Source organism: Trichomycterus rosablanca, chromosome 4, assembly GCF_030014385.1.
Source record: "Trichomycterus rosablanca isolate fTriRos1 chromosome 4, fTriRos1.hap1, whole genome shotgun sequence".
In the NCBI taxonomy this organism is placed as follows: domain Eukaryota; kingdom Metazoa; phylum Chordata; class Actinopteri; order Siluriformes; family Trichomycteridae; genus Trichomycterus; species Trichomycterus rosablanca.
In genome coordinates, this window is record NC_085991.1 from 49,758,182 (window position 1) to 49,902,360 (window position 144,179).

Sequence of the window (144,179 nt, forward strand, 5' to 3'; positions counted from 1 at the left end):
AATAATTAACATTACAAACTAATACATGTAGAAGGCTAAATATAATGCTCTATGATATAGAACAGCATACAAAAAATGATGAATAAATAGGAAAATGTTATTTAGCTTCTATTTGATTTTATTGGCATAATCAAAGGCCCATTGTTAACATTAAGTACCCAAAGTGGGTTTCTGATTTGAAATCAAAGGTAGGTCTTAAGTTGAGCTACATGACAGTCTGGTGAGGTAAATTGATACTAGTAATGGTGTATTATTAGTGTAATGCTTCAACTCTGTTAGAAAACAGTAAAATGATGTATATTGTGTTCTGTGTTCTCCCCTTTATGGAGATTCAGTAAGTCACTCTGATTATTATGCACAACATTCATTGATCTCATTTACAAATTTTGCAGCATAATGCCAAGAAAAGAAAGGTTACAAAAGCAGAAAGAAAAGGAACTACAGCAAGCAGCTCAGGGTAGCAGCTCTCTTTTATCCTGGATTAGGCAAATCTACCAGTAAAGCAAATGATGAAGATGTATCAGTATCAGTTGTTTGGTTATTAAGTAACGTGCACAATATGGCCTTGTTTTTGCCTGTTTTTTATTTATTTATGCAATTTAATAATTTGATTAGATGTGTATTGATTGTGTTAAAGTAAATATAGAAGTTAAATATCATACTGTTTTTTTTTATATTAATAATTTTGGCAATGGGTGCCCTTTTTTTTGGCTTGAGCACCTGCCCCCAAAAATGTCTGTGCACGTGCCTGGTAGAGATGAAACATCACACAGTAAATGAGTTTCACTTCTTTCTCAAACAGTACTGGAGGGGAGGTAAGAGGAGATACGTGGTTTTGATGGACAGGTCTAGCAGCCAATGGCGATACTCGTTAAAGCGTGATTTCATTAATCTTTTAATTGGTCATTTTGATATTCGCTGCTATGGACAGACAGAGATTTATACCCACAATCAACACATGTAAAAAAACTGAAAACCGCTAAAAGTGTTTTTAATCAAACAGTGACAATAATATTTTTTTCTGTTTTACTGTGCTGGAGAGCCACAAGGGATATTCTGCCTGAATTTTGATTCATTGTCAGGGATTTTAGTGGTGAGTGCTTATCGACGGTTGATTCAGTGCTGCTGAGACCATAAACAGTTGACAGAAAATGTTCTGGCAGTGTCAGAAAGAAAGTTCTGATTAAAATCTGACCGCTTTAAGGGCTGCTACGTGACTCGGCAGGATATGACGCAACACTAATGTGTGCAGCACTTTGACGTCATTATATAAAATAGTATTATTAGAACAGTGATGCATTATAATGGAGTCTAATAGAGTCACAGTAGAGTACAGTGATTTATAAACATATAACAGACTTTAGAACACAGTACTGAAGACAAATTACGGCGTGTGTAAAATCATAGACACAGTGGATGACATTAAAAATCTGGGTGTGGTTTTAACATCTAAATGTTAAATCTATTAAAACATCTAAGGGGAGATATAAATTGTAAACTATAACCGTGAAATGTGAATAAATAAATATACAAATACTAAAACACATTCATAAGAAATACACTGTAGTTGAGTGTTTTATATATTTTATTAGAAGTCTGATTAAATGCTACACAATATTACACATTAAGCCATTTTTTTTTATTTTTAATAACTGCTGAATTTGTGGTCATGGTCCTGATGGGACTGCATGCAGGGCAGGGCATTACACTCTCATTAACAACCAGAAGTTAGAGTGGCAAACCCACCTTCTGCATGTGTTTTGTGGGAGAAATATGAAAACACCCAGATAAAAAAAACCTACTGAAAATGAACATGCACAACTCGTCCCAAAAAACTACAAACTAGCACGAGGAGAGGATAGAACCCTGGTCCCCCAGGATTAACCCTAACCCACCCTAACTTTAACCCTAACTTTAGTTTATCACAAATATTACACAACAGCAAACAGTATTGCATATTTTCTTAACAATGAATAAAATGTAAAAACAGAAAAAAATAAAAGTAAAAACTGAAGCTAAAAGCAGTTTGGTAGAAATATTAAATTGCATTACTGGTTACTGTATAAAAATAAAACCAAAACAAAACACAGATCAAAAGTCAATAAAAAAGAAACAGTAACATTACTAATAAAATAACTAGACAATAAAACTGAAGCATTAGAAACCCAGGTAACACCAGTTCATTACATCAGTTTATTATTAATATTTTACTGCATCAAACACTTTCAAGTATGTACAATTCTGGTTACTGTATAAAAGCACAAAATTCTAGTAAAAAAAGACACTAAAACTGAAATACTAGAACTGAGGAAATCCAGGTTTATGTTCGTCAATTTGTCTCCCGCTGCTGGTGGGTCCCTGATTACAGTCGGTATATTGGTATATATCAGGTATATTACTGCTCCCGCCTCCTCCAACCCGCGCACAGCCCTTAGCGGAACCCTTGCATTCTGCACAGGCGCCTCTCGATCTGCTAATCAGGGTCCTTACACAGCGTCTGAAGACCCCACCCACATAGTCCGGTCATCCCACCCTAGCAGAAACAGTAGCCAATCAGTGTCTGCTGCAGGCACTGCCAATTATGCCACTAGATGAGTTAGATGAGTTTCGAAGCTGAATATCCTGCTGCGCCACATGTGCACCATGAAGGATATTTTTGTTAAATTAATTACATTTGATTAAAAAATAGTTCAAACAAAAACAACAATCACTTCTAAACCACCAAGGAAAGCAATTCATACACTATTAATAATTCTAAATATTAAATTACAGCAAACAGTACAGAGTATTGTAAGCAGAAAGGAATGTATCAGCAATAGATTACATTTCTTTATAATGAAAACGTATTTGATAATCTAAGAATAATCTAATTAAAAGAGTTTAATACTGCAGATGTACTTGGGATTTTATTAGATTTACTAAGTGAATTTTATTTAATGAGTCGTTATTTAAAAGCTGGATTATAATTCTAAAGTAAAAACAGAACATTTAACACAGATTAGAAAAAATGAGGAAATACAAGGTAATGTAAAAAAAAATCACTGTACTAAATCATTAACATTTTAATTGTATCATTAAATTAAATAAGTTTAATTAAAAAGTAATTCAAACAAAAACAACAATCACTTCTAAACCACCAAAGAAACGCAATTCATACACTGTTAAAAATTCACTATTAATTCACTATTAAAAATATTACAGCAAACATTACAGCAAACCAGTATTGTTGTTTTTGTTATAAAAATTATAAAAATACGGTGAAGGTAAAGAGCTGAATCTTTCTAAAAGCAGAAAGAAACAATAATAAAAAAGAAGAGTGAAAGAAGTGAGCAGGAAATAAATACAGTTAGTAAAATAAATGTATCAGAACATGTACATTTTTGAAAATAATAGAATTGAAAGTCTGAGTTTAATACTGCAGATGTAAGATGCTATTAGATTTACTAAGTGAATTTTATTAATGAGCGGTTGTTATTTAAAAGCTAGATTATAATTCTAATGTAAAAACAGAACATTTAACACTCAGATGGAAGTTTCAGACTCAACCACTGCGTCCAGTTTAATCTCACCAATTACAGCTGTAAAATACACATTAATAAACATTTGTTATGTGTTTCATGGTTGATAAATACATGAATAAATGTGAATGAAACAGAGACTTTTTACCTCGAGCTCTGTAACATTTCACCAGGATGATGGTGGACAGCAGATATGGAAAAGCTGCCACAGCACTACTGATCATCTTCAGCACTGATAACGGAGCTTCAGACACTAAATAAAATAAAATGCATCCATGTCTATACATTCAGATTACATTAAATTCTACTTCTCTAAGTCCAGAGGTTTTTTTCACCAAGCACCACAGCTTCAACTCAGTCCAGTCTTCATTGTTTTTATTATTATTATTATTATTATTATTATTATTATTATTATTATTATTATTATTATTATTATTATGAATAATCCTTACCTCTGATGATCACCCAGCTCTTTGGTGATTCTCCTCCCTCTGGGTATTTACAGTGGTAGAAACCTTCATCTGACTTTGAGACTTGATGGATCATCATCTCTCCTGAGGTCTGGTTCTGCACGACTGATCCATCTTTATAGAAATCAGATCGGAGGTTTGTGGGTTTAGTTTTGCGATATAAACAGTGTAGAGTCAGGATCTCCATCAGTTACAGGATGAACAGGACTCTCCAAGATCACGTCACCACCTTCAGAAGAGAAACAGACACAAATAAGAGGAATCTATTACAGAAACGTCTATCAGTGATAAATATCTATTGATGGATACAGACTGTGTTTCTTAGATCATTAAATTATCAGACATCAATACAGCTTTAACTGCAATGTTGTTTCCATCATTCTAGTTATTCTACATGACTTTTCTACATTCTACATTTATTACTGATCATTTATCAGCTTTCACAACATGTCGAATCTTGTAAATAAAAGATTAATAATAAGAGCCCTGTAGACTCACCATGCACTATGATGTTGACAGGATTACTGCCTCCAGATTCAGATTCACACCAGTACACTCCAGTGTGGGATGTGCTGAGGGAGCAGATGTTGCATGTAGATCTTCTAACTGTTCCTGATACTGATGAACAGTCCAACACTCCCTGATGGTCAGTGTATCTTCTCAGTCTCCATTCAGTAGATTTACTCTGATCCACACAGCTCAGTGAGAGAGATTCATCAGTAAAGTGTTGAGTTCTGCTGGGACTGATGATCAGAGACACTGGAGACGATTCACCTTTAACACACACACACACACACACACACACACACACACAACCACAACCGTTTATGTGATTTTATAGTTTAAAATTATGATTTTGTCACATTTCAGTTCGAGTTTTATGTCTTGTAAACAGCTTATAAGTGAGAAGTGAAAAGGACAAGACGGGACTTTATTACTTATTTAGCAGGAACAGTTTTACTCACCGGTAACGTTTACCCAGAGTGCATTGCTGTAATCTGTGTAATAGACTGGGTTTCCTCTTCCAGCTCTGCACCAGTACTGGCCTCCATCAGAGACACTAACTGAGTAGATGGTGTAGGAGGGGTGTGTTGTAGTCTCAGTCTCAGTGTTCTGTGTGTGTTTGTACCAGTAGAAGTTCCATCCAGCAGTTGGGCTCAGTTCACAGTACAGAAGCACTAAGTTTCCTGCTAGTGCAGCTACTTTATGGTTAGATGTGAGTTCAGGTTTTGGTTTTTCTGTTAGAGATGAAACACAGTTCAGTTCACATGTTGATCTGGTTATCACAGTAATCACTTGTACAGAAACACACACTGTTACTGATCATGTGATCCACTGTATCAGATAAACTAAGACTTCACCAAATATTAAAATGATAAACATTTATAAACAATATAAGACATAAAACATCAGTGTGATCAAAGTCTGGATTAGAAAGGAACTGCAGTGAGATAATGTAGGTCTCTAATCTCTGTCTCCTCTACACCAGTACTGAATACATGCTAATGTGATACAGATGTTAATCAGTACAGAAGAGATGATCAGACTCACCTGATACAGTCAGTAGAACAGCATCACTGGGGTGTGAGGAACGTGAGCCTCCTGTCTCTGTTCCTGTACAGGTGTATTTACCTGCATGATTCTCTGTAACATTACTGATTCTGTACTGCTGATCATTACTGACAGTTTGGTCTGAACCTTCTTTATTCCAGCTGTACCTCCAGTTCTGGACACCTCCTCTATTCTCTATGTTACATGTGAGAGTAACAATCTCTCCTACAAACACGTGATTATCAGGATTTATGGTAACAGCAGCTTTTGGTCTCTCTGTAGAAAAAAACAATAAATTATTATATAACTGAATATTTTTAATTATTTTTTTACCTAATAAGTGCACATGACATTAAAGTAGTAAAACGCTGGAGTGTTAACAATTATTAACAACCAAATACTAACAAATATTAACAATCAAATTCTTGGTATCAGTTTGGTATCATTAAATTCTCTCCTAAATACAAACTCAATTGTTATTAAATTATTATAAAATTATTTGTCTTAAATATGTCTTTGTCTTTATTTAATGACATATCTCGACTAAATTAAATCTGTAATAAAAAGTATAAAACACAACAAACCTTCCACTGTAACAGTAACTGGATCACTGTACAGTGAGTAGTAGTAGCTGTAGTAGTAGTTTCCTCTTAGTGCTATACATTTGTACTTTGTTGTTCCTGTATCAGAAAGTTTCTCACTGAGTTTGTTGGTGGTGATTTTATCTGCAGAGATCTGAGGATTTACATGCTGACCAGTTCTGTACCAGATGAAAGTCCATCCTGTAGACTGATTCAGATCACAGGTCAGAGTAACGGTGTCTCCAGTGTAGATAAAGCTCTGAGGTTCAAATCTCACAGATGGTTTGGGTTTTGCTGTTATTAGAAAATAATGAAGCTTTTAAAGCTGTTTGTTCTTTTACAAACAAATCAGCAGTTTATTCACTTTTGGGCGGCACAGTGGCTATGTGGGTAGCACTGTCGCCTCACAGCAAGAAGGTCCTGGGTTCGATCCCCAGGTGGGGCGGTCCGGGTCCTGTCTGTGTGGAGTTTGCATGTTCTCCCCGTGTCTGTGTGGGTGTCCTCCGGGTACTCCGGTTTCCTCCCACAGTCCAAAGACATGCAAATGAGGTGAATTGGAGATACTAAATTGTCCATGAATGTGTTCGATATAACCTTGAGAAGTGATGAACCTTGTGTAACGAGTAACTACCGTGTGTCTGTCATGAATGTAACCAGAGTGTAAAACATGACGTTAAAATCCTAATAAACAAACAAATTATTCACTTTTATTCTCTTATTTTCTCTAAATTTGTGTTATGGTGGGGTCGTAACCCACCAAGGACCGGTGAAGGGGGGGAACCCAAGAGGCGAGTGCACAAACAACCAAAACCCAGAAGTAATAACACAACGTTTTATTTAAACAAATAATAAATAAAAGACCAAAACAACAACAAAAATGATAACCGAAACGAGAGGGAAGCGGCAGGAGCGGTACTGGTAGCGTCGGGGAACTGCAGGGCGGACAGATGACCAGGAGCGATGAACCGGGATGCAGGAGGACGGCAGGAATGCAGGAAGACCAGGAACGGTGGGACCAGAGAACAGGAAGCCGCAGGAACGCAGGAGAACCAGGAGCGGCAGGAACGCAGGAGAACCAGGAACGGCTGGAACGCAGGAGGACCAGGAACGGCAGGAGAACCAGGAACGGCAGGAACGCAGGAGGACCAGGAACGGCAGGAACGCAGGAGGACCAGGAACGGCGGGAACGCAGGAGGACCAGGAACGGTGGGAACGCAGGAGGACCAGGAACGGCAGGAACGCAGGAGGACCAGGAACGGTGGGATCAGGAGCGGGGGGGATGTCTAGGAAGCGATGAAAAACAAAATGTGTTAAGAGGAGAAGGTAAAAGAAGCAGACTCACGGTTTTAAGGGCACAACGAACGGCCGTCTGTGTACCGTATGGCAAGCAGACAATCTGGCGAGGAGTGAAGGAAAAGCCGGCGTTTAAATGCAGGAGTTGATGAGATGAGGAATGAGGCGCAGGTGTGTGTGGGGTCCGCCCTCCAGCGATCTATTGGCTGGTACCGCAGCAACCTCCGAAAACAGTACCGCTCCAGGCCGCTAGGGGGAGAAGGGAGCAAAACGGGAAAACAACGCAAACCACCACCAAGAACAAAAGCGATCGGGGAAACTAAAGAAAACGGAGAAAAACAAAATACAAACCGGAATAAAAACAAAACGCTGGGAAACCCTGAAAATAAAGGGTAAGTGCTGGCGGATCCTAACAGTACCCCCCCCTCAACGGCCACCTCTAGGTGGCCTACCGGGTCTATCGGAATGTAGACGGTGGAACTCACGGACCAGGTTGGAGTCAAGGATGGCAACCCGGGGAACCCACGACCGCTCCTCAGGCCCATAACCCTCCCAGTCCACCAGGTATTGGAGGCCCCGACCACGCCTACGGACATCCAGCAACCGGCGAACCGTGTACGCCGGATGCCCATCGACGAGCCGGGGGGGTGGTGGGGGTTCGGCCGGAGGGTTCAAGGGAGAGGAAACCACGGGTTTGAGCTGGGAGACGTGGAATGTGGGATGGATCCGCATGTGGCGGGGAAGTTTCAGTCGCACTGACGTGGGGTTGATGATTTTCTCGACAGTGTAGGGGCCGATGTAGCGGGGGGAGAGTTTCCGAGACTCAACACGCAAGGGAATGTGAAGGGTGGACAACCAGACAGCTTGACCAGGAGCATAGGGGGGGGCCGGTCTTCGACGATGATCGGCCGACTGCCGGTTGGCGTCCCGAGTGCGCAGGAGGGTGGTCCTGGTGGAGCGCCAGAGTCTTCGGCACCTGCGAAGGTGGTGCCCAACAGAGGGGACTGCCACATCGGCTTCTTGTTCGGGGAACAGTGGTGGCTGGTAGCCTAAGGAGGCCTCGAAGGGGGACAAACCTGTGGCAGATGACACTAGAGAGTTGTGGGCATACTCGACCCAGGCCAGGTGGGAGCTCCAGGCCTTGGGGTTGCGAGCAGCCATGCACCGTAAGGCCGACTCCAGGCCCTGGTTGGTCCTCTCCGCCTGACCGTTGGACTGTGGGTGGAAGCCGGAGGAAAGGCTGACTGTGGCGCCCAGCGCCCCGCAGAAGGCCTTCCAAACCTGGGAGGTGAATTGGGGTCCTCGGTCTGACACAATGTCCAATGGTATTCCATGCACGCGGAAAACTAGATTAACTAAAAGTTCTGCTGTTTGGAAGGCTGTGGGGAGCTTCGGCAGAGCAGCAAAATGTACGGCCTTGGAAAACCGGTCAACGATGGTGAGGATGACTGTGTTCCCGTTGGAATCCGGAAGGCCCGTGACGAAGTCCAAGGCAATATGGGACCATGGGCGACTCGGGATAGGGAGAGGCTGAAGTAGCCCCGCAGGAGATTGATGGGATGCTTTGCTGCGTGCACAGGTGGTACAGGCCGCCACAAATTCCCTAACATCCTTCTCCAAGGATGGCCACCAGAAATGCCTCTTTAGGAAGGATAAGGTACGACTCGTCCCGGGATGGCAGGCGACGCGGGACTCATGGGCCCATTGAAGGACCGGCGAGCGAGCTGTGGCCGGGACGAAGAGACGGGTTTGGGTTCCTGTCCTGGGGTCTGGTTCCTGGGCCTGGGCTTCGGTGACTAGACGACGAACGTCCCAAGTGAGGAGCCCAACAAGTCGACTCGGCGGGAGGATGGTCTCGGAAGAGGTGAGGGCTTCCTTCGGGGCAAACTGGCGAGAGAGGGCGTCCGGTTTGATGTTCCGGGATCCAGGCCGGTAGGTCAAAGTAAAATCAAAACGGGCGAAGAACAGTGCCCATCTGGCTTGCCTGGCGTTCAGCCTCTTTGCCGTCTGGACGTAAGACAAATTCTTGTGGTCCGTCCAGACGACAAAGGGCTGAGCGGCCCCCTCCAGCCAGTGCCTCCACTCCTCCAAGGCCAGTTTCACCGCCAGTAGCTCACGGTCCCCGACATCGTAATTGGCCTCAGCAGAAGAAAGGCGACGTGAAAAAAAAGCACAAGGGTGCAGAGGGTTCTCGGGACTCGCCCGCTGGGAGAGCACAGCCCCTACCCCCGTATCGGATGCATCCACCTCCACCACGAACTGCTTGTCGGGGTCGGGCTGGATGAGGATGGGGGCGGAAGTGAACAAGGTCTTGAGCCGGAGAAAAGCTTCCTCTGCCTCCCGGGGCCAGGTGAAGGAAATCTTAGTAGAGGTGAGGCGAGTGAGGGGTGCTGCAACATGGCTGTAGTTTCGGATGAATCGTCGGTAGAAGTTAGCGAAACCCAGGAAGCGTTGGAGCTCCTTCCGAGTGGTAGGGGTAGGCCACTCTGTGACCGCTCGGATCTTGTGGGGGTCGGCTCTAACCTGTCCGCTCTCCAGAACGACCCCGAGGAATTCCACAGAGTCGACGTGGAACTCGCACTTCTCGACCTTGACGAACAATCTGTTCTCTAATAACCGAGAGAGGACCCTCCGGACATGCGCTCCGTGTTCTTCCCGGGACTTTGAAAAAATCAAGATGTCGTCAAGGTAGACGAAAACGAATCGGTTGAGGAAGTCTCTGAGCACATCGTTGACCAAGGCTTGGAAGACTGCTGGGGCGTTACAAAGCCCGAAGGGCATCACGAGGTACTCGAAGTGGCCGAGCGGGGTGTTGAACGCCGTCTTCCACTCGTCGCCTTCTCGGATCCGCACCAGGTGATACGCGTTACGCAGGTCCAACTTTGTGAAGATGGTAGCACTGTGCAGGGGTTCAAAGGCCGACGACATCAACGGCAGGGGATACCGGTTCTTGACCGTGATCTGGTTGAGGCCCCGGTAGTCGATGCATGGCCGCAGGGTCTTATCCTTCTTTTCGACAAAAAAGAAACCAGCTCCTAAGGGAGATGATGAGGGGCGGATGATTCCGGCGGCCAGAGACTCCGAGATGTAGCTCTCCATCGTGCTCCTCTCAGCACGAGAGAGGTTATAGAGCCGACTGGTAGGCAGTGGGGCACCAGGCAGCAAGTCGATGGCACAATCGTAGGGTCGGTGAGGGGGTAGAGACTGGGCCCGGTACTTGCTGAACACCTCGCGGAGGAAGTGGTACTCCCGGGGCACCTTGGACAGGTCAGGGGATGCTGCAGAGGGGGTGGTGCTTGTCCCGTTCCCCGGCTGAGGGATGGCGGAGACCAGACAGTTGGCGTGGCAAAAGTCGCTCCAAGCCACAACTCGTCCACGAGCCCAGTCGATGTGGGGGTTGTGACGTGCCAACCAGGGGTAGCCTAGGACCAGGGGGGTCTGAGGAGCTTTGATAACTACGAAGGAGAGGGTCTCCCGGTGGTTCCCTGAGAGGTGCAGGGACAAAGGCGCGGTACGGTGGGTCACCCGGGCAATGATCCGTCCATCCAGGGCTCGCGCAGTGATAGGAGGGTCCAGGGGCTCCAGGGTCCCCCCCAGCTGACTTGCCAGCCCTTCGTCTAACAGGTTGTCCTCCGCACCCGAGTCCACTAAGACCTGGAGAGGGACCGAGCAGCCATGGCAACAGAGGGTTGCCTGCATGCGGAGGTGGCATTGCTGGGAGGATTGGGATAGTTGTGGGAGGGGGGATAGCTGAGAGTCGCCCGCCAGTACCCCCACGGCTACTGACGGGCGCCCTCTTTTGGCCGGACAGGGCATGCCCGGAGAATATGGCCTGCCTGACCACAATAAAGGCATTGCCCGGCCCTGAAGCGGTTAGCCCGCTCCTGGGGGGTTAACCGGGCACGCCCCAACTGCATGGGTTCAGGTATTGGTACTAAGGGTATAGGGGCAACACTGGAGGCACCTGAGGGCTCTGAGGGGCTCGAACAGGTCAAAGGGGAAGGTAGCCTGGAACCGGTTCTGGCCGCCCTTTCATGGCGGCGGCTGCGGAGGTGGTTATCCAAGCGGATGGCCAGAGCTACCAGGGAGTGGAGGTCGGGGCTCTCGTCCCTTGCCGCCAACTCATCCCTCAGGGAGTCGATGAGACCTTGCCGGAAAGCCTCCCGGAGGGCCTCATCGTTCCACCCCGAGTCGGCGGCCAAGGTCCAGAACTCAATAGAATAATCAGCCACGGACCGGGAACCTTGGCGCAGGGAAAATAGTCGGGAAGAGGCACTCCCCGAATAATCCGGGTGGTCAAACACTGTCCTGAACCGGGCGAGGAAGTCAACAAACGAGCCCTCTCGAGGGTCCGTCTGTGACTGTACAGCTTCGGCCCAGGTCAGGGCCCTGCCTCTCAGGTGACCAATAATAAAGGCCACCTTACTGGCCTCGGTGGCAAAGGTAGTGGGACGCTGACGGAAAATGGATTCGCATTGGAACAAAAACCCTCTGCACCTCTCCAGGTCTCCACAGAAGGGCTCGGGGTTGGGGACAGGTGTTTCCACGGAGGACCCTGGAACCACGGGACCCGTCGGAGGTACGACCGGAACCTGGGAAGGAGCAAGAGGTACAGGGTTAGGAGGTATTAGACGTGCTACTTGCTGGGTCAAGTCAGCGAGCTGCTGGCTGAGTGTCCCCAGCATCTGGTTATGGCGGATCAGGACCTCCTCAGCGGTCAGGTCCTCACCCGTTTGTGCACCCGTGGGTTCCATGGTGGCCAGATTGTACTGTTATGGTGGGGTCGTAACCCACCAAGGACCGGTGAAGGGGGGGAACCCAAGAGGCGAGTGCACAAACAACCAAAACCCAGAAGTAATAACACAACGTTTTATTTAAACAAATAATAAATAAAAGACCAAAACAACAACAAAAATGATAACCGAAACGAGAGGGAAGCGGCAGGAGCGGTACTGGTAGCGTCGGGGAACTGCAGGGCGGACAGATGACCAGGAGCGATGAACCGGGATGCAGGAGGACGGCAGGAATGCAGGAAGACCAGGAACGGTGGGACCAGAGAACAGGAAGCCGCAGGAACGCAGGAGAACCAGGAGCGGCAGGAACGCAGGAGAACCAGGAACGGCTGGAACGCAGGAGGACCAGGAACGGCAGGAGAACCAGGAACGGCAGGAACGCAGGAGGACCAGGAACGGCAGGAACGCAGGAGGACCAGGAACGGCGGGAACGCAGGAGGACCAGGAACGGTGGGAACGCAGGAGGACCAGGAACGGCAGGAACGCAGGAGGACCAGGAACGGTGGGATCAGGAGCGGGGGGGATGTCTAGGAAGCGATGAAAAACAAAATGTGTTAAGAGGAGAAGGTAAAAGAAGCAGACTCACGGTTTTAAGGGCACAACGAACGGCCGTCTGTGTACCGTATGGCAAGCAGACAATCTGGCGAGGAGTGAAGGAAAAGCCAGCGTTTAAATGCAGGAGTTGATGAGATGAGGAATGAGGCGCAGGTGTGTGTGGGGTCCGCCCTCCAGCGATCTATTGGCTGGTACCGCAGCAACCTCCGAAAACAGTACCGCTCCAGGCCGCTAGGGGGAGAAGGGAGCAAAACGGGAAAACAACGCAAACCACCACCAAGAACAAAAGCGATCGGGGAAACTAAAGAAAACGGAGAAAAACAAAATACAAACCGGAATAAAAACAAAACGCTGGGAAACCCTGAAAATAAAGGGTAAGTGCTGGCGGATCCTAACAATTTGTATTTCTTTTCATTTGAGGTTTATTTCTGTAAATGTTTCTAAACATCAGTGTTGCACCGGAATACATGCTGATGTGATACAGATGGTAATAAGATAAGATAATCCTTTATTAGTCCCACAATGGGGAAATTCACATCGTTAGACAAGAAATGGTAACACATTGGGAGAGTAGGAGATAAAAAAAACCAGCAACCAGATTGTGCTCCCTGAGGAGCACACTATGGTAACACGAAAAAAAGCCCCCAACAGCACACAAGCACATGTAAACATAAGAACATAACATAGTCACACAACGAGCCACGGGTTAGGGATGTGGGGATAGGAAAAGTAACCAACTACGACAAGCAGCCATCCAGCGATTTGCAGCCATATGCCGGCGCACGCTGCAGCCCGTGCTGCCGTATTGGTGGGTTTAAGCTAATTGTGGAGACATTGGTTGGTGTTGGGAAAGAGTCTGTCAGTCCTCCATTCCTGCAGCAAGAAAAAGTCTGTACAAAGTTCACGATAACATGGCCGTTTACAGCTCTTTCTCAGAATGAAAAAGTGTCAGTGAAGGGAGGGTATTTACGTTGCAGCTGATCCTCTGGAGGAATTTACTTATCAGCGAGGCCGTTGCAGAAATGACTTCTTGTTTTGTCTGAGCACTAATAAAAATTTAACACAAACTCTCAGAATGAATGCATCTCTTGTTCATCTCATTTCGCAAAGGCGTTAGTTTCTCCAAGATGGAATCCATATTTATATTCACAGTCTGAGTTCCAACGGCTCTGCCCACCATATCAATCAAATTGGGCAGTTTCTGGGGACCTTTGACAACTGGCCCAACTCTTTTAATTTCCCGATACAGCAGGGCGAAGCCTAGTCCAATCAGCAAAAACCCCACAATCAAAGTTCCGAATAGGTAAACATCTTCTACGTCCTCCAACGAAAGAGGTGCCAGGCACACGACCCTCCACTTCCCCGATGAGTCCATCGCGTATCCTGCCATCTGCGTTCCGTCGAGGCATGTGGGTTCCCCAGAACCCGAACTTCTCAATGAGAAGATGGTGTCAATAGCATTCAGAGACCATTTAACCAATTCTATAATTTGTTCTTTGAGGAGCTGTGCTAAGAAAATCTCTGTAGAGTAGAGTAGACGAGACAATACGATACAGGAGAAGCCAAGCAGGAAAGATAAGGGAGGAGAGAAAAGTGCGACCGCCTTCCACGAGAGCAAGAGAGAAAAAATGTATAATCAATACAGAAGAGATGATCAGACTCACCTGATACAGTCAGTAGAACAGCATCACTGGGGTGTGAGGAACGTGAGCCTCCTGTCTCTGTTCCTGTACAGGTGTATTTACCTGCATCATTCTCTGTAACATACCAGATACTGTACTGCTGATCATTACTGACAGTTTGTTCTGAACCTTCTGTATTCCAGCTGTAGCTCCAGTTCTGGACACCTCCTCCATTCTCTATGTTACATGTGAGAGTAACAATCTCTCCTACAAACACGTGATTATCAGGATTTATGGTCACAGCAGCTTTTGGTCTCTCTGTAGAAAAATAATAAATTATTATATTAACAACTTTTTTCCAAAAAGTGAACATGACATAGTGCAACACTGAAATGTTGTCAATAATTATCAAATAAATACTAACAAATTCAAACGTCCTCAAATTCTCTCCTAAATACAAACTCAACTATTGTTATTAAATTATTATAGAATTATTCAACATGTCTTTATTTAAAGTTAAAATAGTTTTACTACATTAGAATGATTAATTAAAATATTAATTAAAGTATTTTTTACGAGCTAGATCATTCATCAGTGCTCAAAGTTTTATGGAACAACATGGAATTGGTGAAATTATTACATTCATTTCGCTACTACATTAGTAGTATATATCATACACTAGCTATCAAAATATGATTTATGACCCCTGATTTATGACCCCTCTGTGTATGACAGACTAGTTTGATTGACAGGCCATTTTGACCGACAGGCCATGGTTCCATGGTTCATGGTTCCATGGGCCATGGTTCCCCCCCTCCCCACACACCCCATTCTATTCACACTCACACACACACACACCACACCCCACACACCCCCACACACCCCAAACACAGACCCCCAGCCCCACACACCTCTCCCTACCCCACCTCACAATCCTTGATTGGCAGGTAATGTTGACTGACAGAAATGGTGCCCCCCACAGCCCCCCACACCCTGCCCAACACACCCGTCCTACCCACAGCCCCACCCACACGGTCCACCATGCATCCCTAGCACCCACACACCCATCCTACCTACAGCCCCCACCCACACGGCCCACACACACACCCCACTCCACACACCCACCTAGGTTTTTAACATCAAAAGGTTTATGGCACCCCATTCTGTGACAATGTCTATATATATTAATTAAACTTTTCACACAAGCTGTTGACGTTCTAAGACAAAAGTTTTAAAATGTCTACACCAACTGTTAGTTCTAATGCTCCTGAAACCGATTTGGTTTTTGCACCACGGAGAAAAAGATGTGTCAACGCATATGACAGTAGGCATCGTGAAAACTTTAAGGAAGTTAAAATAAATCTTTTTGATTCCCGGGCTTATGACGTTTGTGGGTTGGACAAAGAGCATCATCGCCTGCCCACATTGTCTGTTAAAAGAAACAGCAACCACATTCACAGAGTAGAACATCAAGACGGAGTCAACACGCAGGACGAAATGTTTGAGGATTTTCTTCCAGTGGACCATCCCAACACCCATGGGGTTGAGTGGTGTGGAAAATATCAAATGTCGGGCCTTGAATACGCGCCGATCGACATGAGCCGTGGAGCCGTGAACTACAGCTATGATGAATCAGCGGTGTTCAACAACTTGTCGGCCAACAGATCACTGGATCAATTTGGAGCCCATCTTGGAAAAATGAATATGACCTACCTATCGTCGTCAGCTTTTTCACCAGATCCATTGGAGGGGCCTGCATCTAGACATCGGAAGTTACCAGATGGTAATGAAGATAGTGAAACAATAGTTGATGCTCTAGAAGTGAAAGCTGTATCTGAGCCAATCGATGATGTGGATGGGCAAGTATGCAGTACCGCATTAAAACTAATAAAGTCAGCCGTTGTTGTAATCCTACAACACATTATAGACAACAAGCTAAAGGAAACGTGTCTCGGTTGTGAAGTGAATCACCCCAGTCAACGTCGACATTTGTGGATATTTGCGGATATTTTCTTTTTTGAAAAATACTATAAAGATATAACAGAGACTCTGTTCACACCGGGGTTAAAACATGTCATAGCAGAACTTCTAAAGCATGTTGGAATACGTTTACCACTTCTGAAAATTCAAGGATGTGCCGAAACAGTTGTCTGTGAATTACAATGCGAGCCATACATTGTGGAAAAGCTTCGCCACAGGTAGCGAGCTAAAAGCCAGCGTCATAGAACGTTTTAACAGGACATTAAAAAGTCGTATGTGGCGATATCTAACGGCTATAAATTACAAAAGGTACATTGATGTTTTACAAGATATAATGCGTGGTTACAACGATAGTTACCACCGTAGTATCAAAATGAAGCCTGTCAAAGTGACAAAAGAAAATGAATCTATTGTGTTTGAAACGTTGTATGGTGAACAAAACAAACAAGACAAGAAAAACGCATTGAAGTACAAGGTTGGTGATGTCGTGCGTATTTCTAAAGTCAGAGGGCCATTTGCAAAGGGTTATGAAGAGAACTATACACAGGAGTATTTCACCATATCAGAATGTATACAACGACACCCGCCCGTATATAGATTGGAAGATTATGATGGTGATATTATACAAGGTAGTTTCTATGAAGAAGAGTTGCAAAAAATCCACGTCTAGGGATAAAGCGTTTAAAGTTGAAAAAATTTTAGATAAAAAGAAACAGGGTAAAAAAACAATGGTATTAGTGAAATGGTTAGGATGGCCATCAAAATTTAACAGTTGGGTTTCTGAAAATGATGTAGTGGACATAGAAAGGCCTTAAAAGATGTGTAACTACGCAAACTAGTTCATTTACATGCTTGGACAATATGGATGACAACGGTTTTTGCATCACTTTGCCGTGCAATTCGTCTAGGTCTGTGTACCCTGACAACCAAATTTCTAATTATAGAACAAAACTAAGTAAACCCATCGATTTAAAAGGTGACTGGGAAGTAGGTGTGTTAAGAGTTTTAGTACCCACAAACATGGAATACATTTTGCGAGACAGATGCCACATTTAGAGTAAATGACAAAAAATTGGGTAAAATAACAAAAATAATGTTACCCACTGGATATTATAACAATATACAAGCATTGGTTGACGAGATTAACATTCATATAGCAGAACATTCGATAGTTCTTGGTTATGACCAAATAAGACACAAGGTTTTTATTAAGACGCGCTCTGATATAGGGCTGAAATTTTATGGTAAACTAGCCATCATTTTAGGTTTTACACCTGGGGTCTTACTAGAGTGTAGTGTTAAAACGAAAGATTCAGATGTCGAACAGAAACAGTATGCGCCACACCCGGCCGACATCTATGGTGGTTTCTATGCGTTGTGTGTTTACACAGACATCATTGATTACCAGATGGTTGGTGGCAGTTTTGTACCCTTGTTAAGATGTGTACATATAACTGGGGACAACCATGATACTGTCACTATTACATACAACAATCCACACTACGTATCGATAGCAAGGACACAGATAAACGATATCGCCATAGAAGTGAAAACTGACCAGAACCAACACGTAAATTTTTGCTACGGGAAAGTGGTTGTAAAGCTACATTTTAGACCTGTAAAACAAGCAATTAGGTTTTGAAAATGGATACTTTCAACAGACATGCCATGGACCCCAAACGTTAAATTTCATACTATCAAAATCAGGTCGGAGGCCTCATGCCGGGCTATACAGGTAGTCCGGCAATGTATGGTGCCGGCTTTGGAGGGATTTTTAGAAATTTATTTAGAATGGCTATACCGCTGTTCAAGAGAGGGTTTAGTATAGCCAAACCACATCTAAAAACAGCCGCTAAAAACATTGTAAGCGATGTTGTCAGCAATGGTCTCTCGCGTGTGATGGAACACAAACACAATCAAGATGGTTCGGGCATGTTGGTGATGGCACGAAAATCTGTAAAACAACCACGTGGTAAGAGGCGTGGCTGTCCTACTAAGAAAACCAAGCATGCAACGAAAAAACACAGTGTCAAAAAGGAAGAGAAAGGGTAAACAGACGCGGGCCCCATTCAGTAGAAAGACTTTGAATACCATATTCTAATCATGGCTCTACTTCATCGTATGTCTGAAGAGTGTATTAAATCAGAACTGGACTTGTTTACAGTACCTTCAACAAACAGCTATAGAGAAAAGTACCTATGTCGAAATCCCTCCATTGTCAGCAATATACGACACAGCTCCATTGGAGTTTTTCATAGCCGGACATGGCGAAGATTATACGGATCTAAATAACACACTCTTGTACCTTCGTCTTAAAATCACAAGACCTGATGGAACCGACATCGATGATGGTGCAGCTGTGGGGTTGATAAACTATCCAGGGGCTACGATATTTTCACAGGTCGATGTGTCACTAGGCGACAGGCTGATATCGCAGAGTTCAAGTACATACCCATACCGTAGCATAATAGAATGTCTCGCAAACTACGGGAAGGATACCCTGGAAACTGTTTTTTCTGCGGGGCTATTTTATCAGGACACAGCAGGGCATATGGACGAAACAAACCCTGCAGGGAACAATCAAGGCTTGACAAAGAGGGCCGCATTTACAGATGGTAGCAATGTGGTGGAACTGTTGACCCCAATTCATAGTGACATATTTTTTCAGGAGAAATTGATGCTTAATGGTGTTGATATAAAAATTTGAATGACACGCTGTAAGGATGAATTTTGCCTAATGCGGAATGATGCGTTAGCATACAAAGTCAATATTCTCTCAGCATCATTATTTGTTAAAAAAGTGTCAGTGTCACCGGGTGTAAGGCTGGGTCATGCACAGGCCTTGTTATTGACAACCGCTAAATACCCTATTGATAGAGTGTGTCTAAAACATTTTTCAATACCTGCTGGGACACGCGTTTCTAATCATGAAAATTTATTTTTAGGAACGTTACCAAAGTCGATAATTTTGTGTATGGTGGAAAACCAGGCTTTTACGGGAGCTTATAATAGAAACCCATTTGACTTGGAGTTTCTAGCCGTCTATTTAGACGGACAACAATTTCCAGCTAAACCCCATCAACCCGATTTCCAATCCGGCTCAGCAGTGCGAGAGTTCTTCCAGTTAGCCCTTGCGTCAGAAAGACATTTGAAAAATCAAGCCTTGTCTATTAATTAAGACAGTTCTTACAAGGCTACACACTGTACACGTTTAATCTCACACCTGATGAAGAATGTGGTCAACATGTGTCCTTGGTCAAATCGGGTAATATTAGATTTGAGGCCTGTTTCAGACAACCACTACCACATACCGTAAATTTGATTGTGTACGCCGTTTTTGATAGTATCATCGAAGTGTCTAACCGAAGACAAGTTTTGGTGGATTTTTACTGATGAATACTTTAGAACTGACAGCTGTTATGGATGAAGTAGCCGTCAATACACATTTTCTCGGTGTGTTAGCATGTGACCAATTACCTACAAATGTCATAAGGAAATTACCAACAATGATGATTATTAATACACACACATCTGATCTTCCTGGCAAACACTGGCTAGCCGTCTACATAAACGAAGATCGTGTTGGGTATTTTTTTGACAGTTTTGGAAACGCTCCCGACTATGAAATGTTTTCTAAAATGATTAGTGATTTTCTTAAAACCTCGTGCATAACACAATATTATTCTAACAGACAAGTACAAGCCATCACATCAAGCACATGTGGTCAACACTGTGTGTTTTTTCTATACCACATGGCTAAAGGGTACAGTTATGAAAAAGTGATGTCCAAATATGGTTATGATTTAGTAAAAAATGACAAAATGGTGTCAACTTTTGTAAAACATATGTATCCATGTATTTGTAAAAACAGATTGTTTAAATGTATACAACATGTTCAAAAAGGAGAGATGTTTATTGTATAACATCTCGCTCTGTGTGTAATGTAAATTGTTAAATAAAAACAAACAAAGCAAATATTTTTAACTTTGACTCATTTATTTACAAATATACCATATGACAACTGTGACATCAAATTAAATACATAATAATACATAATCAAGTAAACAATATACACAGCAAATAAATATACAACATTTAAAAAGAAAATTAAAAGTTTAACCATTTGCTATCATCTAGAATGGGTGAGACAAATAATCCGGGGGTTTCAACAGTCTTAACAGGTGTTATGTCATTCAACGGTGTTGCATAATCAGCAGGCATTTTATTTTTTAACAAATAAATTTTTTGTCTGACATGCTTGATGGTATTGTAGAAAGAGGTATGTTTAAAACAGCAAAAGCCTCTAGAAACTCACCCCACCCCAGAGGTCTACGATCATCGCTAACCCGGTGCGGGGTAGTGATGCTTTTCACCAAATCCAAAATATGTGACCCAGGGATCGTGCGGCCATTTAAGACAAACTCTCCTGATTCATTCCAGGAAGACACATCTTTTGACTTAGACATTTTATCTAAAACATACTGAACATTCCGTCTACTTCGAGCTGGTACATTTCTAAGAACATCGTTGATTACAGAATTCTCATCATCAGCCTGATCAATAATGTTTGTTTCCTTATTAACATTATCCACGGGTGGTAACAACAATGTTAAAGTATTGGTCTCCATATCACGGTGTTTAGCAATTGCTAAATATCTCTGTAAGACAGCCGTATAAAACTTGGCCTTCTCATTGGGATCGAGATCACTCCTAGCCAAAATATTTCTAATCGACGTGTCCAAGTCGTTTTCTACAAAATTACTGATAGTCCCTCGGTTGTTGTCATTCTTTAACTTATCCAGCTGGTGTTGTGGTACCAGAAACAATTTTTCAGCAAACTCCATCTCTACAGTTTGGCTGTTATCAAACTTGTTATAAATGGTAAACCGCCTTTCTGATTAATTACTTTCTTTTTCCGTGACACACAAACTTTTTTATCAAAAAATTTAATTTCAGTCTTTTTCTTTTTTAACGTACGATATTGTTTGGGCGTGAGAGGTATGGTACCGTTAAGCACGTTAAGAGCTACTTTGCACAGAGTTAAGATAAGTTCGTTAGATGCTGTTTGTAAAATAACACGTCTCTGCGCCGGTTTAGCTTTAAATAAAAGTTTAAGAAGCGGTAGGTTTTTATATAGTCTGTCTGACATGTTGGTCTAGCGGCGTTTTTTCTGAATGTAAACAACAGGTGTGTTTGAAAGCAGATCTGTTCTGAGACGAAAGTTTTCAGGAGTCTTCGCTTTATAATCAATCAAAAGGCGGCCGAACGGTTTACTTACAGCATTTTGAAAACATTCCATGAAAAATTTGGTATTGCCGGGGTACATCTGTCTACCTAATACACAAATCTGATTGTTGTCTCTCAAGTCGAAAAAGATGTACGAATCGCTGGGTTCTTTTAATTTGAGTGGTTGTATGTAACACTCATGCTTGGTGTCTGAAATTAAATCTTCACCACAATGAATACAGCGGTCAGACAAACACCTATGGGGTTTTGGCTTTGTCAAACTAACATGGTAACGACGTCCACATTTTTTACAATACTTGGTTAGGTCGCATGAAGAAGCTATTACACCTGTGTTGGACTGTGGTTTTTGTTTTTTATGCTGTTCATAACAGTATAGAGATTTACAGTAGCGTAAGCAACTGTCACAGTATTTGACAACTTTGGGGTGTGTGTGACACATTGCGTCTTGACACACATCACAGCGAAATTTACAGCTATGATCTCGGGCACTTGTGTAACCCTTATAACAAAACGTACAAACATACGGTACACCCATGAACGCTTTCAAATTTTTTATCATGTAGTAATGACCATTGTGGAGGTACAAAAACACCGTCTTGGTTTGTGGTCTATCATTAGTTTGATGCTTCTCTAAATCACCCGAAATACTCTTGTGAAAAACAACTATCTTAACACCATACTTACATTCAAAACGACCAATGTCATTATACCCTACTCTATGATCCTGAGAAAAGCCTACATTTGTCTGCAACTGTTTAGCTATAGTTTCTAACGTGTTATATGTGGCGTTTGGGTTTAGAAATGATGCAATACAAATTGCAAAGCACAAGTTATTTGAGAAATTTGTTGGACAGAAAAGATTCAACCTGTTTTTTTTCAATCACCTGGTTGTGTGCCAGGTCACAAACCTTACGACGAACACCACCATTTTTACACATGGCTATCGAGACAATCAAAACCAAACTATCGTCAGTGCTAATACAACAGTTACTCTGCATAACTCTTTCAATAGCATCTGAAAATCTATCTACACTGTAACCGTCTCTTGAAGACAACACTGTGTTAACATCAGATGTTAAACTACCTCCTCTTAGAGTAATGTCAATAACACCACCATCACCAGCTGGAGAACGACACAATTTCTGATAGTGTATTGTGTATATGAAGTGTATGACGCCATGTCTGTGGTTGGCGCATCACGTAAACTCAATGACCTGTGTAGTACAACACTGTTAAACAGACCCCTGGGCACTACGGTATAATCACCCACTACGCCACCATCTGTCACCAACTTCGCTATAACGCTTTCCGACAGGCCGTAGTTAGGAGCTGTTGTATCAAGGGGCGTGTGTCCATATGACGGCGCCCCGCCTCCTGTCTGTTCTATGTTTATGTATTGTGTATTATTTTGCAGCTTACTTTCTAGTTCGGCTATAGACAAATCATACTCGTTGTTTAGACACGCAGCTTGTTCGTCATGAGACATATGTTGGAAGGCCTCAAAAATTGTATCATTACATGTTAAATCTATCGTTTGCTCACAACTACTATCCATTCTACAGCGTTTTGCAGATGTTTCTTGTGAAGTTTGACTACTACTATTTGTTAACCACGTATCCAATGTATTTTGCAAAAAAACACGGGTGTTACTATCGTTATTATTAACACTGTTTTGTGAATTATTTTGCATAACATTTATAGCCGTTGTATACTGTTGGTTTAGACAAGCTGCTTGCTCGTCGTGAGACATTTGCTGGAAAATTTTAAAAACGGTGTCATCGCATGTGTCATTGTCTGACCCCAAAACCTTTTAGACGTCATTTTATTTATACCAAAATAATGTTGACACGTAATTGTTTGAGCTTGTACTGATGAGCTGATTTATTTAAAACCTTTAAACAACAACAGTTAACACTACAACAACAACAATAACTAAAACAACAACAACAATAACTAAAACAACAACAACAACAATAACTAAAACAACAACAATTATTTAGAACCAGATGGACCTGCTATGGGTATTAACGATGATACTTTTAGTTGTAAAAAACGGTTTAAATTGTACAATGTATTGTACACGTTGCTATTGTGTGATGCCTGTTCCTTCCGTAATTTTTGATTTTCTACAAATAAATTTGAAATAGTTTGTTGCATATCTCCAATTACATGACCTAAATTAGAAATCGTAGATTTTAAGTCTGCAATTTCTTTTCGAAAAGTATTGTCTGTTTTACGTTTTAGTGCGGCTTGTCTACGTTGCTCGATGGCTATTTTAGAAACATTCTGTACCAGACTCGACTCCTTAAACTTTGTAGAATTGACAGCGCTAACCTGGTGTAGCCTCTCGTGGGTTTGGTTAGGCTTTAAATCATCCTCGGCGGGGTCTCTTACTCCGTGCTGTACATCTGGATGCACGCTCCGTACGACCGTAGAATCAAAATCCGTAAAACTATTTTCGTTCCACGTTTTCAACAGTCCATCAGTCCATTCAATGTTGTTCTGGTCTGTGTCAACGCTAGGGCCGTACACCAGCAATGGTTCGTCGTTCAAATCTAAAAACAAAAATATATTAATATACTTTACACACATACCTTAAGTTGCAAAACTACAAATAGTAATTCATTTGTATTTTCTTACCATCTCGTTCACCACCGCCTTCAATCTAAGACGTTTTCTGCATGGATTTTGTTCATACACATCGAAGATACCGGAACAAGCGCGTTTTCCACGCAGAGTCGATTCACCGTCGAGTCGTTGTGGGTTTTGGACCCTCTGCGACCCCTCAGGACTGCTAGTCAAACAAGGGTTAAAAATGTCTGGCGTGTGTCCGTGGTTACCGCACGCTGTGTCCTGCGATACTGCCAACGGGGGCGTGTCAATTACGGCAACAAAACCGGGGGGTGTTAACAACCCCGTAGACTCAACCAGTCGCGTTAGCCCTACTACAGAACATATAATTAGTATTACACATTAAAATACAATCAACTTACAGCATAAATCATAACTCACCAAGTGGATGTACATAACTGGATGTGTCAGCTGTTTCTGTAGAAATGTATGAAATATTATGTTGAATAACAAATAAACATCAACAACAATTAAATGTTACAATACATAAAACATACCTTCAAATGATAATCCTTCAATGCTTCTAATGGCTTGGATTGTTTCAAGCTCAGATGTTCCTATACAACAAAAAACCCTGCTAAGTGAGAAGAACATTATAACCCCGAAATTCTTACAACAGAAATAACAACAGAAATAAGTAGAAAGGCTGTACCAGCAACACACTTACCAAGAATGCTAGAGTCCATTGCAGATTTCCAAATGGTATCTTGGTGTCTTAGCGTCTTCGTGTCTTGAACGACCGTTTGTAAACTAACTATGAAACATCAGCTATACATACTGTTTTACCTGGAACACACCTCTTAACATTTACATATTTAAATATTTTGTGGTCGATTGGCCTGTCTATATGGTCTAGGTGTCATAAACCTTGGGACGTGTTTGTGACCCCCACTTGTTGGGTGGGGGAATACGCATCTGGAAATCCTTTGTAGTAAAAGACAATCCATACCTGTCTGCCCGTCCTGACCATTGTTATAAACACATATGAAACATTAACATATACTGTAGTTACACTGTTCTAATTAACCTTTTAATGTAGAGATCTACATTTTACATTTTCAGAATTTAGCAGACGCTTTTATCCAAAGCGACTTACACACAATGAGCGGAACACGATGAGCAATTGAGGGTTAAGGGCCTTGCTCAGGGACCCAACAGTGGCAACTTGGTGGTGGCGGGGCTTGAACCGGCAACCTTCTGTTTACTAGTCCAGTACCTTAACCACTGAGCTATCACTGGCCACTGGAGATCTAGTGGAGCCTAACCAGATTAACAGTAGGGGTGTGTGTGTGTGTGTGTGTGTGTGTGTGTGTGTGTGTGTGTGTGTGTGTGTGATGGACTGGGAAGAAAACTAAATGTTTCTGATTTATTTGTTTTATTATACAATAATTTAAAATATAGTTTATATTTAGTTAGCATTATTCATGATACTTACTTTAAGACACTAACTTAAATTGCTTTTGTGTCTGAGTGTGGCGGAGTGAGGATGGAAGTGAATGTGTTGATGTTTATTTTAACAGACAAAACAGAGTGTGCTGTGACACTCTTTGTTCAAGCCACAAACGTTTATTTTAACATACTTAAAGTTGTCACAATACCGTTCCCACATACTTTGACATATCTTTTCTCCTTGGTGCAAAAACCAAATTGGTTTCACGAACGCTGGAACTAACATTTGTTGTAACTGTTGAATATCTAAAAAGTGTCTGATTTACACATACGGTAGCCATTTTTAAAAGCTTTTTGTCTTAGAAAGAATTCCAGTGTATGAATGCTTAAACACTATATACAGACATTGCCACAACATTGGGACTACATAAAAAAACTTTTGTTGTTAGAAATCTTTGCTAAACCACGAGGTGTGTGGTGGGTGTGGCGGTCTGTGGGGGTACCATTTCTGTCAGACAACATTACCTGCCGATCAAGGTTTGTGAGGTGGGGGTAGGGAGAGGTGTGTGGGGCAGGGAACTGTGTTTGGGGTGGGGTGTGTGGGGTGGGGGTGTGTGTGTGGGCCGTGTGGGTGGGGGCTGTAGGTAGGATTGGTGTGTGGGTGCTAGGGATGCATGGTGGACCGTGTGGGTGGGGCTGTGGGTAGGATGGGTGTGTTGGGAAGGGTGTGGGGGGCACCATTTCTGTCAGTCAACATTACCTGCCAATTAAGGATTGTGAGGTGGGGTAGGGAGAGGTGTGTGGGGCTGGGGGTCTGTGTTTGGGGTGTGTGGGGGTGTGTGGGGTGTGGTGTGTGTGTGTGTGAGTGTGAATAGAATGGGGTGTGTGGGGAGGGGGGGAACCACGGCCCATGGAACCATGAACCATGGAACCATGGCCTGTCGGTCAAAATGGCCTGTCAATCAAACTAGTCTGTCATACACAGAGGGGTCATAAATCAGGGGTCATAAATCATATTTTGACAGCTAGTGTATGATATATACTACTTACATTATATATGTAATAAAAATGATAAATCACAACAAACCTTTTACTGTAACAGTAACTGGATCACTGTACTCTAAGTCGTAGATATTTTCTCTTTGTGCTCTACAGTTGTACTTTGTTGTTCCTGTATTAGAAAGTTTCTCACTGAGTTTGTTGGTGGTGATTTTATCTGCAGCGATCTGAAGATTTACTTCCTGATCATTTCTGTACCAGATGAAAGTCCATCCTGTAGACTGATTCAGATCACAGGTCAGAGTAACGGTGTCTCCAGTGTAGATGAAGCTCTGAGGTTCTAATCTCACAGTTGGTTTGGGTTTTGCTGTTAATAGAAAATAATGAAGCTTTTAAAACTGTTTGTTCAACAAAATCAGAAGTTTAATCACTTTTATTCTCTCATTTTTTTCAAATTTTAAAATCTGCTGAAAAAAGCTACACTGCTACAACTTCCCTAAATTACGACATGACCAAAAGTTTGTGTACAGCTGATGTTCAAATTTCACATCAGAGGTCGTAATTAGATCAGTTATGATGAATCCCCTCTGACACCCTCCCTTGAAGGTGGCATGGTGGCTAAGTGGGTAGCACTGTCACCTCACAGCAAGAAGGTCCTGAATCCCAGGTGGGGCGGTCCGGGTCCTTTCTGTGTGGAGTTTGCATGTTCTCCCTGTGTCTGCATGGGTTTCCTCCGGGAGCTTTGGTTTCCTCCCACAGTCCAAAGATGTGCAAGTGAGGTGAATTGGAGACACTAAATTGTCCATGACTGTGTTTGATATAAACTTGTGAACTGATGAATCTAGTGTAATGAGTAACTACTGTTCCTGTCATGAATGTAACCAAAGTGTAAAACATGACATTAAAATCCTAATAAAGAAACAAACCCTCCCTTGAACAACAAACCAATCGTTGTTTGTGTAGGCACCCAGTCTGCCAAAAGAAGAGCTGAGATTCAAACCAACGAGTTCAAGATGTCAGCTCTGGTGTGCTAGCGTGTTTTACCGCTGCACCACCTGACCTTTAATCTTTACATAATTTACATAACATATGGCGATATATTTGTACAACCCCAATTCCAGTGAAGTTGGGACGTTGTGTAAAACATAAATAAAAACAGAATACGATGATTTGCTAAATTTTTTCAACCCATATTCCATTGAATACACTACAAAGACAAGTTATTTAATGTTCAAACGGATAAACTTTTTAGTTTTTTTGCAAATATTCACTCATTTTGAATTTGATGCCTGCAACACATTCCAAAGAATTTGGGACAGGGGCAACAAAAGACTAGTTTTTTTTTTTAAAGTTCAGTTTGTACAAAGTGAATGAGTTACTGAAACATCTTGAGAAGCCTCTCTCCTATATACCAGTACTGAATACATGCTGATGTGATACAGATGTTAATTCATACAGAAGAGATGATCAGACTCACCTGATACAGTCAGTAGAACAGCATCACTGGGGTGTGAGGAACGTGAGCCTCCTGTCTCTGTTCCTGTACAGGTGTATTTACCTGCATGATTCTCTGTAACAGCAGCTTTTGGTCTCTCTGTAAAAAAAATAAATATCATTTACATTAATAAAGACACTTTGTGTTTCAGTCACAGTCTGCAATTCAGTTCAGTAAAGCAAAGTGAAGTTGGGTTTTGCAGCGGGGAAATGATACACACCAGCAAGTCCATTACTGAATGGCTCAAAAAAACAAACAAACAAAATGTAGATTTTAGGATGGCTGACTTGAATCCCATTGACATACTGTGGCAAGACCTTAAAAATGACATTTATGCTGGAAAACCAATGTAGCTGAATTAAAACAGAAACAAAGCAAAGAAAAGTGGAACAATAATTCCTCCACAGCAAGCTTTATCACAAGTATCACAAACATTTTGTTGCAGTTGTTACCACCAGTGGTGGCACAACCACTTTGTAGGTTTGGAGAAAAGGGCAGTAACTTTTTCAAAATGGATGATAGGGGTTTTGAATGAATCTTTATCTATTATACATGGAATGACAATTTAAAAGCTGTGTTTTGTGTTGACCCATGTCATCTTTATATTTTACTAAAATTAGTTGGAAGATCTAAAACATTTAAAGGTGACAAATTATTAAAAATAAAAAACAATGGGTGTAAAGGAAAAAAAACAAAACTTTTTTTTCACTTTTTCACCAATACTTGTGCGCAGTGTTTTCTAGTGTCAACAAAATCTCTGCAACCCTGACCAGGTTAAAGTAAGTAATACAAATAAATGAATTAAATGTAGAATATTTTTTCATTAATTTGAAGCAGGTCAGTGGTAGCTGAGTGGTTAAGGTATTCAACTGGCAATCAGAAGGTTGCTGGTACAAGCCCCAGCTCCACCCTAAGAAAGGCCCTTAACTCTCAGTTGCTTGAGTTGTATTTGGCAACAACTGTAAGTTTATTTGGATAAGAGTGTCTGCAATAAATGTACAAATACATCAAGAAATTCGTTTGGATTTCTGTTAATTTACTAAATAAAGAGTTTAAAATAATATGAAAGATTATTGGAATAATTTTGTGGATCCAACCTTAAAAAACCTGGATCACTCTATCACTAGATCACTTTATCACTAGATTACTCTATCCATGCTCATAAACAACTGAGTCTTTCATTAATGCTCATTTTAAACCCAATTAGGACATCATTACCTCTAAAACAGCTGCTTTTGATCATTCCATAAAACTCCCATTTTTTATTATCATTTTAATTAGAATTATTCAACATTAGTTTTCATTTATTTAAAGTAAAACAGTTTCATTGCATTAATTAAAGCATCTCTGTAATGTATTGAAAACATTAGATTTGTACACTAGTATAAACATGACAAACCTTTCACTGTAACGGTAACTGGATCACTGTACAGTGAGCTGTAGAAGTGGTTGTAGTAGTTTTCTCTCCGTGCTCTACATTTGTACTTTGTTGTTCCTGTATTAGAAAGTTTCTCACTATGTTTGTTGGTGGTGATTTTATCTGCAGAGATCTGAGAATTTACTGGCTGATCATTTCTGTACCAGATGAAAGTCCATCCTGTAGACTGATTCAGATCACAGGTCAGAGTAACGGTGTCTCCAGTGTAGATGAAGTTCTGAGGTTCTAATCTCACAGCTGGTTTGGGTTTTGCTGTTAATAAAAAATGATAAAGATTTTAAAGTAGTTTGTTTTTTTAAGAACAAATTCAGGAAAAGATGTTCATCTGTTTCAGAAGGGTCAAATTATTGGCATCAAGCAGAGAAAACATCTAAGGCAGGGGTGTCAAACTCATTTTCACAGAGGGCCACATCAGCATTATGGTGGCCCTCGAAGGGCCGATTGTAACGTATCCTGCTGTGATTGCAGTCACATTGCTGTTTTTCTTGGAGGCTGAATTCTGCATTTATATTGTTCTACTTTACCACAGACACAGCCTCATAACACAAGAGACACACCGGTTTCTCTTCCTGAAGTTTGTGGAAGCACAAACTTGTTTTCACTTTCATTAAATTTCCTCATTATGCTTAATTTTCTTACTTATCTTCTTGTACATTTTAGGATCATGTGTAAATATGTGTAACATCTACTGGCGGGCTGTGTCACTTGGCAGGTCACAAAATCAGCCTGCATTTTGAAAGATGCAGTTTATTTAGGATTTTACAGTGTATAATTAAGACAATCATTCTGCCCTCACTAATAGTTTATCCCCCTTTCCCAGCTAGACAGACAGACAGACAGACAGCTGCCTTCAGAATACAGTCGGTTTATTTGCTCCCCAGCAAAAATGCATCAAAATGAAGTAAAAATACAAACAATAAAAACAATAAAGAACTTAATACAGTAAAAGCACACAGCTCTAGTCAAGTGTTACATCTGGTACAATATGAGATAACCAAACGTAAAATAACGAGTTAAAATTTTGTGTAAAGATACTAATTGCTATAGTAATGGTAACAACAGTATTTAATTACGGTAAATTTGTAACTAAAACGCTGTGATATACTCTTACTATATATACTCTTTACTAACAACTGAGAATATAAACGCCACTACTTACAGACAATGCTTGGGTATTATGTTGCAATATAATTATTTGTATTTATTTATTATTGTTTACATTACTGACTGCGCTACCCCGCGTTCTTTTGCCGTAAAAGTCACATGGCTTCTTAGCGAAGGTTAAAGTTAGTTGCCATGACTACGATGTCACCAGTTAAAGACATAAAGGTGCAGGAGCGCATTAAACTATAAGCGCGTGTCTGTAACAACTCGAACCATCACAACAATCATACAGTCGTTTAAGCTCTCGCGGGCCGGATCAAATGACGCGGCGGGCCGGATCTGGCCCGCGGGCCTTGAGTTTGACACCTGTGATCTAAGGAGAAGCTGAAATTTCTAAAATCAGGTTAAGAACTGTCCGACGCATTATTAAAAAGTGGAAGTACAGTGGGGAAACATGGTAGAAAAACAACAGTAGAACTCAGGGATGTTTAATAGTGAAAGTAAGAGCATTTCCACACACACAATGTCAAGGGAACTCAAGGGATTGGAACTAAACAGCTGTGTAGCCTTAAGAAAACCACTTGTCAGTGAGGCTAACCAGCAAAAACAGCTTCAGTTTGCTAGGGAGCATAAAGATTGGACTCTGGAGCAATGGAAGAAGGTCATGTGGTCTAATGAGTCCAGATTTACCCTGTTCCAGAGTGATGGGTGCATCAGGGTAAGAAGAGTGGCGGCTGAAGTGATGCACCCATCATGCCTAGTGCCTACCGTACAAGCCTGTGGGGGCAGGGCTATGATCTGGGGTTGCTGCAGTTGGTCAGGTCTAGGTTCAGCAACGTTATGTGTAGTGGCATAACTACAGGGGGGGCAGGTGCACCGGGGCCCATGCCTGGGGGGGACTCAACCACCCACCCATATACAGGGGTTGGACAAAATAACTGAAACACCTGGTTTTAGACCACAATAATTTATTAGTATGGTGTAGGGCCTCCTTTTGCGGCCAATACAGCGTCAATTCGTCTTGGAAATGACATATACAAGTCCTGCACAGTGGTCAGAGGGATTTTAAGCCATTCTTCTTGCAGGATAGTGGCCAGGTCACTACGTGATGCTGGTGGAGGAAAACGTTTCCTGACTCGCTTCTCCAAAACACCCCAAAGTGGCTCAATAATATTTAGATCTGGTGACTGTGCAGGCCATGGGAGATGTTCAACTTCACTTTCATGTTCATCAAACCAATCTTTCACCAGTCTTGCTGTGTGTATTGGTGCATTGTCATCCTGATACACGGCACCGCCATTGGATGCACATGGTCCTCCAGAATGGTTTGGTAGTCCTTGGCAGTGATGCGCCCATCTAGCACAAGTATTGGGCCAAGGGAATGCCATGATATGGCAGCCCAAACCATCACTGATCCACCCCCATGCTTCACTCGGGGCATGCAACAGTCTGGGTGGTACGCTTCTTTGGGGCTTCTCCACACCGTAACTCTCCCGGATGTGGGGAAAACAGTAAAGGTGGACTCATCAGAGAACAATACATGTTTCACATTGTCCACAGCCCAAGATTTGCGCTCCTTGCACCATTGAAACCGACGTTTGGCATTGGCACGAGTGACCAAAGGTTTGGCTACAGCAGCCCGGCCGTGTATATTGACCCTGTGGAGCTCCCGACGGACAGTTCTGGTGGAAACAGGAGAGTTGAGGTGCACATTTAATTCTGCCGTGATTTGGGCAGCCGTGGTTTTATGTTTTTTGGATACAATCCGGGTTAGCACCCGAACATCCCTTTCAGACAGCTTCCTCTTGCGTCCACAGTTAATCCTGTTGGATGTGGTTTGTCCTTCTTGGTGGTATGCTGACATTACCCTGGATACCGTGGCTCTTGATACATCACAAAGACTTGCTGTCTTGGTCACAGATGCGCCAGCAAGACGTGCACCAACAATTTGTCCTCTTTTGAACTCTGGTATGTCACCCATAATGTTGTGTGCATTGCAATATTTTGAGCAAAACTGTGCTCTTACCCTGCTAATTGAACCTTCACACTCTGCCCTTACTGGTGCAATGTGCAATTAATGAAGATTGGCCACCAGACTGGTCCCATTTAGCCATGAAACCTCCCACACTAAAATGACAGGTGTTTCAGTTATTTTGTCCAACCCCTGTATATATATATACAGGTCCTTCTCAAAAAATTAGCATATTGTGATAAAGTTCATTATTTTCCATAATGTAATGATAAAAATTAAACTTTCATATATTTTAGATTCATTGCACACCAACTGAAATATTTCAGGTCTTTTATTGTTTTAATACTGATGATTTTGGCATACAGCTCATGAAAACCCAAAATTCCTATCTCAAAAAATTAGCATATTTCATCCGACCAATAAAAGAAAAGTGTTTTTAATACAAAAAAAGTCAACCTTCAAATAATTATGTTCAGTTATGCACTCAATACTTGGTCGGGAATCCTTTTGCAGAAATGACTGCTTCAATGCGGCGTGGCATGGAGGCAATCAGCCTGTGGCACTGCTGAGGTGTTATGGAGGCCCAGGATGCTTCGATAGCGGCCTTAAGCTCATCCAGAGTGTTGGGTCTTGTGTCTCTCAACTTTCTCTTCACAATATCCCACAGATTCTCTATGGGGTTCAGGTCAGGAGAGTTGGCAGGCCAATTGAGCACAGTAATACCATGGTCAGTAAACCATTCACCAGTGGTTTTGGCACTGTGAGCAGGTGCCAGGTCGTGCTGAAAAATTAAATCTTCATCTCCATAAAGCTTTTCAGCAGATGGAAGCATGAAGTGCTCCAAAATCTCCTGATAGCTAGCTGCATTGACCCTGCCCTTGATAAAACACAGTGGACCAACACCAGCAGCTGACATGGCACCCCAGACCATCACTGACTGTGGGTACTTGACACTGGACTTCAGGCATTTTGGCATTTCCTTCTCCCCAGTCTTCCTCCAGACTCTGGCACCTTGATTTCCGAATGACATGCAAAATTTGCTTTCATCCGAAAACAGTACTTTGGACCACTGAGCAACAGTCCAGTGCTGCTTCTCTGTAGCCCAGGTCAGGCGCTTCTGCCGCTGTTTCTGGTTCAAAAGTGGCTTGACCTGGGGAATGCGGCACCTGTAGCCCATTTCCTGCACACGCCTGTGCACGGTGGCTCTGGATGTTTCTACTCCAGACTCAGTCCACTGCTTCCGCAGGTCCCCCAAGGTCTGGAATCGGCCCTTCTCCACAATCTTCCTCAGGGTCCGGTCACCTCTTCTCGTTGTGCAGCGTTTTCTGCCACACTTTTTCCTTCCCACAGACTTCCCACTGAGGTGCCTTGATACAGCACTCTGGGAACAGCCTATTCGTTCAGAAATTTCTTTCTGTGTCTTACCCTCTTGCTTGAGGGTGTCAATGATGGCCTTCTGGACAGCAGTCAGGTCGGCAGTCTTACCCATGATTGCAGTTTTGAGTAATGAACCAGGCTGGGAGTTTTTAAAAGCCTCAGGAATCTTTTGCAGGTGTTTAGAGTTAATTCGTTGATTCAGATGATTAGGTTAATAGCTCGTTTAGAGAACCTTTTCATGATATGCTATTTTTTTGAGATAGGAATTTTGGGTTTTCATGAGCTGTATGCCAAAATCATCAGTATTAAAACAATAAAAGACCTGAAATATTTCAGTTGGTGTGCAATGAATCTAAAATATATGAAAGTTTAATTTTTATCATTACATTATGGAAAATAATGAACTTTATCACAATATGCTAATTTTTTTAGAAGGACCTGTATATATATATATATATATATATATATATATATATATATATATATATATATATATATATATATATATATATATATATATGACATTCGTTGAAGGGGCCCAATTTTTTTTTGTTGCACTGGGGCCATGAGCCCCTTGTTATGCCACTGGTTATGTCCCCAAAGAATGAGGTCAGCTGACTACCTGAATATACTGAACCACCAGGTTATTCCATCAATGGATTTTTTTCTTCCCTGATGGCACAGGCATATTCCAAGATGACAATGCCAGGATTCATCAGGCTCAAACTGTGAAAGAGCGATTCAGGGAGCATGAGACGTCATTTTCACACATGGATTGGCCACCACAGAGTCCAGACCTGAACCCCATTGAGAATCTTTGAGATGTGCTGGAGAAGACTTTGTGCAGTGCTCCAAATCTCCCACCATCAATACAAGATCTTTTTTTTTTTGGCCAGACAGTGTATATCACAGATACAAAAAGCTTTCAGTTTACATGCAGCTTACATTAACACACACACACACACACACACACACACACACACACACACACACACACACACACACACACACACACACACAAATTTCCCCCAGTGTAATAATAAAAGGTTATCTTTCCTTATCTTATGAACACACACTTCCAGACACAGAGCCACACACTCACACAGATCTACAAACACACACATGGTTGTAATATGATGAGCACAAGCAATGTAAAAAAATGTTTTTTTTTAAATTAACTTCTGTTTTTTTATGCCCATGGTGCAGTAATCAGATTCTACACTGTTACTCACTTACTGTTACATCTTATCAAATCTCTCTCTCCTCCTTCAGTTCTGAATGCATGCTGATGTGATACAGATGTAAAGAGATGATCAGACTCACCTGATAAAGTCAGTAGAACAGCATCACTGGGGTGTGAGGAACGTGAGCCACCTGTTCCTGTACAGGTGTATTTACCTGCATCAGCTTCTTTAACATACCAGATACTGTACTGCTGATCATTACTGACAGAAACTTCTGATTCTTCTTTATTCCAGCTGTAGCTCCAGTTCTGGACACCTCCTCCATTCTCTATGTTACATGTGAGAGTAACAACCTCGTCTATAAACACGTGATTATCAGGATTTATGATCACAGTGGGTTTTGGTCTCTCTGTAGAAATAAAATAAACTATTATTTTCATTAATAAAGACACTTTGTGGTTTGTGGGTTCATTCAATTAGCACCACTGTCTTTATTGTCTGAAACCAAACCAAACTATTTTTTTCAAAGCTGACCAGCTTTGAAGATATGCTTCCACTAGGTGAAATTATTCATAAACATGGCATAAAATTTCACTGCTATGCAGATGACACACAGCTGTATATATCAGCCAAACCAAATGATACTGACACAATCAGTAAGATAGAAGATTGTGTAAACGACATAAAAAACTGGATGTTGTGTAATTTTCTTTTACTTAATTCAGATAAAACTGAGGTTTTACTTGTTGGCTCTAAAGCTGCAAGAGACAAGTTGTCTAACCTGGTGCTAAACCTAAACATGTTCTCCCAGCCCAGATGTAAAAAACTTGGGTGTCACAATAGATTCAGATCTCTCCTTTGATACACACATTAATAATATTACTAGAGTTGCTTTCTATCATTTGCGTAATATCTCTAAAATAAGAAATATACTATCTGCTAATGACGCCGAAAAACTGATCCATGCGTTTATAACTTCTCGGTTAGATTATTGTAATGCTCTTCTAACTGGATGCTCTGGTAGATCCATAAACAAACTCCAGTTAGTTCAAAATGCAGCAGCTCGAGTGCTAACTAGAACTAAAAAATTTGATCATATTAGTCCTGTTCTATCATCTCTACACTGGATGCCAGTTAAATTCCACATTGATTACAAAATACTTTTACTAACTTATAAAGCGCTACATGGTCTGGCTCCACAGTATCTGAGTGAACTTATTAATCACTACAACCCAGCGCATCCACTTCATTCACAAGATGCAGGGTTACTTATAGTTCCTAAAATTAAAAAGATCACGGCTAGTGGAAGAGCATTTTCTTACAAAGCTCCACAACTTTGGAATAATCTTCCTGCCTCTATTCGGGATTCGGACACAGTCTCAATGTTTAAGTCTAGACTGAAAACATATTTATTTTCTCAGGCTTTTGATTAAAATAGACAAAGGAGCAGAGCTTGGGGGTTCTTGGTCATAGAAACTTGTGGTGATCAGGGATGTTGGGTTGCTGTCGTTCTGCCTCTCTTATCCGATCACTCAGGTTTGATGACGGTGGGGAGATGGGTGCTGATGTCCTATGAAAGCCTTCATGACCTTGTTACCTGCTCGCTCTCCCTTTTAGTTATGCTGTAATAATTAGGGCTGCCGGAGTCTAAAACTCTCTGTAAAACTGTGTTACTCAACTAGCATTGTATATTATTAACTACATTCTCTGTTGTTTTACTCCAAAGGGCATTCTGATGGAAACCTGTTTACCCGCCGAGGTTAAGGATTAAAGTCGAGACTGCCGTGACAACGATGCTGCTCGTGCCGGATGTGACGGGTCTGGAGTAATTGCACCAAGAATGACAAGAAATCACTACAGACTTTATTGAAGACTAGAGTGAAGAACAACTCTATTATTATTTATCTATTTATCTATTTATTACCAGTTATAACTTTTAGATCATTTAATTCTGTGTTTGTATGCTCTGTGTAAATCGTGTATTTATTTAAAGTATCCTCCAGGCCACCCAAGAAGGATGGGCCCTGCTGAGACTGGTTCCTCTCAAGGTTTCTTCCTGTAATTTTCAGGGAGTTTTTCCTTGCCACAGTCGCCCTCGGCTTGCTCAACAGGGATTTTTGTATCTATTGGTCCTGGATTTTGTAAAGTTGCTTTGAGACAATGTCTATTGTAAAAAACGCTATATAAATAAAGCTGACTTGACTTGACTTGACCAGCCTAGACAGGGGTAGACAGGGGTCAGCATGGACACTCTGACAGGTTTGCATCTATACACAGTGCAATGTACTGTTAGTTCTGACACGTTTCTATCATAGCCAGCATTAACTACAGTAGCTCTTCTGTGGGATCAGATCAGACAAGGCTTTGCTCCCCATGTGCATAAATGAGCCTTGGGCACCCATGACCCTGTTGCTGGTTCACCTGTTGTCCTCCCTTGGAACACTTTTGGTAAGTATTATTAACTACTGCATGACAGGAACACCCCATCTGTCCAGCCATCACAATTTAGCCCTTGTCAGTTCACAGATCCCCACACTTGCTTATTTTTCCAACACATCAACTTCAAGATCTGTCTGTTCACTTGATGCCTGATTTATTGACAGGTACCATTCACCTATGTAATTCACTTCACCTGTCTGTGGTTTTAATGTTGTAACTGGTTGGTTTATATAACATTCAATATCCCAGACTGTGAAAAGCTGATTTGTTTTATCCAGGAAGACTGAGGAAAAAATCAGCTGTCAAAACTACAATAATCAGTGTACCCAGTGTCCGAGTGAAAACATAATATTATTTAAAGAGAAGATGATGTCCCACAGTGGTAAACATGCATTTCTTCCAACTTTTTTATTTTGCAGACTTCAAATTTGGAATTTAGCTTAAATTTACAACAAAACCATCTTCAAGCTGACAAGTTTACAAAGATTTCTATGATATATTCACAATTTCAAAAATCCTGAATTATTTTTAAATGGGATTCAAATTAGGAACGATTATTTGACCATGCAAGCACTTTTTTTTCTAAAAACCTATAATGTCATGATTGCTTTCTATTTGAGGACATTGTACTGTTGAAACCAGCGGACAGTTTTTGTGATTAGAGATTTTTCTTGTGTCCTAATACATTTACTTCATTCACGTTTCCTTTCGTGACCTGTGTGACCTGGTGATGTTTGTAGAGAAGCTGATACTGTCAATATTGAGAAAGAGTACATTGTTCCAAAAATGTTCTGATTGGATTTTGATCTGCAAATGCTGGGGGGAGGATAGTGCTCCAACTACAAATATAAAGCTGCAAGTGAGAAAGTCTAGACAAAAATTAACACAAATAAATTACCTTCAGTTTGTGCACAGTGGAAGAATCCCATCAGCACTGAATGATGGGAGAGAAACAGAGTAAAAATCTTTATTAAAAATGTGATCACTAACAGGATGCATAAATCTTTTCATGTAAATGAACCCAATATGCATGATGCTTAATCAAAGCAGAGCAATAATTTATAGCTAAAAAGCCACAAACTAAAAGGGTAAAGAGAAATAAAAGCAGTGGCCAAAATAACAGAAACAAGCAAAGTAACAAATGAAAAGAACAAAAACATCCACAACCCACAACAGAGAAAGTAGAAGAAAAGGATCAAACAGAAATAAAAACTTGGTGTCAGAACTGCTGTGACAATCAGGTTCTTGGAAAAAGAGTAAATAAAAATCACCCAGAACAAGCTTTTTTCATCCAAAGTGACCTACAGTTGTGACAGTATGCAATCTAATCTGTATTCTATTCTATTCAATTCTAATTTAATCTGTTGAGTACTGGTGAAGGTACTGATCAAAAGGTTGTTTAAACCCCACTGTTGGGCATGTGAGCAGGGCCGTTAACTGCTTGCATTTTGTTGGTTAGTTGTGGTAGGTCACTTTGGCAAAAAAAAAAAAAAAAAAAAAAAATCTGCTAAATGTCAAAATTTTAATATAAAAAATAATATTTTTTTTCTGTTTTCAATTAAATCACCACTTTCTGTTGTTATTAGCATTTTACCTACTGTCCCAACATTTTTGAAGTTGTACTAAAAAATTGTGCTGTATTGCAAAAGCAATAAATATAAATAAGTTTTAATAACTACAGTAATTTTATTGTATAAATATGTAATTACATAAATATTTTAGTAACCATGTGATGAAAAGCACATAGTAACAATCACACCACAACATACACTATATTGCCAAAAGTATTTACTCACCCATCCAAATCAGTGAATTCAGGTGTTCCAATCACTTCCATGGCTACAGGTGTATAAAACCAAGCACGTCAGCATGCAGACTGCTTCTACACACATTGGTGAAAGAATGGGTCGCTCTCAGGAGCTCAGTGCCATGTAAAATGACAGAGCGGATGCTGAGCGGATGCTGAGCGGATGCTGAGGCTGAGCGGATGCTGAGGCGTATAGTGTGCAGAGGTCACCGACTTTCTGCAGAGTCGATCGCTACAGACCTCCAAACTTCATGTAACCTTCAGATGAGCTGAAGAACAGTGTGTACAGCTTCATGGAATGTGTTTCCATGGCCGAGCAGCTGCATCCAAGCTTTACATCACCAAGCGCAATGCAAAGCGTCAGATGCAGTGGTGTAAAGCACGCCGTCACTGGACTCTAGAGCAGTGGAGATGTGTTCTCTGGAGTGACGAATCACGCTTCTCCGTCTGGCACTCCGATGGACGAGTCTGGGTTTGGCGGTTGCCAGGAGAACGGTACCTGTCTGACTGTATTGTGCCGAGTGTAAAGTGTGGTGGAGGGGGGATTATGGTGTGGGGGTGTTATTCAGTAGTTGGGCTCGGCCCCTTAGTTCCAGTGAAGGAACTCTTCCAACAAGGTCCATAAAGACGTGGATGAGTGAGTTTGGTGTGGAAGAACTTGACCGGCCTGCACAGAGTCCTGACCTCAACCCGATAGATAGAACACCTTTGGGATGAATTAGAGCGGAGACTGTGAGCCAGACCTTCTTGTCCAACATCAGTGTCTGACCTTACAAATGCATTTCTGGAAGAATGGTCAAACATTCCCATAAACACACTCCTAAACCTTGTGGAAAGCCTTCCCAGAAGAGTTGAAGCTGTTATAGCTGCAAAGAAGGGTGGGCTAACATCATATTAAACCCTATGGATTAAGAATGTGAGTCACTCAAATTTATATGCGTGTAAAGGCAGGCGAGCGAATACTTTTGGCAATATAGTGTACTTTCAACACATGCACACACACAAACTCAAATGTACATGAACACATGCACACAAGCCCCAAAAAGTGAATTTTTTTATTGTACTTTTTACTCATCTTAATAATTTAGGAATGTACTGTACTGTAAATGTACCCCAACTGGACAACCAGAAATTATTGGTCGCCCCTTTTCAGCAGTGCATTGCCCTTAATATGGTAAAGACATGTTTGTGTGTGGTGTACGTGTATTAATGTATCAGTTGCAGCCGTGTTGGTGGGGTATTTAACACCTGCCTCAGTGCTGAGAATAGTGCTTCAACCAACAATATAATCATGTGATCCAAAAGTGTCTATTGAAAAAAGGCATAAAACTGACACACATTGTGCAAGAGAAAAAATGGTTCTATAATTAAACCACACAAACACTGACATCTTTATGGAATTACTAAAAATATTTGTACATTATAATGTCGTGACTCACCACTGAGGTACCAGGTTTAGCAGGATGCTTAACCAAGGCAGAACCACACTGTGACTAAAAAGCCACAAACAAAAAAGGTAACAGGAAAATAAAAGCGGTGAGAAAATAAAACAGCGGAAACATAATATACAGTCATGTGAAAAAGTTAGGACACCCCATGAGAACCTTTGTCTTTTTGAACATATTTAAACTTATGAACATTTGAGCTTCATTTGAACAGTATTGAGAGATAAAGCTTATATAACTAAACAAAAAAATGTTAAATGTTAAACACAAGTTGTAAAATGTAATGAAAAAAAATGGAAATTTAATGTGAAGAAAAAGTTAGGACACCCTATACCTTATTTCCCCCTTTGGCTAAAATGACCTCAATTAGACATTTCCTATAACCATCTACCGTCTCTGACATCAACTGGGAGACACACTTTTTTTTTTAGCTGTGTGAGGTTTGAGGGGTTTCTTGCATGCACAGCCCGTTTCAAATCACCCCACAGAATCCCAGTAGGATTAAGATCTGGGCTTTGACTTGGCCATTCCAGAACTCTCCATTTCTTTCTTTTGAGCCATTCCTTGGTGGATTTACTGGAATGTTTTGGGTTGTTGTCATGTTGCATGGTTCACCTTCACTTCAGCTTCAGTTTTTGGACAAATGGTCTTACATTTTCCTCAAGCACCCTCTGATACAGTGAAGAATTCATCATGGAGAGCTTGCCAGGCCCTGCTGCTGCAAATCAGCCCCAAACCATGACATGTCCACCTCCATGCTCCACAGTTGGTATGAGGTTCTTCTACTCAAATGCTGTGTTTGGTTTGTGCTGAACATGTCTTCTGTTACTGTGCCCAGATAATCCAACTTTCAATTCATCTGTCCAAAGCACATTGTTCCAGAAGTCCTGGTCTTGGTCTAGGTGTTCTCTGGTTAACTTTAGTCTGGCCCTGATGGTTTTTTGACAGCAAGGGTTTCCTCCATGCTCACCTCCCATGAAAATCCAACTTGTGCAGTCTCTTTCTGATGGTAGATGCATGAACCTTGACATCAACTGAGCTACCTGTAGGTCCCGTGATGACATTGTAGGATTATTAGAGACTTCTATATGCATCCTGCAGTCAGATCTTGGGCTGAACCTGCTAGGACGGCCTGGCCTGTTTTAAATGTCCTCCACTTGTAAATGATTTCTAATTGTTTGAGATCTTTTTAAAATCTCTTCCCAGACTCAAATGCATCTATAACCTTCTTTCTGAAGGCCTCAGAGAGCTCTTTAGATCTCAGCATGGTAATAACACTCACTTCATCGATCAAAAGCAAATCAAACTGTCTGAGGTTTAAATAAAATTCCAGTGTCCTCTAACAATGGTCTAATCATTGCAGATGATGTGGTGCACCTGATTTTAATTTTAGATATTTTAAGTAGTAATACATGTGGGATGTCCTAACTTTTTTTGTTTAGTTATATAAGCTGCATCTCTCAGTACTGTTCAAATGAAGCTCAAATGTTCATAAGTTTAAATATGTTTAAAAAGACAAAGGTTCTCATGTGGTGTCCTAACTTCTTCACATGACTGTATGTATCTTTTGTGCTCCTAAAATGCTAAAACTGCCCCATAAGCATGTTACTGAAATAAATAAGTGTGTCAAGGTCATAGACAACCACAAAAATACATAAAAAAAAAATAATAACCAAATCACTGATACAGTCGACAGTGAAGAAATAATCCTCAACACTTAAATTCAGCATCAGAGAAAAGTTTAAAAACAAGCTGAACTGCACACAGAATCTTCCTACATTCTCAACCTGTTAATCAACACTATCAACCCTTAATTATCATTTACCAAATTAATGAAGATACAAGAACAATTTATTACTCACAGAGCATCACAGAAAGTGTCCTGAACTCCATCCTGTCCAACTAAGATCAACTGAGTGAGCATTAAAGTGTAAATACTTCCTGTAGGTCTGTTCTCAGAGAGAGAGAGAGAGAGAGAGAGAGAGAGAGAGAGAGAGAGAGAGAGAGAGAGAGAGAGAGAGAGAGAGAGAGAGAGAGAGAGAGAGAGAGAGAGAGAGAGAGAGAGAGAGAGAGAGAGAGAGAGAGAGAGAGAGAGAGAGAGAGAGAGAGAGAGAATAATGGTTGGGGTGTAAAAGTAAAAATAGATCAATTCTAAAGCGGATTTGAGTATTTAAAACACAACATCATGTTTTGTAACATCTAATCTCTAAAGAAATTAGTTTAGGGCCGTAAGCCATAGCCTATTGGCACAGGACTAGTAATCTAAAGGTTGCTGGTTCAAGCCCCACCACCGCTAGGTTGCTGCTGTTGGGCCCTTGAGCAAGGTCGTTAACCCTCAGTTGCTCAGACTGTAACTGTAATGTAAGTTGCTTTGAATAAAGGCGTCTGCTAAATGCTGAAAATGAAATGATCCCCAACTTCTGGGCCACGTAACAGTGATGATTCTGTGGATCATTTATTACCGGGCCATTTTTTCTGTTTTATTGACAATCACACTCTGAAAGACAGATTTTTTATTTTGGAAAAAACTGATTCTTAAATCAGATACTTCCCAACCATAAATGACTCACAGAATGTGAATGAATGGATCCGCGACCCTTTTGTAAACATGCCTGAAAGAGGATCAACAGCTGGAGATTGCAAATTATGTCCAAAGTCTGGCCCGCGGGCTAACCACGTCCCGAGGTCAGATTTTATACAGCCAGCATCAAACAAACAAACAAACAAACAAACAAAATTATACTAATTCAAGATGCAATTCCCCCTTTTACCAGATGGTGGCAGCAACACTAAGTACGTGAGAAGCGGCAAAAACGTGAATGAAACATACTCACTGATATGACACGATAAAAGCGACACAGGCTGAACGAACAACAATTAACAGGAACAAAATTTGACGTGACGTGTTGTACTAAAACAACGAGCTAAGAATTTGAGTGGTGGAGAAACTTCTGCTCAATAATAATTTAGAGAAACTCAGAGTTCCTGCGTCGTTCTTTTATTACATAAAGCCACATTAAGCTTTATTTTTGTGAATGAGTTTATTTGACAGAGTTTTTAAAGTTCATTTAGAAATTGAAATGGCTTGTTCTGTTCTGTGTTCTGATTTGTTCATCTGAGTGCTTTCATTTGGATGTTGTTCGCTGTGCGAAAATACAATGATTAAATAACAGCGTATTTATATGCATATTGTTTAAAATAATGTCAGGGACTGCTGGGCCCTCGACCCCTTTCACATAATCAAATCTGACCCTCCTAGAAAAAAGTTTGGACACCACTGCCTTATGCTTTGGCCAAATTTTTTTTACTTTCTTTGATCTTTTTCATATTTGCATCATTGAAAGAGACTTTGCTCCTTGTAGATTAAAAACACTGCTTGTGATTGTGATTTTAGTACACAATAATTCTGTATAGATCTCATAAAAGCATTAAAAAGTTTTAGGGTTACAGCTGTAGGGCCCTTCACGTTTTTACTGCTTGAGATTAAGCCCATGCTCGGTAAGGGTCAGTCTTAATTCAGTCAGTGTTCTCTTGTTATTTTTCATGCACACCCCTGATCCCAAATAGATTAAAATTGTGACAGAACCCGCAAATAAAGACACATTTTAGTGATTCTGTCTAAATCTGTACTAACATTTTACACCTGTAGTAATGCTAGCAGTAATTCTCTAGTTGTCCAGTAGATGGAGCCTCTGAACCCACAGATCAGTGGTGGAAAATAAACTCGGGGCGCATTCACAAAAATAAAGCTTAACGTGGTTTTATGTGCTAAAAGAACGACGCAGGAACTCTGAGTTTCTCTAAATTATTACTGAGCAGAAGTTTCTCCACCGCTCACATTCTTAGCTCGTTGTTTTAGTACAACACGTCACGTCAAATTGTGTCCACGTTAATCGTTGTTCGTACAGCTTGTGTCGCTTTTATGACGTCATACAGAAGTACGTCTCATTAGGCTTGTTCGACTTAACCCGGCGCTGCGCAGACCGATCGCCGCCTGGCTCGGTACGGTGCATGCCGGTTAGTTTTCTTGTCCAATTTGCGTCGGCGCCACCGGCGCATCACGATGACGTACTCGTTATAATCTCGCGAGTGCGGGGCGGCTGCAGGCGGCGGAACCAGTCTTTAAACTTTTTAATGCTTTTATGAGATCTATACAGAATTATTGTGTACTAAAATCACAATCACAAGCAGTGTCTTTAATCAAAAAGGACCAAAGTCTCATTTTTCTCCCCAAGTATTTTTAAGTAGTCAAGCCAGAAAGTCTGCACACGCCTTTCACCTTCTGCTCGTTTTATTATGTTACAGATTTATTCTATAATAGACTTGAGTTCTTTTTTTGTCACAGACATCTACACACAATCAGTAATAATTATGAAGTGAAAATATGCAATTTTATTTTACATTAGAAATGGTTTATTTAGGGGTTACATATCTGTACACACCCTGAGCCTAATACTTGGTTGATTCACCTTTGGCAGCAATTACAGCTTCAAAACGGAAAAGAAGCTACGAGCCTGGCACACTTGTTTCTGGACATTTTGGACCGTTCCTCTTGGCATATCCTTACAAAGCTCCATTAGGTTTGGTGGGGAGCGTCGATACACACCCATTTTTAGCTTCTTCCACAGATGTTTGATTGGATTCAGGTCTGGGCTCTGACTGGGCCTTTCAAGGACACTGACAGTGCGCTTTGGGTTGTTGTCATGTTGGAAGGTAAACCTTCGCCCCAGTCTGAGGTCCAGAGCACTCTGGAGCAGGTTTACTTCAAGGATCTTGGTGTACTTGGTTGCATTTATCTTTCCTTCTATCAGGACTAGTCGCTCTGGTCCCACTGCTGAAAAACATCCCCACATCATGATGCTGCCACCGCCATGCTTCACTGTAGGGATGGCATTAGCCAGGTGATGAGCCGTGCCTCGTTTCCTCCAGATGTGACGCTTGGTATTCAGGCCAAAAAGTTACATTTGGTTTCATCAGACAAGAGAATCTTGTTTCTCATGGTTTTTAGAGCCTCTAGGTGGTAAATCCAAGTGGGCTGTCATGGTGTGCTGTCTGGATGGTTCATCTTCTGATAGGTTCTCCCATGTCCACACGCTGGAGCTCTGTCAGAGTGACCCTGGGGTTCCTGCTCACCTCCCTGGCCAAGGCCTGTCTTCCCTGACCCCTCAGTTTGGCCACCTTTATGGTAGAGTGGCCAGATGGAAGCCACTCCCTAGTAAAAGGTCCATGACAGCCCACTTGGAGTTTGGCAAAAGGCACCTAGAAGCTCTCAAACCACGAGAAACAAGATTCTCTTGTCTGATAAAACCAAAATTAAACTTGGGGGGGGGGGGGGGGGGGATGGGATGCGGCTCAGATGGGATCGGACTGTATTATCTTTTTAAAGTAAATATTTCAATCAGCAGAATCGCATCGCATGTATGATGTGCACAACGTTAATTACGTGCGTTTATTAATGAACGTTTACGTTAGCTTGTCAGAAGCTTTCTCAATGATGTCTGTGCGGTGTTTTTTTTTTTTTTTTTTTTTTTTTTTTTTTTTTTTTTTTACAATTAGTGATGGCAACCCAAGCACCTGTTCCACTGCACTATTTTACACTAAAAACTACACTATCCCATAATGCTCCAGATTGCATCATTCTAAATAGGTATCGGTATCGGTATCAGCGAGTACAAAAATACATGTACTTGTACTCGTACTCGGTTGGCAAAAAATGGTATCGATGCATCCCTAATGGCAACCATAACAAAGATAGGATGTTGGAAATGGAAGCTGTTTTTCTTGCTTTTGTAGCGATCTCTGGATATTCTGCCTTGATTTGAATTTAAACCACTGGCAGGTTTCAAGTTGACTGACTTTTAAGGCCACAATCATTTACAATCTTCAGCACTTGATCCTCTTCCACAAACATGATGTGGTGCTTTTAAAAACTCAAATCTGCTTTAGAATTGATCTATTTTTACTCTCTCAATTCAATTAAAAGTGCTTTATTAGGTATTCTCTCTTAAATATTCTCTCTCTCTCTCTCTCTCTCTCTCTCTCTCTCTCTCGCTCTCTCTCTCTTTGAGAACAGATCTACAGGAAGTATTTAACACTTTAATTCTCACTCAGTCGAACAGTTAGTTGGACAGGATGGAGTTCAGGACACTTCCTGTGATGCTCTGTGAGTAATAAATTGTTTTTGTATCTTCATTAACTTGAGAGTTGTTGAATGATAATTAAGAAATGAGGGTTAATAATGTTAATTAACAGTCTGATAATCTTAATTGATGAGATTCTGTGTGATTAATGAATGTGTGTGGAGTTCAGCTTGTTTTTAAACTTTTCTCTGATGCTGAATTTAAATGGATGTTGTTTTTTACTCTTGTTTAGATCAGGAAAGCTGATTATTTAAAATTATTTTTCATTGTTTACTGTATCAGTGATTTGGTTATTTTTTGTTTTGTAGGATGGTTTTCTATGACCTTCACAATTTCATTAACGCGCTTATGGGGCTTATTTACCATTTTAGGAGCACAAAAACATACGTTTCTTTTCCTGATTATACAAACTTTGAAGCTGGAAAGTCTGCACACCCCTTTTACCGGAGTGGTTATATGACTAGTATTTTTTATGCACTGTTATTCATGGCTGGTTCTGCGTTTACTTTTTTTCTCACCTTTTTTCTGAGATCTGGCTTGTCATATTGTGACAACAAGTTTTATTTACTTTTAATTACTTTTAATTTTATTTACCCTGCAGTCTGTGGATGTGTTTCTATTCACTATATTATGTTTCTGTTATTTTATTTTCTCACCTCTCTTATTTTCCTGTTACCCTGTTTGTGGCTTTTTAGCCACAGTGTTAGTTAAGCTTCCTGCTAAACCTAGCACCTTAGTGGCGAGGCACGACCCGACATGTTACAATCAGGAGCGTAACTACTGGGGGGCAGGTGCTGGGGCCCATGGCAGGTGGTAGAATTGCTTTTTTAGAAACAAACTTTCATCATGCACAATGTGTGTTCATTTTACATCAGTCTTTTTTTAATAGACACTTTTTGATCACATGATGATGTTGGCTTAATATTTTTGGTTGCAGCACAATTCTCAGTACTGACCAACATGTTTAAATAACCCAGCAACACTGCTGCACCAGATACACTCATACAAGTACATCACACACGAACAGTATATATCAACAGTAAGTGGTAGCTACAGTATATATCAACAGTAAGTGGTAGCTACAGTATATATCAACAGTAAGTGGTAGCTACAGTATATATCAACAGTAAGTGGTAGCTACAGTATATATCAACAGTAAGTGGCAGCTACGGTATATATCAACAGTAAGTGGTAGCTACGGTATATATCAACAGTAAGTGGCAGCTACGGTATATATCAACAGTAAGTGGCAGCTACGGTATATATCAACAGTAAGTGGCAGCTACAGTATATATCAACAGTAAGTGGTAGCTACGGTATATATCAACAGTAAGTGGTAGCTACGGTATATATCAACAGTAAGTGGCAGCTACAGTATATATCAACAGTAAGTGGTAGCTACAGTATATATCAACAGTAAGTGGTAGCTACAGTATATATCAACAGTAAGTGGTAGCTACAGTATATATCAACAGTAAGTGGTAGCTACAGTATATATCAACAGTAAGTGGCAGCTACAGTATATATCAACAGTAAGTGGTAGCTACAGTATATATCAACAGTAAGTGGTAGCTACAGTATATATCAACAGTAAGTGGTAGCTACGGTATATATCAACAGTAAGTGGTAGCTACGGTATGTATCAACAGTAAGTGGCGGCTACGGTATATATCAACAGTAAGTGGCAGCTACAGTATATATCAACAGTAAGTGGCAGCTACGGTATGTATCAACAGTAAGTGGTAGCTACAGTATATATTAACAGTAAGTGGTAGCTACAGTATATGTCAACAGTAAGTGGTAGCTACAGTATATATCAACAGTAAGTGGTAGCTACAGTATATATCAACAGTAAGTGGTAGCTACAGTATATATCAACAGTAAGTGGTAGCTACAGTATATATCAACAGTAAGTGGTAGCTACAGTATATATCAACAGTAAGTGGTAGCTACAGTATATATCAACAGTAAGTGGTAGCTACAGTATATATCAACAGTTAGTGGTAGCTACAGTATATATCAACAGTAAGTGGTAGCTACAGTATATATCAACAGTAAGTGGTAGCTACAGTATATATCAACAGTTAGTGGTAGCTACAGTATATATCAACAGTAAGTGGTAGCTACGGTATATATCAACAGTTAGTGGTAGCTACGGTATATATCAACAGTAAGTGGTAGCTACGGTATATATCAACAGTAAGTGGTAGCTACGGTATATATCAACAGTAAGTGGCAGCTACGGTATATATCAACAGTAAGTGGCAGCTACGGTATATATCAACAGTAAGTGGCAGCTACGGTATATATCAACAGTAAGTGGTAGCTACGGTATATATCAACAGTAAGTGGCAGCTACGGTATATATCAACAGTAAGTGGCAGCTACGGTATATATCAACAGTAAGTGGCAGCTACGGTATATATCAACAGTAAGTGGCAGCTACAGTATATATCAACAGTAAGTGGTAGCTACGGTATATATCAACAGTAAGTGGTAGCTACGGTATATATCAACAGTAAGTGGCAGCTACAGTATATATCAACAGTAAGTGGTAGCTACAGTATATATCAACAGTAAGTGGTAGCTACAGTATATATCAACAGTAAGTGGTAGCTACAGTATATATCAACAGTAAGTGGCAGCTACAGTATATATCAACAGTAAGTGGTAGCTACAGTATATATCAACAGTAAGTGGTAGCTACAGTATATATCAACAGTAAGTGGTAGCTATGGTATATATCAACAGTAAGTGGTAGCTACGGTATGTATCAACAGTAAGTGGCGGCTACGGTATATATCAACAGTAAGTGGCAGCTACAGTATATATCAACAGTAAGTGGCAGCTACGGTATGTATCAACAGTAAGTGGTAGCTACAGTATATATTAACAGTAAGTGGTAGCTACAGTATATGTCAACAGTAAGTGGTAGCTACAGTATATATCAACAGTAAGTGGTAGCTACGGTATATATCAACAGTAAGTGGTAGCTACAGTATATATCAACAGTAAGTGGTAGCTACGGTATATATCAACAGTAAGTGGTAGCTACGGTATATAGCAACAGTAAGTGGTAGCTACGGTATATATTAACAGTAAGTGGCAGCTACAGTATATAGCAACAAAATATAAAAGCTCTGTTTCTGGGTGGACTGCATCTGCTAAATGCTGAACATGTAAAATGCTGACCGGCTTGTTCTGACTGACCTTCATTTACTCTTTTCCCAAGAACCTGATCGTCACAGCAGTTCTGACACCAAGTTTTTATTTCTGTTTGATCCTTTTCTTCTACTTTCTCTGTTGTGGGTTGTGGATGTTTTTGTGCTTTTCATTTGTTACTTTGCTTGTTTCTGTTATTTTGGCCACTGCTTTTATTTCTCTTTATCCTTTTTGTTTGTGGCTTTTTAGCTATAAATTATTGCCCTGCTTTGGTTAAGCATCATGTATATTGTGTTCATTTACAAGAAAAGATTCATGCACTCTGTGATCACATTTTATAATAAAGATTTTTACTCTGTTTCTCTCCCATCATTCAGTGCTGATGGGATTCTTCCACTGTGCACAAATTAAAGGTAATTTATTAGCATTTTGTTCATTGGATAATTATAATAATTGCCATTTTTTACCATCAATCTACACTTAATTACTCTTAATAAGCACATACCCTGTTTCTATTGGTTGTAGGTGTACAGTTAGAGATTACAGCTATTTTCTTTTGTGTTAATCTTCGTCTAGTCACTTTCTTACTTACAGCTTTATATTTGTAGTTGGGGCACTATCCTCCCCTCAGCATTGCCATTAGGGTGTTTTTAAAAATCCCAACTTTGCAGATCAAAATCCAATCAGAACACTTTTGGAACAATGTGCTCTTTCTCAATATTGACAGTATCAGCTTCTCTACAAACAGCACCAGGTCACACAGATCATGAAAGGAAAGATGAATGAAGTGAATGTATTAGGACACAAGAAAAATCTCTAATCACAAACAAACTGTCTAATGGTTTCAACAGTACAATTTTTCTTAAATAGAAAGCCAACATGACCTTATAGGTTTTTAGAAAAAAAGTGCTTGCATACCCAATTAATCTTTCCTAATTTGAATCCCATTTAAAATTAATTCAGGATTTTTAAAATTGTGAATCCATCATAGAAATCCTTGTAAACTTGTCAGCTTGAAGATGGTTTACCAAAAGGGCAAATATTAAATCACACTGCTGTAAAAAAAAGTTCTTATTTGTAATTATTGTAATTTATTTAATGTATTTAATCCATATGCAATTAATGCAAGTAATTTACTGCTTCAACAAATTTACTGTTGTAACACATTATAAAGATTGGAACAGGTGCATGTTTACCACTGTGGGACGTCGTCTTTCCTCCAAACAATATGATGTTGTTGCTCCAACACTGGGTCACTGATTATTGTAGTTTTGACAGCAGATTTTTCCCCCCAGTCTTGCTTGCTTTTCACAGTCTGGGATTTTCAATATTATATAAACCAACCAGTCACAACATTAAAACCACAGACAGGTGAGGTGAATAACATAGGTGAATGGTACCTGTCAATAAATCAGGCATCAGATGAACAGACAGATCTTGAAGTTGATGTGTTGGAAAAATGAGCAAGTGGTCCAAGAGAGGGCAACAGGTGAACCAGCAACAGGGTCATGGGTGCCCAAGGCTCATTTATACACATGGGGAGCAAAGCCTTGCCTGATCTGATCCCACAGAAGAGCTACTGTAGTTAATGCTGGCTATGATAGAAACATGTCAGAACTAACAGTACATTGCACTGTGTATAGATACAAACCTGTCAGAGTGTCCATGCTGACCCCTGGGTACTACTAAAAGCTCCTACAATGGGTATTTGAGTATTAGAACTGGACCATAAAGCAGTGGAAGAAGCTAGCCTGGTCTGATAAATCATGTTTTCCTTTACTTCATGATGAATCTAAGTGGTTTGCACCTTGCAACTCTTTCATGGATGCCATTTTAGTCCAGTGTCTTTTTTATTGTGGAATCATGTACAGTGACCTTTTACTGAGGCAAGTGAGGCCTGTTTTTCTTTAGATGTTCTTCTGGGTTCTTTTACTTCCTGTATGAGTTGGTGATGTGCTCTTAAAGAAATATGAGTAGGCTGGTCAGCTTTAAAAAAACTACTTTGGTTTGGTTTGAAACAATAAAGACAATTTTGCTAACTGTGGTTAATTGAATGAACCCACAAACCACAAAGTGTTTTTATTAATGAAAAATAAAAATAAAATATATATATATATATTACAGAGACACCAAAAGCTGCTGTGATCATAAAGCCTGATAATCACGTGTTTATAGACGAGGTTGTTACTCTCACATGTAACATAGAGAATGGAGGAGGTGTCCAGAACTGGAGGTACAGATGGAATAAAGAAGGTTCAGACCAAACTGTCAGTAATGATCACCAGTACAGTATCTATGTTGAAGTAGCTGATGCGGGTAAATACACCTGTACAGGAACAGAGACAGGAAGCTCACGTTCCTCACACCCCAGTGATGCTGTTCTACTGACTGTATCAGGTGAGTCTGATCATCTTCTCTGTATTTAATAACATCTGTATCACATCAGCATGCACAATCTGATTACTGCACCATGAACTTTAACAAAAAAACTGAATAAAGTTTATTTAAATAAACACTGTGCATGTGTGTGTGTAGACGTGTGTGTTTGTGTAAATCTGTGTGAGTGTGTAGGTGTGTAGGTGTGTGTGTGTGTGTGTGTAAGTGTGTGTAGGTGTGTGTGTGTACTTAAATGTATGCTGCACATAAACTACAAGTATATTTATGGAAGTTGTACAACCCTGAATCAGTCACAAAAAGTCACAAAAAGGTTACATAATTGTGACATTTTGGAAAATGCAATAAAACTTGACAATAGTACAAAGAAGGTGAGTGTATTTACAACCCGAAATCAGAAAGTTGGGTATAGAAAATACAAATAACAACACAGTGTTTCTTACATTTACTTCAACTTTTATTTCTTTTTAGACAGAATAAACCCAAGATATTTCATGTTTAATACAATTCAGACCTGCAACACATTCCAAACATGTTTTAGGGCTAGTAATGAGTTATGAGAGTTTAAGCAGGTGATGTCAACACATCTCCAGTTTATCAACAAATGTGTAAGAAAATTATTGAAAACAATTAAAATCAATGTTTCTCAAAGAAAGATTGTAAGAATTTAGCACATTTCTCCCTCTACAGTACATAATATCATTAAACAATTTAGGGGATCTGGAGGGATTTTAGTACATCTAGAGAAAGAGTGCAAGTCTAAGAGCACCGGTCATCTCTGATCTCTCAGACAGCGCTGCATTAAGAACCATCTTCATCAATAACTGATATAACCACATCGGTGAGGGAATTTAGTTTGGAATCCTTTATCAAGCACTTCAGTACAGTTACATTCACTAATGCCTCTTGAAACTTTGATCTGTTATCAGCAAAGAGTCCAAAAAACAGAGTCAGTCATAGTATCGGGTTGTGTCAGTGCCAGGGTCTGTCATGGAATTGGTTTTGTAATTTACACTCTGTGATGCAGCATTAATGCAAAAAAGTACATTGAGATCTTAGAGCAACATCTGCTGCCTTACACATTACAAAAGCATGGCTGTGGAAGAAGAAAGTACGGGTACTGGACTGGCCTGCCTGCAGTTCTGACCTATCCCCAATAGAGAATGTGTGGAGAATTTTGAAACAAAAACGACCCTGAACTGTTGCACGTTTTAAGACTTTTTTCTGTTTACAGAAATAATAGAACAAAACAAAACCTGAAACACTTGGTGTCCTTAGTGCCAAAATGTCAAATGTTTTTTTTTAATATGTCACAGGTCTGAAATGCAGGACTGGCTGTATATTAACAAACAAAATGACACAAAAAACTTTTAATATCTTGGGTACATACTCTCTGTAATAAATTTAAAGTGAACATAAATAAGTGAACCCTGTGTTTTTAGTTGTATTCTCCATTTTTGATTTGGTGTATCAGCAGATCCTGGATGGAATTTGAAGAAAAAGGGAAAATAAAAGTGATTAAACTGCTGATTTTGCTGTAAAAGAACAAACAGCTTTAAAAACTTCATCATTTTCTATTAACAGTAAAACCCAAACCAACTGTGAGATTAGAACCTCAGAGTTTCATCTACACTGGAGACACCGTTACTCTGACCTGTGATCTGAATCAGTCTACAGGATGGACTTTCATCTGGTACAGAAATGATCAGGAAGTAAATTCTCAGATCTCTGCAGATAAAATCACCACCAACAAACTCAGTGAGAAACTTTCTAATACAGGAACAACAAAGTACAAATGTAGAGCACAAAGAGAAAACAACTACCACAACAAATACTACTACTACAACTACAACTCACTGCACAGTGATCCAGTTACTGTTACAGTGGAAGGTTTGTCATGTTTATTTTTGCTGAATGACTTTTGAGCTCATAAGAAATTATTCAATTAATGCAATTAAACTGTTTTACTTTAAAAAAATAAAGATTATAAATAAATATAATACAAAGTCAGACATTGAGAGTTTTATGGAATGATAAAAAGCAGCTGTTTTGGAGAGAGGTAATGATGTCCTGATTGGGTTTAAAATGAGTGTTAATGACAGACTCAGTAGTTCATGAGCAGGGATGGACCGAGGGGGTGAGTGATCTAGAAAAATATCATCATTTCTTAATGTTGGATCCAGAATATTATTCTGATTATTTTTTATATTTTGTAAGCTTTTTATTCAGTAACTAAACAGTAAAACCAAACTCATTTATTTGTTTACATTTACAGCATTTAGCAGACGCTTTTATCCAAAGCGACTTACACAATGAGCGGAACACGATGAGCAATTGAGGGTTAAGGGCCTTGCTCAGGGACCCAACAGTGGCAACTTGGTGGTGGCGGGGCTTGAACCGGCAATGTTCAAGTTCAAGTAAACCTTCTGTTTACTAGTCCAGTACCTTAACCACTGAGCTATCTGAGCTATTAACCACTGAGCTATTAACCACTGAGCTATCACTGGTTTATGAGACTCTACAGTGACTGTACAGGAAATCATGAGATCAAGAACTAACACAGAGCACAGAGACCAAAATACCATTAACACATTTAAAAATAATTTGTGATTAAATGTTTTAAATGAGTTTTAAAGTGGAAACAATCCTTTCTGTAAAAAGCCACGACTTAAGGAGGTCCATACATACATACGTATTTACAGTGTAATTTTTTAAATGTATCTACTATCATTTTTTCCCATCAAGTCAAATTTAAGAAAATAAAGCTTTTAAAACAAATTTCTGAACACACTGGTTTATTTTTAACATTGTTTACCAACATTTGACCTCCTAAAGTCGTGGCTTTTTACAGAAAGGATTGTTTCCACTCAGTAAAATTTAATTTAGGACTTTGAATTGACGCTCCAAAAGTTTCATTTTGTGTGTTTGTGCTTTGAGTCATTCACTGATGGACTTCATTGTGTGCTTAATTTTTCTGCTGCAAAACCTAACTGCACATGAGATTTAGGTCATTAACTGACTGGTGGACCATGACTGAAACTGTGTTTTAATTCTCCAAATAATAAACACTCACAACCACAAACCACAAAGTTAATTTAGTAATGAAAATATTTTTAATTTTCATTCTACAGAGAGACCAAAAGCTGCTGCGATCATAAATCACGTGTTTATAGACGAGATTGTTACTCTCACATGTAACATAGAGAATGGAGGAGGTGTCCAGAACTGGAGCTACAGCTGGAATAAAGAAGGTTCAGACCAAACTGTCAGTAATGATCAGCAGTACAGAATCAGTGATGTTACAGAGAATCATGCAGGTAAATACACCTGTACAGGAACAGAGACAGGAGGCTCACGTTCCTCACACCCCAGTGATGCTGTTCTACTGACTGTATCAGGTGAGTCTGATCATCTCTTCTGTATTTTATAACATCTGTATCACATCAGCATGTATTCAGTACTGGTGTAGAGGAGATTAGAGACCTACATTATCTCACTGCAGTTCCTTTCTAATCCAGACTGATGTTTTATCTCTTATATTGTTTATAAATGTTTATAATTGTAATGTTTGGTGAAGTCTTAGTTTATCTGATACAGTGGATCACATGATCAGTAACAGTGTGTGTTTCTGTACAAGTGATTACTGTGATAAACAGATCAACATGTGAACTGAACTGTGTTTCATCTCTAACAGAAAAACCAAAACCTGAACTCACATCTAACCATAAAGTAGCTGCACTAGCAGGAAACTTAGTGCTTTTAATAAACTCATAGATGGTGCTAGTGTTACTTTAATTAATAATACAGGGTGTTTTTGAAAACCTAGTGAGCTGCCTTGCTGTCTTACTGTCTACATAGGCAGCTGCCTCAGTAGGGAGGATTCTAATACGACATTGACTTATGAGTCAGGTTATTCGAACGCGCTACTTAGATAGGTTTCGGGTTTAGCATTTAGCATCTTGCCATTAAAACCAATGAACAGAGGTAGCACAGCGCTAACGCTAACGTCAATATAACATTTCCTTCATGTACCGATAACGGTTACATTTCCTGACAAGCTCGAACTTGCAAATAAAAACACTCAGTACAAGTTTATACAAGTTAAAAATCAGTAATATTTTATTTACGTTTGAAAATAACTCCATTCGTTTCTCCGCCCTGTCAGCCATGTTTATTTTTCTGTGAGAGAAGAGCATCCGACCCGCAATGAATTCTGGGATTGCCTTGATCACTAAGGCAGCGTCGGATGCTCACTCGTTCTTGAGCCAAAATAACATTGAAATATGAAGATGCTTCAAAAGTGAGGATTTTAAGGCATCTAGGATTTTGAACAGCCTCCTTCTCGGGAGCACGCACAGGATGACGTAAAATGTGTCTATGTAGACAGAGAGAGCTAGCTTTCCGAACACACCCAAAGAGATGAATCCTGTCCCCTTCACCCAAAAGAGCAGCTACCATTATGTTCTATTAGACCCTCAGCTGTCTAAACTAGTGATCTATAAAATTTGTACTGCTTGTGAGCCTCATAATTAAATAACTTTCTGGTGCTTTATGAAACATTGTTACTTATAAACATTTGCAAATATTATTCCTAAATAACCAAATATATATATATATATATAATATATATATATGGTTATATATATTATTATTAACAAATTGTAACAACGCATTTATTCTTGTTGACTAAATGACAGGATCTTGCTGGATATGTCACCAGTGGAAACACTAGTGCAGGGTAAGAATAAACCTGGCAAAAGGCATCAATACATTGCAGTACACCATACACTCACCTATTTACTCATTCACACTTAAGGACTATATAACATAGCCAATCTACCTTCAGTCTGTTTTGGGAGGTGGAAGAAAAAATAGGTACCTGGAGAAAACCAACATGAACATAAAAAAAAACCTTCTTACAGGTGGTGACTTGAATGTGTACAATGTAGAAATATAACAGTTCTTCCAGATGAATGTTAATGTAAAATCATGTAAAAGTAAAATGGTGTGTGTGTGTGTGTTGAAGGTGAATCTTCTTCAGTTTCTCTGATCATCAGTCCCAGCAGAACTCAACACTTTACTGATGAATCTCTCTCACTGAGCTGTGTGGATCAGAGTAAATCTACTGAATGGAGAGTGAGAAGATACACTGATGATCGAGGAGTGTTAGACTGTTCAACAGTATTGGGAACATACAGAAGATGCCACATCAGCTCCCTCAACACATCCCACACTGGAGTGTACTGGTGTGAATCTGAATCTGGAGGCAGCAGTAATCCTGTCAACATCACAGTGCATGGTGAGTCTACAGGGCTCTTAATATTAATCTTCATCTACAAGATTTGACTTGTTGTAAAGCTGATAAATGATCAGAAATAACTTCAGTCTCAAAGAATATAGTATATTGATGAATACAACATTGCAGTGAAAGCTGTATTGATGTCTGATAATATAATGATCTCAGAAACACAGTCTGTATCCATCAATAGATATTTATCACTGATAGAACGATTCCTGGATTTTTTTTATCTGTTTTTCCTCTGAAGATGGTGATGTGATTCTGGAGAGTCCTGTTCATCCTGTGACTGAAGGAGAATCTCTGACTCTACACTGTCTGTATCGCAAAACTAAACCCTCAAACCTCCGAGCTGATTTCTGTAAAGATGGATCAGTGGTGCAGAACCAGACCTCAGGAGAGATGATGATCCATCACGTCTTAAAGTCAGATGAAGGTTTCTACCACTGTAAATACATAGAGGGAGGAGAATCACCAAAGAGCTGGGTGATCATCAGAGGTGAGGATTAATAATAATAATAATAATAATAATAATAATAATAATATAAAACAATAAAGGCTGGACTGAGTTGAAGGTGTAGTGCTTAAAACTTATTGACATATTAATTAATACATATTGAATGTAAATGAAATTGAAGTTGGATTCAAAATCTGCATAAATTGTGACTGAAACATTATTTTATTTAGTGTCAGAAGCTTCGTTATCGGTGCTGAAGATGATCAGTAGTGCTGTGGCAGCCTCTCCGTATCTGCTGTCCACCATCATCCTGGTGAAATGTTACAGAGCTCGAGGTAAAAAGTCACTGTTTCATTCACATTTATTCATGTATTCATCAGCCATGAAACACATAACAAATGTTTATTAATGTGTATTTTACAGCTGAAGCTGATGAGCAGAATCTGGAGGCAGTGGTTGAGGCTGAAATTTTCATCTGAGTGTTAAATGTTCTGTTTTTACATTAGAATTATAATCCAGCTTTAAAATAATTAAATAACAGCTTATCATTAAATAAAGTGCACTTACTAAATCTATTTTCATGCATCTGCATTTTTAAATTATGACTATGATTATCATGATTAGTTTCCAAATCTTTTTTTTTTTTGTTAAGAAATGAAAACGATTTTCATAACATTTATTTTAATCAATGTATTTATGTCCTGCTTAGTTATTTCACTCTTCCTTTTTCCTATTGTTTATCTCTGGTTTTAGAGATTCTACTTACCTTCAGTGCTGTGTAATATTTGTAATGAACTGTTTTATTGCTGGTGTAAGTGGGTGCGGCATGACAACCTGGGAACCTGGGTTTGATCTTATTTTCCAGTTAGTGTTTTGTAAAGAGTTGTGTATGTTTTCTGTGTGTTTTATGGTTTTTCTCTATGTATTCTAAATTTCTCTCATTAAACACGTGCAGGAGGTGGATTGGATGCTGTATAATGCTAATTGGTGTGAGTGAGTATGTAATGCTCTGCCTTGCACCTACTATTTTCAGGTAGGCTCTTGCCAGGACCATGACCACAATTAAGCAGTTATCTAAATAAAAAGTTGAATGCTTAATTTGTACTATTTTAAGATGTGCAGGACATCAGCATCAGTGTTCTTTTAAAACCTTTTAACTATATATATATATATTTTAGGGCTGTCGAAGTTAACGCGATAATAACGCATTAACGCGACCTCAATTTAACGCGATTAAAAAAATTAGTGCCGTTAACGCAAATTCTAGTTCATGTTGAGACTTGACTGGTAGAACAAACGTTTTAATGTCGGACTTGCCACCGTTTGTTTCATTTGCGGTTTTTTAACATAATGTAACCGAGCGTCGTAGTGATGCACTTGCATAATAAAGAAATAAATACACGCTATATTCACAAATTGTCGGGAGCAGAACACTTTTATTAACTTATTCTGTTACGGTACCAAATACCGGAAAGCTGAGTCAAGCACGTTAGTCCATGAACTATGGATGCCCCAAAGGGTCAAAACACACTCACTTCGTGTAGAAACTCAAACCATTGTCACGATACAACCACAGAAAAGTCTATTACAATAACTACGCCTTATCCCACCTAAAGCACCGCTGATCTACAATGTTTGCTGATGGAGAAATTCTAACCTACAATCTGACATTTACTACCTAGTATGTGAGTGAATAAAACTCACTTACAGTTTTCTCTTGTCCCAGCAGTTTTTAACATCAGTACATTTAGCATAAAATGTGTTCACCATTTTAATTGTAACATTTCACTTAAAAATCCTTGTTTTCTATAACATTTACACAGATTTTTTTTTAATGCGATTAATCGCGATTAACTACATGAAATTCTGAGATTAATCGCGATTAAAAATTTTAATCGTTTGACAGCCCTAATATATTTATCATTTATCCAAAGCCCAGTTACAGTTTACATTGTGTTTACTCTGAATGGATGAGTTGTGTGTGGTGACATTAAACTAATTTCTTGAGTCTAATAGAAAGTGGAAGAACATTTCAGCTCCACCTGCTCAGGTTCAATCCTGTTATTAAACATTCACTAACTACAGGCTTTGGACAAAATAACTGAAACACCTGTCATTTTAGTGTGGGAGGTTTCATGGCTAAATTGGACCAGTCTGGTGGCCAATCTTCATTAATTGCACATTGCACCAGTAAGAGCAGAGTGTGAAGGTTCAATTAGCAGGGTAAGAGCACAGTTTTGCTCAAAATATTGCAATGCACACAACATTATGGGTGACATACCAGAGTTCAAAAGAGGACAAATTGTTGGTGCACGTCTTGCTGGCGCATCTGTGACCAAGACAGCAAGTCTTTGTGATGTATCAAGAGCCACGGTATCCAGGGTAATGTCAGCATACCACCAAGAAGGACAAACCACATCCAACAGGATTAACTGTGGACGCAAGAGGAAGCTGTCTGAAAGGGATGTTCGGGTGCTAACCCGGATTGTATCCAAAAAACATAAAACCACGGCTGCCCAAATCACGGCAGAATTAAATGTGCACCTCAACTCTCCTGTTTCCACCAGAACTGTCCGTCGGGAGCTCCACAGGGTCAATATACACGGCCGGGCTGCTATAGCCAAACCTTTGGTCACTCGTGCCAATGCCAAACGTCGGTTTCAATGGTGCAAGGAGCGCAAATCTTGGGCTGTGGACAATGTGAAACATGTATTGTTCTCTGATGAGTCCACCTTTACTGTTTTCCCCACATCCGGGAGAGTTACGGTGTGGAGAAGCCCCAAAGAAGCGTACCACCCAGACTGTTGCATGCCCAGAGTGAAGCATGGGGGTGGATCAGTGATGGTTTGGGCTGCCATATCATGGCATTCCCTTGGCCCAATACTGGTGCTAGATGGGCGCGTCACTGCCAAGGACTACCGAACCATTCTGGAGGACCATGTGCATCCAATGGCGGTGCCGTGTATCAGGATGACAATGCACCAATACACACAGCAAGACTGGTGAAAGATTGGTTTGATGAACATGAAAGTGAAGTTGAACATCTCCCATGGCCTGCACAGTCACCAGATCTAAATATTATTGAGCCACTTTGGGGTGTTTTGGAGAAGCGAGTCAGGAAACGTTTTCCTCCACCAGCATCACGTAGTGACCTGGCCACTATCCTGCAAGAAGAATGGCTTAAAATCCCTCTGACCACTGTGCAGGACTTGTATATGTCATTTCCAAGACGAATTGACGCTGTATTGGCCGCAAAAGGAGGCCCTACACCATACTAATAAATTATTGTGGTCTAAAACCAGGTGTTTCAGTTATTTTGTCCAACCCCTGTACTTAATAGATTCAAAATCTATTATTATAAAAAATAATCTGAGGATTTGCAGGTACAGTTTATTTTTTACATCAACATTGTTCAGGAATTTACCTTATATGTGCTATGCTATTAGACGCCATAATAATGCATCACATCTTCTAACAATACTGTTTCATATGATGATGTCACAGTGCTGCACACATTAGTGTTGCGTCATACTCTACCGTCCTCCTATTGGTAGATTATAGGTGAGTGTCGTAGCAGCGCTTAAGTGGTCAGATTTTGATCAGAACTTTCTGTCACTACCAGAACATTTTCTGTCGGCTGTTTATGGTCTCAGCAGCACTAAATTTACCGTCGCTGAGCACTCACCGCTAACGACCAGCAATTCTGTCCCAAACAGCAAAATTCAGGCAGATTATCTCGCCAGTTTTACAGTGTGATTTCAGTGGTGATTACTTGACTCACTGTGTGGGATTATTAAAAATATAAATATTTTTTATTTAATTTTATATGACAATGTCTGATATCATGTGTATTCAGTGTCAGATTATATCATCAATCACCATCATCAATCACACTGAAATCTCAATCACCTGGTAAAACAGAAAACATAATTCATTTAATTTCACTTTCATCTATCACTTTATCCTGGTCAGGGTAGCGGTCAGTGGCGGCTGGTCAATACGGGGCGCCGCCCCCCTTAAAATGATTAAGATGTTAAAATAAGTAAATTACATACTGCAAAATAATTATGAAATTAGTCTGTTTGTCTAATTAACTGTTTATCTAATGGTCATGATAGCATTTTTTTAAATAAATAAATATTTGTATTTAATTGTTTACATTGTGCACACTTCCCATGCGCGGGGCGCCGGTATAATGAGTGTCTGTGTATGTACACGAACTTTTGGCAAGCACGTGGTCTGAGGCTGCTCTTTAATTGGTTGTTTTAAATTTTCCACAGGGGCGCAGAGAGCTGCGTCCCGGATACACCCACTCTTATTAGAAGTGTGTCACTATTGGCTTATTTTTTTTAAACGCCGTGTGATTGGACAATCCCCGAGTCGACTCATTAACTGATTCATTCAGCTTCGGCTCGTCAGCTCGGTTCACGTTAAACAGTTAGTTGCAGATTGGAGCAGCATTTCTTCCAAAATTAGAGATAATTCAGTCTTGTCTTTACAAGAAACGCTTTCACAAAGCATTCACTTGAAGAAAAAAAGTAAAAAAGGGCAAAATTCATGTTCAAATAGTGCTACTTGTAAAGGCTTGTTTTTTATTGTTTTGTTTTTAATTTGTTGTTTTGTTTGTGCCCCCCTCAAATTGTTTAGCACCAGCCGCCACTGGTAGCGGTGAAACGGGTTCTACCCAGAGACACTCGGCAGGGCAGGACCATCCTGTGTTATATAAGGTTTAATCAGTTCCAGGCCCAGTAGGGGGCAGTAGTACATGATAAATACTGAGTTAAGGGTGTAAGTAAGTTTACTGTTGGTTTAATCTGAATTTACTACACTTTAGAGAGGAAGCCAATCCATCACAGGGCTTCAGACACATGAACAGATGAATTGGTAGTTGGGATGTAACAAGGGCTTCGTTATTGGATTTATGTGCATAATTTGAAAGTGTATGTGTTTTTTTGGGGGTAAATCTTGTAATGTAAGAGGGGTTTTGTAATATCTTGAGAGGAATGTTTAGAAAAGATGAGGAGAGGAGGAAACGATTAACTGTTATTTTATTTTCTATTAACAAGTTTCAGCATCACAGTAACAGACGGAGCGGAACTCACACACACACACACACACACTTACTCTAGGTCACAATCACGGCCCGAGGTTAGATTTTATATGGTCTGCGTCTTCTGTCTTACTGTCTTGCGTACTAAAATCACAAACACAAACAGTGTTTCTAATCAAAAAGGACCAAAGTCTCATTTTTCAATTACGTAAATATGAAAAGAAAGTCAAAATTTGTGTGGGTTTTTTTGTGAAAGTTTTGACTTTCTTTGAACTTTTTCATATTCACATCATATATTTGGGACGTTCAGCAAAAATGCAGTTATTATTGTTCTAGCATGTTCCAAAAATGAAATATAACATTTATATTTTTCATAAATTTGGATAAAATTGTTTGACTTTCTTTGATCTTTTTTATATTTGCACCATAGCTTTGGGACACTTAGACAGACACAAAAATACAGTTTTTATTGTTCTACTATGTTCCTAAGTGGAGATATGAAGGTTTAATTGTTCATATATTTGACCCACTGTAATATACAGGCACTGATCACATTCAGTCAGATGATTCGGTGTTGATTGCTGCTGAATCTGTGGATTGAATCATTGAATCATCTGACTGAATGTGATCAATGCCTGAATATTACAATGGGTCAAATACATGAATAATTAAACTGCATTAAACTGCATTATTTGTGGCCCGCCAGCAGTCAAACAGAAAAAAGATCAAGTACATTAATTTAGGCTGTAATTCCCCTTTTTACCAGATGGTGGCAGCAACACTGTGTCAGTCATTCACATGCACAGAGGCGAACCCGTGAGTGAGACGTACTCGTGTATGACGTCATAAAAGCGACACAGGCTGTACGAACAACGATTAACGAGGACAAAATTTGACGTGACCCCCCTCTAGTTAAACATGGTTTAGGGCAGTTATGTCACAGAAATCCCGAATTGACTTTTGGTTAATTACGGATTGGCTGAATCACATGTGAGATCTCTCCAGCCCCACTTCCGGATCATGCATGCATTACTCTCTCTCTCCACCATCCTTTTTGGTGTTTTTAATCATAAAGGACCAAAGTCTAATTTTTCTACCCAAGTATTTTTAAGTACAGTCAAGCTCGTTTTATTATGTTACAGATTCATTCTATAATAGACTGAGTTCTTTTTTTTTTGTCACAAACATCTACACACAATCACTAATAATAATGAAGTAAAAAAATTGTATTTTACATTAATTATATTTTACATTAAAAATGGTTTATTTAGGGGTTACATATCTGTACACACCCTGAGCCTAATACTTGGTTGATGCACCTTTGGCAGCAATTACAGCTTCAAGACGTTTTGGGAAAGAAGCTACGAGCTTGGCACACTTGTTTCTGGACATTTTGGACCGTTCCTCTTGGCATATCCTTACAAGCTCCATCAGGCTGGATGGGGACATCAGTACACACCCATTTTCAGCTTCTTCCACAGATCAGAATCAGAATCAGAATCAGCTTTATTCGCCAAGTATGTTTACACACACAAGGAATTTGTTTCCGGCTGTTGTTAGCTCTCTACAATTTACAACAATACAATATACAGACAAGACTATGTAGACTCTACAATTTACAAACAACACAATATACAGACAAGACTGTGTAGACTCTACAATTTACAAACAATACAATATACAGACAAGACTATGTAGACTCTCTACAATTTACAAACAATACAATATACAGACAAGACTATGTAGACAATGTACAAATTTACATGTTCAGCAGAATTTGCATATGTACAGAAAATATAAAAATAGTGTAAAATAAATAGTTGAGTAAGGTAAGATGCAGTTACGGTATTATACAGCATGTATAAAGTGCAGTGTGGCATGTAAACAACAGTAAACAGCAGATCAATTTTTGTTATTGATGAGTTTGATGGCATTTGGAAAGAAACTGTTACAGTGTCTGTTTGATTTTGTGTTCAGGGCTCTGTAGCGCCTGCCAGAGGGTAGGAGGTTAAAGAGTTCGTGTCCAGGGTGTGAGAAGTCTGTGATAATTTTTTCTGCCCGGTTTCTGGTCCTTGTTGTGTATAAGTCCTGGAGGGTGGGCAAATGTTTGATTGGATTCAGGTCTGGGCTCTGACTGGGCCTCTCAAGGACATTCACAGACTTTCTTTGATGCCACTCCTTTGTTCTTTTGGCTGTGTGCTTTGGGTCGTTGTCATGTTGGAAGGTAAACCTTCACCCCAGTCTGAGGACCAGAGCGCTCTGGAGCAGGTTTTCTTCAAGGATCTTGGTGTACTTAGTTGCATTTATCTTTCCTTCTATCAGGACTAGTCGCTCCGGTCCCACTGCTGAAAAACATCCCCACATCATGATGCTGCCACCACCATGCTTCCATCCGGCCACTGTACCATAAAGACATGATTTGTGGAGTGCTCCCTGGATGGTTCATCTTCTGATAGGTTCTCCCACCAGGATACGCTGGAGCTCTGTCAGAGTGACCCTGGGGTTCCTGCTCACCTCCCTGGCCAAGGCCTGCCTACCCTGACCGCTCAGTTTGGCCAAGATTCTCTTGTCTGTTAAAACTGAAATTAAACTTTTTGGCCTGAATACCAAGTAACAAGTCAGGCACCGCTCGTCACCTGGCTAATGCCATTCCTACAGCCAGGTCTAGGAAGATTTTTGGTGGTTCTGAACTTCTTCCAATTAAGAATGATGGTGGTCACTGTGCACTTTGGGAGCTGTAAAGCTACAGCAATATTTCTGTACCCTTCTCCAGATCTATGCTCTGACAAATCCTGTTTCTAAGGTCTGCAGATAATTATTTTGACCCCATGGCTTGGAGTTTGCTTTAATATGTCAACTATTGGACCTTATATAGGCAGGTGTTGCCAATCCTTAATCATGTCCAATCAATTGAATTAACCACAGGTGGACTCCAATTAAATTCTAGAAACATTTCAAGCAGTTTCAGTGAAAACAAAATGCACCTCAGCTCACTTTTGGGTGTCGTATCAAAGGGTGTGATATTTAACATTTAGATTTTTAATAAATTAGCACAAATGTCTAAAAACCTGCTTTCACTTTGTCATCGTGGCTAATTTGTGTTAGCGCTCCCACCTAGTGGTGATATAAGATGATAACACCCGAGGTGTGTTCCTTACGTACAGTTTACTCTGTAACTTTGTGAAGCAGGATTTTCTGCAGTGACGGCAACCATAACAAAGATAAGATGTTGGAAATGGAGGCTATGTTTTTCTTGCTTTTGTAGCGATCTCTGGATACCCCCCCCCCCCCCCCCTCTTCTTTTCTCTCTCTCTTTGAGAACAGATCTACAGGAAGTATTTAACAGTTTCATTCTCACTCAGTCGATCAGTTAGTTGGACAGGATGAAGTTCACTCCTGTGATGCTCTGTGAGTAATAAATTGTTCTTGTATCTTTATTAACTTGAGATTTGTTGAATGATAATGATATGATGAGATTCTGTGTGATTAATAAATGTGTGTGGAGTTCAGCTTGTTTTTAAACTTTTCTCTGATGCTGAATTTAAATGGATGTTGTTTTTTTACTCTTGTTTAGATCAGGAAAGCTGATTATTTAAAATGATTTTTCATTGTTTACTGTATCAGTGATTTGGTTATTTTTTTGTTTTGTAGGATGGTTTTCTATGACCTTCACAATATTATTAACACGCTTATGGGGCATATTTACCATTTTAGGAGCACAAAAATACGTTTCTTTTTCTGATTATACAAACTTTGATGCTGGAAATTCTGCACACCCCTTTCACCAGAGTGGTTATATAACTAGTATTTTTTATGTGCTGTCTTTCATGGCTGGTTCTGCGTTTCCTTTTTTACCACACCTTTTTTCTGAGATCTGTGACAAGTTTTAAATTCTTTTAATTACTTTTATTTACTTTTTACCCTGCAGGCTGTGGATGTGATTGAGCTATTCACTATATTATGTTTCTGTTATTTTATTTTCTCACCTTATTTTTCTGTTACCCTTTTTGTTTGTGGCTTTTCCTGAATCCTGCTAAACCTGGCACCTCAGTGATGAGATACAACTGACACGTTACCATGTACAAATATTTTCAGTATTTCTATAAACACGTCAGTGTTTCTGTGGTGTGATAATAAAGTGGTACATGAACACAGTGCCTTTATAAAGTACTTTTTTGATTATTGGGTTTAGATGCTCATAAAATTGTCATAAACGTCTTAGTAATGTCATGTAATATAAGATTTGTATTTATGCAACATTCATATCACAATGTTAAATAGTTTTAGCTAAACACATTTATCATTTTAGCAGCAATAACTGCAGCCAAATTCTTTCAGTATCTAGAGATCAGTCTTTCATATCTCTGTGGAGATATTTTGGCTCAGCTTCATCTGTAGAATTGCTTTTTTTAGAAACACACTTGTGAGTGTACAGAAAGTAGAACCATTTTTATCATGCACAGTGTGTGTTAATTTTACATCAGTCTTTTTTAATAAGGTGTTTAAATAACCCAGCAACACTGCTGCACCGGATACACTCATACAAGTACAGTAATGTGAAAAAATTAGGACACCCCATTAAATAGGCAGCTCTTTATTAAGAAATGTTCACATGTCAATGTCCAATCTTCTTTTTGTTAGAAGAAAGTGATTTAATTGCAATTAAACAACAAAAATTAGTCGGTTCAAGCCCCATCACCACCAAGTTGCCACTGTTGGGTCCCTGAGCAAGGCCCTTAACCCTCAATTGCTCATCGTGTTCAGCTCATTGTGTAAGTCGCTTTGGATAAAAGCATCTGCTAAATGCTGAAAATGGAAATGAAAATATGAACAAAAATGCATATTATAATGGAGGAAAAAGTTAGGACACCCTACCCTCTAATAACTAGTGTTGCCCCTTTTGGCTGAAATAACTTCAGTGAGACGCTTCTTGTAGCCATCTACCAATCTCTGACATCGATCTGAAGAAAGTTTGCCCCACTCCTCAACGCATAATTCTTTCAGCTGTGAGATGTTTGAGGGGTTTATTGCATGTACAGCCCGTTTTAAGTAACTCCACAGCATCTCAATGGGATTAAGATCCAGACTTGGACTTGGCCATTCCAGGACTTTCCACTTCTTAGTTTTCAGCCAGTCCTTGGTGAATTTACTGATATGTTTTGGGTCATTGTCATGTTGCAGGGTCCAGTTCTGCTTAAGCTTAATTTGTTTACAGATGGTTTCACATGTTCCTCAAGCACCCTCTGATACACAGTAGAATTCATGGTGGATTCTATGATGGTGAGCTGGCCAGGTCCTGCTGCAGCAAAGCATCCCCAAACCATGACACTTCCACCTCCATGCTTCACAGTTGGTATGAGGTGCTTTTCTTGAAATGCTGTATTTGGTTTACACCAAACATGTCTTCTGCTCTGGTGTCCAAATAATTCAATTTTAGACTCATCTGTCCAAAGAACATTATTCCAGAAGTCATGGTCTTTGTCTGTTCTGTCTGGCAAACTTCAGTCTGGCCTTAATGTTTTTCTTAGAAAGCAAATGTTTCCTCCTTGCACATCTCCCATGAAAATTAAACTTGTGTAGTCTCTTTCTACATTGATAATAGCAAGAGCCTGCTGTAGGTCCTGTGATGACATTTTAGGATTTTTTATGACTTCTTTTAACATCTTACGGTCTGCTCTGGGGGTGAATTTGCTTGGACGGCCAGACCTGGGCATGGTCGCAGTTGTTTTGAATGTCCTCCACTTGTAAACAATTTTCCGGATGGTCGAATGGCTGATGTCAAATTCTTTTGAGATCTTTTTAAATCCCTTACCAGACTCATAAGCAGCCACAATCTTCTTTCTGAGGGCCTCAGACAGCTCTTTGGATCTCACCATGGCGCTCACACTCACTTCAACAGTCAGGGACCAAAATAAATTTTCTGAGGTTTAAATAGGGCAAGCCTCATTCAGAATGCTGGGTAACGATATTCTGATCATGTGCACCTTATGTGATACACCTGTGTGTGATCTTAACTATTTTAAGTGGGACAATATGTAGGGATGTCCTAATTTATTCCTCACCAGAAATTGCATTCTTTTTAAAAAACATTTAACAGAAAGTAGTAAAAAGGCCTTTCTTAATTTTTAATTGTTTAGTCATATTACTTGGATCCCTCAGTATTGTTAATGTCCAAATATGTTAAAAAATATACAGGCTTTCATAGGATGTCCTAATTTTTTCACATGACTGTACATCACACACGAACATGTCATGGCTACCAATCATTTCTGGTGAGTGGGGGTCCAATTGGAGTTCTTGATAAATGGGGTACATTTACAGTACATTCCTAAATTGTTGGTACCCCTGGTAAAGATGAGTAAAAAGTTTAATAAGAAATTCACTTTTTGGGGCTCGTGTGCATGTGTTCATGTACGTTTGTGTTTGTGTGTGTGTGTGTGTGTGTGTGTTTGTGTGTGTGTGTGTGTGTGTGTGTGTGTGTGTGTTGAGGTGCTATTGTTTCTATATGCTTTTTATCACACAGTTACTAAAAGATTGATGTAATTATATTTTTATATTTAGTGCTTTTGCAATACAGAACAATTTCTCAGTACAATTGGAACAAAGTTGGGACAGAAGGTAAAATGCTAATTACAACAGAAAAAATTGTAAGAACATCACAAAATGCTTCTGTATAGAAATATAGAAGCTCTGTTTATGGGTGGACCTGCTTAGGGCAGTTGTAGTCTAGTGGTTAAGGTACTGGACTAGTAATCAGAGGGTTGCTGGTTTAACCCCCAACACTGCCAGATTGCCACTGTTAAGCCCTTGAGCAAGGCCCTTAACCCTCAGTTGCTTAGATTGTATACTGTCACAACTGTAAATCACTTTGGATAAAAAAAAGCGTCTGCTAAATGCTGAACATGTAAAATGCTGACCGGCTTGTTCTGGGTGGTGTAAGATCATTTATTAGAAGAATAAAAGCTCAGACAATTAATTACTAATTGTTTAATATAATATAATAATTAGGTAATAGCTCTCTGTACAGATCTTCATAGTGGGAGTGGGGTGCGTTTATTGAACTCACATAACCTAATGTACTTTTGCATGTGGTCTGTACAAACAGGGTGGTTGGGGTGAAGACACCGCCCACATCCTCCTCCTCCTCTTACAAAAAGAATGTGCATGCCACAAATCGATGGACTTCAGCAGAGCTTTGTTTTGCTTCGAAGAACCCTGAGCTCAGACTGCCTTCACCAACCGCTTGTTCTTATGTTTGAATAAATTTTGTCATGTTTAATTGAATCCTGGTGTCCAATCTTTCCTTGAATTAAGAACACGATAGTGACCTTTATTTACTCTTTTCCCAAGAACCTGATCGTCACAGCAGTTCTGACACCAAGTTTTTATTTCTGTTTGATCTCTTTTCTTCTACTTTCTCTGTTGTGGGTTGTGGATGTTTTTGTGCTTTTCATTTGTTACTTTGCTTGTTTTTGTTATTTTGGCCACTGCTTTTATTTCTGTTTACCCTTTTTGTTTGTGGCTTTTTAGCTATACATTATTGCTCTGCTTTGGTTAAGCATCATGCATATTGGGTTCATTTACAAAAAAAGATTCATGTGTTCTGTCTGTGATCACATTTTATAATAATGATTTTTACTCTGTTTCTCTCCCATCATTCAGTGCTGATGGGATTCTTCCACTGTGCACAAACTGAAGGTAATTTATTTGTATTTTATTCATTGGATAATTATAATAAATGCCATTTTACCATCAATCTACACTTAATTACTCTTAATAAGCACATACCCTGTTTATATTGGTTGTAGGTGTACAGTTAGAGATTACAGCTATTTTATTTTGTGTTAATCTTCGTCTAGTCACTTTCTTTCTTACAGCTTTATATTTGTAGTTGGGGCACTATCCTCTCCTCAGCATTGACATTTAGGTGTTTAAAAATCCAAAATTTGCTAATCAAAATCCTATCAGAACACTTTTGGAACAATGTGCTCTTTCTCAATATTGACAGTATCAGCTTCTCTATAAACATCACCAGGTCACACAGGTCATGAAAGGAAACGTGAATAAAGTGAATGTATTAGGACACAAGAAAAATCTCTAATCACAAAAACTGTCTGCTGGTTTCAACAGTACAATGTCCTCAAATAGAAAGCCAACATGATCTTATAGGCTTTTAGAAAAAAGTGCTTGCATGGCCAAATAATCTTTCTTGATTTGAATTCCATTTAAAATTAATTCAGGATTTTTAAAATTGTGAATCCATCATAGAAATCCTTGTAAACTTGTCGGCTTGAAGATGGTTTACCAAAAGGGCAAACATAAAATCACACTGCTGTAAAAAAAAAAGTTATTATTTGTAATTATTGTAATTTATTTAAGGTATGTAATCCATATGAAATTAAAAAGTAATTTACTTCTTCAACAAATTTACTGTTGTAACACATTATAAAGATTGTAACAGGTGCATGTTTACCACAGTGGGACGTCGTCTTGCTCGATAAAACAAATCAGCTTTTTACAGTCTGGGATATTCAATATTATATAAACCAACCAGTCACAACATTAAAACCACAGACAGGTGAAGTGAATAACATAGGTGAATGGTACCTGTCAATAAATCAGGCAACAGATAGATCTTGAAGTTGATGTGTTGGAAATATGATCAAGCGTGAGGATCTGAGGGCCAAATTGTGATGACTAGACAACTGGGTCTTGTGGGGTGTTTCTGACATGCAGTAGTTAGTAATACTTACCAAAAGTGGTCTAAGGGAGGACAACAGGTGAACCAGCAAAAGGATCATGGGTGCCCAAGGCTCATTTATGCACATGGGGAGCAAAGCCTTGTCTGATCTGATCCCATAGAAGAGCTACTGTAGTTAATGCTGGCTATGATAGAAACGTGTCAGAACTAACAGTACATTGCACTGTGTATAGATGCAAACCTGTCAGAGTGTCCATGCTGACCCCTGTCTACCACTAAAAGCTCCTACACTGGGCATTGGAGTATTAGAACTGGACCATGAAGCAGTGGAAGAAGCTAGCCTGGTCTGATAAATCATGTTTTCCTTTACTTCATGATGAATCTAAGTGGTTTGCACTTTGCAACTCTTTCATGGATGTCATTTTAGTCCAGTGTCTTTCTTATTGTGGAATCATGTACAGTGACCTTTTACTGAGGCGAGTGAGGCCTGTTTTTCTTTAGATGTTCATCTGGGTACTTTTGTGACCTTCTGGAAGTCACTGATGCATTCCTGGTAAAAGTTTTGTTCTCCAGTCACTCTTGGAAAGGTTGACCACTTTTTCTAGTTTACTCAATTTGTGGATAATAGCTTTCACTGTGGTTCACTGGAGTCCCAAAATTTTAGCAATGACTTTGTAACTCTTTTAAGACTTGTAGATTTAAATGACTTTATTCTGCATCAGTATTTGTATCTTTTTAGAATGTGGCATCATTTGCTGTTGTCCTAGCCTGTTTCACATCACCAGACAGGTTTTATTTAAGTGATGTTTAGATTCAACAGGTCTGGCAGTAATCATGCCTGGGTGTGGCTAGTAAAATTAAACCCAAATGCCAGTTAGATTCAGTGGCTAAGGGGGCAATTACTTTTTCACATAGGGCCAGGTTTTCCTTAAATGAATGAAATATCATTAAAAACAGTTTGTGTTTCTTTGGGTTTTTGTCTAATATTAAAAGTAGTTTAATGATCTGTGACTGATATGCAAAATAGAAGATTTTATCTGAGGTGAGAGAGGTTTGCAGTTCCTTAGATGTTCTTCTGGGTTCTTTTGCTTCCTATATGAGTTGGTGATGTGCTCTTAAAGAGTAGGCTGGTCAGCTTAATAAAATACTAGTTTGGTTTGAAACAATAAACACAATTTTGCTAACTGTGGTTAATTGAATAAACCCACAAACCACAAAGTGTCTTTATTAATGATAATATATATTATTTTTTACAGAGAGACCAAAAGCTGCCGTGATCATAAATCCTGATAATCACGTGTTTATAGGAGAGATTGTTACTCTCACATGTAACATAAATAATGGAGGAGGTGTCCAGAACTGGAGGTACAGCTGGAATAAAGGAGGTTCAGACCAAACTGTCAGTAATGATCAGCAGTACAGAATCAGTGATGTTACAGAGAATCATGCAGGTAAATACACCTGTACAGGAACAGAGACAGGAGGCTCACGTTCCTCACACCCCAGTGATGCTGTTCTACTGACTGTATCAGGTGAGTCTGATCATCTCTTCTGTTTTTAATAACATCTGTATCACATCAGCATGCATGATCTGATTACTGCATCATGAACTTTAACAAAAAAAAAAAAAAACTGAATAAAGTTCATTTAAATAAACACTGTGCATGTGTGTGTGTAGACGTGTGTGTTTGTGTGAATCTGTGTGAGTGTGTGGATCTGTGTGGGGAAGTGTGTGTACTTAAATGTATTTATGGAAGTTGTACAACCCTGAATCAGTCACAAAACATTTTGGAAAATGCAATAAAACTTGATAATAGTACAAAGAAGGTGAGTGAATTTACAACCCCAAATCAGAAAGTTGGGACAGTATAGAAAACACAAATAACAACACAGTGTTTCTTACATTTACTTCAACTTTTATTTCTTTTCAGACAGAATAAACCCAAGATATTTCATGTTTGATACAATTCAGACCTGCAACACATTCCAAAATGTGAGGGAATTTAGTTTGGAAACCTTTATGAAGCACTTCAATACAGTTACATTCACTAATGCCTCTTGAAGCTTGGTAAAGGTCATTAACACTTCTGTGATGCAGCATTAATGCAGAAAAGTACATTGAGATCTTAGAGCAACATCTGCTGCCTTCAAGACGTCGTCTTTTCCAGGGACGTCCAGCATTTTTCTACAAGACGATGCAAAACCACATGCTGCACACATTACACAGGCATGGCTGCAGAAGAAGAGGGTACGGGTACTGGACCTGCCTGCCTGCAGTCCTGACCTGTCCCCAGTAGAAAATGTGTGTTGAATTTGAAAAAAAAAAAATAATAATAATGGGACAAAATAAAATTCTTTACCGTCCCATTTTTTAAAATGTGTTGCAGGCCTGAAATGCAGGACTGGATGTATATTAACAAACAAAATGAAAAACATTTAATATCTTAGGTACATACTCTCAGTAATGAAATGACAGTCAACATAAATAAGTGAACCCTGTGATTTTATTTGCATTTTTTATTTTTGATTTGGTGTTACAGCAGTGTAGCTTTTATCAGCAGATTCTGGATGGAATTTAGAGAAAGTGAGAAAATAAAAATAATTAAACTGCTGATTTTGTTGTAAAAGAACAAACAGCTTTAAAAACTTCGTCATTTTCTATTAACAGCAAAACCCAAACCAACTGTGAGATTAGAACCTCAGAACTTCATCTACACTGGAGACACCGTTACTCTGACCTGTGATCTGAATCAGTCTACAGGATGGACTTTCTTCTGGTACAGAAATGATCAGTCAGTAAATCCTCAGATCTCTGCAGATAAAATCACCACCAACAAACTCAGTGAGAAACTTTATTATACAGGAACAACAAAGTACAAATGTAGAGCACAAAGAGGAAACTACTACAGCTACTACTACTCACAGTACAGTGATCCAGTTACTGTTACAGTAGAAGGTTTGTCATGTTTATACTTTTTGCTGAATGACTTTTTAGCTTGTAAGAAATGCTTCAATTAATGCAATTAAACTGTTTTACTTTAAATAAATTAAGACTAATGTTGAATAATTCTTATTAAAATTATAATAATAAAAAATATATGTTTCATGTTTCAATCCACTTCTAACTCTAACAATCTTGACATTTTAAAGACTCTGTATTGAAATCAGGTTTAGAGGAATCTGTGTTGATTCTCTCAGTTCTTCCAGTTTTATATTTCCACATATTAAACTCAAGTGAAAAAAAAAAACCAGAAACAGAATCAATCAAAATATATCAAAATTATTTGTGTTTAAAACTACAAATTTGTAGGTTAAAAGTTACATTAGATACATAGATAAAAAGTGCAGTAAATATTTACATGACACATAAATGGGTGACACGGTGGCTAAGTGGGAAGCACTGTTGCCTCACAGCATGAAGGTCCTGGGTTCGATCTCCAGGCGGGGTGGTTCAGGTGCATTCTGTGTGGAGTTTGCATGTTCTCCCTTTGTCTGCGTGAGTTTTCTCCGAGTGCTCCGGTTTCCTCCCACAGTCCAAAAACATGCAGCCAGGATAATTGGAGAAACTGAATTGTCCTATAGGTACCTCGCCGCTAGATGCACAAACCAGTGCATTTTGGTACTGGTCCAAAGCCTGGATAAATAGGGAGGGTCATGTTAGGACGGGCATCCGGGGTAAAAACTGTGCCAGATCAATAATGCGGATCACGATCCGCTGGCGATTCCTAACGGGAAGAAGCAGAGGAAATTGATTGATTGATTTACACGACACATAAATACAGTGCAGTGAAAGACTTATTTTCCCTTTTTAAAATTTTAATTCAATTTTAATTTTAAATGATCATTCCCTTTACTAAATATTAACAATAATTTTAAACCTGTATCACTAATGCAAACAACTTTAATCAAACATTTGTGATACTTGTGACGAGTCTTTTATGTCGCTCTGAAGGAATTTTGTTTTGCTCTTCTTTACAACAAACAACAAATGTTGAGCAGAAACAGTAAAAGACTGATAATATTATTATTATATTCTTATTAATTACAGATTGTGAATCATTTCACCAAATAATTTGCAGGATGATCTCTTAGCTTGTAAGCAATAGGTTATAATTATTGTTTTTACTTTAAATAAAGATTATTAATATATAATAATAAAAAGTTAGACATTGAGAGTTTTATGGAATGATAAAAAGCAGCTGTTTTGGAGAGAGGTAATGATGTCCTGATTGGGTTTAAAATGAGTGTTAATGACAGACTCAAAATATCATCATTTCTTAATGTTGGATCCAGAATATTATTCTGATTATTTTTTATGTTTTAAAAGCTTTTTATTCAGTAACTAAACAGTAAAACCAAACTCATTTCTTTGTTGATGAGACTCTTTAATTAAATGTTTTAACATTCTAAACCCTTGGCCGTATCGACTGTAATCAAATGTTTGTGATAGCTGTAAAAAGTGTTTTAAGTCACTGTGGAGGAATTTTGTTCCTCTCTGTGTATAATTGTTTTAATTTGGCTACATTAGAGGGTTTTTTAGCATAAACTGCCCATTTAAGGTAACAGGATCTCAATGAAATTTAATTTAGGACTTTGAATCGACGCTCCAAAAGTTTCATTTTGTGTGTTTGTGCTTTCAGTGATGGACTTCATTGTGTGCTTTATTTTTCTGCTGCAAAACCCAACTGCACATGAGCTTTAGGTCATTAACTGACTGGTGGACTGTGACTGAAACTGTGTTTTAATTTTCCAAATATTAAACACTCACAACCACAATATACCACTATATTTTTTTTCTTTCTACAGAGAGACCAAAAGCTGCTGTGATCATAAATCCTGATAATCACGTGTTTAGAGGAGAGACTGTTACTCTCACATGTAACATAGTGAATGGAGGAGGTGTCCAGAACTGGAGGTACAGCTGGAATAAAGGAGGTTCAGACCAAACTGTCAGTAATGATCAGCAGTACAGAATCAGTGATGTTACAGAGAATCATGCAGGTAAATACACCTGTACAGGAACAGAGACAGGAGGCTCACGTTCCTCACACCCCAGTGATGCTGTTCTACTGACTGTATCAGGTGAGTCTGATCATCTCTTCTGTATTTAATAACATCTGTATCACATCAGCATGCATGATCTGATGCCTGAAATGCAGGACTGGATGTATATTAACAAACAAAATGAAAAACATTTAATATCTTAGGTACATACTCTCTGTAATGAAATGACAGTCAACATAAATAAGTGAACCCTGTGATTTTATTTGCATTTTTTATTTTTGATTTGGTGTTACAGCAGTGTAGCTTTTATCACTTTTAATTATTTAATAACAAATAATTGATTTGTTATTATTATTACATTTCTTATTTTTATTTATATGTATCGGTGTATGTGGGTATATGTATATGGATATGTGTGTGTATGTGTATGTGTGTGTATGTGTATATGCATGTGTATATGTGTGTATGTATGTGTATATGTATGTATATATATATATATATATATATGTATGTATATGTATGTATATATATATATATATATATATATATATATATATATATATATATATATATATATATATATATATATATATATATATATATATTTGATAATTATTTGTGTTGCTTATAAACAGAAATGAAATAATTGTATAAGTATTAAAAAGGTAGTCAAAATAAGCTAAAGCTTCAGACTACACCTTTACGGTTAGTACAAATATGGATGTAAAGACAACATGGATGTATAAATGTTGAAAAAGGAAAAAATCGAAATAAAATGAAATTAATGAATGAATGAATCAGCAGATTCTGGATGGAATTTAGAGAAAGTGAGAAAATAAAAATAATTAAACTGCTGATTTTGTTGTAAAAGAACAAACAGCTTTAAAAACTTCGTCATTTTCTATTAACAGCAAAACCCAAACCAACTGTGAGATTAGAACCTCAGAACTTCATCTACACTGGAGACACCGTTACTCTGACCTGTGATCTGAATCAGTCTACAGGATGGACTTTCCTCTGGTACAGAAATGATCAGTCAGTAAATCCTCAGATCTCTGTAGATAAAATCACCACCAACAAACTCCGTGAGAAACTTTCTAATACAGGAACAACAAAGTACAAATGTAGAGCACAAAGAGGAAACTACTACAGCTACTACTACTCACAGTACAGTGATCCAGTTACTGTTACAGTAGAAGGTTTGTCATGTTTATACTTTTTGCTGAATGACTTTTTAGCTTGTAAGAATGCTTCAATTAATGCAAATAAACTGTTTTACTTTACTTTACTAAATTGAGACGAATGTTGAATAATTCTAATTAAAATTATAATAAAAAAATATATATGTTTCATGTTTCAATCCACTTTTAACTATAACAATCTTGACATTTTAAAGACTCTGTAATGAAATCAGGTTTAGAGGAATCTGTGTTGATTCTCTCAGTTCTTCCAGTATTAATTTTCCACATATTAAACTCAAGTGAAAAAAAAATACCAGAAACAGAATCAATTAAAGTATATTAAAATTATTTGTGTTTAAAACTGCAAATTTGTAGGTTAAAAGTTACATTAGATACATTCAAAAAGTGCAGTAAATATTTACATGACACATCAATGGGTGACACGGTGGCTAAGTGGGAAGCACTGTTGCCTCACAGCATGAAGGTCCTGGGTTCGATCTCCAGGTGGGGCGGTCCGGGTCCTTTCTGTGTGGAGTTTGCATGTTCTCCCCGTGTCTGCATGGGTTTTCTCCGAGTGCTCCGGTTTCTTCCCACAGTCCAAAAACATTCAGTCGGGTTAATTGGAGACACTTAATTGTCCTATAGGTACCTCGCCGCTAGATGCACAAACCAGTGCATTTTGGTACTGGTCCCAAGCCTGGATAAATAGGAAGGGTCATGTTAGGACGGGCATCCGGGGATCACGATCCGCCGACCATTCCTAACGGGAAGAAGCAGAGGTAATTGATTGATTGATTTACACGACACATAAATACAGTGCAGTGAAAGACTTATTTTCCCTTTTTAAAATTTTTATTCAATTTTAATTGTAAATGATCATTCCCTTTACTAAATATTAACAATAATTTTAAACCTGTATCACTAATGTAAACAAACGTTTGTGATACTTGTGACGAGTCTTTTATGTCGCTCTGAAATAATTTTGTTTTGCTCTTCTTTACAACAAACAACAAATGTTGAGCAGAAACAGTAAAAGACTGATAATATTATTATTATTATTATATTTGTATTAATTACAGATTGTGAATCATTTCACCAAATGATTTGCAGGATGATCTCTTAGCTTGTAAGCAATAGGTTATAATTAATTATTATTAATATATAATAATAAAAAGTTAGACATTGAGAGTTTTATGGAATGATGAAAAACAGCTGTTTTGGAGAGAGGTAATGATGTCCTGATTGGGTTTAAAATGTTAATGACAGACTCGGTTGTTCATGAGAAGGGATGGACCGAGGGGGTGAGTGATCTAGAAAAATATCATCATTTCTTAAGGTTGGATCCAGAATATTATTCTGATTATTTTTTATATTTTAAAAGCTTTTTATTCAGTAACTAAACAGTAAAACCAAACTCATTTCTTTGTTGATGACCCGCTTTAAATAAATGTTTCAATATTCTAAACCCTTGGCAGTATCGACTGTAATCAAATGTTTGTGATAGCTGTAAAAAGTGTTTTAAGTCACTGAGGAAGAATTTTGTTCCTCTCTGTGTATAATTGTTTTAATTCGGCTACATTGGAGGGTTTTTCAGCATAAACTGCCGATTTAAGGTCACAGGATCTCAATGAAATTTAATTCAGGACTCCAAAAAGTTCATTTTGTGTGTTTGTGCTTTCAGTGATGGACTTCATTGTGTGCTTTATTTTTCTGCTGCAAAACCCAACTGCACATGAGCTTTAGGTCATGAACTGACTGGCGGACTGTGATTGAAACTGTGTTTTAATTCTCCAAATATTAAACACTCACAACCACAAACAACAAACTACGAAGTGTTTTTATTAATAAAAATATTTTTTTTTCTTTCTACAGAGAGACCAAAACCCACTGTGACCATAAATCCTGATAATCACGTGTTTATAGGAGAGATTGTTACTCTCACATGTAACATAGAGAATGGAGGAGGTGTCCAGAACTGGAGGTACAGCTGGAATAAAGAAGGTTCAGACCAAACTGTCAGTAATGATCAGCAGTACAGAATCAGTGATGTTACAGAGAATCATGCAGGTAAATACACCTGTACAGGAACAGAGACAGGAGGATCACGTTCCTCACACCCCAGTGATGCTGTTCTACTGACTGTATCAGGTGAGTCTGATCATCTCTTCTGTATTTAATAACATCTGTATCACATCAGCATGCATGATCTGATTACTGCATCATGAACTTTAACAAAAAAAAAAAAAAAAACTGAATAAAGTTCATTTAAATAAACACTGTGCATGTGTGTGTGTAGACGTGTGTGTTTGTGTGAATCTGTGTGAGTGTGTGGATCTGTGTGGGGAAGTGTGTGTACTTAAATGTATTTATGAAAGTTGTACAACCCTGAATCAGTCAATCAAAACATTTTGGAAAATGCAATAAAACTTGATAATAGTACAAAGAAGGTGAGTGAATTTACAACCCCAAATCAGAAAGTTGGGACAGTATAGAAAACACAAATAACAACACAGTGTTTCTTACATTTACTTCAACTTTTATTTCTTTTCAGACAGAATAAACCCAAGATATTTCATGTTTGATGCACTTCAGACCTGCAACACATTCCAAAATGTGAGGGAATTTAGTTTGGAAACCTTTATGAAGCACTTCAATACAGTTACATTCACTAATGCCTCTTGAAGCTTGGTAAAGGTCATTAACACTTCTGTGATGCAGCATTAATGCAGAAAAGTACATTGAGATCTTAGAGCAACATCTGCTGCCTTCAAGACGTCGTCTTTTCCAGGGACGTCCAGCATTTTTCTACAAGACGATGCAAAACCACATGCTGCACACATTACACAGGCATGGCTGCAGAAGAAGAGGGTACGGGTACTGGACCTGCCTGCCTGCAGTCCTGACCTGTCCCCAGTAGAAAATGTGTGTTGAATTTGGAAAAAAAATAAATAAATAATGGGACGAAATAAAATTCTTTACCGTCCCATTTTTTAAAATGTTTTGCAGGCCTGAAATGCAGGACTGGATGTATATTAACAAACAAAATAAAAAACATTTAATATCTTAGGTACATACTCTCAGTAATGAAATGACAGTCAACATAAATAAGTGAACCCTGTGATTTTATTTGCATTTTTTATTTTTGATTTGGTGTTACAGCAGTGTAGCTTTTATCAGCAGATTCTGGATGGAATTTAGAGAAAGTGAGAAAATAAAAATAATTAAACTGATGATTTTGTTGTAAAAGAACAAACAGCTTTAAAAACTTCGTCATTTTCTATTAACAGCAAAACCCAAACCAACTGTGAGATTAGAACCTCAGAACTTCATCTACACTGGAGACACCGTTACTCTGACCTGTGATCTGAATCAGTCTACAGGATGGACTTTCTTCTGGTACAGAAATGATCAGCCAGTAAATCCTCAGATCTCTGCAGATAAAATCACCACCAACAAACTCAGTGAGAAACTTTCTAATACAGGAACAACAAAGTACAAATGTAGAGCACAAAGAGGAAACTACTACTACAGCTACTACTACTCACAGTACAGTGATCCAGTTACTGTTACAGTAGAAGGTTTGTCATGTTTATACTTTTTGCTGAATGACTTTTTAGCTTGTAAGAATGCTTCAATTAATTCAATTAAACTGTTTTACTTTAAATAAATAAAGACTAATGTTGAATAATTGTAATTAAATTTATTTCATGTTTCAATCCACTTCTAACTCTAACAATCTTGACATTTTAAAGACTCTGTATTGAAATCAGGTTTAGCGGAATCTGTGTTGATTCTCTCAGTTCTTCCAGTAATAATTTTCCACATATTAAACTCAAGTGAAAAAAAATACCAAGAACAGAATCAATTAAAATATATTACAATTATTTGTGTTTAAAACTACAAATTTGTAGGTTAAAAGTTACATTAGATACATAGATAAAAAGTGCAGTAAATCAACTCAACTTTAACTTTATTGTCACTATAAATTGCACGAGTACAATTACAGCGAAATTAGCCATCAACCCGTCCAGAACATTCAATATGACAAGGGGGGGACAGGACAGGAAGACAGGATAAGAAGCAAGAAATAATGAACACATTGGGAAAGTAGGAGATAAAAAAAAAACAAAAAAAACCAGCAACCAGATTGTGTTCCCCAAGGAGCACATTATGGTAACCTGAAAAAAAAGCCCCTTACAGCACACAAGCACATATGAACATAACATAATCACACAACAAGCCACGGGTAGGGATGTGGGGATGATGAAAAGTGACCACTATGGGAGGCAGCCATCTGGCTTCGCAGCTATAACAGCGCGTTCTACAGACCCGTCCAACCATAGTGGTGGGATGAAGCTAAGAGTGGAGACGTTGGTTTGGGTAAGGAAAGAGTTCTGTCAGTTCCCATTCTGCAGCAAGAAGGAAAAGTCTGTACAAAGTTCGCGATTAAATGGCTGTTTTACAGCTCTTACTGGCCAGAATGAAAAACAGTCAGTGAGGGGGGGGGGGGGGGGGGGGGGGGGGCTTGTTATGTAGCAGCAGATCTTCCGGAGGTATTTACTTATCACAAGGCCGTTGCTGATAACAGGGGAGCCAAAAGCAAAAATGACTTCTTGTTTTGTCTGAGAAAAAAAAAATTAACACAGACTGTCAGAATTTATGCATCTCTGGTTCATCTCATTTCGCAGAGCCGCTATTCTTTCCAAGATGGAATCCATACTCCAACTCAAATTCACAGTCTGAGTTCCCACGGCTCTACCCACCATCTCAATCAGATTGGGCAGTTTATGGGGACCTTTGACAACTGACCCAACTCTTTTAATTTCCCGATACAGCAGGGTACCGCCTAATCCAATCAGCGCGAACCCCACGATCAAAGTTCCGAATAGATAAACATCCTCGATGTCCTCCAACGAGAGAGGCGCCAAGCACACGACTCCCCACTTCCCCCACGAGTCCATCGCGTATCCTGCCATCTGCGTCCCATCGGGGCATGTGGGTTCCCCCGAACCCGAACTTCTCGATGAGAAGATGGTGTCAATAGCATTCAGAGACCATTTAACCAATTCCATAATTTGTTCTTTGAAGAGCAGTGCTGAGAAAAATCTCTGTAAAGCAGAGTGACGAGACGAGACGATACAGGAGAAGCCAAGCAGGGTAGATAAGGGAGGAGGGAAAAGTGCGTCCTGTCTCCACGAGAGCCAAAGAAAAATATTTACATGACACATCAATGGGTGACACGGTGGCTAAGTGGGAAGCACTGTTGCCTCACAGCATGAAGGTCCTGGGTTCGATTTCCAGGTGGGGCGGTTTGGGTGCTTTCTGTGTGGAGTTTGCATCTTCTCCCCGTGTCTGCGTGAGTTTTCTCCGAGTGCTCAGGTTTCCTCCCACAGTCCAAAAACATGCAGCCAGGATAATTGGAGAAACTGAATTGTCCTATAGGTACCTCGCCGCTAGATGCACAAACCAGTGCATTTTGGTACTGGTCCAAAGCCTGGATAAATAGGGAGGGTCATGTTAGGACGGGCATCCGGGGTAAAAACTGTGCCAGATCAATAATGCGGATCACGATCCGCCGGCGATTCCTAACGGGAAGAAGCAGAGGAAATTGATTGATTGATTTACACGACACATAAATACAGTGCAGTGAAAGACTTATTTTCCCTTTTTAAAATTTTTATTCAATTTTAATTTTAAATGATCATTCCCTTTACTAAATATTAACAATAATTTTAAACCTGTATCACTAATGCAAACAACTTTAATCAAACATTTGTGATACTTGTGACGAGTCTTTTATGTCGCTCTGAAGGAATTTTGTTCTGCTCTTCTTTACAACAAACAACAAATGTTGAGCAGAAACAGTAAAAGACTGATAATATTATTATTATATTCTTATTAATTACAGATTGTGAATCATTTCACCAAATAATTTGCAGGATGATCTCTTAGCTTGTAAGCAATAGGTTATAATTATTGTTTTTACTTTAAATAAAGATTATTAATATATAATAATAAAAAGTTAGACATTGAGAGTTTTATGGAATGATAAAAAGCAACTGTTTTGGAGAGAGGTAATGATGTCCTGATTGGGTTTAAAATGTTAATGACAGACTCAGTTGTTCATGAGCAGGGATGGACCGAGGGGGTGAGTGATCTAGAAAAATATTATCATTTCTTAATGTTGGATCCAGAATATTATTCTGATTATTTTTTTATATTTTAAAAGCTTTTTATTCAGTAACTAAGCAGTAAAACCAAATTCATTTCTTTGTTGATGACCCGCTTTAAATAAATGTTTCAATATTTTAAACCCTTGGCAGTATCAACTGCAATCAAATGTTTGTGATAGCTGTAAAAAGTGTTTTAAGTCACTGAGGAAGAATTTTGTTCCTCTTTGTGCATAATTGTTTTAATTCGGCTACATTGGAGGGTTTTTCAGCATAAACTGCCCATTTAAGGTCACAGGATCTCAATGAAATTTAATTCAGGACTTTGAATTGACGCTCCAACAGTTTCATTTTGTGTGTTTGTGCTTTGAGCCATTCAGTGATGGACTTCATTGTGTGCTTTATTTTTCTGCTGCAAAACCCAACTGCACTAAAGCTTTAGGTCATGAACTGACTGGTGGACTGTGACTGAAACTGTGTTTTAATTCTCCAAATATTAAACACTCACCACAAACTACAAAGTTTTTTTATTAATGTAAATATTTTTTTTTCTTTCTACAGAGAGACCAAAACCCACTGTGATCATAAATCCTGATAATCATGTGTTTATAGGAGAGAGAGTTACTCTCACATGTAACATAGAGAATAGAGGAGGTGTCCAGAACTGGAGGTACAGCTGGAATAAAGAAGGTTCAGACCAAACTGTCAGTAATGATCAGCAGTACAGAATCCAGTATGTTACAGAGAATCATGCAGGTAAATACACCTGTACAGGAACAGAGACAGGAGGCTCACGTTCCTCACACCCCAGTGATGCTGTTCTACTGACTGTATCAGGTGAGTCTGATCATCTCTTCTGTATTTAATAACGTCTGTATTACATCAGCATGTATTCAGTACTGGTTAATAAATGTTTAGTCTTTGTGTATCTGATACAGTGGATCACATGATCAGTAACAGTGTGTGTTTCTGTACAAGTGATTACTGTGATAAACAGATCAACATGTGAACTGAACTGTGTTTCATCTCTAACAGAAAAACCAAAACCTGAACTCACATCTAACCATAAAGTAGCTGCACTAGCAGGAAACTTAGTGCTTCTGTACTGTGAACTGAACCCAACTGCTGGATGGAACTTCTACTGGTACAAACACACACAGAACACTGAGACTGAGACTACAACACACCCCTCCTACACCATCTACTCAGTTAGTGTCTCTGATGGAGGCCAGTACTGGTGCAGAGCTGGAAGAGGAAACCCAGTCTATTATACAGATTACAGCAGTGCACTCTGGGTAAATGTTACTGGTGAGTAAAATAGTTCCTGCTAAATACAGTGAGGAAAATAAGTATTTGATACACTGCCGATTTTGCAAGTTTTCCCCCTACAAAGAATGGAGAGGCCTGTCATTTGTATCATAGGGACACTTCAACTGTGAGAGACAGAATCTAAAAAACATTCCAGAAAATCACATTGTATGATTTTTAAATAATTAATTTGCATTTTATTGCATGAAATAAGTATTTGATACAATGGAAAAACAGAACTTAATATTTGGTACAGAAACCTTTACAGAGGTCAGACGTTTCCTGTAGTTCTTGACCAAGTTTGCACACACTGCAGCAGGGATTTTGAAACATTAAGTTTCAGCTTCCTCCAAAGATTTTCTATTGGTTTCAGGTCTGGAGACCTTGAAATGCTTCTTACGGAGCCACTCCTTAGTTGCCCTGGCTGTGTGTTTCGGGTCATTGTCATGCTGGAAGACCCAGCCACGACCCATCTTCAATGCTCTTACTGAGGGAAGGAGGTTGTTGGCCAAAACCTCGCTACACATGACCCCATCCATCCTCCCTTCAATACGGTGCAGTCGTCCTGTCCCCTTTGCAGTAAAGCACCCCCAAAGTATGATGTTTCCACCCCCATGCTTCACGGTTGGGATGGTTGTACTTATCCTCTTTCTTCCTCCAAACACGGCGAGTGGAGTTGATACCAAAAAGCTCTATTTTGGTCTCATCTGACCACATGACCTTCTCCCATGCCTCCTCTGGATCATCCAGATGGTCACTGGTGATCTTTAAACGGGCCTGGACATGTGCTGGCGTGAGCAGGGGGACCTTGCGTTCCCTGCAGGATTTTAATCCATGGCGGCGTAGTGTGTTACTAACGGTAATCTTTGAGACTGTGGTCCCAGCTCTCTTTAGGTCATTGACCAGGTCCTCCCGTGTGGTTCTGGGCTGATTCCTGACCTTTCTCAGGATCATCCTTACCCCACGAGGTGAGATCTTGCATGGAACAGCAGACCGAGAAAGATTGACAGTCATCTTGTGTTTCTTCCATTTTCTAATAATTGCACCAACAGTTGTTGCCTTCTCACCAAGCTGCTTGCTATTGTCCTGTAGCCCATCCCAGCCTTGTGCAGGTCTACAATTTTGTCCCTGGTGTCCTTAGACAGCTCTTTGGTCTTAACCATGGTGGAGAGGTTGGAGTGTGATTGAGTGTGTGGACAGGTGTCTTTTATACAGGTTACGAGTTCAAACAGGTGCAATTAATACAGGTAATGAGTGCCGAATAGGAGGATCTTCTTAAAGAAAAACTAACAGGTCTGTGAGAGCCAAAATTCTTGCTAGTTGATAGGTGATCAAATACTTATTTCATGCAGCTGGGCTAAATGGCCACATGAACAAAGATTGGCCTGTTGTTCATATAGGGGTGGGATATTAAGCCAGAGAGGGACTCTCTTACAACTGATGCAATTACGACCTCTGCTGGCTGATTTGTGAATGTTCATCAGGGTGTGTCTTTCCGTACACAGTGCTGATCCGCATTGTACAATGTCTAGCGCAGGTTAAAAAAATGCATATGACTGCTGCCCACGTATCGGCAGCATATATATATATATTAGGGCTGTCATTAAGGGTCCACATTTTTTTTGCACTGGGGCCCATGAGCTCCTAGTTACACCACTGGTGTTGCATCTAGAAATTCATATTATGAGCGCCTGTTTTCAGTGCCAGGATTATGAACAGGTAAAGATCCTCACTTTCGTCAGTTAATGTGAACAGACGTGTCATTTTAAATAACTGACTGAAAGATGGGTAGCTGTTAAAAACTCTATATAGGCATTGGCTGGCTTTCTAAAAATAATGTAGACTTAATAATTTTATCATAATTTTATGAATGTTTTTATTGACAAACATGTTCTTGCAATAAAAATGTGCATAACTGCTAAAATTTTGCTTAGTTATTAGTTTACGATTAATTGCGATTAATTTGGTTCTTTAATCGCGATTAATCTCAATTTAAAAAATTTCATAGCGTGACAGCTAATTGTTACTTATAAGCATTTGCAAATATTATTCCTAAAAAATAAAAATAAACTAATTGAAAAGCTTTTTAAATAAAATAAAAACACAAAACAAACCATTATTAACCATTATGTAACAATGCAGTTATTCTTGTTGACTAAATGACAGGATCTTGCTGGATATGGCACCAGTTGAAACACTAGTGCAGGGTAAGAATAAACCTGGCAAAAGGCATCAATACATTGCAGTACACCATACACTCACCTATTTACTCCTTCACACTTAAGGACTATATAACATAGCCAATCTACCTTCTGTCTGTTTTGGGAGGCGGAAGAAAAATTAGGTACCTGGAGAAAACCAACATGAACATAAAAACGTCTTACAGGTGGTGACTGGAATGTGTACAATGTAGAAATGTAACAGTTCTACCAAATGGATATTAAAAGTAAAATCATTTAAACGGCTGTGTGTGTGTGTGTGTGTGTGTGTGTGTGTGTGTGTGTGTGTGTGTGTGTGTGTGTGTTTAAGGTGAATCTTCTTCAGTTTCTCTGACCATCAGTCCCAGCAGAACTCAACACTTTACTGATGAATCTCTCTCACTGAGCTGTGTGGATCAGAGTAAATCTACTGAATGGAGAGTGAGAAGATACACTGACGATCAGGGAGTGTTAGACTGTTCATCAGTATCAGGAACAGTTGGAGAATCTACATGCAACATCAGCTCCCTCAGCACATCCCACACTGGAGTGTACTGGTGTGAATCTGAATCTGGAGGCAGCAGTAATCCTGTCAACATCACAGTGCATGGTGAGTCTACAGAGCTCTTATTATTAAGCCGTTATGAGTCCATTTTTCAAATTCTAGAAACAAAGTAATCTGGAGTAATTTCCCCCCAATTGCCTTCATGCATATTTATCATAATGAAATGTTAAACACACTGAATACAAAATATAATACAGAATCATATCACTCTTGTGAAGAATGCACTGCCTATTTAATGGTAACTTTTTGCACCACCTCATGCAGCAGTAAGTGCAACCCAACACTTTGTATAATTTTATATCAGTCTTTCACATCACTGCAAGACATTTAGCCTGATGAAGCAAAGTGCCCCCATATCATCACACTGGCTCTGGTTTGTTTGAGTGTATAATGACCTCATTGTAAAATACTATATTTCACTTTTGCCAGATTATTAATCCTGATTCAGTAATAAAAGCAGTATCCATGAAATGTTGAGTCTTAGAGGATCAAAGATAGACAGAGGAATGCTGCATCAGAAACCATCGTTCATCAATAGCTGATAACCACATGGGCAAGGGATTAGTTTAACAAACCTTTGTTAAGCTCTACAATATAGTTACATTCACAAATAATACTTTAAACTTTACTGTACAAAAAAGAAACCTTATGTTAACAATGTCTAGAAGTGGCAAGCAGTTCTCTGGGCTTGAAGGCATCTGGGATAAACCATCATGCAGTGAAAATGTGTATTGTGGTCAGACATATCAGTATTCCAGATATTTTTTAGGAGAAACTGACACTGTTAGCGCTTTTCGACCAAAAGAACTCTGGTTCTTGAACCGGATCCATTTGAGCTTCTTAGAACCTTGGTGCTGTTTAAAGAACTGGCCCGTGTCTCCACCAGTGTTTGGGAAGTAAGGATGTGTCATCAATGGTGGGCATTGCACAATGGAAGTTAAGAGTAGTAACAAGGTGACGAAGTGGCTACCTGTGGGCAAGCCGTAGCGTAGTGGTTAGGGTACTGGACTAGTAATCAGAAGGACGCTGGTTCAAGCCTCACCACTGCCAGGTTGCTGCTGTTGGGCCCTTGAGCAAGGCCCTTAACCCTCAATTGCTCAAATTGTATACTGTAACTGTACTGTAAGTCGCTTTGGATAAAGGCGTCTGCTAAATTCTGAAAATGTATTTGTGCTGTTCTTACAGATGTTCGTTTTTATGCAAAATACATTGATCAGCTATTGGTTATAAGAAGACGTAGAACACAACTCTGTTCCTTGTGTTTGTCTCCACTGTTGCTTTGTTTCACACTTTGCTCACTGTGAGCCTTGCCACAAATTGCTGCTTCCAGCACTTGGTTTAGGCGGTGCGGTAAAACATCACAAATGTGTTCCACAACACGAATATCCATTAGTGTGAGATAAGCATTAATTTTAAATCCAGTCTGAAAGTGTCCACATACAGTATATCTGTGTTTAGCTGGATTTTCCTCACTGTTTGGTGTTTTTACTCACACATGGCTTCCTACGCAAGATGCTGCGTAGGAAGACCGGCGTAGGAACACTAAACTTCTCTCCATTTTTTATAAGTGCTCTGTACTGCTGAAAGTCCTTGGTTGTTGTTTTAGTACAAAAAGGCCTGTTAAGCATTATTGTTCACATTAAGCTTTGTTTGTACTGCATAGGCTTTGTAAAGGTCAGAGCCAAAATGGGTCAAAATTTAATCTGGTGAACTTTAAAAGAAGAAAGCAAAGCAACAAGCTAGGCAGCACCACCACACAATAGCACAGCAGCACAAAATTGGTTATGTCGATTCTCATGTGAAAGCACCCAAACCTCTACAACTTGACATGCCCATAGATTACGTCATGGTTCACTGAAATTTCTACTGGTTCAAAAATACAACAACAACAACCAAGGACAAGATGCTGTCAGTGTCAACATGGGAGGGAGTAAACATCTCTGTGTTATTCAAGATTCTTCTTCATCTGTTTCTCTTCTGCAGATGGTGACGTGATCCTGGAGAGTCCTGTTCATCCTGTGACTGAAGGAGAATCTCTGACTCTACACTGTTTATATCGCAAAACTAAACCCTCAAACCTCCGAGCTGATTTCTATAAAGATGGATTAGTCGTGCAGAACCAGACCTCAGGAGAGATGATGATCCATCAAGTCTCAAAGTCAGATGATGGTTTCTACCACTGTAAATACCCCGAGAGAGGAGAATCACCAAAAAGCTGGGTGATCATCAGAGGTGATAAAGACTATATACTATATTGTTTGTTTATTAGGATTTTAACGTCATGTTTTTACAAATTGGTTACATTCATGACAGAAACAGTAGTTATTCATCACACAAGTTTATTCGATTCACAAGGTTATATCAAACACAGTCAAGGACAATTTAGTATCTTCAATTCACCTCACTTGCATGTCTTTGGACTGTGGGAGGAAACCGGAGCTGCCGGAGGAAACCCACGCAGACACGGGGAGAACATGCAAACTCCACACAGAAAGGACCCGGACCGCCCCACCTGGGGTTCGAACCCAGGACCTTCTTGCTGTGAGGCGACAGTGCTACCCACTATGCCACCGTGCCGCCCCTATATACTATATAGTTTGCTATTTAATTCCATTGAATTCATGAATTGTACAGTGAATAAATTATGAATCGGGTTCTTTTCTTTCTACAGTTTCAAAATCTGTAGCCACTATTATAGGAGTTGCTGTAGGATTAAGTTCAGCTTTGTTGCTGCTGGTACTGATCTTACTTTGGCGCTACAAGAAGAACAAAGGTTTGATGATCAATAGATGCTTGTTGAACATCACATTCCAAAAGCATTGGCACTGATATAATGATGCTAGCACAGAGGCCCAGGTGTAAGCAAGTGAATGAGTACATGAATACATGGATGAGTGTGTGAGGTCCTGCAGTGAACTGTTGAATAAAATAACTAAAACTATTCTACATACTTTTACAGCATGATGGTGAGGTTTTGCTTCCATAAAGCTTCCTGAGATTTAGTAAAATCAAGCACTGTTGTTAGATGAACAGTCCTCCTTTCAGGTGGTGTTTCAATTCATCTCTAAAGAACTCTGCAGGCCAGTCAAGTTTATTTTTTACAACAAATAGTTCTTATGGACCACACTTTAAGCATTGTCTCATGGCAGGGGAATTCTCCAAACTGAGAATAAGAATTTCCTGGAAAGGAAATGTCATGAGTTAGGGTGTTGTGGTGACCTCTAGAGGCTACTAGGAACATTTTTTTGGACTCTTTGCTTACTTGGCCACATGCTTTTGTTTTTGTCTTGGCTAACTTTGTGCTCTTGGCCCCGCCTGTCATTATTCCTGTTTCCCGCCAGTCATGTGACTAACTGTGTATTTAAACTTGCCTTTCCTATTAGTTCTGGCTGAATCTTTGATGTCCCTTGGTGAGTTTGATTTTTAGTGGTTTATTATCAAAAACTACTTCCACCATCATGATATGTAAGCAGGCTGAGTTAAAGTCTTTTACAGAGGATATAGTAATTAATAACTGGAATTAAGTGACACAACCTAACAAAAAAAAAAACCCAACAAACCATAATTTATCCTTTACCAAAATGTACAGCTAGCACTCTGCTCCCTGATAAATTCTGATTTGTCTATCATTAAATCATCATCAATCACTTTAAAAAATGATCAAAGGTAAACAATATTCCTCTTTTCTATTTCAGCATGATTATGTTCATGAGCACAAAGCAAGGTCTATAAAGAAATGGTTTGAATAGGAGCTCCAAGACCACAAATCTCCACAGATACTAGAAAGTCACAATCTTAGAAAGGCTTCTCAGAAGAGAGGATAGTATTGAAACTACAAAGATAAGAGGGAGAAATTCGATATAAATGCCTGTGGTTTTGGAATGTGATGTTTTTAACTGGAACTGTTGTTTGATTTTGTTGAGAAGGTGCCAGGTCTTCATATGTTGTAAATCACAACACTGATCAGGTTGCAGGTCAGTCTGCAGTACCAGTAAATTTACTGTGTTTATACTCACTGATGATTTTTACTAAACTTCCTGGTTTATTTTTAGGTGCTGGTGATATTTATGCAAATACTCATGTACTGACTAACCAGAGCAGAGGTAAATTTAATCTTCAATTATATTTAATACTGATTAATGTGAAACAGCCACTTGAAGCCATTTCTAGGTAACTAAAAGTCCTAAGGGGAACAGTCAGGACCCTGTGGTACCTGGGATGAGCGATAGAGATATCAAACTTTCACATTTATTCTGACGCAGCAAGTTTGTGTTTATAAAGTGCTTAGGTGCTATCTGCTGGCATGTGCATTACAGCACCCAACTTGCCTAACATGAGAGATCTGCATACAGTATGAGACTCTTTGAGTATTAAGCTACAGCACAGCAATTTAGGCTAATGTGCTAGCCTACACAGACATGACTGGCTATATATGATAGTGATTCTTCTTCTTGCTGGTTGGTTGAAGGTACCTGCACATAGACCGTGAATAATGGAGAACAGCATGTGACTTTCCAAATACGAGACACTTTTCTGTTCTTTTAGAGGGGTTTACAACCAATGCAGCATTATTGACATTATTGTAACAGGTTCACTTACAGCTTGATATAGTTAAGAACTGTATTGTCACATACTACATAATACACATTATTTTGTATTATACGATTACGGAATATATAAATATATAAATGTATATTTAGCCTGCAAAGTATTAATATTTAGTTCAGGTTCAGGAGAACTTACTGTCATTTCAGTTATACACAAATACATATTAATAAAAAATCACTCCCTCAGGACCAGGGTGCATCACAGGTCTATGAGATAAATGTACATTTATGACATTTGGAAGATGCTGTTGTCCCCAAAGTTGATACAGGACACAGTCCAGGCTACTAATGCCTAACTCACACTACAACAACTGATTTTTGTTTACCAATAGATGCACCAACTCAGAGGCAAAGCGTACCCTAATAGTGTAGTACCTTAACTGCTGAGCCACAATGTAAACCACTGTATAGTTAAGCGAATAGTCCACTTAGTTCCTAAATAAGTTTAAAACTCATGATTACAATACTGGAAAAAATACATCTGATCAATTTAATCCACTATTATAAAACCTGTTTCTTTCTGTACCCACCAGGAAAGATAAGTGTGGGTGCTGACACTGTGTATTCAGAACTGAAGCAGAACACAGACTAAGGTAAAGAAAATTTATATATATAAATTTAAATTTATATTTATTTATAAAATCTTTTTACATAATAGGTTTAATTCTAAACACTAAAGTCTAAAAAGTTTGTTTAAATAAGAGGCACAAACTTTTTTTCATTTTTATGAACCACTTTATCCTTATCAGGGTTGTGGTGGGTCCAGTTCACCCAAAGACAATGGGCACAAAGCAGGAATACTCTGGACAGGGAGCCATTTTATTGCAGGGCTTTAGACACCAAACCCAGTCCAGACTTAGCAAATCATGTCTATGTAGATCCCCAAATCAGAAAAAGTTGGGACAGCATGCAAAATGCAAATATAATAAATAAACACAAAGTTTCTTACATTTACTTTGACTTTTATTTGATGGCAGACAGGATGAACCTGAGATATTTCATGTTTTGTCTGGTCAACTTTATTTCATTTATTAATAAACATCCATTTTTGCATTTCAGGTCTGCAACACATTCCAAAAAAGTTGGGACAGTAAAGCATTTACCACTTTGTAATGTTGCCATTCCTTTTCACCACTTAAAAGATGTTTTGGCACTGAGGAGACCAAGTGATTTAGTGTTTCAGCTTTTATTTTGTCTCGTTCTTCCTGCAAACACGTCTTAAGATGTACAACAGTACGGGGTCATTATTTGTTTCAAAATTCTCCACACATTCTCTATTGGGGACAGGTCAGGACTGCAGGCAGGCCAGTCCAGTACCCATACCCTCTTCTTCCACAGCCACGCCTTTGTAATGTGTGCAGCAGGTTGTTTTGCATTAATGCTGCATCACATACTGTAAGTGTAAATGACCTTTGCCAAGGGCACCGACACCCCCATACCATGATAGACCCTGACTTTTGGACTTGTTGCAGATAGTCTGAATGGTCCTTTTCATCTTTGGTCTGGAGCACACGGCGTCCATTTTTTTTCCACAAAAGACCTGGAATGCTGATTCATCTGACCAAAATGCATGTTTACACAGTGTGATGGTCCATCCTAGATGCCTCAGAGCCCAGAGAAGTTGACTCCACTTTTGGACATGGTTAACATAAGGCTTTTTTTCTGCACAATAAAGTTTTAAGTGACATTTGTGCATGTAACTTAGTATTGTAGAGCTTAAAATAACCTTCAAGGCAATACTGGTGTAGCGGAATGCTGCTAAAGGATGATTTCATGAATTATTTTACTTCATCATGAGCTCTTCATTTAAGGGCCTGTTTATCTTCAAGATCTTTACAACCCCAAAATGGAGTTTCTTCCCCCACATTTACAAGCACTCTCAAGCAACATAAATTATGTTATGAATTCGTTTTTCCTGGTCAGTTCTCCTTAAATATGCCAGTGGTGCCCCGTTTTTGATTATTAGCTATTAATTACATAATTAAATAATTAATTGCTAACCTCTATTTTTCACAATACTGGTTAAGGCGAGAAAGCAATGGATAATTTTATTCTGATTAGAGAATAATGCTTCTTTAATACAGTCCATTTGTAAATGCCATGTGTATTGGAATATAACTGTAGTGACTGTCACCTCATCCTCCAACCCGCTTAAAAAGCTTTTCTTTTTTTCTGCTCACTTGAGATGTAAGGGTCACTCTCACCCACTTAAGAAACTTTTTTTTTACATATTGATGCAGATGTTACTTATCAGATGTTCTTCACTTATTTTAGTGGTCAGGCCTTGTCTGGGCAGGCCGCCATTTAAACTTATTTTTGCAAAACTTGCTGAACTGAATATTCTAGGAATGCAGTCATTTATAATGTATATTTTACAGCTGAAGCTGATGAGCAGAGACATCAGAATTACATTACATTAGAATTATAATCTAACTTTTTAACAACATTAAATAACAGCTCATCATTAAAAAAAGGTGCACTTACTAAATATAACAACATTTGTATGCAAACTTTTCAATTATGATTATTTTCCAAATCCTTTTAATTATTAAGAAATAAACAATTTCCAATACATTTGATTTTACCAGTGTGTTTATTTCCTGCTCAATTATTGTTTATTTTTGGTTTTAGAAATTCTGTTCCTTCCCTTTTTTAATCTAAGTGAAAAGCTAAACTATTCTGTACTGTTTGCTGTGGTTTCATATTTAGAATTATTCGTGCTGTATGAATTGCTTTTATTGGTGGTTTGTGTAGAAGTGATTTTTAGTAACTATTTTTGAGTGTTTTATTCAGTAACCAGAATAGATTTGAAATTGTTTAATACAGTAAAATATTAATAGTAAACTGGTGTAATTGACTGGTTTTAGCTACATTTTCTAATGTTTCAGTATTGTTGTTTGATTTTTTTTATTAGTAGTTCTATTGTTTCTCTTTTGACTTTCGTTTTGTTTTTTTGTTTTTATTTTTATACAGTAACCACCACTGTACTTTCAGCAAAAAACATGCACTGTAATATTTTTACCACATTGCAGTAATAATAAGTTAATGCTTTCATTTACATTTTCTGCATTTAGCTGACACTTTTATCCAAAGCGACTTACACGATGAGCAATTGAGGGTTAAGGGCCTTGCTCAAGGACCCAACATTGACAACTTGGTGGTGGTAGGGCTTGAACCGGCAACCTTCTGTTTACTAGTCCAGTACCGTAACCACTGAGCTATCACTGCCCTTTCAGCTTCAGTTTTTATTTTTTTAATTTCTGTTTTTATATTTTACTTAATGTTAAGAAAAATATGCAATACTGTTTGATGTTGTGTAATATTTGTAATGAACTGAAAGCACTGGCCAAACCATACGGAACCCTAGTAAAACAAAACAGTCCGTCATGCGTAATAAAGGCCGTCAGGTCCCTACTATCGTCATGCAAAGTTACTTGGTGGTACACATTCTGCAAGTCAATAGTAGAAAACACAGCTGACCCTCTAAGCTCAGCAAAAACTTCAATATGTGGTAAAGGATGGCTATCAATCACAATCACAACAGCCTTATTTGGTTCACTCAGATCAACACACAATCTAATTCCTCCAGACTTCTTATGAATGACAACTAGGGGTGAAACCCATTCAGAGGAGTCCACTTTTTCAATGATCCCCTCCGATTCCAGTCTTTTTAATCACGTGAGACTGAATCACACACAGCAAATGGCAGTCGGGTGGCACGGTGGCCTCACAGCAAAAAGGTCCTGGGTTCGATCCCCAGGTGGGGCGGTCCGGGTCCTTTCTGTGGGGAGTTTGCATGTTCTTCCCATGTCTGCGTGGGTTTACTCTGGGTGCTCCGGTTTCCTCCCACAGTCCAAAGACATGCAAGTGAGGTGAACTGAAGACACTAAATTGTCCATGACTGTGTTTGATATAACCTTGTGAACTGATGAATCTTGTGTAATGAGTAACTACCGTTCCTGTCATGAATGTAACCAAAGTGTAATAAACAAATGGCAGTCTGTGCAGCTTTTGTTGCACAGGTAACACATCTAAGCACAATTTGACTGTGTACGAATCCTGCAGCTACACCACAGGCATCAGTAAAATGAACAGCAGCAGGACATGCAGCAGTAGAAGGCCTAACACATTTGAAGTTGCAATGCAGTGAAAAGATCCATACCAAGAATTGGAGTACCCTGCTGTACGATGTAGAAGTCCAACTGTGTACAGCAAGCATGACACGACACATTAAGGGCGATGCATCCCAGGACAGGAATCTGTTTCTTCATATATGTCATCAGATGAACTTTGGGTGTAGTGAGAGGCAGAGAAGAAAAGTATTGATGGTAAATGTGCTCCGGAAGAATTGAAACAGCAGAACCGATATCCACAAGCAAGTCTATTTTAATGTACTGTCCACTATCATCACAGAAAATGTTCTGGTAGTGACAGAAAGTTCTGATCCAAATCTCACCGCTTGAGCGCTGCTACGTGACTCGGCAGATTATGACACAACACTAATGTGTGCAGCACTGTGACGTCATTATACGAAATAGTATTATTAGAACAGTGATGCGTTATAATGGAGTATAATAGAGTCACAGTAAAGTACACCCTAGTGAAAAAAGTGTACTTAAATGTGCTTAAAATATACTAAGATTCGTCTAAGTATACAATAAATAAACTAGCAAATGTCTGTACTTATTTCAAATATGTTAAAAATATATTAATGTCATACTTTGAGCAAGTAAACTTTCATCACACTTTTCAAAAGTTATCAAAAAGTATACTTTTAATAAATACATTACCATGAAGTATACTTTTAGTTAAATTTAGGTTTCATTAATTTAATATACTTCTTAAATACTTGTTTTCAAATACATGTTTAGTATATTTTTGCAATGTTAAACAACTGCTGTAGTAATTCACTTAAAGCACACTTTTAATACACTATACAAAGGTTTACTTAAGTGTATTTTTTCATAAAGTTACTTCCATAGTGAAAAGAAGTATACTTAAGTATAATAATCTTCAGTAGGCTAAAATGTATTATTGTCATACTAATGATCAATACAGTTAGAGTGCTAATTATACTGTAATTGTACACAAATAATACAAAAGATCTATTTTAATTGTATTAAGTGTACTAAACTGTACTAAATTTGAACTATTTTAAGTAGTTAATTTATGGCGGCACGGTGGCTAAGTGGGTACCACTGTCGCCTCTCAGCAAAAAAGTCCTGGGTTCAATCCCTAGGTAGGGCGGTCCGGGTCCTTTCTGTGTGGAGTTTGCATGTTGTCTGCGTGGGTTTACTCTGGGTGCACTGGTTTCCTCCCACAGTCCAAAGACATGCAAGTGAGGTGAATTAGAGATACAAAATTGTCCATGACTGTGTTCAAGCTGGGATATGCAAAGAAAGAATTTCATTGTACTGTATATGTATATATGACAAATAAAGTATATCTTATCTTAATAAAAACTTGTGAACTAATGAACCTTGTATAATGAGTAACTATCTGTCATGAATGTAACCAAAGTGTAAAGCATTACATTAAAATCCTAATAAACATGCAAACAAAAAGTAGTAAATTTAATTTAAGTATACTACTGCATGTGTATTTAACTCCATGTTTCACATACACTTAAACTGAAATTAAAGCACACTTCAGTGTACAATCAGTATTTCATTGCACTTGGAGTACATTAAAATATATATTATAAAAAGACTTTAAATGTGACCTGATTCTAGCAATATATTTATCAATATATTTATTTATGAGCACTGTAATGACATGTGTAGTAATACCAACGTTATATAGGTATACTTATAATTATACTTTTAATACATACATTACCATGAAGTATGATTTTTGTTAAAATTGAGTTTCATTAAATTTAATATACTTCTCAAATACTTGTTTTCATGATAAATGTTTGGTATAGTTTTGCAAATAATTTGTATTTTTTTAACATGAAGTTACTTATTGGTTCAATAGTAAAATGTTTATAGTATTTTTGTTATTTTAAAATATAATATTTTTTAAAATATTTCAGTGTTATTTAATTCTAATATGGAAAATAAATGAATCATTAAATAACATATTCAGGTACTTTTTAATACTCTGTTATGTATTTTTACTTTGCATGTAATTAATGGATTTCACATGATTCTGTGATTATACTTGCAAAGAATTCACTACATAAATATTCATTCAGTGTACTTGAATGAATGAGTTAAAAATTAAATTTCAAGTGTATTTTAAAGAGACTAGAATTCACAATAAAGCTTTAACAACAAATCTGACCACATGACCTTCTCCCATGCCTCCTCTGGATCATCCAGATGGTCATTGGTGATCTTCAAATGGGCCTGGACATGAGCTGGCGTGAGCAGGGGGACCTTGTGTGCCCTGCAGGATGTTAATCCATGGCGGCATAGTGTGTTACTAACGGTAATCTTTAAGACTGTGGTCCCAGCTCTCTTCAGGTCATTGACCAGGTCCTCCCGTATGGTTCTGGGCTGATTCCTGACCTTTCTCAAGATCATCCTTACCCCACGAGGTGAGATCTTGCATGGAGCAGCAGACTGAGGAAGATTGACAGTCATCTTATGTTTCTTCCATTTTCTAATAATTGTGCCAACAGTTGTTGCCTTTTCACCAAGCTGCTTGCTATTGTCCTGTAGCCCATTCCAGCCTTGTGCAGGTCTACAATTTTGTCCCTGGTGTCCTTAGACAGCTCTTTGGTCTTAACCATGGTGGAGAGGTTGGAGTGTGATTGATTGTGTGGACAGGTGTCTTTTATACAGGTTACGAGTTCAAACTGGTGCAATTAATACAGGTAATGAGTGCAGAATAGGAGGAGCTTCTTAAAAAAAAATTACTTTTTTTTTAGATTCTGTCTCTCACATTTGGAGTGTAGCAGACGCTTTTATCCAAAGCGACTTACACTATACAGTCTAAGCAATTAAGTCTAAGCCTTGCTCAAGGGCCCAACAGTGGTAACCTGGCAGTGGTGGGGTTTGAACCAACAACCTTTTCACAAAAACAAGCAGGAGGAGAGGATAGAACCCTGGGACCCAATTGTCATGCCACACCCACTATACCAGCCCGGTGACATGCCAAATTCCCACTCCCTGGCAGAATCTGACTCCCATTCGCCTGCCGAAATCATACTCCCTCCATGATCTCAGCAATGCACAGTCTGAATCACATCTCGTTTATTTTTCTAGCATGTTTTGGTATGTATTTTGTGTCCTGAAAAGCATTTTGTCCTACGTTCAACAGTGGGGATTTTATTGGGGGGAATATGATTTCAGCAGCATCATAATAACACATACTTATCATACTCCCCAAATACCCCCCCCCCCTTGAATTTATAGATATAAAGTACTCCTTCTGTAAAAGCTGCTGACATTTCCACCCATATTAATCTGATAGTTATTATATTAATTATTATATTTACTTAGAATAGTCTTTACTACAATTGTTGTTGTTAGTTTAATTAGTGCCAACTGTTTGTTATGAAGTACAGTGAAAGTAAAAGCAGTGAAAGTGGGTTTGGCCATTGGACGGGAATGGGAGTCGGATCCTGCTGGGGAGTGGAAATTTGGCACCGGCCACCCCAGGATTAACTTTAACTCTATCACAGATATTACACAACAGCAAACAGTATTGCATTCATCTAAACAATGAATCAAATGTAAAAACAGAAATAAAGAAATAAAAGTAAAAACTGAAGCTAAAAGCAGTTTGGTAGAAATATTATATTGCATGTTTTTGCTGAAACTATGATTTTGGTTAATAAAGTTAATTAAAAAAAAGAAAGAAACAGTGATTATTACTAATAAAAAATCAGACGATAAAACTGTAACATTAGAAACCCAGGTAACACCAGTTCATTACATCAATTTATTATTAATATAACATCAAACACTTCCAAGCATGAAAAGTGTTGGTTACTGTATAAAAACTTAAAATTCTAGAAAAAAAGAAAAAAAAACACTAAAACTGAAATATTTGAAAAATGAGAAAATGAAACTTTATGTAAAAAAATACTGCATCAAACAGTAAATCACATTTTACCTTAGACATACTTTTATTGTTAAATTAATAGTTTAATTAGGAAATAGTTTAAACAAAAACAACAATCACTTCTAAACCACCAAGAAAAGCAATTCATACACTATTAATAATTCAACATATTAAATTACAGCAAACATTACAGAGGATTGTATGTTTTTGTTTACAATATAAAAATACGGTGAAGGTTAAAAGCTGAATCTTTTTAAAACCAGAAAGACACAATAATGAAAAGAAAGAAGAAATAAACAAAGTTAGTAAAATAAATGTTTTAGGATTAAATTACATTATAATCATAATAAAAAAGTATTTGGAAAATATTAGAATTGAAAGTCTGAGTTTACTGCAGATGTAAGATGTTATTAGATTTACTAAATTGACTTTAAAAGCTGGATTATAATTCTAATGTAAAAACAGAACATTTAACACTCAGATGGAAGTTTCAGCCTCAACCACTGCGTCCAGTTTAATCTCACCAGTTACAGCTGTAAAATACACATTAATAAACATTTGTTATGTGTTTTTGTTATGTGTTTATTGGCTGATAAAAACAAGAATAAATGTGAATGAAACAGTAACTTTTTACCTCGAGCTCTGTAATATTTCACCAGGATGATGGTGGACAACAGATACGGAAACGCTGCCACAGCACTACTGATCATCTTCAGCACTGATAACGAAGCTTCAGACACTAAATAAAATAATATTACAGTTATAGCTTATTCATGCAGCAATGTTTATACATTTTAATACTATTTTACATCAAATATTCATCAGTTTTACATTTACATACAAAAAGTCCAGAAGTTCTTCTTTACCGGCCGTCCACATGATCTTTGAGCAAACAGAAATCGTTGGACCAGCTTCTTTTGCTACATTGTGTAGTTCCCATGCCTTGTAGGTGCTTTCAGCAATAGACATTCATCTCATCACCAGAATTAGCTGCCCACCAGCTGCCCAACAACCTGTAAGTGGTTAATGGCTTGTCCGTTTTCTCACCACTGTCTTTGGGGACTTACCAAGGCTGCCTGTAACACCACTTGCTGTTTTGGAGTCATCTGACCATAACAATTTTGCACGCATCAAAGTCACTCAGGTCATTATGCTGATCGTATCTGCTGCATTCAACACGCAAACTAGGAGTAAATTCCATCAGCCCAACATTTCATATTTTCCTGGCCCTTACATCAACAATTTTTACAAAAATAAAATGTTTAGGGGGCATTGTTTTAATGTATTGTTCATTGAAATAGTATTATAAGAAATTAGAATTGTTGTTATTTTGGATATCAATAAGTATTTTTCTTTCCTTTTAGTAAGGAACTGTTCTACCACAGTGGATTTTGTCCACATAGCAGACTTGGCACAGTTTTTTTTATGCCATTCATGATGCAACCTTATGGTTTTTTGCTTTTTTTGTTTTTTTGATCCAGGCTTGGGACCGACACTGAGAGCACCACATCCCAATAACTGCTAAATGTTTCTATACAACTATAAATATTTCACTAACACAAATGTGTTACATTGTGTTACACAAAATGCACCTTTTAAATCACCATTCTATTTATTATAAAAAAATATATTTGTGACCTGTATCACCCATGTGAATAAGTAATTACCCCCAAAACCTAATAACTAGTTGTTCCACCCTTATCAGAATAACTGCAATTAAACATTTGTCATAACTTGTAATGAGTCTCTTATGGTGCTGTGGAGGAATTTTGTTCTGCTCTTCTTTGCAGGGTTGTTTTAATTTGGCTACATTGGGTGTGTTCCAGCATTAACTTTTTATGGTCCTGTGACAGCATTTTAATATGAATCAAGTCAGGACTCCAAAATCATTTATTCAGTTCTTTTGAGCCATTTATTGTGGGACTTGCTTGTGTGCTTCAGATCATCGTCCTGCTGTGTAATCTAACTGCATTTAAGCTTTAGATCATGAACTGATGGGTGAACATTCTCCTTCAGGATTTTCTGATATAGAAAAGAACTTATAAACAGCCCCAGACCATCACACTACCACCACCATGTGTTACTGTTGGTATTATGTTTTTATGGTGGAATGCAGATGTATCAGGACCCATGTCTTTCAGTTTTGTTTAGTCCACAGACCAGTCCACAGACCATCATCCCAAAAATCTTGGAGGCCATCAAGATATTTTTGGCAAATGCAAAACGAGCCTTTGTGTTCTTTTTGGTCAGCAGTGGTTTGTGCATTGTAACTCTACCATGACTTTCTTATTGTGGAATCATGTACTGACCTTAACTGAGGTGAGTGAGGCCTACAGTTCTTTAGATATTTGTCAGCGTTCTTTTGTGAGTCTTAATGAAATGTTGGTAGGCTAGCCTTTTAAGAAGGTTCACCACTGTTTTATCCGTTTGTAAATAATGTCTCTCATAGTGGTTTGCCTGAAGCTTCAAGTAACCTACTGAACAAAAACCTAGTGATCTCTCTATATAGAAGGCATTAATCATCATCCAACACAAGCTTCTGAGAAGAAGGCCTCTTACATGTTTTGCTGATGCCTGATTCTGACCGATATTCCGACTAGCTCTGTGTGCTTCTTCATCTGCAATGGCAATTACAGCATTTAGTGTGGCACAATTTCTCACAGACATTTTTAAATATGGTGGTCGGAAAAGAAGCGGCAAGCGGAATTCTTTCATTTTTATTATTTTTAAAGGAACAGTAATTGTAGAACAGTAATTTATTTGCAGTTTTGGGTTTGTCAATGACAATTTAACGTACATGGAGGGAGATGTTAGCTGGCATTGGTTTGAATGGCCAGAGGCTAACTCTGTTAGCTTAGTAAGCTAAAACTGAAGTGGTGGGTGGGGACAGCCAAAGACGTAATCACTGTCTAACTAGAGCGTCTGAATAATCTGCCTTCCAGTCATACAGAATCCTTTTTAAAACTGGTAGATAACTTTAGTTAGTATCTCCATTTAAATCTCATGGCATCATGTGCTTTTCTTTGAGACCTTCTAGCCTGCCTTACATTACCAGACAGTTTCTAGTTAAGTGATGTTTAGATTCAGCAGGTCTGGCAGTGATCATGTCTGGATGTGGCAAGTGAAATTGAACCCGATTGTCAATTGAAAAACGTATAACTGGTAGCTGAAGAGCAATAACTTTTTCACTCAGGGCCAGGTGTGCTGAACAGCAATTTTCCCTTCAATAAATGAAATTATCATTCAAAAAATCATTTTGCTTTTATTTGGTTCTTTGTTTAATATTAAATTTGAAACATAAAGGTGTAACAATTATTCAGAAAGAGAAGATTTTGGGAGGGGACAAATACTGTTTCACAGCACTGTACAGACATTATTAAATACAGAAGAGATGATCAGACTCACCTGATACAGTCAGTAGAACAGCATCACTGGGGTGTGAGGAACGTGAGCCTCCTGTCTCTGTTCCTGTACAGGTGTATTTACCTGCATGATTCTCTGTAACATTATTGATTCTGTACTGCTGATCATTACTGACAGTTTGGTCTGAACCTTCTTTATTCCAGCTGTACCTCCAGTTCTGGACACGTCCTCCATTCTCTATGTTACATGTGAGAGTAACAGAATCTCCTACAAACACGTGATTATCAGGCTCTATAATCACCACTGGTTTTGGTCTCTCTGTAGAGAAATAATAAATTATTATATGAATTAACAAAAACATTTAATTAATTTTTCTAATTAGTGCACATGACATTAATATAATGAAACACTGGAACAATTAACAACCAAATACTAACAAACAAGTTCTTGGTACGGACAAACCTTCCACTGTAACTGTTGCTGTAAATAAAAAATGATGAAGCATTTAAAGCTGTTTGTTCTTTTATAACAAAATTTTCCCAAATTCCATCCAGAATCAGCTGAAAAAAGCTACACTGCTACAACTTCCCTAAATATACCACATGACCAAAAGTTTGTGGACAGCTGATGTTTAAATTTCACATCAAAAACTGTATACAGTGTTGTGAAAATCTCTTTTATTGTTTATTTTAGAGATTAAGATAAGATAAGATAAGATAAGATAGCCTTTTATTATCCCACAGGGGGAAATTTGTAGTGTTACAGCAGCTTTCAAGAATACAAAAAATAGAAAATTACAAAATGTTTACATGTATGTACACATATACTAAATAGTAAGAATATGTAAAAATTACAAAAATATAAACAGTATTTATAGATGAAGTTAACCAAATGCACAGTTATTAAAAATTAAAAATATTGCACAAAGTACAGCAGGTACAGCAAGTATTGCACATAATTTAAAAGTAATTGCACAGAGAAGTACTAAAAACCAAGTGGATTATTGTACTAAAAACCAAGTGAATTATTGTGATGGTAATTGTCTACGTTTGGGGCGGTGCTGGTTGTATAGCCTGACAGCAGAAGGATTCAAAAAGCTGTCAGTTTATGTGCAGCTTACATTCAGTTACACACACACACACACACACAACTACATGTACATACATCTACACTCATACATAATCCACACCTACACCTCACTCACACACACCTACACACACGCACATCCATACAGATACAAATACACACACAATCAGATGCAAACAAACACACATATGCACACACACATATGCACACACACACACACACACACACACACACAAGCACAGACACACCCATATGCACGCAAACACAAACACACACACACATTTACAGTCCTCTCCACAATTATTGGCAAACCTGGTACAGATGAGTCTTAAAATAAATGTAACTTTCAGTAAATCAGCAAAAATCCAACTTTAAAGTGAAGTTTCCAAACAGATTATTTGGAAGGCTTGTCAAGAAAAAAGCCTTTCCTGTCGTCTAACCACAAAGCACCAGAAGTTTGCTAAAGGCTACTAGGACTTTGACCGGGACAGAGCCTAAGTTCTATGGTCAGATGAATTAAAAATGGGGCTTTTTGGCAACAAACACTTAGGGTGGGGTTTTGGCGTAAAAGAGGAAAACACTAAAAAGAAATTTTTCCCCAAAGGCACTAGGAACCTAGTTAAGGTACATGGCATGATGGTACTCCATGAAGTACCAGGACTTTTTAAATTACAGTCTACTTCAACACCAATTTAGACCCCCTACGTGTGTGATAAGGGATACAAGTGATCACTGACTACAAGAGAAACGTCAGTAACTCAGAGACCACAGATGCCTCACTTTCTGTCAAAATGAACACTTTCTATGCCCGCTTTGAGACCACTGCTCAGGCTCAACCAACCATGTCTGCTGTGCCTCTCTCCACAGAACAGCCAGCACTCATACTAGCTACAGAGGAGGTGAGAAGAGCACTGATGAGGGTTCCAACTCGAAAAGCAACAGGTCCAGATGGCATTCCAGGATGGGTTCCTGAAGGCATGTGCCAACCAGCTGGCTGCCACTTTTACAGACATTGTTAACCTTTCTCTGGAACAGTCTACTGTTTCCGTCTGTTTCAAGACCACCACCATCACACCAGTCCCAAAGAAGTCCAGCATCACATGTATGAATGACTGCCGCCCCATTGGTCTCACACCCATAGTGATGAAGTGCTTCGAGAGACTGATCTTAGCTTGTATAAAGAGCAGTCTTCCTAGCACCCTGGACACCCATCAGTTTGCCTACTGCACCAACAGATCTACTGATGATGCAGTTTCACTGGCAATGCACGCCGCACTCAGTCAACTGAATGGAGTTAACACATATGTCAGGATGTTGTTTATTGACTTCAGTTCTGATTTTAATACCATCATCCCATCCAGACTGGTCTCCAAACTGAGCACACTTGGGATTAGTTACACAATATGCAACTGGATTATGGACTTTCTTACCTCCAGACCACAATCTGTTAGGATGGGTGACCACAACTCTCCCGTCCTCACACTCAGCACAGGATGCCCACAAGGTTGCACCTTCTCACCCATGCTGTACACACTGTACACATACGACTGCATCACAAAACACAGCTCCAACACCATCATCAAGTTTGCCGACGACGTCACAATAATCGGCAGCATCACCAACGATGATGAAAAGCCGAACAGGGAGGAAGTGAGGATGCTCACAGAGTGGAGCACTGCTTACAGCCTCTCCCTTAATGTTACCAAGGAGATGGTCATTGACTTCAGACGGGGGTGTAGAGTGCACACACCACTGAGCATCGAGGGGACAACAGTGGAAAGGATGAGCAACTTCAAGTTCCTGGGCGTCCACATAGTTGAGGATCTCACTTGGTCAGTCAACACATCACACGTTGTCAAAAAGGCACAACAACATCTCCACTTTCTTCGAAGGCTGAGGAGAGTCAACCTGCCACAGCAGCTTCTCTGTAACTTCTACAGATCCACTGTGGAGAGTATCATGAGAAGCTGCATCATGGTCTGGTACGGCAGTGCCACAGCCGCTGAACACAAGGCTCTTCAGAGGGTGGTGAAAACTGCCCAGCACATCACAGCAACCGCACTTCCACTCATACTGGACATTTACAGCAGAAGATGTCTGAGGAAAGCCAGGAATATTTCCTCTGATCCCACACACCCCAGCCACTTCCTGTTCCAGCTACTGCCATCCGGGAAGAGGTACCGGACCATCTGAGCCAGAACCACCAGACTTAAAAACAGTTTTTATCCACGAGCAGTTAAACTGGTAACTCCGACAATTCCAACCAGAACACGAACATACACAATTCTGATACCTTCTCATTGCACCTGCACTTTAACGGGTATTTGTTTACTTAAACCAAAGCTGCTAATCCACTACCTTAGACCTGTTTATGCACCTACGCACCTTGCCTTTGTCCATGCACATCGTCATTGCACCTTTGTCTTTGTCTATGCACTCCCCAATCCCCTCTCCCCTATGGTCTTTGCACTATTGTCTGCACTGGAGATGTAGCCAGACAGTGTTTTGTTATACTGTACAATCCTGTATTGTATAATGACAATAAAGTTGAATTGAATTGCATATGTCAAGAAACTAAATTTGGTTACATTTAAGAATTAAGGATTTTCAAGCATGAAGCATTTTAAGGTCTTGTGGCAGCATTTCAGTGGAATTCAAGTCAGGACTCCAAAACTACAAAAAAATTTAGAGATAAAGTTGATTCACACAAACTTTCAACCAATCACACAGAGAGACACAAATGCACACAGTTTTAGCTGTGGTCTTTATAATTCAGCTCACTGTGCTCTTACATTAATCCCTTAAATTTATTTATGTTAAAAAATACATGTTTTTATAAGACATTATTTTTTATTTCTTTTCATTTGAGGGTTTTTATCTATATTTCTGTAAATGTTTCTACATTTATATCAGTGGTTCTAGAGATACTAAAACAACCACCAACTGCTCAATCATTTTACCTTCTGTTACATTTATATGAGTCCTAATTTGAAGAGGAAAATTAAAGTAATATGACGAGCACCAACAGTGTAAAAATGTTCAGGTCTTGCTTCACTGAAATGAACTTTAATCTATTTTTAAAAAAGTTTGTGGTGAAGTAATCCAGTACTGAATACATGCTGATGTGATACAGATGTTATTACATACAGAATAGATGATCAGACTCACCTGATACAGTCAGTAGAACAGCATCACTGGGGTGTGAGGAACGTAAGCCTCCTGTCTCTGTTCCTGTACAGGTGTATTTACCTGCATGATTCCCTGTAACATCACTGATTCTGTACTGCTGATCATTACTGACAGTTTGGTCTGAACCTTCTTTATTCCAGCTGTAGCTCCAGTTCTGGACACCTCCTCCATTCTCTATGTTACATGTGAGAGTAACAATCTCTCCTATAAATACGTGATTATCAGGATTTATGATCACAGCAGCTTTTGGTCTCTCTGTAGAAATAAAATTAAAAAAAAAAATTACATTAATAAATATACTTTGTAGTTTGTGGTGAGTGTTTAATATTTGGAGAATCAAAACACAGTTTCAGTCACAGTCCACCAGTCAGTTCATGACCTAAATCTTTAGTGCAGTTGGGTTTTGCAGCAGGAAAATGAAGCACACAATGAAGTCCATCACTGAATGGCTCAAAGCACAAACACACAAAATGAAACTTTTGGAGCGTCAATTCAAAGTCCTGAATTAAATTTCATTGAGATCCTGTGACCTTAAATGGGTAGTTTATGCTGAAAAACCCTCCAATGTAGCCAAATTAAAACAATTATGCACAAAGAGGAACAAAATTCCTCCACAGTGTTGAAAAACACTTTTTACAGCTATCACAAACATTTGATTACAGTCTATACGGCCAAGGGTTTAGAATATTGAAACATTTATTTAAAGCGGGTCAGTGGTAGCTCAGTGGTTAACGTATTAAACTGTTGATCAAAAGGTTGCTGGTACACGCCCCACTACCACCAAGTTGCCACTGTTGGGCCCCTGAGAAAGGCCCTTAACCCTCAGTTGATCAAATTGTATTTGGCCACAACTGTTAGTTGTTTTGGATAACAAACTGATGACAACAAATCTGTAATTAATAAGAATAGAATAATAATATTATTAGTTTTTTCTCGTTTCTGCTCAACATTTGTTGTTTGTTGTAAAGAAGAACAGAACAAAATTCCTTCAGAGCGACATAAAAGACTCGTCACAAGTATCACAAACGTTTGATTAAAGTTGTTTGCATTAGTGATACAGGTTTAAAATAAATGTTAATATTTAGTAAATGGAATGATCATGTCAATTTAAAATTTAATTAAAATGTAATAAATGGCAAAAGGAAAATAAGTCTTTCACAGCACTGTATTTATGTGTCGCGTAAATCAATTAATCAATCAATGTCCTCAGCTTCTTCCCATCGGGGTCGCCGGCGGATCGTGATCCGCATTATTAATTTGGCACAGTTTTTACGCCGGATGCCCTTCCTGACACGACCCTCCTTATTTATCCGGGCTTGGGACCGGCACTACAATGCACTGGTTTATGCATCCAGCGGCCGGGTACCTATAGGACAATTCAGTTTCTCCAATTAGCGTGGTTGCATGTTTTTGGACTGTGGGAGGAAACCGGAGCACCTGAAGGAAACCCACACAGACACAGGGAGAACATGCAAACTCCGCACAGAAAGGACCGGGCCTCCCCACCTGGGGATCGAACCCAGGACCCTCTTGCTGTGAGGCGACAGCGCTACCCACTTAGCCACCGTGTCACCCATTTATGTGTCAATATTTACTGCATTTTTTATCTATGTATCTAATGTAACTTTTAACCTACAAATTTGCAGTTTTAAAAACAAATAATTTTAATATATTTTAATTGATTCTGTTTCTGGTATTTTTTTTCACTTGAGTTTAATATGTGGAAAACTATTACTGGAAGAACTGAGAGAATCAACACAGATTCCTCTAAACCTGATTTCAATACAAAGTCTTTAAAATGTCAGGATTGTTAGAGTTAGAAGTGGATTGAAACATGAAATAATTTTAATTAGAATTATTCAACATTAGTCTTTATTTATTTAAAGTAAAACAGTTTAATTGCATTAATTGAAGCATTCTTACAAGCTAAAAAGTCATTTGGCAATAAGTATAAACATGACAAACCTTCTACTGTAACAGTAACTGGATCACTGTACTGTGAGTCATAGTAGTGGTTGTAGTAGTAGACAGGGTGTTGGTAGTTGTAGTAGTAGTTTCCTCTTCGTGCTACACAGTTGTACTTTTTTGTTCCTGTATTAGAAAGTTTCTCACTGAGTTTGTTGGTGGTGATTTTATCTGCAGAGATCTGAGGATTTACCTCCTGATCATTTCTATACCAGAGGAAAGTCCATCCTGTAGACTGATTCAGATCACAGGTCAGAGTAACGGTGTCTCCAGTGTAGATGAAGTTCTGAGGTTCTAATCTCATAGTTGGTTTGGGTTTTGCTGTTAATAGAAAATAATGAAGCTTTTAAAGCGGTTCCATCCAGAATCTGCTGATATACCAAATCAAAAGTTGAGAATGCAAATAAAAACACAGGGTTCTTTTATTTATGTTGACTTTAAATTCATTACAGGAAGTATGTACCCAAGATATTAAATGTTTTGTCATCTATCATTTCATTTGTTAATATACATCCAGAATTTACCCCTTTTTAACATTTTGGCACTAAGGACACCACGTGTTTCAGGTTTTATTTTGTCCCATTATTTCTGTAAACAGAAAAAAGTCTTAAAACGTGCAACAGTACGGGGTCGTTTTTGTTTCAAAATTCTTCACACATTCTCTGTTGGGGACAGGTAAGGACTGCAGGCAGGCCAGTCCAGTACCCGCACCCCCATATCATGACAGACCCTTGTACTGACACAACCCGATACCATGACTGACTCTGTTTTTGGACACTTTGCTGATAACAGATCAAAGTTTCAAGAGGCATTAGTGAATGTAACTGTACTGAAGTGCTTGATAAAGGTTTCCAAACTAAATTCCCTCACCGATGTGGTTATATCAGTTATTGATGAAGACGGTTTTTAATGCAGCGCTGTCTGAGGGATCAGAGATGACGGGTGTTCTTAGACTTGCACTCTTGCTCTAGATGTACTAAAATCCCTCCAGATCTCCTAAATTGTTTAATGATATTATGTACTGTAGAAGGAGAAATGTGCTAAATTCTTACAATCTTTCTTTGACAAACATTGATTTTAAATGTTTTCTATAATTTTCTTAAACATTTGTTGATAAACTGGAGATCTGTTGACATCACCTGCTTAAACTCTCATAACTCATTACTCAGATGTAGCCAATCACATCTCTGTAGATGCTTGGCCAACCAACAGCACTGCTGAGATTCAACTTCGGATCTCAGTGGTGGTGGGTTAGCGTGACAGGCCTCTGTGCCAACCATGTGCCCAGATGCTTGGCCAACCAACACATTTGGAATGTTTTGCAGGTCTGAATTGTATCAAACATGAAATATCTTGGGTTTATTCTGTCTAAAAAGAAATAAAAGTTGAAGTAAATATAAGAAACACTGTGTTGTTATTTGCGTTTTCTATACTGTCCCAACTTTCTGATTTCGGGTTGTAAATACACTCATTTTCTTTGTACTATTGTCAAGTTTTATTGCATTTTCCAAAATGTCACAATTATGTAACCTTTTTATGACTTTTTAAGACTGATTCAGGGTTGTACAACTTCCATAAATACATTTAAGGACACACACACACCTACACACACAGATTTACACAAACACACACGTCTACACACACACATGCACAGTGTTTATTTAAATGAACTTTATTCTGTTATAAGGAGACAGACGGACCCAAGGATGCAGAGTATACAAATAAAGTTTATTAAATAATATTGATATATATATACAGGGGTTGGACAAAATAACTGAAACACCTGTCATTTTAGTGTGGGAGGTTTCATGGCTAAATTGGACCAGTCTGGTGGCCAATCTTCATTAATTGCACATTGCACCAGTAAGAGCAGAGTGTGAAGGTTCAATTAGCAGGGTAAGAGCACAGTTTTGCTCAAAATATTGCAATGCACACAACATTATGGGTGACATACCAGAGTTCAAAAGAGAACAAATTGTTGGTGCACGTCTTGCTGGCGCATCTGTGACCAAGACTGCAAGTCTTTGTGATGTATCAAGAGCCACGGTATCCAGGGTAATGTCAGCATACCACCAAGAAGGACAAACCACATCCAACAGGATTAACTGTGGACGCAAGAGGAAGCTCTCAGAAAGGGATGTTCAGGTGCTAACCCAGATTGTATCCAAAAAACATAAAACCACGGCTGCCCAAATCACGGCAGAATTAAATGTGCACCTCAACTCTCCTGTTTCCACCAGAACTGTTCGTCGGGAGCTCCACAGGGTGAATATACACGGCCGGGCTGCTATAGCCAAACCTTTGGTCACTCGTGCCGATGCCAAACGTCGGTTTCAATGGTGCAAGGAGCGCAAATCTTGGGCTGTGGACAATGTGAAACATGTATTGTTCTCTGATGAGTCCACCTTTACTGTTTTCCCCACATCCGGGAGAGTTACGGTGTGGAGAAGCCCCAAAGAAGCGTACCACCCAGACTGTTGCATGCCCAGAGTGAAGCATGGGGGTGGATCAGTGATGGTTTGGGCTGCCATATCATGGCATTCCCTTGGCCCAATACTTGTGCTAGATGGGCGCGTCACTGCCAAGGACTACCGAACCATTCTGGAGGACCATGTGCATCCAATGGCGGTGCCGTGTATCAGGATGACAATGCACCAATACACACAGCAAGACTGGTGAAAGATTGGTTTGATGAACATGAAAGTGAAGTTGAACATCTCCCATGGCCTGCACAGTCACCAGATCTAAATATTATTGAGCCACTTTGGGGTGTTTTGGAGAAGCGAGTCAGGAAACGTTTTCCTCCACCAGCATCACGTAGTGACCTGGCCACTATCCTGCAAGAAGAATGGCTTAAAATCCCTCTGATCACTGTGCAGGACTTGTCATTTCCAAGACGAATTGACGCTGTATTGGCCGCAAAAGGAGGCCCTACACCATACTAATAAATTATTGTGGTCTAAAACCAGGTGTTTCAGTTATTTTGTCCAACCCCTGTATATATATATATATATATATATATATATATATATATTCTTTTTTAAAACAAAAGCAAAAATTAGAACAAAAGACAACTCAGGCTAAATGCCGAGTTAAGCCGCTGGCGCCGCTGGCAAACTGAAAAAGAGGAGAAAGAAACAAGGTTAAACAAAACACAAAATGCAAGGCACGAACCCGGGTCGCACAGACGCTGGGCGTTCGCGCTACTCGTGGCGCTAACTGCGAGCGCTTGTATTGACAGAAAAGCGCGCTAAAAGCGTGCACGAAGGGTAGTGAGTACTCGGAACAATACGAGCTCGCTACCAGGTTTTCCCACACCAGTGGGGATAATAGAGACCGGTGTTGTCACCAGCGGTGTTATGCCGCTGGGAAGAAGCCGGTTTTGCGAGAGAGAAAATACAGCGTTAGTGAAGCGTGGATTTGAACCAGCGCTGAGTGGGCGTGACTTAACCCACTCAGCCAAGCGGTTGCTAAGGATCCGCATAGCGGGAGGCTCAGACCGACTACAGTGGGCGCGGTTGTTTGGCTAGCTTTAGCCAAGAGGCTAACCACCCTGTAGTAGGCAGATAAAGGCGCTGAGAAAAACAAACACAGCTCGAGGGCTGCACGAAGTCGCACCGCTTTCCCTACACCAGAAATAAAACCCTACTGTTACCTCAATCTTTCGATTTACACACCCGACCACTCTAAATAGTGCCCGGGGTACCGTACTGACCCTACAAAAGAAGCGACTTTGGCAGTCATGGTTATGAAACAAAAGACAAAAGGTGCGACGCCAGCAACCTGGTGACGCCCCCTTAAATAGGGGAATCACAGGTGCCGCGCGTTTGCACCTAATGAGCTGGCCTGGTATATAAAGCCGAGCTCTTTGTTGTTCTGTAACGCCTGCGACGCTGTGACCTGATGTTACTCTCACCAGACGTCGCAGGCACCCTAACAGTACCCCCCCTTCTAGGGACAGCTCCTGAGGTCCCAAGACCCGCGCTTCGGTTCCTCCTGAACTCACGGATCAGTTCAGGGTCCAGGATCTGGCGAACCGGTACCCATGACTGCTCCTCGGGGCCGTAACCTTCCCAATCCACCAAGTATTGGGTGCTACCCTGCACCTTCCTGCTATCCAGGAGGCGGCGTACCGTGAATGCAGGGGCACCCTGGATGATACGAGGGGCGGGAGGTTGGGTGGGGGGTCTAGCTCCCTCGCACGCAAATGGGCGAAGTTGGGAGACATGAAAGGTTGGGTGTGCCCTCATCCTGGGGGGCAACTCCAACCTGTATGTCACCGGATTGATCCGTCTAACCACCTTGAAAGGGCCAATGTACCTGGGTGCCAGCTTGTGAGGGGCACCTTTGATGGGGAGATCCCTCGTCGACAGGAGAACTCGTTGGCCCGGCCGGAATGCGAGAGCCGGCTGTCGCTTGCGATCAGCAACACGCTTCATGGAGTGTTGCAAGACTAAAAGAGCCTGCCTTGCTTTTCGCCAAGCCACGGCAGCGACGGACGTGATGTTGCACGGTTGGGACCGCCACCTCTTGTTCCTGCTCCGGAAACAGAGGAGGAGGGTACCCAAACTGGGCCTCAAACGGTGACATTCCGAGTGCGGCGTGGTGCAGGGTATTGTGGGCGAATTCAGCCCACAACAGTTTATCCGGCCAGGTGGCTGGATTACCTGCAGTGAGGCACCGAAGCATCTTGCCCAGATCTTGAATTACTCGTTCCGACTGCCCGTTGGACTCGTGGTGATACCCCGAGGATAAGCTTGCCGTTGCCCCAAGGAGTTGGCAGAAGGACCGCCAGGTCTGGCTGATAAACTGCGGGCCCCGATCCGACACAATGTCGGATGGGACCCCATGTGCTCTCACCACATGTTGCAGTATAGCCTGGGCAGTCGCCATGGCTGACGGTAGCTTAGGCAGCGGAACGAACAGGCAAGATTTAGTGAACCGGTCTACAATCACCAGTACCACCGTGAATCCCCTGGATTTGGGCAAGCCCGTAACAAAATCCAGTGCCAGATGGGACCACGGTCTCGATGGTACTGGCAATGGGTGGATAAGTCTCCTAGGATGCTCTCTAGTGCTTTTATTAGTAGCACAGACAGTGCAGGCTCGGACAAAATCCTTGACCTGACTCTCCATTCCCAGCCACCAAAACCTTCAGCGCAGTAACTCCAGGGTCTTTGAAACTCCTGGATGAGCCGCAAATGGGGACGCGTGGACCCATTCCAACACCTGACGACGGACTGTAGTCGGAACAAACAGCCGGTCAGGTGGACCTCCACCGGGGTCGGGCTCCACAGCTTGGGCGTCCCTGATTACCTTTGAAATGCCCCAGGTAACAGGGGCAGCAATCTGGCTCGGGGGAATGATAGGCTCAGGCTCGGTCTTGGGTCTGGTAGTCTCCCACTGCCTGGATAAAGCATCAGGCTTACCGTTCTTTGACCCTGGTCTGTAAGACAGGGTGAAGTGGAAGCGACTAAAAAATAGAGACCACCGAGCCTGCCAGGAGTTCATCCTCTTGGCCTGCTGGATAAACGACAGATTTTTGTGGTCTGTCCAGATCAGGAAGGGATGCTTCGTCCCCTCGAGCCAATGTCGCCACTCAACAAGCGCTAGCTTGATGGCCAAGAGCTCCTTATCTCCTACCGGGTAGTTACACTCGGCAGGAGTTAGACGATGCGAAAAAAAAGCGCAAGGGTGGAGCTTCCTTTCGGGACCCACTCTCTGGGACAACACTGCCCCAACTCCGACGTCAGAGGCATCCACTTCTACCATGAAAGGTTCCTCTGGGTCGGGCAACTGCAAAACCGGAGCAGTGGTTAGGAGAGTTTTTAGCCTGGTGAGGGCTTGCTGGGCCTGCATCGTCCATTTGAACGGTCCCTTACCTGTCAGGACCGTCAAAGGAGCGGCAACTGTACTAAAGTTCCGAATGAATTGCCTGAAAAAATTTGCAAAGCCTAAAAATCTCTGCACTTGGCGTACGGAACTAGGAGTTGGCCAATCCTCCACAGATTTCACTTTGGCCGGATCCATACGTATGGCACCTTGGGAAATGATGAACCCCAAAAACGAAATAGATGGGGCATGAAAAACGGACTTCTCCAGCTTGACGAATAAACGATGCTCGAGCAGAAGCTGGAGAACCCGACGGATGTGCCTGACGTGTTCCTCAATGGACCGGCTAAAGATCAAGATATCGTCCAAGTATACATAGACGTATCTATCAAGGGCTTCCCGCAAAGCCTCATTGATGAAGCGTTGGAAGACCGCGGGGGCATTCATTAACCCAAAGGGCATCACCCGGTACTCGTAGTGTCCCGTGGGCGTAATGAACGCAGTCTTCCATTCGTCCCCCCGCCTGATCCGGATCAGGTTATACGCGCTGCGTAAATCGAGCTTAGTAAAAATAGAAGCTCGCTGAAGGGCTTCAAAGGGCTTCATCAGTGGCAGCGGATACCGATCCTTGATCGTGATAGCGTTCAGACCCCGATATCAATACAGGGGCGCAACGATCCGTCCTTCTTCCCAACGAAGAAGAAGCCTGCCCCAGCTACGGAGGACGACGGATGAATGAACCCCTGATCGAGTGCTTCCTTGACATACTCCTCCATGGCTCGCCTTTCGGGAGTCGACAGGGAAAAAAGGCGCCCCATAGGAGGAGTCGTGCCAGGCAGCAGGTTGATGGCACAATTGAAGGGTCTGTGGGGGGGCAAGTCCCGCGCCCGGGACTTGCTAAAGACCTCACGTAGGTCATGGTACACAGGAGGTACTTGGGCCAAATCAGGGGCCATCGCCTCTGGCGATGGCGGTGCCGACGACATACTGGCTGGCAGCAAGCATGCGTCTTGACACCTGGTTCCCCAGGCAAAGATTGACCCAGTTACCCAATCAATTTGGGGATTGTGCTTTCTGAGCCATGAATATCCCAAGACCACTTGGAGCTGAGGGACTTGGGTCACCAAAAAGGTGATCCGCTCCTCGTGGTTCCCCAGACGCATCGTGAGAGGACGCGTCTGGTGAGTTATGGGACTCCCAGCTACCGCTCGGTCGTCCACAGCGTGAACTGTTATGGGCAACCGTAGCGGCTGGAGCGCAATCCCCATCCTGTGTACCAGGCGGTGATCGATGAAGCTCTCCACCGCACCCGAATCGACACAGACCCGGAGGTCCGTAGAGCCCGAGCCCCAGAGCAACACTGCGTCCAGGAACAGACCGTGACCAGGGATGGTGGATCGGCCCGCCCTCGACTCCCTGCCTCGAGAGTGGCCTACTCGTTTAACCGAGCCCGGCCTCTCGAGGGGGGTTCGGAAGGTGGTAAGGTGGGCCCTCGGGTTGTCCCTAGTTGCATGGGCTCGGGATCCGGATCGCGGGGCACCGGACAGGGCGAGCTCGATAGTCGAGCGCAAGGTGGGTGAGACGCCCGTTCCCGGGCCCGCTGTCGGAGCCTGGTGTCGATTGTGGTGGCCAAGGTGTAAAAGGCCTTGAGTGTGGTGGGGAGCTCAGGAGTGGCCAACTCGTCTTTTATTCTCTCCCCCAGCCCGCGGTGGAAGATGGCAAGCAGCGCCCCCTCATCCCAGCTGCACTCTGCCGCAAGGGTACGGAATTCAATCACGTACACCGCAACTGACCGCCCCCCTTGAGACAGCTCCAGTAAACGTGGGCCAGCCTCTTTTCCTCCCACAGGGTGGAAGAACGTGTCCCTCAGTGCCTCTCTAAAAGAAGACTCTGAGGAACACTCAGGGGCATCCTGCTCCGAGAGGGCCGTGGCCCACTCCAAGGCCTTACCGGTCAGCAGTGAAATAATATACGTGACCTTCGAGCGCTTTGAGGGAAAGCGGGCAGGCTGTAACTCAAAGATGAGGGAGCACTGGAGGAGAAACCCCCTACACTTAGAAGCGACCCTACAAAAGAAGCGACTTTGGCAGTCATGGTTATGAAACAAAAGACAAAAGGTGCAACGCCGGCAACCTGGTGACGCCCCCTTAAATAGGGGAATCACAGGTGCCGCGCGTTTGCACCTAACGAGCTGGCCTGGTATATAAAGCCAAGCTCTTTGTTGCTCTGTAACGCCTGCGACGCTGTGACCTGATGTTACTCTCACCAGACGTCGCAGGCACCCTAACATATTCAGTTTTTTTTTGTTAAAGTTCATGGTACAGTAATCAGATTGTGCATGCTGACGTTACACAGATGTTATTAAATACAGAAGAGATGATCAGACTCACCTGATACAGTCAGTAGAACAGCATCACTGGGGTGTGAGGAACGTGAGCCTCCTGTCTCTGTTCCTGTACAGGTGTATTTACCTGCATGATTCTCTGTAACATACAAGATTCTGTATCTCTGATCATTACTGACAGTTTGGTCTGAATCTTCTTTATTCCAGCTGTACCTCCAGTTCTGGACACGTCCTCCATTCTCTATGTTACATGTGAGAGTAACAGTCTCTCCTCTAAACACGTGATTATCAGGATTTATGGTCACAGCAGCTGTTGGTGTCTCTGTAAAAATATATATATATTTTCATCAATAAAGTGATTTGTGGTTTGTGAGTTAATTAACCAGTTAGCAAAATTGTCTTCCATGTCTTTGTTTCAAACCAAACCAAACCAAAGTAGTTTTTTTTAAAAGCTGACCAGCCTATTCATATTTCTTCAAGAGCACATCACCAACTCATACAGGAAGTTAAAGAACCCAGAAGAACATATAAGGAACTGCAGACCTCTCACACCTCAGATAAAATCTTCTATTTTGCATATCGGTCACACTTATATATCTCAGACCATCAAATTACTTTTAATATTAGACAAAGACCCAAAGAAACACAAACTGTTTTTATTGATATTTCATTTATTTAAGAAAAAACCTGGCCCTATGTAAAAAAGTAATTGCCCCCTTAGCCACTAAATCTAACTGGCATTTGGGTTTAATATTACTAGCCACGCCCAAGCATGATTACTGCCAGACCTGTTGAATCTAAACATCACTGAAATAAAACCTGTCTGGTGATGTGAAGCAGGTTAGATAAACAGCACATGATGCCACATTCTAAAAAGATACAAATACAGATACATGATAAAGTCATTTAAATCTACAAGTCTTAAAAAGTCATTGCTAAGACTTTGGGACTCCAGTGAACCACAGTGAAAGCTATTATCTGTACTGGTGAGAACTACATTACCCAGAGTTTTGTGGGTGCGAAATAAGGAAGTGTAAGGCGAGTTCAGAAAAATAATAAACAGAGCTGCGAGCTGAGTTACAACACCGGTCTTCGAGTGAATTAAATATAAGCTATTTATACATGGTGTCAGAAGTGGGCAGTGAAGTGAACGCCACGTAAAGTTACCGCCTTGCGATAGAAAAAAAAAATCGCAAAAAAATCGTCTTGTCAAGTCAACCGCTCCAGAAACGAGAGTTAAAAAGACGAGGGAAGTGTGTGAAACTCGAGCGAGCAGTGCAGCTTCACAGGCGCAGACAGCACGTTATTATTTTCCCAGAGGCGGTACAGATAACGCTTCATGAGCCCTTCAACTTCTCCAACACAGCTGAGTGGCCCAGATGGATTAGGCGGTTTGAATGTTTTCGTCTAGCATCGGGACTGAGCACAAAACCAGAGTATCGAGACGACGCTGATGATATCCTAGCGGTGCTGCCACTGAGTGAGTCAAAAGAAATACGACACCGTTGTACAAGCATTCCAGCAACACTGTGTAGGTAGACATAATGTCATATTTAAGAAAGCCCAGTTTGATCGCAGGTGCCAAGAAGAGGGAGAAAGTGCAGAGACATTTATCACAGCAGTACATAAGCTTGCAGAGCATTGTAATTTTAGCATACTGAAAGAAGAACTAATAAGGGATAGAATTGTTGTGGGAATCAGAGACCACAGATTGTCTGAACTTCTCCAGTTAGATTCTGATTTAACTCTGAACAAAGCAATACTAAAAGTCTGCCAAAATGAAACTGTGAAAAAGCAACAAGCTGTACTGCATGGCCCCAATAATACAGAAGCAGCTAAGGGCATTAACATACATGCTATCAGAGGAAAAGTGGGAAACAAAAAGAAGTTTCAAAACCCTAAGTTGAAACACGATGAAAAAAGTGTCCACAAAAGTAAACAGCATCAATACCAAAAAGACTGTGGTAGATGCGGTGTAGGAAAAAAGCACACATGGAAAGACTGTCCAGCTAGAGAGGCTGAATGCCATAAGTGTCACAAAAAAGGGCAGTTTGTGGTACCAGAGATTGTTTTCAGCAAAAACAAACTTGGTCACCTCCAAAAAGCACCAAAAGTGCTTTATGGACCAGGTCATAACATCCTTGATGTAAAAGGGTGTTTTCGAGGGGTCCTCACAGCAAAAGGGAGTAGCTGCATCCAAGACATTTATGTTGTTGCTGGACTCACAAAAGCACTATTAGGGCTACCAGCAATTGAAGCCCTGGGTCTGGTCCACCACATTGATGCTCTTACACAACAAAACACCCCAAACTTTGTTGCTGCATATCCCTCTGTGTTTACTGGACTTGGGCTACTGCAAGGGTCCTATCACATTGAACTGGAAAAAGGAGCAACGCCATATGCGCTTTCAACACCCCGCAGAGTGCCACTGCCCCTGAGAGACAAGGTGAAAGAGGAGCTGGACCGAATGGAGAGTATGGGTGTCATATCCAAGGTGAGCAGCCCTACAGAGTGGTGTGCAGGGATGGTTGTTGTTCCCAAGCCAAATGGGAAAATCCGCATTTGTGTAGACCTCACAAACTTAAATAAGTGGGTCAAGCGAGAACGCCACATTCTACAAGCTGTAGACCAATCCCTAGCAATGCTGTCTAATGCCAAAGTGTTCGCAAAATTGGATGCTAGGTCAGGCTTCTGGCAGATTCCTATCACTAATGAATCAAAGCCTCTCACTACATTCATTACACCATTTGGGAGAAACTTTTTTAATTGCCTCCCATTTGGGATTGTATCTGCCCCAGAACACTTTCAATGCAGAATGTCACAGCTACTAGAGAACTACGATGGAGTGATCTGCCATGCTGATGACATTCTTGTCTTTGGGCGAGACAAAATGGAACATGACCAGCGTTTGCATCAGGTGTTGCAGAAACTTCAAGCTGGGGGCCTCACGCTGAATGAAAAGTGTGAGTTTGGCAAGAGTGAAATGATTTTTGTGGAACACACAATTACAGCCAATGGTCTTGAGGCAGATCCGAACAAGGTGAGAGCTATCCTTCAAATGCCTGAGCCAACCTGTGTGGCTGATGTTCGCAGAGTCATGACAAATTATCTCACCAAATTCCTCCCACAACTTGCTTGATTCACCACTCCTTTGAAGGAGTTACTGAGAGAAAGAAATGAGTGGTATCCACAGAAAACAGCCTTTCACAAGCTCAAAGAAGAGCTTAGTTCACCAAAAGTACTGGTGCAGTACTCACCAGAAAGAGAGACAAGAGTTGCAGCAGATGCATCCTCATATGGTGTCGGTGCTGTACTTACACAGAGACAATGTGATGGCACATGGAGACCTGTCACATACATTTCAAGAGGACTGACAGACACAGAGAAGCGCTATGCACAAATTGAAAAAGAAAAGCTAGCAGTCACATGGGCGTGCGAAAGGTTAGTCTCATATCTCCAAGGCCTACACTTCACCATACTGACTGACCACAAGCCACTTCTGCCGCTGCTGTGTAATAGTAGTAGTAGTAGTAGTAGTCTTTATTGTCACTATAAATTGCAACAGGTACAATTACAGCGAAATTAGCCATCAACCCGTCCAGAACATTCCATATGACAGGGGGGAGGGGACGGGACAGGACAGGACAGGAAGACAGGACAAAACACATTGGGAGAGTAGGAGATAAAAAAAAAAAACAGCGACCAGATTGTGCTCCCTTGAGGAGCACACTATGGTAACACGAAAAAAGCCCCTTACAGCACACAAGCACATATAAACATAAAAACATAACATAGTCACACAACCAGCCACGGGTTAGGGATGTGGGGATCGATGAAAAGTAACCAACTACGACAAGCAGCCATCCGGCGATTCACAGCCACATTCCAGCAGACGCTGCAGACCCGTCCTATTAATAGTAATATTCCATATTGCGATTTATAGTCACAGTCTGAGTTCCAACGGATATCAATCAAATTGGGCAGTTTCTGGGGACCTTTGACAACTGACCCAACTCTTTTAATTTCCTGATACAGCAGGGTAAAGCCTAATCCAATCAGCAAAAACCCCACAATCAAAGTTCCGAATAGGTAAACATCCTCTATGTCCTCTAACGAAAGAGGTGCCAGGCACACGACCCTCCACTTCTCCCACGAGTCCATCGCGTATCTCGCCATCTGCGTTCCGCCGGGGCATGTGGGTTCCCCCAAACCCGAACTTCTCGATGAGAAGATGGTGGCAATAGCATTCAGAGACCATTTAACTAATTCCATAATTTGTTCTTTGAAGAGCAGTGCTAAGAGAATCTCAGTAGAGTAGAGTAGACGAGACAAGACGATACAGGAGAAGCCAAGCAGGAAAGTGAGGGAGAAGTGCGACCGCCTTCCAAGAGAGCAAGTAAAGAAGGAGGCCTAGATGAGCTACCTCCCAGAATTGTCAGAGTCCACCTTCGCCTCTTGAGATTCTGTTATGACATACAAAATGTTCCTGGAAAAAAAACTCAAAACTGCAGACAAGCTGTCTCGTGCACCACTCAGCAATGCGTTGACACTCGCTGATCAGCAGTTGGAAAAAGATGTTTAGGTCTTTGTTGACACTATAGTGTTATCACTGCCGGTGACAGAGATTCGTCTGAAACAGATCCAAGAAGCTCAAACAGCCGATGATATGTGTAAGGTTGCAAAACAATACTGTTTAGCTGGCTGGCCAGAGAAACATGCCATATGCAAAGACCTAAAACATTTTTGGCAAGTCAGAGCCAAAAGAGGAGATAGATTAGTGAGGAGATAGATTAGTGATTCCAGTTTAACTGCAGAAGGACATTCTTGAAAAGATCCATGAGGGACACCAGGGCATTTCTAAATGCCGAGCCAGAGCTCAACATTCTGTATGGTGGCCAGGTCTGTCATCTCAAATTCGCTTGATGATGGACAACTGTGACATATGCATGAAACACAGAGTACAGCGGTGTGAGCCTCTGTTGTCTAGCCCAGTCCCAGCTCGCTCATGGTGTAAAGTAGGTATGGATCTCTTTGAACATGACAAGAAAAGTTACTTGCTCATTGTTGATTACTTCTCCAGATAGATAGAGGTGGTAGAGCTTAGAACCACATCCTCAGATGTCACAGTTCACAGTCACAGGCGAAGCTTCAAAAAGGACAAAAGGTTTGGCTTCCTACAGAGCACATCCACGGTTCTGTCATGGGACCAGCTCATACCCCAAGATTTTACTTGGTGGAAACAGAGCGAAGGATGTTAAGGAGAAACAGGAGACGTTTCCGTACAACTGGATTTGTCACAAGATCTGGAAGATTGTCAAGACGTCCTGATAGACTGGACATATAAACCATGTGCTTAGACAACTGAGGTTACTGACAAAAACTAGTTCAGTTTTGTTCAACAAACTGGCTAAGTTTTGAAACAAAATAACATAGTTTGGAAAAGGTTTAAGTAATATGTGAAAACGTTAAAGGATGTGAAATTAACACTAAAAGTTACAAAATGTCATGTGTATGGGGTACTTTTCAGCTAAAAGGGGGAGGTGTACTGGTGAGAACTACATTACCCAGAGTTCTGTGGGTGCGTAATAAGGAAGTGTAAGGGGAGTTCGAAAGAATAATAAACAGAGCTGTGAGTTACATCACCGGTCTCTGAGTGAATGAAATATAAGCTATTTATACATTATCCACAAATGGAGTAAACTAGAAATAGTGGTCAACCTTTCCAGGAGTGAAGGGACAACAAAACTTTTACCAGGAATGCATCACTAACTTCCAGAAGGTCATAAAAGTACCCAGACGAACATCTAAAGAAAAACACTCACCTCAGTAAAAGGTCACTGTACATGATTCCACAATAAGAAAGACACTGGACTAAAATGGCATCCATGAAAGAGTTGCAAGGTGCAAACCACTTAGATTCATCATGAAGTAAAGGAAAACATGATTTATCAGACCAGGCTAGCTTCTTCCACTGCTTCATGGTCCAGTTCTAATACTTAAATGCCAATTGTAGGAGCTTTTAGTGGTAGACAGGGGTCAGCATGGACACTCTGACGGGTTTGAATCTATACACAGTGCAATGTACTGTTAGTTCTGACACGTTTCTATCACAGCCAGCATTAACTACAGTAGCTCTTCTGTGGGATCAGATCAGACAAGGCTTTGCTCCCCATGTGCATAAATGAGCCTTGGGCACCCATGACCCTGTTGCTGGTTCACATGTTGTCCTCCCTTAGACCTCTTTTAATAAGTATTACTAACTACTGCATGTCAGAAACACCCCACAAGACCCAGTTGTCTAGCCATCACAATTTGGCCCTCAGATCATCACGCTCGCTCATTTTTCCACCACATCAACTTCAGGATCTGTCTGTTCACTTGATGCCTGATTTATTGACAGGTACCATTCACCTGTGTTATTCACTTCTGTCTGTGGTTTTAATGCTGTGACCAGGGGCATAACTACCGGGGGTGCAGGTGCACTGGGGCCCATAGCGTGGGGGTGGGGGGGGGATGGGGGGCTGGGGGCTCCATGATATTAACTCATCCCCCACCGCACTCATTGGCTGCACTTGCCAGGTTGTTATTATTATATTAAGATATTGTAGTGGCGTTATGCGAGTGACATTCATCTCAGCCAACCAGAATGCAGCACCCAGTTTATACATGTGCTTTCAGACGTTCTGCAGTTAGTTTTGTAAATAACCCTCTAATAGGCAGGGGCTAAAGCTAGCAGCAAAGTGTGGCGATAACGAAAGTGACAACACAAAAGAAAATAGGTTAACACAAAAGAAAATAGCTGTAATCTTTAACTGTGCACCTACATCCAATGCAAACAGGGTATGTGCTTATTAAGAGTAATTAAGTGTAGACTGATGGTAAAATGGCAATTATTATAATTATCCAATAAATAAAATGCAAATAAATTACCTTCAGTTTGTGCATAGTGGAAGAATCCCATCAGCACTGGATGATGGGAGAGAAACAGAGTAAAAATCATTATTATAAAATGTGATCACAGACAGGACGCATGAAACTTTTCATGTAAATGAACCCAATATGCATGATGCTTAATCAAAGAAGAGCAATAATGTATAGCTAAAAAGCCACAAACAAAAAGGGTAAAGAGAAATAAAAGCAGTGGCCAAAATAACAGAAACAAGCAAAGTAACAAATAAAAAGAACAAAAACATCCACAACCCACAACAGAGAAAGTAGAAGAAAAGGATCAAACAGAAATGAAAACTTGGTGTCAGAACTGCTGTGACGATCAGGTTCTTGGGAAAAGAGTAAATGAAGGTCAGCCAGAACAAGCCGGTCAGCATTTTACATGTTCAGCATTTAGCAGATACTTTTTTTTATCCAAAGCAATATACAGTTGTGACAGTATACAATCTAAGCAAGTGAGGGTTAAGGGCCTTGCTCAAGGGCCCAAAAGTGGCAATCTGGCAGTGGTGGGGGTTAAACCGGCAACCCTCTGATTACTAGTCCAGTACCTTAACCACTAGACTACAACTGTCCTAATCAAGTCCACCCAGAAACAGAGCTTCTATATTTTGTTGATATATACTGTAGCTACCACTTACTGTTGATATATACTGTAGCTACCACTTACTGTTGATATATACTGTAGCTACCACTTACTGTAGATATATACTGTAGCTACCACTTACTGTTGATATATACTGTAGCTACCACTTACTGTAGATATATACTGTAGCTACCACTTACTGTAGATATATACTGTAGCTACCACTTACTGTTGATATATACTGTAGCTACCACTTACTGTAGATATATACTGTAGCTACCACGTACTGTTGATATATACTGTAGCTACCACTTACTGTTGATATATACTGTAGCTACCACTTACTGTAGATATATACTGTAGCTACCACTTACTGTTGATATATACTGTAGCTACCACTTACTGTAGATATATACTGTAGCTACCACTTACTGTTGATATATACTGTAGCTACCACTTACTGTTGATATATACTGTAGCTACCACTTACTGTTGATATATACTGTAGCTACCACTTACTGTTGATATATACTGTAGCCACCACTTACTGTTGATATATACTGTAGCTACCACTTACTGTTGATATATACTGTAGCCACCACTTACTGTTGATATATACTGTAGCCACCACTTACTGTTGATATATACTGTAGCTACCACTTACTGTTGATATATACTGTAGCCACCACTTACTGTTGATATATACTGTAGCCACCACTTACTGTAGATAAATACTGTAGCTACCACTTACTGTTGATATATACTGTAGCTACCACTTACTGTTGATATATACTGTAGCTACCACTTACTGTAGATATATACTGTAGCTACCACTTACTGTAGATATATACTGTAGCTACCACTTACTGTTGATATATACTGTAGCTACCACTTACTGTTGATATATACTGTAGCCACCACTTACTGTTGATATATACTGTAGCTACCACTTACTGTTGATATATACTGTAGCCACCACTTACTGTTGATATATACTGTAGCTACCACTTACTGTAGATAAATACTGTAGCTACCACTTACTGTTGATATATACTGTAGCTACCACTTACTGTTGATATATACTGTAGCTACCACTTACTGTAGATAAATACTGTAGCTACCACTTACTGTTGATATATACTGTAGCTACCACTTACTGTAGATATATACTGTAGCTACCACTTACTGTTGATATATACTGTAGCTACCACTTACTGTAGATATATACTGTAGCTACCACTTGCTGTTGATATATACTGTAGCTACCACTTTACGTGTGTTCGGCATTTTTTTTCCTAAAGGATTTTTAAGCCATGTGTCCATATTCATTACAGAAGCATTTTGTGCTGTTCCTAAAATTCTTTCTGTTGTAATTAGCATTTTACCTTCTGTCCCAACTTTGTACTGAGAAATTGTTCTGTATTGCAAAAGCACTAAATATAAAAATATAATTACATTAATCTTTTAGTAACTGTGTGATGAAAAGCATATAGGAACAATAGCACCTCAACACACACACACACACACACACACACACACACACACACACACACACAAACGTACATGAACACAAGCACACAAGCCCCAAAAGGTGAATTTGTTATTAAACTTTTTACTCATCTTTACCAGGGGTACCAACAATTTAGGAATGTACTGTAAATGTACCCCATTTATCAAGAACTCCAATTGGACCCCCACTCACCAGAAATGATTGGTAGCCATGACATGTTCATGTGTGATGTACTTGTATGAGTGTATCCGGTGCAGCAGTGTTGCTGGATTATTTAAACACCTTGGTCAGTACTGAGAATTGTGCTGCAACCAAAAATATAAAGCCAACAGCATCCTGTTATCAGAAAGTGTCTATTAAAAAAAGACTGATGTAAAATGAACACACATTATGCATAATAAAAAATGGTTCTACTTTATGTACGTTTCTAAAAAAGCAATTCTGCAAATGAAGATGAGCCAAAATTTCTCCACAGAGAGATGAAAGACTGATCTCTAGATGAAAGAATTTGGCTGCAGTTATTGCTGCTAAAATGATAAATGTGTTTAGCTAAAACTATTTAACATTGTGATATAAATGTTGCATAAATACAAATCTTATATTACATGTCATTACTAAGACTTTTATGTACATTGTAACGTGTTGGGTCATGCCTCATCACTGAGGCACCAGGTTTAGCAGGATGCAGGAAGCTGAACCAACACTGTGGCTAAAAAACCACAAACAAAAAGGGTAACAGGCAAATAAGAGAGGTGAGAAAATAAAATAACAGAAACATAATATAGTGAATAGCTCAAACACATCCACAGCCTGCTGGGTAAAAAGTAATTAAAAGTAATTAAAATAAATTAAAACTTGTTGTGACAATATGACAAGCCTGCGACAATCCAGATCTCAGAAAAAAGGTGTGGAAAAAAAGGAAACGCAGAACTAGCCAGTGCATAAAAAATACTAGTCATATAACCACTCTGTCTAATATGACTGTCTACCACTGCAGTCCCAGCAAGAAAAATAAACAAGCATGATGTGAAGCCACACACCTGTAGGTGAAAAGCTTCATAACAAAAATAAATAAAGTGGCTAAAATAACAAAAACTCAGTAAAAATGAAAGACACAAAAACACCCGCATCCCACAACAGAAAACATGCAAGCTGTAGCCTCGTGGTTAGGACACAGGACTAGTAATCCAAATGTTGCTGGTTCAAGCCCCACCACTGCTAGGTTAGACTGTTGGGCCCTTGAGCAAGTCCTTTAACCCTCAGTTGCTCAGACTGTAACTGTAATGTAAGTCACTTTGGAAAAAGGCGTCTGCTAAAATGCCTAAAATGTAAAATGTAAATGTAAAACATGTATAGGACAGGGATAGCGCCGGACTGAGAACTGATTGACGCAATAGGCCATCTGCAATAATCCAGCTCTTGGGAAAAAAAGCAATAGGGAACCCTCAGAACCAGCCGAGACCATGACCACGTTCCAGGACACTGGATAAGTTCCCAGAAACATACAGCACACTGGCATCACACACCAGCAAAAAAACCCAGACAGAGCGGCCCAGTATCATGGCTTTAAAAAACAAAAGCGCCAACAATGGAACTGGTAAGTTTAAGAGGGAGAAACCTAAAGTGAATTAACACTTATGAGATGCAGATGCTAAAATAGCAAAGCAGAAGGACACAACTCTCAGCCTAACTCACTGCTGAATTTAGTGACATTAGTTCATGTTCCTGTGAGGGAGCTACTCTAGTAGTTTGTCACCGGGCTGCTCTAAACTGGGTGTAATTATAATGACATAAGTCTGACTGAAGTTCTACATGTTACTCTTCAACACTAAGCTACTCATACTTCAAGAAAGCATTTCAGGCAAGTTAGCATAAAAATCAACCATAAACTAAACAAACTCATCATAAATAAAATAAAAGTACATTATTGATTCAGTACATCTTATGTTATAAATTCACAGGACACCTTCATGTGTTGTGGTGTCCAAGTCTTGGTGGGTCAGAGCTGTTTTCACAGCATTTTAGGGGATGGTTTTAAGTAGGGATGTCCCGATCACGTTTTTTTGTTCCCGATACCGATCCCGATTATTAATTTTGATCCCGATCCGATACCGATTCTCAAACCGATACAGTACTTGTATTTTCTAGATATTGTCTAGATAAGAACTAGATAATACTGTTCACACAGTGCACACTTCAAGTACATTACAATTATTGAAATTAATCCAGTGTATATGTTTAACAACTAAATAGCTCTGCAGTGCTGAAGGGAAAAATGCTGCATCCAAGCTATTGCTTAATATTTTTGTATTTTTACAAAATCAATCAAAATGAGTGAGATAATTAGTTTTACTTTAAACTTTACATTCAAAGAAAAAAAATGTTTAATGCAGTGATACACTAAAAATGAACAGAAATCTGTGTAGCAGCTTAACTTGAATATAAGAAAAAAAGTTACTTAAAAGCATTACAGTAAAACCTGAATACCAAAATAAAATGGTAAGGCTCTTTTGTTATGAAGGAAAGCCAGTTCTTAAAGTGCTTGTATTGAGACAAGGGTTTGATGGACGTTTGTACACGAAGTGAGTGTGTTTTAACCCTTTAGGCCTTCCATAGAACATGAAATAGCGTGCTTGACTCAACTGTCGGCTATTCGGTACCGTAACAGAAGAAGTTAATAAAGTGTTCTGCTCCCGACAATATGTAAATATACCGTGCATTTATTTCTTCATTAAACGAGTGCATCACTACATTGTTTTGTAAACCAGTGTGATCCTTAACTCACACACACTCTCACACATGAACGCAGCTCTGCTCCCACCGCCTCGTGAAACGCTCACACTGCAGACGTTACACTTCACTGTTGGACTTGTTTTACTTTTCAATTTAAAGTATTTCCACACAGCGAACATGCTGACGTAACACAAAAGATCGGGATTAAGTTCGGGTTTAGTAAAGCCGATTCCGATCAATTAAAAAATGCCTTGATCGGCCCCGATCCCGATCTTTGAGATCGGATCGGGACATCCCTAGTTTTAATGTTAGGGCTGATCAGTGTGAGTTACCTTAATACAGTCAATCCGGAAAGTCTGCACACGCCTTTCACCTTCTCCATGTTTTATTATGTTACAGACTCATTCTATAATAGGCTGAGTTCTTTTTTTGTCACAAACATCTACACACAGTCACTAATAATTACAAAGTAAAAATATGCAGTTATATTTTACATTAAAAACATTGTTTATTTAGGGGTTACATACTGTATCTGTACACACCCTTAGCTTAATACTTGGCAGCAATTACAGCTTCAAGCCATCTTGGGAAAGAAGCTACAAGCTTGGCACACTTGTTTCTGGACATTTTTGACCGTTCCTCTTGGCATATTCTTGCAATCTCCGTCAGGCTGGTATGCAGCCATTTTCAGCATTTCAGCTTCTTCCACACATGTTCAATTGGATTCAGGTCTTTCTCTGAAGCCACTCCTTTGTTCTCTTGGCTGTGTGCTTTGGGTCGTTGTCATGTTGGAAGTTAAACCTTCGCCGCAGTCTGAGGTCTTGAGCGCTCTGGAGCAGGTTTACTTCAAGGATCTTGGTGTACTTAGTTGAAATTATCTTTTCCTCTATCAGGACTAGTCGCTCCGGTCCCACTGATGAAAAACATCCCCACATCATGATGCTGCCACCGCCATGCTTCACTGTAGGGATGGCATTAGCCAGGTGATGAGTGGTGCCTGGTTTCCTCCAGATGTGACGCTTGGTATTCAGGCCAGAAAGTTCAATTTTGGTTTTATCAGACAAGAGAATCTTGTTTCTCATGGTTTAAGAGCCTCTAGGTGGTTTTTGGCAAACTCCATTCATGTTTAATCAATTGAATTGACCACAAGTGGACTCCAATCAAATTGTAGAAACATTTCAAGCAGTATCAGTGAAAACACAATGCACCTCGGCTCACCTTTGGGTGTCATATCAAAGAGTGTGCACACGTATGTACATATGATATTTTACATTTTGATTTTTAATAAATTAGCACAAATGTCTAAAAACCTGCTTTCACTTTGACATTGTGACTAATTGTGTAGAACTCAATCTACTATAGAACAAGTCTGTAATGTAATTAAATATGGAGAAGGTCAAAGGGGTGTGCAGACTTTCCAGCTTCAAAGTTTGTATAATCAGAAAAAGAAACTGATGTTTTTGTGCTCCTAAAATGGTAAATATAGGCGTGTTAATGAAATTGTGAAGGTCATAGAAAACCATCCTACAAAACAAACAATAACCAAATCACTGATACAGTAAACAATGAAAAATCATTTTAAATAATCAGCTTTCCTGATCTAAACAAGAGTAAAAAACAACATCCATTTAAATTCAGCATCAGAGAAAAGTTTAAAAACAAGCTGAACTCCACACACATTTATTAATCACACAGAATCTCATCAATTAAGATTATCAGACTGTTAATTAACATTATTAACCCTCATTTCTTAATTATCATTCATCATCCCTTAAGTTAATGAAGATAAGAGAAAAAATTATTACTTACAGAGCATCACAGGAAGTGTCCTGAACTTCATCCTGTCCAACTAACTGATCGACTGAGAATTAAACTGTTAACAACTTCCTGTAGAGAGAGAGAGAGAGAGAGAGAGAGAGAGAGAGAGTATTTGTCATGTTAATAAAGCACTTTGAATTGAATTGAGGGAGTAAAAATAGATCAATTCTAAAGCAGATTTGAGTTTTTAAAAGCACCACATCATGTTTGTGGAAGAGGATCAAGTGCTGGAGATTGTAAATGATGGTGGCCTTAAAAAGTTTGTTTCAGTCAACTTGAAACTTGCCAGTGGTTTAAATTAAAATCAAGGCAGAATATCCAGAGATCGCTACAAAAGCAAGAAAAACAGCTTCCATTTCCAACATCATAACACACACAATATATAATGTGCAACTCATCAAACTTAATTTGACAGCTTTTAGGGCGGGGCTTCAGGGGGCTTCCGGTCAAAGGTCATGGTGAAATATAATATTAATTACATTATGGTCAAAGGTTATGTTACTTAAGATGATAGACAAATTTCAAAGCTGGTTTAAAAACTGTTTGAGATCGAAATTCCATTCTTCATAGGAGAACCAACATGAATGGACAAGCAATACATTTGTGGTGTGAGGGGTAAGGTATTGTGTGTGTGTGTGTGTGTGTGTGTGTGTGTGTGTGTGTGTTTGTGGTGTGAGGGGTAAGGTATTGTGTGTGTGTGTGTGTGTGTGTGTGTTTGTGGTGTCAACATTACATAACTTCCTTAAGACAAGAAGCCCTCAGGAAGCACGGTTACCCTATGAACAAATGGCACATATGTTTTTAATAACCATATGCTTAACATCTCGAGTAACACAACCTTTAACCCCTTGACCGAGGCTCCAAAGATGCTCTGTTACCAAATGAACAGATGGCACATGTGTTTTTAATAACCATATGTCTATCATCTCAAGTCAAACACTCCTCAACCCATGATTGGAGGCTCCCAAAATGCTCTGTTACATTGAATAGATCCAGTAACATAACCTTTAACCCCCTGCCACATTTCCACATATGTGTGATGGATGGTTTGACAGATTTGACATTTGACACAGATGTGACATTTTAATAACATAATATGTCTACCATCTCAAGTAACATAACCTTTGACCATAATGTAATTAATAACATATTTCACCATGACCTTTGACTGGAAGACCCCTGAAGCCCCACCCTAAAAGCTGTCAAATTAAGTTTGATGAGTTGCACATTATATATTGTGTGTGTATCATATCTTTGTTTTGGTTGCCGTTACTGCAGAAAATCCAGCTTCACAAAGTTACAGAGTAAACTGTACGTAAGGAACACACCTCGCGTGTTATTGTCTTATATCACCACTAGGTTTGAGCGTCTCATTGTAGCGAAAAAAGCTGTTATCCATCATTGGTAGGTATACAGTCAAGCTGGAAAGTCTGCATACCCCTTTCACCTTCTCCACATTTTATTACATTACAGACTCATTCTATAATAGATCATTTTTTTGTCAAAAAATCTACACAAATTAGCCACAATTACAAAGTGAAAGTAGGTTTTTAGTAGGGCTGTCGAAGTTAACGCGATAACAACTATTTAACACAATCTCAATTTAACGCGATTTAAAAAAATAGTGCCGTTAACGCAAATTCTATTTGGCCCTGCGAGTCATCCGTAGTTCATGTTGAGACTTGCCACCGTTTTTCATTTGCGGTTTGTTAACATAATGTAACCGAGCGTTGTAGTGATGCACTTTCTTAATAAAGAAATAAATACACGGTATATTCACAAGTTGTCGGGAGCAGAACACTTTATTAACTTCTTCTGTTACGGTACTGAATAGCGGACAGCTAGAGTCATCGCGTTAGCCAAGCATGCTATTCCATGAACTATGGAAGCCCCAAAGGGTCAAAACACACTCACTTCGTGTAGAAACGTCCATCAAACCATTGTCACGATACAACCACAGAAAAGTCTGTTACAATAACTACGCCTTATCCCACCTGAAGCACCGCTGATCTACAATGTTTGCTGATGGAGAAATTTTAACCTACAATCTGACATTTATACGAAGTCAAGGGTCTCTGCTGGATAGAATTACTGCCTAGTATGTGAGTGAATAAAACTCCCTTACAGTTTTCTCTTGTCCCAGCAGTTTTTAACATAAGTACATTTAGCATAAAATGTGTTTTAATTTTAATTGTAACATTTCACTTAAAAATCCTTGTTTTCTTCTTTTTTAAAAAAATGTGATTAATCGCAATTAACTATATGAAATTCTGAGATTAATCACGATTAAAATTTTTAATCGTTTGACAGCCCTAATTTTTAGACGTGTGCTAATTTAATAAATATCATATGTACACAAGTGTGCACACCCTTTGATATGACACCCAAAAGTGAGCTGAAATGCATTTTGTTTTGACTGAAACTGCTTAATATGTTTCTACAATTTAATTGGTGTCCACCTGTGGTGATTCAATTGATTGGACATGATTTGGGATTGCCAACCTCTGACTATATATATATGCAGTGTGACTTTTGTTTAGGTGTGAAGTGAAGCTACAAAAAATGTTTAAACCAACATATTTTTCTCCCCAGTCTAGCCAAGTCTAGTTTCTTCTAAACATCTGCTGCTGAAGCCCCCAGCCCCACCCAGAAGAGTTGCAGACTGCATTAAATTCTCCTGTATTGTAAAGGCTTGCCCCTTCACATACTAGTACAGTTCGTCTGCTTATTACAAACATTAAAGAGTGTAGATTTTGTGTTCTGACTGAAACAACAGTATTCAATTTTAATAATTCCTGTAATTACATTAAAGTAAAAAATAAAGTAAAAATGAAACCATGGTTTTATATTGCACTGGTCGAAATCTCTCATTAGTGCATCTAAATTCATCGTGCATTAAAAAAAGAATGGCAGCATGAGGGATATGAACGAGCCTGGTGCCACCTGGAAACACAGTGGGCAAAAATGCATTAATTAAATAAATTGATTAGAATGATATCTAAATGTACAATATTTCCAGGTTTGTGGTTCATTATTCACAACAATTACACAGAAGAGTCAGTTACCAGTGAAAGTCTGGAGCGTTTGTGTCGGGTAAAGATAGAAAATATAACAAACCTGTTAATCACAGAAAATGCTTCAGAGTAGCAGCAGGTCTGATTCCACCAGAAAACGCTGTGTGTTTAAGCAGTTCAGAACCAGTAGAGGGCAGTAGTACAATAGAAATACTATAGTACATTACAGTAGTAGTACAATAGAAATACTGTAGTACAATACAGTAGTAGTACAATAGAAATACTATAGTATAGTACAGTGGTAGTACAATAGAAATACTATAGTACATTACAGTAATAGTACAATAGAAATACTATAGTACATTACAGTAGTAGTACAATAGAAATACTACAGTACAGTACAATAGTAGTACAATAGAAATACTATAGTACATTACAGTAGTAGTACAATAGAAATACTGTAGTACAATACATTAGTAGTACAATAGAAATACTATAGTACAGTACAGTGGTAGTACAATAGAAATACTATAGTACATTACAGTAATAGTACAACAGAAATACTGTAGTACATTACAGTAGAAGTACAACAGAAATACTATAGTTCAGTAAAACAGTAGTACATTAGAAATACTATAGTACAGTACAACACTATAGCATGTAGTAGTACATTAGAAATACTATAGTACCATACAGTAGTAGTACATTAGAAATACTATAGTACAGTACAATAGCAGTACATTAGAAATACTATAGTACAGTACTACACTATAGTATGTAGTAGTACATTAGAAATACTATAGTACAGTACTACACTATAGTATGTAGTAGTACATTAGAAATACTATAGTACCGCACTACACTATAGTATGTGGTAGTACATTAGAAATTCTACAGTACAGTACAGTAGTGGTACATTAGAAGTACTATAGTAAAGTATAGCAGTTGTACATTTGAAATACTTTCATACAGTACAGTAGTAGTACATTAGAAATGCTATCGTACAGTAGTAGTACATTTGAAATATTATAGTACAGTACAGTAGTAGTACATTAGAAATGCTATCGTACAGTACAGTGGTAATACATTAGAAATACTAATGTATTTCCAGTGATAGCTCAGTGATAGCTCAGTGATAGCTCAGTGGTTAAGGTACTGGACTAGTAAACAGAAGGTTGCCGGTTCAAGCCCCACCACCACCACCAAGTTGCCACTGTTGGGTCCCTGAGCAAGGCCCTTAACCCTCAATTGCTCATTGTGTAAGTCGCTTTGGATAAAAGCGTCTGCTAAACGCTGAAAATGTAAATGTAAAATGTAAAATACTATAGTACAGTACAGTGGCAATACATTAGAAATACTATAGTAAAGTACAGCAGTAGTACATTTGAAATACTATAGTACAGTACAGTAGTAGTACATTAGATATAATTTAGAACAGTACAGTAGTAGTACATTAAAAATATTATAATACAGTACAGTAATAGTTCATTAGAAATACTATAGCACAGTACAGTAATAGTACATTTGAAATACTATAGTACAATAGTAGTACGTTAGATCTAATATAGTACAGTACAGTAGTAGTACATTAGAAATATTATAGTACAGTACAGTAATAGTTCATTGGAAATACTATAGTACAGTACAGTGCTATTACACATTAGAGATACTATAGTACAGTAAAGTAGTAGTACATTAAACATACTATAGTAAAGTACAGTAGTAATACATTAGAAATACTATAGTAAAATACAGTAGTAGTATATTAGAAATATTATAGTACAGTACATAAATAGTTCATTAGAAATACTATAGTACAGTTCAGTACTATTACACATTAGAGATACTATAGTACAGTACAGTAGTAGTACATTAGAAATACTATAGTACAATAGTAGTACATTGAAAATATTATAGTACAGTACTACACCATAGTATGTAGTAGTACATTAGAAATATTATAGTATAGTACAGTAGTAGTACATTAGAAATACTATAGTACAGTACAGTAGTAGCATATTAGAAATACTATAGTAAAGTACAGTAGTAGTACATTAGAAATACTATAGAACTGTACAATAGTAGTACATTCAAAAAACTATAGTACAGTACAATAGTACATTAGAAATACTATAGTACAGTACTACACTATAGTATGTAGTAGTACATTAGAAATACTATAGTACAGTACAACACTACAGTATGTAGTAGTACATTAGAAATGCTATAGTCAAGTACAGTAGCAGTACATTAGAAATACTATAGTACAGTACAGTAGTAGTGCATTAGAAATACTATAGTACAGTACAATAGTAGTACATTAGAAATAATATAGTACAGTATAGTAGTAGTACATTGGAAATACTATAGTACAGTACTACACTATAGTATGTAGTAGCACATTAGAAATACTATAGTACAGTACAGTAGTAGTACATTGGAATTACTATAGTACAGTACATTAGAAATACTACAGTACAGTACAATAGTAGTACATTAAAAATACTATAGTACAGTGCAGTAGTAGTACATTAGAATTACTATAGTACAGTGCAGTAGTAGTACTTTAAAAATACTACAGTACAGTACAATAGTAGTACATTAGAAAAACTATAGTACAGTGCAGTAGTAGTGCATTAGAAATACTATTGTACAGTCCAGTAGTAGTACATTAGAAATACTATAGTACAATAGTAGTACATTGAAAATATTATAGTACAGTACTACACAATAGTATGTAGTAGTATATTAGAAATATTATAGTATATTACAGTAGTAGTACATTAGAAATACTATTGTACAGTACAGTAGTAGCATATTAGAAATGCTATAGTACAGTACAGTAGTAGTACATTAGAAATACTATAGTACAGTACAATAGTAGTACATTCAAAAAACTATAGTACAGTACAATAGTACATTAGAAATACTATAGTACAGTACTACACTATAGTATGTAGTAGTACATTAGAAATACTATAGTACAGTACAACACTACAGTATGTAGTAGTACATTAGAAATACTAAAGTAAAGTACAGTAGCAGTACATTAGAAATACTATAGTACAGTACAATAGTAGTACATTAGATATAATATAGTACAGTATAGTAGTAGTACATTGGAAATACTATAGTACAGTTCTACACTATAGTATGTAGTAGCACATTAGAAATAGTATAGTACAGTACAGTAGTAGTACATAAGAATTACTATAGTACAGTACAATAGAAATACTACAGTACAGTACAATAGTAGTACATTAAAAATACTATAGTACAGTGCAGTAGTAGTACATTAGAATTACTATAGTACAGTGCAGTAGTAGTACATTAGAAATACTACAGTACAGTACAATAGTAGTACGTTAGAAATACTACAGTACAGTGCAGTAGTAGTGCATTAGAAATACTGTGGTACAGTCCAGTAGTAGTACATAGAAATACTATAGTACAGTGCAGTAGTAGTGCATTAGAAATACTATAGTACAGTTCAGTAGTAGTACATTAGAAATATTATAGTACAGTGCATTAGTAGTGCATTAGAAATACTACAGTACAGTGCAGTAGTAGTACATTAGAAATACTACAGTTCAGTACAGTAGTAGTACACATTAGATATACTTTAGTACAGTACAGTAGTAGTACATTAGCAATAATATAGTACAGTGCAGTAGTAGTGCATTAGAAATACTATAGTACAGTCCAGTAGTAGTACATTAGAAATATTATAGTACAGTGCAGTAGTAGTGCGTTAGAAATACTATAGTACAGTACAGTAGTAGCACATTAGAAATACTATAGTACAGTCCAGTAGTAGTACATTAGCAATAATATAGTACAGTGCAGTAGTAGTGCATTAGAAATACTATAGTACAGTCCAGTAGTAGTACATTAGAAATATTATAGTACAGTGCAGTAGTAGTGCGTTAGAAATACTATAGTACAGTACAGTAGTAGCACATTAGAAATACTATAGTACAGTCCAGTAGTAGTGCATTAGAAATACGATAGTACAGTACAGTAGTAGCACATTAGAAATACTATAGTACAGTACAGTAGTAGTACATTAGAAATACTACAGTACAGTACAGTAGTAGCACATTAGAAATACTATAGTACAGTGCAGTAGTAGCACATTAGAAATACTATAGTACAGTGCAGTAGTAGTACATTAGAAATATTATAGTACAGTACAGTAGTATTACACATTAGATATATTTTAGTACAGTACAGTAATAGTACATTTGAAATACTATAGTACAGTACAGTAGTAGTACATTAGAAATAATATAGAACAGTACAGTAGTAGTACATTGGAAATACTATAGTACAGTACTACACTATAGTATGTAGTAGCACATTAGAAATACTATAGTACAGTACAGTAGTAGTATATTAGAATTACTATAGTACAGTACATTAGTATTTTTAATGTACTACTATTGTACTGTACTGTAGTATTTCTAATGTACTGTACTATAGTAATTCTAATATACTACTACTGTACTGTACTATAGTATTTCTAATGTACCACTACTGTACTGTACTATAGTATTTCAAATGTACTATTACTGTACTGTACTAAAGTATATCTAATGTGTAATACTACTGTACTGTACTATAATATTTCTAATGTGCTACTACTGCACTGTACTATAGTATTTTTAATGTACTACTATTGTACTGTTCTGTAGTATTTCTATAGTACAGTGAAGTAGTAGTACATTAGAAATACTATAGTACAGTACAGTAGTAGTACATTAGAAATAATATAGAACAGTACAGTAGTAGTACATTAGAAATACTATAGTACAGTACAGTAGTATTACACATTTAAAATACTCCACTTGGAGGAAACCCACATGGACACGGGGAGAACATGCAAACTCCACACAGAAAGGATTAAGACCGCCCCACCTGGAGATCGAACCCAGGACCTTCTTGCTGTGAGGTGACAGCGCTACCCACTTAGCCACCATGCCACCCGATGAGGTGGTAAATAAAGATGAATAATTGAATGTGTTGCACTTGACTGAGTCCCAGTTTGTGGGATGAGTAAAACAGCAATAAGGAAGCCCTAGTCGATCTTTTTCTTTTCCCCCTGTACAGACATCAGCCAGTCATGTCTGTGTGGGTGTAACAGGGTTAAAAACACTTTTGTTTTTTGTTTAAAATTCCACTAAATCCTGAAATGTGTTTACAATATTAGTTCTGTGTTCTGTATGTACTGTATATACAGTACAGGCCAAAAGTTTGGACACACTTTCTCATTCCTGGGGTTTTTCTTAATTTTTTTTTAAATTTTCTACATTGTAGATTAATACTAAAGACATCCACACTATGAAGGAACACATATGGAATTATGTAGTAAACAAAAAAGTGTTAAACAAACCAGAATATGTTTTATATTTTAGATTCTTCAAAGTAGCATCTTTTGCTTTAATGACAGATTTGCACACTCTTTGAAATTTTCTCAACCAGCTTTATTAGGTCTCCACCGGGAATGGTTTTCAATGAATGTTTGTGCCTTGTCTAGAGTGAATTTTTGGAATTTGTTGCTTTTTTAATGTGTTTGAGACCATCAGTTGGGTTGTGCAGAGGTAGAGTTGGTAAAATATAAAACATATTCTGGTTTGTTTAACACTTTTTGGTTCACTACATAATTCTTCATAGTTTGGATGTTTCAGTATTCAGTATTAATCTACAATGTAGAAAATAAAAATAATCAAGAAAAAACATTGAAGAGAAGGTGTGTCCAAACTTTTGGCCTGTACTGTATGTTACATAATTGTACTGGGGAATCATTTATTTTGAAGTTTAAATTAATTGTGAACTGTCTTTTTAAGAGACACGTTTTTTTGTTTTGAAACTGCTGCATAGTGGTGGTAAATACAATTCATTTTATGGACTAATCTGAGTCACTCGGTAATGTGATTCGGTTCACTTGAATCACTTAGTCACTTGTACTCAAATCTTGATTGCAATTGATTTACTGCATGTAAATGCATTCAAATATCACTTATCTTCTGTGCTCTCATCTTCTGTAAATAAATCCTTCTCTCGTAATTCTCCTGGCACCTCACACTTCTCTTATCAGTGACAAGTTGACACTTTTTTCTTGATCATGCGGGAGAGGGGGGTGGACTTACCTACCAATCAGGTGGGTATATTAATGGGTCAAGGGTTCAAGGGGGATGATCAACAACAAATTGCCATGGTAACTTGACCCAGTCAGGCAGCCACAGTGGCACCAAAACAAACAGTCAATAAATTACCATGGGGGGGCTATGATACTCCTTATCTGGTACAGTCCTAAAGTAGCCTTAAACATTTGCATTTTAATAGTTTTGCTTACAAGAAAATGTGCTGCACTAATCTCATAGAATCCGGGTTAATTGAGATTTCGGACTCGTGATTTCTGATACAGTACAAAGATTTGAATCATTTACCTGGGTGATTCAGGAACCACCCAGCTCTAAAAGGAGGGGGGAGTAGAATGAATGTTCATTCCTGAGCTACACCTTTTCTGCAAGGTCACCAAGGCCTTAATGCTTTTATTTATTTCTCCAGTGCTTTCTGTTCATTGCATTCATTTATTAAGCTATAGTATTTCAATTGACTTTATTTACATACAGAGCTGGTTATGGTTATTTTATGGTGAATGGTTATTTTATTTTAATATGTAGTATGTTTAATTTACCTTTGTATAAAACAATGTATATGTATAATTATTAGCACCCTCAGTCTGCAGGATGCAAAACTGAGAGAAGGAAGGGGGCTGATGTCCTACATGTATACATGGGATGGAGGGAGAGTAGCATGAATGTTCATTCCTGAGCTACACATTTTCTGCAAGGTCTCCAGAGCCTTAATGCTATTTTTTATTTGTTTATACAGCACCGGGTATATTAAAGAAATGAACCAGCAGTGATCGTGGTCAGAGTCCTTCCTTTATGCACCGCAGCGCTCATTAAACACAACGCAGATCGGACAGTGTTAAGAACATTGAAGTCGAGCACACCCGTTACATGGGCACAGGTCAGTCGATAACACCGCTGAGATTCGAACTTGGTCTAAGCATTTTTTCCCGAAAGTCTAGTAGGGCCCTAGTTACAGTGTATGAAACTCTGAGATGTGTTTTGTATTTTACCTGGATGCTGCAAGCTTGTCGGTTATCAGTTACATTGCCAAATTTGCATCCCTTCCCATTCCCATCTTTTAGAAAAACAACAAAACATCGAATTTTATCAGGGGTGTCCAAACTTTTTATGAGACTATGTGTAAATGGTATGTAATGGAACTGTAAGCTTGTGTATGAATCAGTGTTTTTGTGCGTTGGTGACATGAAATTTATTGTGTTTGATGTTTTAAACTTTTATTATAAATCTGTTAAACTGTGACTAATGATGTGTTACATTCACATAAACAATATATTGTTCACAAACATTGATTCCAATAGACACGTAGGCTATGGTGTCTGGTACCAGCAAAAGATCTACTGTGGCTCAAACTGCAAATCATTTTAAATCAGGTGATGAGGTGAATGTGTCACACAGAGCATCAAACTCTACTGTGTTTTGGGCTTCGTAGTCGCAAGACAGTTAAGTGTTTGTTCTAACTCCTGTCCATCATTAAAAACACCCACAATGGCACACAGGCATCAGAATCAGGCATTAAAGCAATTGAGGGAGGATGATTGATTGTTTTTGTGGGTCAGGGCTGTTTTGACAGCATGTTATGGGTGGTTTTAATGTTATTGCTCAGCGGTGTATATTTACATAATGTATATGGGAAGTTGTGGTTTGGCTTCTTTTTTTCACTTGAACTGATTGAGAGGAAATGAAGAGGACATGATTTGCTCTCCCCTTTCTGTTCACTCTAAAGCCAAAACTTGAAACAGCCACACAAAAAAATACTAGTTTCAGTGCTGTTTTGAATTATAACACAGTAAATATCTAGATGAATGAATACAAACCCCATATCCAGACAAATGGGACATTTTTAAATGGTTTGGTTTTGAAAGTAAAACGTTTTGCCTATTCTAACTTGGGACAAGACTTCAGTTGGTCAACAGTCCATGGTCTCTGTTGTCTGATTCTCCTCATGATGTGCCATACATTTTAAATAGGGCAAGGATCTGAACTGCAGGCAGCCAGTCAAGCACAGGTACTCAGGTACTGTTTTACAAAGCCATGCTGTTGTAGTGCATGCGCAATAGGGTCTGTCATTGTCTTGTTAAATTACCATGGACTATTCTGGAAAGGATGTTGCCTTGATGGCTGCATGTGTCTCTATAACAGCCCAATATATATTTCAGTGTTAATGGTAGCTTAACACATATACATGTCATGTGTTTTATAGGTACTAATGCACCTCCCATACTGTGACAGTGGCTTTTGAACCTATCACTGATAACAGTCTGGACATTCCTTTTGTCTTTTTGTTAAACTAAAATGTTTAATAATTGCCTTTATGTTTGAAGAAATTTGAACAAAAAACATTAAAATAAAAACCAGAAAACAAAATTCTAATAATACTTAAAGATCTTATTATAACATTAAAAGAAGAATGGTAGAATTAAATCTTATAAATGGTTTTTTTACTTGACCAGACTTAGCTTTTGTTTTTGTTTTAAAGTGGCCAGATCATCAGGAG

At 39.3% G+C, this 144,179-nt stretch overlaps 2 protein-coding genes across 2 annotated transcripts; one reads left to right on the forward strand and one right to left on the reverse strand.

The window, feature by feature from the left end:
- Positions 1-51,892: 51,892 nt before the first annotated feature.
- LOC134311976 (Fc receptor-like protein 5) lies at positions 51,893-95,695 on the forward strand. Its single transcript, XM_062993625.1, has 20 exons — positions 51,893-51,896; positions 52,368-52,589; positions 54,171-54,476; positions 57,613-57,885; positions 58,133-58,381; positions 58,570-58,674; positions 73,398-73,622; positions 74,759-75,046; positions 76,897-77,172; positions 78,006-78,293; positions 80,148-80,256; positions 81,435-81,478; positions 81,563-81,853; positions 85,007-85,282; positions 88,283-88,561; positions 90,500-90,748; positions 91,188-91,289; positions 92,569-92,619; positions 93,657-93,716; positions 94,183-95,695. The coding sequence occupies exons 1-19, from the start codon at positions 51,893-51,895 to the stop codon at positions 93,713-93,715; spliced, it is 3,696 nt and encodes a 1,231-aa protein (XP_062849695.1). The 3' UTR covers position 93,716; positions 94,183-95,695.
- A 5,921-nt stretch (positions 95,696-101,616) lies between these two features.
- LOC134311977 (carcinoembryonic antigen-related cell adhesion molecule 5-like) lies at positions 101,617-119,156 on the reverse strand. The gene is made up of 6 exons (XM_062993626.1): positions 119,132-119,156; positions 118,965-119,057; positions 110,739-111,063; positions 104,545-104,816; positions 101,774-101,878; positions 101,617-101,672 (listed from the first exon to the last, which is right to left on the reverse strand). The coding sequence occupies exons 1-6, from the start codon at positions 119,154-119,156 to the stop codon at positions 101,617-101,619; spliced, it is 876 nt and encodes a 291-aa protein (XP_062849696.1).
- Between the last annotated feature and the right edge of the window lie 25,023 nt (positions 119,157-144,179).

What these genes read in the sequence shown, in the direction of transcription:
- LOC134311976 (XM_062993625.1), top strand. An exon ending in TGTCAACATCACAGTGCATG is followed by an intron (nt 57,886 to 58,132) that starts GTGAGTCTACAG and finishes TTTCCTCTGAAG; the next exon opens with ATGGTGATGTGATTCTGGAG. An exon ending in GCGCTACAAGAAGAACAAAG is followed by an intron (nt 91,290 to 92,568) that starts GTTTGATGATCA and finishes GTTTATTTTTAG; the next exon opens with GTGCTGGTGATATTTATGCA.
- LOC134311977 (XM_062993626.1), bottom strand. Translation starts at nt 119,156, where the DNA reads ATGGAGGACGTGTCCAGAACTGGAG. An exon ending in GGACGTGTCCAGAACTGGAG is followed by an intron (nt 119,058 to 119,131) that starts GTACAGCTGGAA and finishes TGTATGTTACAG; the next exon opens with AGAATCATGCAGGTAAATAC. An exon ending in TGTTCTACTGACTGTATCAG is followed by an intron (nt 101,879 to 104,544) that starts GTGAGTCTGATC and finishes TATTTTATTTAG; the next exon opens with TGTCTGAAGCTTCGTTATCA.